The 141,679-nt window shown below is 38.1% G+C and overlaps 1 protein-coding gene and 1 pseudogene across 1 annotated transcript; one reads left to right on the top strand and one right to left on the bottom strand.

Moving 5' to 3' along the window:
* Nucleotides 1-35,359: 35,359 nt before the first annotated feature.
* On the bottom strand, nt 35,360-87,766 carry LOC129516095 (dipeptidyl peptidase 1-like; annotated as a pseudogene).
* Nucleotides 87,767-90,660: 2,894 nt separating this feature from the next.
* On the top strand, nt 90,661-94,969 carry LOC129516094 (WD repeat domain phosphoinositide-interacting protein 2-like). The gene is given in 4 exon segments (XM_055335446.1): nt 90,661-90,735; nt 93,335-93,739; nt 93,806-94,083; nt 94,085-94,969. Coding segments are annotated over 4 exon segments (1,407 nt in total). The 3' UTR covers nt 94,734-94,969.
* Nucleotides 94,970-141,679: the final 46,710 nt, after the last annotated feature.

Genomic DNA, 141,679 nt, shown 5'->3' with positions numbered 1-141,679 from the left:
TGTCAGCAAGCTTGGCTGCTTCTGTAGGCTTTGAGGAAGAGATTGTCCTTTGCCTCTTTCTTACATGGCATTCTCCTCATGTGTGTCTCTGTATCTTCACATTTTTTTCTTACATAAACACAGTCACAGCATTTAGGGTATCCCCACCCATCATGACCACATAGCAACTTGATTTTAACTGATTTTCAAAAAACATCATGTCCACAGCTTTGGAGGTTAAGACTGCCACCTATCTTTTCAGAGAGCACAATGCAATCCACAATAAATACTTTCATTAGTTTGAAAAAAAGAGAAACTGGCTAACTTTGCACGTGAATGAAATAATATTCCCTTTACTTTCCTGGACTCGGCCACATCCCACCCAGGTGACCTTGAGCAGCTACAGACATTTCCCACAGCATCGATCTATTATCTTTATCATTTGATTATATGTGGCCCTAGACAGACAATAATGCATCTTAAGTGTGAAGATATTTGTAAGAGCACAAATAAATCTAAACATTTGTGGATATTTTATGTATTAGCCAAAATATGACAAATAAATGACTTGCTGGATTGTAAAGGAAGCTCAGTTTACACGGCACTTAGGATCAAACACTCTCCATTATATCCTTCAGGTCCGCATGACCCAGCTCTGTCTCTCTGGGCCCCCTCTGTTCCACGTGGAGACGTGCCCTTTCTCACCCACGCCAAGTTCCCCTTTCAGCTTCTGTGCCTGGAAGCATCTTCTCTGGCTTTTGAATGCTGCCACTTTCTCAGCCTTTGAATTCCAAAGCCATCTCTCAGAAATTTCACCTGCCACCTCATCGAAAGCATCCCTCACCCTCAAAGCACCAGCACCTCCCCAGGTGCTTTGACTGTCAGATACCACAGCTAGAAAGTACCTTTGATTTTGTATAGTTTTTAATGTTCTAGGCTTTTCATCTACCCCACCCATTACCAAAAACCACCAGAGTGTAAGTTTTCAAACACTTCGGCTGATGGCACTCTCACAACCAAACAAATACCTAAGAGTTCAATTTACTGAGCAACCACATCCAAATAACAGTTTGTATGGGGTCTGACAGAGGTCACGGTGTTTCTCTCAAAAAGTTAAATTGTTTCGTGGGCTCCTGTGAATTTGTTTCCTTGTAGAGCCTGCCTTAGCCCTGGGGGAACACTTGTACTAGCAAATGCCTCCTGGGAAGACAGGACCTTTGTCTCTCTTGCTTGCTGCGGTGTCCTCAAACAAAACAGTATCTGGCATATAAAGGCTATTGTTATTTAAGAGCACAGACCTGGAGGACGGCCCACCTGTATTCTAATCTGTGTTCGGCCACAGGTGAGCCAGGTGACCTTGAGCAAACTGCTTAGGTTTATTCAGCCTCAATTTACTATTTGTAGACTATCTCATAGAATTCTTACAAGGATTATCTGTGAAAATATATACATTATTTTATGTTAAGTAAGTATAACAATGTATATCTTTTTTTTTTGGTGTATATCATTTTTTATGTATGGTAGGCATATAGTAACAGCAAGCACTTATAAGGACTTATCATCTGATCCAAAAGTAGTTTCATTTGTTTTAATGAACAAATCAACACACTAAAGATCTGAATGGGGACCACCTGGGTGGCTCAGTCAGTTAAGCATCTGCCTTCCCTCAGATCAGGTCATGACCTCAGTGTCCTGGGATAAGCCTGGAGTTCCACTCCTTGCTCAACAGGGAGCCTGCTTTTCCCTCTTCCCTCCCTGCTCATGCTCTCTCTAGTGTTCTCTCTCTCTCTCAAATAAATAAATACAATTAAAAAAAAAAAAAAGATTTGCATGATTTACTAATGGCCCAAGATCTAGGGGTAAAAAATCTGAAAGAAGCAGATTTCCTAAATCTGGAATCCTTGACACTATATGATTTTGTGCTTTCAGAGTTGTAAAAAAATACTTGATCTTTTCCTTTTAGTTCTAAATACTATAAATGTTAATGAATTTCAGTCAAGGGAATGACTTGCTTTGTGCCTCGGAGAGCAAGAAGCAAATAAATATTCTACGTGTCGCCTTATTTCAACCCTTAGTCCTCCATTCTGCTGTGTATATATAATATATATAATGTACATGTTTTTTATATATATAGTGTATATGCATGTACACATATATATTTTGTTTCTGTCTTTCCTTGAAACTTTATTCTCTTTTACTTACACCGTGGTATTCATATTTCTGAAGATTTTCTCCCAATATTAAATTTTCTTCAGCTATAAGGAAGCCTGGGGCTTTGAGGGAGGCAGCCAGAGTCAAAAATTTGACAGGGGTTCATTTAACCAGCACTCTATCACGTGGAAATTTTTTAAATTTGGTAACTACAAGTAGGTCATGCAAAACTCTGCCAGCTTTACTTATGCAACTAAGCCTACTAGCTTTGAATAAAATCACCTTAACTCCATTGGTGAAAATTAGAGTGTAAGTCAACCAGGCAACTCAGCCATCAGATGTAAACAAGCTATAGTGAGCCCTGACAGGCTCAACCTAGCTAGAATCAGTGCTGTCAGAAACAATACGATTTTCTGATATATTGTTAATATAAAATAAAGAGGAGACCATTTTGCTTTAAACTATGTTATTTGCCAATCGATTCAGCTTCTCTTATTTTAGTCTTTCATTACTTTTTAAGATTTTATTTATTTATTCATGAGAGACACACAGAGAGAGAGAGAGAGAGGCAGAGGGAGAAGCAGGCTCCACGCAGAGAGCTTGACATGGGACTCGATCCCGGGTCTCCAGGATCACGCCCTGGGCTGACAGTGGTGCTAAACCGCTGAGCCACCCGGGGATCCCCTCATTACTTGGTTTTATTCTGAACAATTGTATCTGTCTATCAGTTGATCCTGCCTAAATCAATTTCATTTATATAGTCTTTTTTGAATAAACATAATTTCCTGAAAAGAATTGCTTTATTTTTATTTTTATTTTTTTAAGAATTGCTTTATTATGTAGGTGTATTTCATGTGTTTTTAAATGTAATGGGAATTATTTATTCGAAAGGAATTAGAAGACTCATCACACATAATTCTGCTGTGTCATAAATTAAAAAATAAAATTAGAAATCATAGAGAACTTATTTTGAAAAAGTGATAAGCTTTGTTGTAGAATGCTATGACTCACCAACCTTTATTCAAAATCCTGTAGCTCAGCTCTAGAAACGTGATAATCAGTTTTTTCTGGGTAAACTTATAATCACTTTTATTTATTTATTTTATTAAAGATTTTGTTTGAGAGAGAAAGAGTAGAAGAAGGAGCAGAGGGAGGGGGAAAGGGACAAGAAGACTCCATGCTGAGCACAGAGCCTGATGCAAGCCTCCATCTCAGGACCTGAATCAAAATCAAGAGTCACTTGCTTAACCGATTAAGTCACCCCAGCACCCCTATAATCACTTTTATTTTTCATGTCAGTCACTTGTGGCACTTGAAATTTCTCCCCAAGTTCTCTAATTTTACCAAGAAGAGGTAACACTGAAAGAAATTCTCCTCCCACACAACACAGAATGAGCTTTCTCTGTCTTATTACAGGACTGCCCTCTCATTTTCTGTTGAATTATCCTAAAATATCACTTACTTAATATTATGGAAAAGTGGTAAACATTTCTGTAATGATAACACATTTTTCATATTGTTGTATAAAATGGAATAATCTGAAATAAAAGTATTAGTACCACCAACTATTCTTAAAGATCTATACATTAGTCTAGTTTTGTGGATAATTTAAAATATCCAAATAGATTAGCTGAATAAAACTTCCATTACACAAACATTCTCAAAATGTCAGGAGTATGATAACTAGTAGCTTCTCCTCTACTCATTTTCCTATGGTAATAAGAAAAGCAGTAACACTATGGAGAAATGACACAAGGCACATGAACGTTATGTTAGAGACTTTTTTTTTTATGTTAGAGACTTTGATGATCATGTCATTCGTGTGACTATCATTTCTATCTTCTTAAAAGCAAGAGGGTTTTGTGCTTCAAATGGTATGATTGATCATCATACAGGGGAAAGTAATTCTTTTTTTTGGGGGGGGGAAATAAAGTTTTATTGCAGCACAGCCATGCCCACGTGTTTACATAGGTGTCACCCCTGGCTGTTTTCACGCTACAGTTGCACACGTAGAACAGTCCCATTGGCCTACAAAGCTGAATATTTACTCTCCGGTCCTTTACAGGAAAAGTTTGTCCACCCCCGCTCTTGATGAGTCCTCCAGGACTTTGAGAACCATGTGTAACTTTGGCTTTCAGCTGGTTGACTATAGGGAAAAAACAACTGAACACACTGGGCTGAGCCGTGTGACCTGGGCAACCAGATGGTGACCAGACTTTTTTTTTTTTTTTTAACTCCACAGAGGATTTAATGTTTAGCCAAGGTTGAAAAAACCCTGCTCCTGGATAGAGAGATGTTTAGGGAAATAAACGAGCATTTGACCTTTTTTATAAATAAGTTCTTTCTTTCTTTCCCTGCCCCTCCCCGCCCCTCTTTGTGCCAGCACTCACGTCACACGTGAGTGTGAGACACTGTGGTGTGGATAATACATACTACGCTGTGTTGCTTTTATTCGGTCACTAATGAAAACCAAATTTCTGGCGAGAGGTCAGGTCTGCCGTAGCTTTAAGCATCCACTGGAGCAGAGAGGGCTATTCATTGGGTTTCTGAGGTGCCAGGGAGGAGGAACGAGGCCCTGCCTTGTAGCTTCATGATGCTGGGCCCCGGCCCCACCCTGGCAGGAGGTCCTCCAGCAGAGAAGCAGCAGTGCAGGAGGGTGCAGGTGTGTCTTGCTCCAGCGCTGCTCATCACCCCCCTCCTGCGGGAGCCATGCATATGTCAGGACATCCTGCTCCCTCCTGCAGGGTCTTAAGAGGCAAAGAATGAAACCATTTCCCAAAGCGGGGTGGGATGGGCAGCTCTTCCTTCTGTCTTCCATCTGTTTTCCAGGCAAGTCCCTCCTTTTCCTTCACTTGCTGCACCTCGAGCTGGGCCCTGCTTGTTTCAGAATTCAAGGGCATTTATTTATTCAACAAATCCTTATTCTGTGTTTAGGTCAAACACAAATTGCAAGCACTGTACAAATAGGAGATTATTCAAATCTTTGTATTTCATCACCCCACTGTACGGATGACAAAACTGAGGCTGTCAGCTGGCCCTTGAACCCGGGCCACTCTTACCATACGCAGTGCTGTCTCCTGCCTTCCCTGAGCAGCTGACTCTTGTCTCTGACCACTGGAGACCCTTGTCCTGGGAGAAGAGCACTGTCGCCCTGGAGGAGCCTCTGTGAGGCCTTGCATCCTCACGCACTTCAGTGTCCAAGGGCCCCCAGGGCTGTCTGCTGGCCCCCGGGGTGGGGGATGCTGGAGGCCTGGGGAGGGAGTGGCACAGCCTCCGAGAGGCTCATGCCCCTTAAGAACAAGACTTCAAGGCTCAGCTGGGCGCTGTTCCCACCTGCCCCAAGTAGGAGGACACCTGGCAGGGAGAGATGTCAGGGAAGGGTTTGGGGTGACTCTGGGGGACTGGCCCACATGGTTAAAGGACTGCGGTTTTTGTTAATCTTATTTCATTTTCTTATTTAAACTTAAAAAGTATATCAGACTTTGTCTATCAGGGTTTCATGGCAGGTAAGACATTTGTGCATTTAAATACATCATAAAAGCTAAAAAAAAAAAAAATTCCTTGAAATTCCTAAAAGTAAAAACAGCAGGATGGTCCTTAACCTCCATGTGTTTGATGTCCTTCCAAACTCCTTGTTGTGATTTAGTTCTAATTTCAAGGCATTATGGTCTGAGAATATGCAGGGGACCATCCCAATCTTTTGGTATCTGTTCAGACCCGATTTGTGACCCAGTTTGTGGCCTCTTCTGGAGAAAGCCCCATGTGCACTTGAGAAGAATGTGTATTCAGGTGAGTTTGGATGTAAAGTTCTGTAGATATCTGTGAAATCTATCTGGTCCAGTGTATCATTTAAAGCTCTCGTTTCTTTGGAGATGTTGTGCTTAGAAGACCTATCGAGGGTAGAAAGAGCTAGATTGAAGTCACCAAGTATAAGTGTATTATTATCTAAGTATTTCTTCACTTTGGTTAATAATTCGTTTAAGTATTTGGCAGCTCCCACATTCGGGGCATATATATTGAGGATTGTTAAGCCCTCTTGTCGGATAGATCCTTTAAGTATGATATAGTGTCCCTCTTCGTCTCTCACTACAGTCTTCGGGGTAAATTTTAGTTTATCTGATATAAGGATGGCTACCCCTGCTTTCTTTTGAGAACCATTTGAATGGTAAATGGTTCTCCAACCTTTTATTTTCAGGTTGTAGGTGTCCTTCTGTCTAAAATGAGTCTCTTGTAGACAGCAAATAGATGGGTCCTGCTTTTTTATCCAGTCTGAAACCCTGCGCCTTTTGATGGGGTCCTTAAGCCCATTCACGTTCAGAGTTACTATTGAAAGGTATGAGTTTAGTGTCATCATGATATCTATTCAGTCCTTGTTTTTGTGGATTGTTCCACTGAACTTCTTATTAAAGGGGAATTTTAAGAGTCCCCCTTAAAATTTCTTGCAGAGCTGGTTTGGAGGTCACATATTCTTTCAGTTCCTGCCTGTCTTGGAAGCTCTTTATCTCTTCTTCCATTTTGAATGAGAGCCTTGCTGGATAAAGTATTCTTGGTTGCATATTCTTCTCATTTAGGACCCTGAGTATATCCTGCCAGCCCTTTCTGGCCTGCCAGGTCTCTGTGGAGAGGTCTGCTCTTACCCTAATACTCCTCCCCGTAAAAGTCAGGGACTTCTTGTCTCTTGCTGCTTTAAGGATCTTCTCTTTATCGTTGGAATTTGCAAGCTTCACTATTAAATGTCGAGGTGTTGAACGGTTTTATTGATTTTAGGGGGGGATCTCTCTATTTCCTGGATCTGAATGCCTGTTTCCCTTCCTAGATTGGGAAAGTTTTCAGCTAGGATTTGTTCAAATACATATTCTGGCCCTCTGGCCCTTTTGGCGCCCTCGGGAACCCCAATTAAACATAGGCTTTTCTTCCTTAGGCTGTCATTTATTTCCCTTAATCTGTCTTCATGGTCTTTTAATTGTCTGTCTCTTTTTTCCTCAGTTTCCCTCTTTGCCATCAACTTGTCTTCTATGTCACTCACTCGTTCTTCCACCTCGTTAACCCTCGTCGTTAGGACTTCTAGTTTGGATTGCATCTCATTCAATTGATTTTTAATTTCTGCCTGATTGGATCTAAATTCTGCAGTCATGAAGTCTCGTGAGTCCTTAATGCTTTTTTCTAGAGCCACCAGTAGCTGTAGAATAGTGCTTCTGAATTGGCTTTCTGACATTGAAGTGTAATCCAGATTTTGTAACTCTGTGGGAGAGAGGGCTGTTTCTGATTCTTTCTTTTGAGGTGAGGTTTTCCTTCTAGTCATTTTGCTCAGTGCAGAGTGGCCAAAAACAAGTTGTATTGGAACACGGGGGAGTATCACTGGTCCCTCTAGCTGGTCTTCTGGGGGAGGGGCCTGCTGTGCTGATTCTCAGGTGTTAGCACTTGGGGGAGCTGCTCTGCCCCTGCCTGCTGCAGGGCTCAGCGGGGGTTGTTTACCCCGTGGGGCCCCAGGAGGAACAGTTGCAGTTGCTATGGCAACTCTGGAAGCCTGGAGTCAGCCCCCGCAGGAACTACGGGGCTCGGGGCTCTCGGTTCTCCGTCCGCAGGGCCTGGAGACTCCGGGGCGGGGCCGCTGATCTGCTCAGCTCGGGGCAGGAGCGTCCTCGCTGTCCTGGGCCCTCCCGGCCTCTGCCTGTCCCGGGGGAGGCCGGATCCTGGGCTGTGTCCCGGCGCCCTGTGCCCGGGGCCTGCGCTGTGGGATTCGCGCTCCCGCCCCGCAGCCCCCTCCACGGAGCCGCCGCCCGAGCCCCTACGAGCTGCTCCCGGCTGCGCAGCCCCCTCCGCACGGAGCCTCTTCCTCTGCCCGAGCCGCCGCCGCCGCCGAGCTGCTCCCGGAGCCACCGCCGGAGCCCCCGAGCTGCTCCGACCCCGCCGTGCGCGCTGCAGCCCTTAGGGAGCTCGGCGCACTCCCCCGGGGCGCAGGTGTCTGTTAGTGTCCCCGGGAGCCCGAGGGCATCCCCGCCCTCCTGGGTCCTGCTCCAACTCCCTGCGAGCCCCTTTCCGCCCGCCCGGGAAGGTTGGTGCAGCTCCTGCTCCTCCGGGACGGGGCCTTCCTGTCCTGGGGACACTCGCCCCGGCCTCAGCCCGGCTCCTCGCGGGGCCCCTCCCCCTCGGAGGCCTTTTGTTTCTTTATTTCTCTTTCCCCGTCTTCCTACCTTGATAGAAGCGCGGACTCTTCTCACTGTAGCATTCCAGCTGGTCTCTCTTTACATCTCAGGCCGAATTTGTAGATTTTCAGGATGGTTTGAAGGTTATCTAGGTAATTTGGTGGGGACAGGTGATTTGGGGACCCTGCTCTTCCGCCATCTTGCCCCTCCTCCAGGGGAAAGTAATTCATTTGTGGCTTACTACCTATTAAAACAAGGGGAGGAGGAAAAAAAGAGTAACTTTGTAGTAGAGAAACTTGGCAAACATTCTCTTCGCCAGCTGGTTTTGGTCAACATCAACAGTCCTGAGTCATGTTGACAGTAGGTCCCCTTGATGTGATATGATGAAAATGGCACCTTTGTGGTCTTCCAATAACCCAGAACTCCAGTTTTATCATGAGAAAGACAACAGATAAATTCTAATAATAGGCATCCTACAGAACTTCTGACCATTACTGCTCAAAATTGTCAAGTTCATCAAAAACAGGGAAAGTCTGAGAAATTGTCATGGCTAAGAGGAGCCTAAAGAGACACAACAACTAAATGTAATGTGGCATCTTGAGTGGGATCCTGGAACAGAAAAACTAAAGAAATCTGAGTAAACTATGAACATTATTTATAATAATGTACAAATATCAGTTCATTATTTGTAATATATATACCATACTATTGTAAATATGTTAATAATAGGAAAAATTGATTTAGAATATAAAAGAACACTCTCTATAAAGTTCTCAACTTTTCGGTAAATCCAAAACTGCCCTAAAATATGAAGATTATTGTAAAAATTCCCCAAATCCCTCAACTTGGAAAAAAAGCAAGTGCAGACATAAAATCCACCAACATATGCTCAATAAGACATTAGCTATGAATAAATGATTTTTTTCTTGCTCATTTGCAAAGAGAATATATTGATATTCTTTATCCATGCAGATTCTTTCTTCTTTATTCTAACAAACACTGAAAATGTGCAATTTATTCAGAAAAGACAATTTGTCTAGAATAAATGAAAAATCAGAAATTATCCAGGAAATCTAGGCGGATAGGATTGTACCATTATTCATCTAGATTAGTCATTTCCTGCAATTATCCTATTTCTAATCATAGATGGGCTCCTAAAAAATTAGTCCTGTTTCTATCCTTTATGCCATTTAAGTCTAACTTAACTTTCCTCTTAAGAGATTGTCAAAAAAGAAAGCAAGTCAATCATAGGTCACCTAAATTGGAATAGGCAGTGGGAGGGAGAGGGACAAGCAGACTTCCTGCTGAGCATGGAACCTCATCCCAGCACTCTGAGATCATGACCTGAGCTGAGATCAAGAGTTGGTTGCCCAACCAACTGAGCCATTCAGGTGCCCCTTTAATGTAAAATATTTTGTGGAAATATAACAAACAAATTAAAAAGCACAAATAGTAAAGCTCATCAAGCTGAACTTCTTTTTGTAAAATGATATTTGTAATGTGAATCCCTCCATGAAATAAGAACCTAGAAAGAGCATTTCCAGAACACCAAAGGTCCCAGCACCCCTTCCAGACAGAAGGCCCCAGTGGTAACCACTACCTCAAGTTCTAACAAAATCAGTTTGGGCTAGTTTTTGAATTATATATGAATAGAAACATTATATATATATATATATATATATATATATATATATATATATATATATATAATTATATAATTACTATATATAAAAATTATATAATTACTATATAATAAGATATGTAATATAAAAGGATATATATATTCTTCGGTTTATTTATTTATTTTTTTTAATTTTTATTTATTTATGATAGTCACAGAGAGAGAGAGAGAGAGGTGCAGAGACATAGGCAGAGGGAGAAGCAGGCTCCATGCACCGGGAGCCCGATGTGGGATTCGATCCTGGGTCTCCAGGATCGCGCCCTGGGCCAAAGGCAGGCGCCAAACCGCTGCGCCACCCAGGGATCCCTATTCTTCGGTTTATGAGTCCTTTTATCTAACATGTTTGTCAGCTTTGTCCATGTTATTGCATTTTTATTTATTTTTATGTTATGCCATTTTTAATATCATTGTTACACTACATCCCATTGTATGAATATGTAACAATTAATTTATTCATTCTATGGGACATGCTGACTGTTTTGTTTGGGACTGTTATAATTAGCCAGTTGGTCTATGGAGCCAGTTGGCTCCAGCCAGTTGGTCATTGCTATGAAGATGCTTATAAATGCCAACTACCCAGTTCTTGACTTTATTGTACCTTCATGGCCTAGCATCTCCCAAAAAGAAGCCAACTAAGTATTTCCTGAATTCAGAAAACTCATGTGTTTGTTTTAATCACTCTTAAGTTTCTGCAGAACTGCAATAATACCATTAAAAAAAAAAGGTAAGGCAATATTTTTCTTGGTCTATACAGTAAATGATGAAACTTTTCCTCTAAATGTAGACAAGCTGAGAAGGATGATGGTATGGAAAACAGTAATAGATTAGACTTTGGGCAGCAGGGAAGGCTAGTCATGCCAGTAGTTGCCAGAGAGCACTAATTAGTGCAACAAGTGAGTATTTAACATTAAAGTAACATCCAAGAAAACAAAAAGGTCTTGAGCAACAATAAATTTCTGTTATTTGAGATTTTACCAAGATACTGCCATAAAGTATCTTTAGATTAATAACCTGCTCTATTTCCCTGGTCACAAAGATAATTTTCAAGAGGAAAGGCAAGATTTCCACGCCATTGCAGGCACTAAGAACTGTAGGTCACAAGTGTGATGTGTATGTATGTATGTGCTTATTCAAATCCTCACAGATGAAGCAGAATCTTGTAGAAGACTACGTGATCCAATTGGTCCAAGGGCACAGAAAAATATCCTCTGAATCCCAAATTTGCCCAAGATCCAAAATTATCAGTGAATATCATTTGAAACCACATGTCAAGTTTGTTGACATGAAGAAATACTTCAATGTGTATACTCATTTATAGCATCTATTATTCATAACAGTTTTTCGATAGAATTTTAAGGGAGAGATGAATTAGAGATTTTTGAAATGGTTGCTGAATGACTTCAACTGCCAAAAAGATTCAGAAAGTTCCTAGAAAAGAAAAGGGAAAAGTCATTTTCAATAACTTTCTCTAGTGTTGACTAAAGGAAACGAGTAACCAAGGTCTCCGCTTCTGTTGTACTAAAACTGATTGCAAGGTCTTTTACCTCTGTGCACAGGGGTTAAAAATTGCTATGAGATCTCTTTTATTTTTTTAATATTCATTCATTCATTCATTCATTCATGAGAGACACAGAGAAAGGGGCAGAGACTTAGGCAGAGGGAGTAGTAGACTCCTTGTGGGAGCCCAATATGGCACTGGATCTCAGGACCCCGGGATCACAACCTGAGCCAAAAGCAGATGCTCAACCACTGAGCCACTGAGTAGCCCCTGAGATTTCTTTTATAATAACAGGAGTGTGAGGTAGGGGAGAGCCCTTTACTAGAAAGTAGAGAACTTAATTAATACATCCTGAGATTGCAAATTTTCTTGATCTCCATAGTAGGAACATCTCTGAGACACAGAAAACATTGGGCAAAATTTTAAATTCTCAAATCCTCAGCCTATAGATTATCTGCCTACTAGATACCGAAAAGTAAAGGCACACTTACCACTGCAAGAAGTCCAGATGAGATAGGCCAAGTTCCAGAGAGGATTGAATATTTCACCAAAAGGGAAAGTTACGAACTGGAAATTAGCACACAAAAAAATGTGAGTTATCATTTGTATTACTCCCTAGGCTCATTCCTGATCCTGACTCTGGAGCTCTTACTATTCTAATGGCAATATCAAACATACAAAGATAAACCCATAAATGTTTCTGACTTCAGTTCCTCAGTCTCACCTCTTCTGTGCCCTATAGTTGGCCATGTTTGACTTCTAGAATTGAAAGAGCCTTGCCCCAAAGGAGAGACAGCTCCAACCTCATTTTACCATATCAGGGGTGTACAGGTCTGAAAAAAAGAAGTAATTCAGGGGAAAGATGATGCAGAAGAGGAAAAAAAGATGGGGAACTAACATCAAAACACCTGGGTCCTGAGACCCAGGATCATGGTCTCAATATGTATTATGCATCATGACAAATATTTCTTACAGTGTGCAAGGGAGGGAAATCAGCAAGGGCAAGAGCAACAAATGATACTAAAATGAAGACAATTGGGATCTACAATCTCTTATAAAAACATAGTACTACAAGATGGGTATGCATGTGCTACTAACAAAATGCTTTCTGTATTTTGAGCATAAAAGTATATTTTTAGAATCCGCAAGGCATACCATTGTCCTTTTCCCAGTATCTCTATCCAGCCCAAATTTTCAGCTGAGAAGGGGGAATCCAGATATCAGTTAAACAAAGGGTTCACTCTGCATATCCCATTCCCCATCACTGCTGTGAATGTGGTCAAAAATCTCATATCTGGTTTTCTTCCAAAGACTTTTTGGTTCCACAAGTCTGATTCTTGGTGCTTTTAATATATTTTGACAGAAAGAATTCAGTAACTAAGCCCATAGAAAAGAGTCGAATTAACTCCAGGAAAAAAAACAAAAACAAAAAAACAATGGGCACAGTTAGTGTTGGATATAAACAACAAACAATATGTGAACATAAGCAAACCACTAGGGAAAATTTTTGTCTTCTGTGATCTTTTCATTTGGATAAAACGGGCACAGAAAACATATGCTGCAATATGCAGAAGGTAATCCATCAAATGAAAGAGTTTCATATATCACCCGATGCCACAAGCCTTTGGAGACGCATGAAACAAAAGCACAAGTCCCTGAAAAGTTTAAAAATAGGGGCATTCTGACTCTCTTCAAATCTTTGGGGAATTAAAAGTATCTAGAAAGGCAATGTATTACTTTTTACAGCTTACAATACTAAGGGATTTAGGAAACGTACATTTTATATGCTGCTTCTATAAGGTTGGTTGACATGGGAGGTCAGGGTATTTTCTTTACAGCATTTTGTTTTTGTGGAACTATTGAAATTGCACATAGTTGAATACCAAAGGAAGAATAGAAATTTCTACCTTGCATGTTTGATAACAAGCATTGCAGATAAAAGGTTAATGATCAATGTTCTGATGAATAGTCTACAACCCCAAGCTTTTATTTTTTAATTTATTTTTTTAAAGATTTTATTTATTTATTCATGAGAGACACAGAAAGAGAGACAGGCAGAGACATAGGCAGAGGGAGAAGCAGGCTCCATGCAGGAAGCCCAATGCAGGACTCAATCCTAGGACTCCAGGATCACGCCCTGGGCTGGAGGCAGGCGCTCAACTGCTGAGCCATTCAGGATTCCTACAACCCCAAGCTTTTAGAAACAATGTCTATGCCTTTCTTCTGCAAAATAATAATGTGGGAATAAGAAAGGAGGTCCCATTTGGGGAGTCTAGGGGCAGGCCAGATGAATCTGAGCACTACACTTAAAAATCAAACCCTGTGACAAAGAGCAATTCTTCTCAGAGATCTAGTGGCCTGATTTGTATCCTACCAGAGACTCCAGACAAGCAAAGCACTAAGCACTGTCTTAATATACATTATTTGTCCCTTGGAGTGTTGAGTTTGTACTAATAAACAATGAAATCTCATTCTTCAAAAAGTGAACCATCTAAGGAAATAAAACAAGCAATTCTTGGGTCCCCACCAAAAACAATAACAACAACAAAATAAAACTCAACAAAGAAAAAAGCTGTTATGTCAAAAATTCACATATCAGAAAAAAGTTATTCATACAAATAGTAAATCTAACCTAAATATATAAAAATTATAAAATGCTAAGGACCTCAAAAATATATTTTTTAAAGATTTTATTTATTTATGAGAGAGAGAGAGAGAGAGAGAGAGAGAGAGGCAGAGAGAGAAGCAGGCTCCATGCAGGAAGCCTGACGTGGGAATCGATCCCAGGTCTCCAGGATCACACCCTGGACTGAAGGTGGCACTAAACCGCTGAGCCACCCGGGCTGCCCGGACCTCAAAAATATTAACATGCAAGTATTAAAAATGGTAGCAAGGGTATTTCTAGGTTAGCTAAGACATTGCCACTGGGATCTAATTACTGTTTCCCTCAAATCCCTATTCAACTGATCAGAGAAAAATAAAATCAAGAAGAAATTGCAGCAACACTGAGCACAAAGGCAAGATGACATTCCCATGCCACAGTCTTTGAGAAAGTGTCACCTAAAGTCCAAAAGATCCAGTAAATTTTTTGAACACCTAGAATTTAGAGTATGAATGCTGGAAGCCTGGGATGAATATAGAACAGAGGAAACATTTCATAAACCTTTCTGACAGCTACTGTACTCAGAGGCACATACAGCCCCACAGAATCAAGAAAGGACCAATGGTGGGACATCTCTGTGACATGGGGCCAGTAGTACCAGGAATGAAGCATACATTATGCCAGCACCCAATGCACATATACCCAGGAAGAAGTCTGAGTAAAGAATTAGATGTAGAAAGCTGACCCCTCCCAAATAAGCATCACCAGAGACAGAGAACTCACTGCACTGAAATAAAGTCCATTTATTTAGAATGTCTTTATCCTAGCTACTGGATCACAGAGCTGATAATGTCACCTTTCATCAGTTCTTCTGCAAAACCCGCCAGAACAGAATTCTAATAACATCCTGTGGACAGTGACAGGATGCAAATGAACTGCATCTGACTGTTTGTGATAAATATCGGCATGGGTTGGCATATTAACAAAATCCTGGATATATTAACATGGGGCCTGGATATTTATTGTGCAAAGTTAAAGAAGGAACAGAATATAGCCTGTTAGTGATATTTACCAAGAAAACAGAAGTAAATGATGGCATTTTATGAAGTTCTCAATAAAATTTTATGAAACATAAAGTATTTAAAATAAGAGAAAAAAATCAGATGATAAATGGGTAAGTAAAATGGAGCTGAATAAAGCAGAGAAAAAAAGTAAAAAAATCACAAATGCCACAAATAAAAGCAGCAGAATAGACATAGAAATGCATCAGAAGATTTAACCCAAGATAAAAAGTTACTCAATTTCCCAGAACTATTTACTCAAAGATAACAAATTAATCAATTTACCAGAGCTATCAGAATCCACTGAAATATGTATATGATAGAAATCTAGGACAAAATGGTTATTTGACATCACAGAAGGAGAAATTATATAAAATATAATAGAAGCCATAATCAAATATATGATACATATATATGTCCCTGATTGAAGGCTACAATCTGCATATATAAAGAGACTCAAAATTTTCCAGAAAAAAAAATTAATGAACATAGATAAAAACCTAATGTATGCTTGTGAAAAAAAAAATTTTTGAGCATCAAATCTGAAAAAAGAATCATACAAGCATCAAGGTAAAAAAAAAAAAAGAAAGAAAGAAAAATATGTTAAACTAGCACCAGGCTGTTCTGCATTATTTGAAAAAAAAAAAAAACCACTATGAAACAAGTATGTAGATTTATGAGGGGTGAAAATGTTATAAGTTAGATATTCTATAACAAAACAAAAGTGAATGTTCACATATGAAGGCAATCAACAGAACATTCTCAAAAATTCTCATAAAGCAAGCCTATGTTTAAAAAAGAACTACTTACAGACATACTCTAAGTAACCATTAGAAAGACTAAAATAAGGAACACAGGAATAGAGAAACTGAGGTGGAAGGAAATATTTGCAGTGGGAAACATTTGCAGATTAACAAACCATTAACAAATCTTAACAATTTTTTTGTTAATCCCACTTACAAATGATTAAGTATAAACAGTCTACTTAAGATCAACAGGTACATGAAAGACGCTCACCATTACTAATCATCAGGAAAATGCAAATTAAAACCACAGTGAGGACCTCATATCTGTTGAATGGCTATTACGAAAATAACAAGAGATAGTATTAATGAGGATGTGGAGAAAAGGGAACGTGTATACTTGTGGTGGGAATGTAAATTGGTGCAGCCATGATGGAAAACAGTATGGGAATTCCTCAAAAACTTAAAAATAGAACTACCTTTATAACCCAGCAATCCACTTTTAGGTATATTATCAAAGGAAATAAAATCACTACTTCAAAGAGATATATGCACTTCCATGTTTGTAGCAGCATTATTCATATTAGCTAAGACATGGAAACCACCCAAGTGTCCATCAATGGATGAATAGATAAAGAAAATGTCATATCTATATACCTAATGGAATATTATTCAGTCATAAAAGGAAGGAAATCTTGCCATTTGTGACAACATGAATGAACTTTGAAGGCACTGTGCTAAGTGAAATAGGCCAGACAGAGAAAGACAAATGCTGGATGGTATCACTTATATGTGGAATCTTAAAAAAGCCTAACTCACAGAAACAGAGATTAGAATGGCAGTTGACCTGGGCTTAGGTTGAGGGTAACGGGGTTTGCAAAGAGTACAAACTTTCAATTATAAAATGAATAAGGTCTGGTGATGTAATAATGTTCAGCATCTATGTAATGGTGATTATAGTTAAAGTTATATACTTGAAAATTTTTAAGAGGATGGATCTTAACTATTCTTACCATGCACACACACAAAATAGTAATTATGTGAAGTGATGCAAAGTGCTAACTAACCTTATGGCAGTCATTTCACAATATATATGTGTATCTAATCATGTCATATACTATTGTATACCGTAAGCTGACACAATGTTATGTCTATTATGGGCAGTCTGGGTGGCTTGGTGGTTTAGTGCCACCTTGAGCCCTGGGCGTGATCCTGGAGACCCGGAATCAAATCCCACATCAGGCTCCCTGCATGGAGCCTGCTTCTCCCTTTGCCTGTGTCTCTGCCTCTCTCTCTCTCTCTCTCTCTCTCTCTCTCTCATAAATAAAATCTTTAAAAAATAATAAAAATTAAAAAAATAATATTATGTCTATTATATCTCAGTAATAAATACTGTAGTTAATAATGAAAGTAAATAAACAGGCAACTCTCCCTACCAAAAAGCCACATAACCATTTTTTGAGATTTCTAAAATTCTAATTTCAACATCTTAGCTTGTTGTATAGGAAAAGGAGAACCAACTACCCATTAGTATATCAGGAATTTTCAATAGAACAGAAAGAGAAATAACAGTCAAAATGATTACAGTTAGATTATATATTGAATATACTTAATTTAAAAATTCATAATGAATTATTATTGTGCACTTATCAGTAAGACTTGGCCAGAGAATATTTACTTAACAAAACAGTTGAACACAGTGGACCCTCCACTCCTCTACCTAGAAATTCTAGGGAAATGAACCAATGAGAAAACTCAAAGTCTACTGTAACACCTATGGCAGAGACAGACTAGTCAAAAAAGAATTAGCCTGTTCCGACAGGGGACAAGGTAAAGCCAACAACATGAGGAGGCTGGAGGTAGAGTGCTGGAGTATATAGCTTCACTCACTGCTGCTACAAGACCAACCTAATGATTTCCCCATAAATACTTGAAACCTGACCCCAGCTTAACGAGGGCCCAGAAGAGGTCATCAGGACAATATCCTCTGTTACTCACACTCAAGAAGTTTCAGACTGTGAACCATGGGGTCAGGGGTGGGAGAGTGGGGATAGGCTATCAGAGAAATATCGATTCACTTTTAGATTCTTTCTTATTTTCTCCAGTGATCACATGTGATGTTTCTATTCAGAGGAAAAAAAGGAAAGTGTTTTTAAAAATGGTGGTTATAGATAATAAATAACTTAGGCCATGTTCATACTATAAGTGCTAAGCAGGTTATAAAAATGAACAAGTTTACAGCTCTGAGGAACAAGTGAGTTTGCAAGGAAAAAAACACAAAAGGATATGGAGAATAAAGTTATAAATGATTGTTTATTTCCTCATGTCTAAATATTCCATAGTATGATTATACATTAAATCATTTAAAGATATTTTAGGGGGCACCTGGGTGGCTCAGTGGTTACACGTCTGCCTTTGGTCATGTCATGATCTCAGGATCCTGGGACTGAGCCCCAAATTGGGCTCCCTGCTCAGCAGAGGAGTCTGCTTCTTCCTCTCCCTCTGCCCCTCACCCCCACTTGTGCTCACACACACTCTCTCTCAAATAAATACATAAAATCTTTAAAAGAAAGGCATTTTAAACATAAGTTGTATCCAATCACTGTGCAATATAAACTAATGATATTTATGACTTACATATCATAGTATTCATAGCACTTTCAAGCCTCTAAACAGAGTTACAGGATGACCAATGAATCTTAATACATATTATAAGTGTTTTTAAAAATATAGTGCATTGGAAAATAATGAAATAAAATTGGAGACTTAAACTGGAGATAATTTCCAAATGACCATTTTTTTTCTGGACCAACCCTTTTTATTTTATTTTTTTATTTTTTTATTATTTTTTATTTTTTTGGACCAACCCTTTTTAGAGAGGGTAGTAGTAACCACTGATGGACTATTGGCATCATCAGAATTTTACATGTAATAAATATTAATTCAAATGAGGCACATTTCACAGCTAACGGTGAGTGACAGTCACCCAAAGACTGGGTGTACTGCAACCAAAGCAATCAAGCAAATACAAGTTCTGTTGAATCTGATAAAACTCACATAGAGACTTGTATGAAAATTTAGTGTTCCTTGCGAGGAGGAAAATCCACGAGGCCAGACAACCTTACCTCCTACAACTATTGTTCTTCAGAGCCTTTCAAGAGCCCGTTGTCGGAGAAATTGAACTTGATCCTGCTTTTGATTTAGAGTAAGTTCTTATCATAGAACTGTCACTTCCAGGCATTCCAACCTCAGACACATGATGAGCTGGGGCCTGACAGAAGCTGTAATCAGAGGTAAAGCAACCGGTGATAAAGTATGAGGTGCCATGAGTTTTTATATAAATCAACACAGAAATTCTATCTCTATCCAGTTAAATCATTTATAACTTTATTGTCTTAGAGGAAATACAACCTGTGTCAAAAGAAAGGCAGAGTCAGTATCTGCAGCTATAATTCTTATAATTTCTTTTTTTTTTTTTTTTAACGATGCTTCAGCAAACTCTTTTGGTCCTGATATTTGTAAAGACCGTGACTAATTCAAAGTACTTCATCTCAACCCTACCCTAAGCCCAAGGGTAGAATTGCGTTGCATTGGCAGTTAAAGGCCCACAGCTGCCACCTTCTCCAGAAATTGCCCTCAGCTGGCAGGGGCTACCTTGTCCTCCTCAACTACACCCCAACCACAGCCCCCAAACAATGACTGAATGAGTCTGGGGTTCAAAAGGTCAACCACCTTACCTTTTGGGAAGTTAATACTCCAGACCTCCACACTGCCCACGCCCCCATACATATATCCAGCCACCATGTGTCCGATCAAGGTCAGGCTTCATCTAACACCACATCCTTGCTGGGCTCTTTCTTCCTTTCTCATTCCTGCCTTTACTCTGTTTCATTTTCTTCCTTAAAGATTTTTCCCTCAGGAGTATTTCCTCAACAAATAACAGGTGCCCAAATTCCTGTTTCAGGCTCTGCTTGCCTTTAAGAGATAGCATCAGTTGAACAAGTGGATGTTGACTTCTCAGGCATATGTGACAATACTTGTCTATTGAGGCACATAACCTTAAGATTTGGGATACAGCAATGACAAGATTCAACTCATATACTTAGACCTCATTTTTATATCCAACAACTCTGAAAATAGTAGTGGAAAAAAAAAAGGAGATCCTCTCTGCCCTTCAAATAACTCTATCCTACATACAATAGAAATGCAGAATGCATTTCAATGCCCAAGTATTAGCTGTAGTACCTTGTCCTACCTCACCTTTCTGTGACTCCTAAATCATTTAACATATGTGGGAGAAGTTGTTTTGATTTGCTTTAATTCCTGCTAAAGAGAATTTTATTTTCCATTTCAATCACTGGGAAAAGAAATTTTCAGAGCACCTGCTCTGCACCAGGCCCGGGGGATAAAGCAATAAACACAACACACAAAATCTTTATTTTTATGATCCTTACATTCTAATTCTGGCACACCAAAAAATGAAGAAAAGGAAATAAATAAAAATTACACATTCTAGTAAAGGAGCAATTTCCAAAAATAACATATTCAACATTGCCTCTAAACTTTAAGATAGCATTTTAAACACACTGTCGTTCCCTTTCTCTATGTTGCATTTTAGGCCAGGGAACTGGGTAGTCATTGAAATATTTTAATAAAACAGAGATCAACCAAAATGTTGTAATTCCTAAGATGTAATTCCTCTGTAGTGGTAGGGTGAATGAACTGTTCTTTCAAAGGAGATGCTAGGTTTACCCAATCATTGCATTGGCCCAATCATCCGCATACTGATAGTGCTTTATATAAGTTGCAGCATCCAATACAATTGATTTTTTTTTCACAATGTATGATAATATCATGCCTCCACTTAGACCACCAGAGTAGTGGACGCACTCATAGGGGGATGATGGCCTAGTCAGAGCAAGGAGTCACAAACAGCTTTAGCTACAGAAGAGACTGTGAACACCAGCAGATGGTGAAATGCTCAAGGAAGGTATTCCCAGCATAGAAAATACTAAATAAATGCCTGTGGAATGAAAGAATAAATACATAGACCCATATAGTGAAAGCTAGCAATTTATGTTCCTTATTGCTCCCTATTGGCTCTGAGGATATACTTCATGTAATCTTAGACAATCATTTCTCCAGTGATAAAGAAAAGTACTTTAAACCAGAGGCATTTTAGAAATTACTTTGTGACTTTACCAAACACATTTATGATTATTGTGTGGTATTCCAGATTAATAGGCCATGTTCACTGTAGCTGTGCGAATATTAGCGTGTGAAGTAGCTAAGATCTAAAATGTAGCAGAAAGTGCCAAATATAAACATCTTCAGGGGACATTTTAATAACATTCTGTTCCTCACATCCTCACAACATAGACAAAAAGTATATTAGTCTATCCACTTTTCATTGCTGAACCCAAAATTGACTCTGAACAAGTGATCCTATTGATTCTCTGGCTAGCTTCCTTTCTTGACTACCTAAGGATCTCCTACAGTTTGTTTTTGAGCACTTCGCAAGAGATTGCTCAAATTCTCCTTCACTCTGACTTGTTTACTCCGACCTTTCACACTTTGGACATATTTTCAATTGCCTTTACATGAGCCAACAATTGGGTTTCAAAAGTGTCTTCTTTCTTGCAGTAGCTGTTGACTTTGCCCATTACCCATACTATGAAAATGAAGTGGAATACTTTACAGGTACATAGCACACTTCTACTTAACAATTAGCATAATTATTTTAACTATATTTAAAATGTAAAATTTATTCTCATCAAAAATGCAGATTTCATGGAGCTGAGAAGCAGTGTAATATAATGAAACTAAGATCAAATATCATTGTGTGAAGTTGGATATTGAACGCAAAAGATGAATTTAAAACCCTGTATTTATGTTCCAAAAAGTAATTGCCTAAGTACAGAAGGGAAAGATGTGAAACAGAGCCAAAATTTACTTGAAAAAATAAATAAATAGGGGATTTAACTACCAACTCAGAGGGATCCATATCTAGATGGGGCAGCTTAAAAACTAAACCAGTCTTGGTTGTGCTGAGAAGTCATGTGAAACTACAGTTCTATTGTAATCTGGTGTTTCTCAATGTCTATTCAGGAATATTTCTCCTCTAAATACTACTTTTTTTTTAATCACCCACAATGTTTTACAGTCTTAATGCTTGATCAGCTTGATTCACTGAACTACATACTGAAACAATTGGAACTACTTAAGAGTGAGATGAAGTGCTCCCCCGAGGAACTCCAGGGAGAATAAGGAGAAAATGTGAACTCAATAAGGTGAAAAGGAACACCTTAAAGAAAGGTAATAAAATGTTGTTCAGTCAAATACTGATGAAGTGTTCTCCATTATCCAGGGGTACATCATATGGCAACAGCTGAATGACTATCAAGTCAATAAACTAATGTGCATATCCATAATTCACAAATAATTAAATAGATACTTGCATTTATCCTCTTACTGCCCGGATTAGATTTATCACGGCAAGTACAATCAACCCTTGAATAATGCAGGGGTTGGGGTGCCGGCCCCCTGCGCACTTGAAAAATCTACCTATCACTTTGACTCCCCCAAAACTTAATAGCCTACTGTTGATTAGAAACCTTCCTGATAACAATCAATTCACACACATTTTATATGTCACAGGATATATATATATACTAGATTCTTTCAGTAAAGTAAGTTATGGAAAAGAAAAATGTTAAGAAAATATAGGAAAGAAAAAACACATTTACAGTGCTGTACTATTTTTTTTTAATTTTCTTATTTAATTTATGATAGTCACAGAGAGAGAGAGAGAGAGGCAGAGACACAGGCAGAGGGAGAAGCAGGCTCCATGCAGGGAGCCCGACGTGGGATTCGATCCCGGGTCTCCAGGATCACGCCCTGGGCCAAAGGCAGGCACCAAACCGCTGCGCCACCCAGGGATCCCCTGTGCTGTACTATTTTATCAAAAAAAAATCTGCATGTAAAGGGATCCACGAAGTTCAAACCCATGTTATTCAAGGATCAACTGTAACAAGTCATTACTGTTTGCATAGCTGCCCTGATACATAAAACATAGCAGCGTACAAGTAGATCCTAATGGAATATTTCTACATTATGTTATGTTAGTAAAATAATATCTAATTCATTATTTCTTTTCAGAAAGTTTGACTTTTATTATGTGCATCAGTGAATGTGCTATTTTATGGACATCTTTTAAATTCTATATAATGCTTTCTCCATTTCAAGAGCCATGTGCTACTTCCCCCAAAAAATGGTTCTGCTGGCCTCTGAAGAATATATCAGGTATATTCAGTATTTGGTGTGTATTTGAGAGATAAGGGACAAAACACACTGTTTCTATATTTTAGCTCCTTGTGTACTGATTTGAAATACTATTATTACTCAAATGTGTATTTGCAATAATTATATGACTACACTAAGAACTACCCAACAAGTAAAAAAATTAATCCTTAGTTTCCTGTGATCACCTATTCAGCATTTTATGTTTTCTCTAAATGCAATAAGCCACACAAGATGGAAATAATTAAATATAATGCCCTTCCTTATATTCCTGCCATTCCTCCAAGTCATCTCTGCTCAAGCCCCTCTCTAATTAAGATATGATTAAAAAAAAAGATATGATTAAAAAATAGGCATTTTGGCAAGCTGCTTTCTAGCAATAACATTGTCTGCCTTTAAAAAGCAAGCTACAGGGCAGCCCGGTGGCTCAGCGGTTTAGCGCCGCCTTCAACCCCCCTGGGGTTAACCCCTCCAGGGGTTAATCCCTGGAGACCAGGGATCAAGTCCCAAGTCAGGCTTTCTGCATGGAGCCTGCTTCTCCCTCTGCCTGCGTTTCTGCCTTTCTCTCTGTGTCTCTCATGAATAAATAAATAAAATATTTTAAAAAACAAAAAAGCAAGCTACAGAAATTCCTTCCCAGGTTCCTACCGTCTCTACTCTAGTAGCAGAACTGGTTAAGACTGGTACAAAATCAAATTTGAATGCATTAATATTAAAATAGTGAGACTCACTTTTAAAACACCACTGAACATTAGAACATAATTTAATGGCTGAGTGGCTAGAAGAATTTAATCTCCTTCCTTCAAAGTGGCACCATAATTGCTGCACCTCTCTGTGTAAAGGTCCAGTCCTGACGGTGGGAAAATCTAGCCTGAAGAGTATAAAAGGTGTCATCAAATCTGGAAGGAAGCATGTGACTTAAATGTATTACCTGTACATGAAACTTCCATTTTCCTTCCAGGAATGCCTTGTCTTAACATTGCCATCTTTCCTTTTTCCCCCAAAGGAAATATAAACAAAAGTCCAAAGAGCTGTCTTTATTAAACATTCACATCACCCCCATTATGATAAACACACAGCTAGACATACACAATTTTTACACACACACATATAAATTGAATCAAAAGGGAATAGACGAGAGAGGAAAACTGTAATTTAGACATTTAATGTGCTGTTTGGCTCAATCCAGACAATAATAAAACTGATTTGGTTCCTCACAGAATGATTTCAAGAAATTTCTGTATGATATAATTGATCTCAAAAGAACAGGAATAATGAGAAGAAGCAATGAATATGATATGCTGAATATCATAAGGGTGTTATTGATTTCACCATCCATGAAGACATACAGGACCCTTTATGAGTACCCATGAGAAAAATTTCCCTATGAATTCAGTACCAGAACTAATTATTTTTATTTTACAGATATAATCATTCTTTTAACTGCTTATGTTTCTCCGTTTGTTTTAGCTGCTGGAAGGTCCAAGCTAAAGTTTTGATTCCCTCTTACAAATGAAAGTGAGTCTTATACTTTTGTCCCCTTGCCATTCATTTGACCTCACATTGACATCCTACTGCTTCTTCCCTCCTACCTCATGTATATTGAAAGTCAACTCAAATCTTCTCCTTTTAAAAAAATTTCTGGAACAAAGTATATAAATAAATATATAATATAAAGGGAGTCTTGTCATTTTTTTCAAAGGGAAGCATATTAATCTCTCAAAAGAAACAAGTTTTCCTCTGGTCCTACTCTCAATGGAATGTCTTGTGGTTTTATATACAAAGTTCACTAAGCAATACAAACAACAATATCTACCAAGACAATTTTATAGACAGTGGTGAGCTGGTTCAAAATAACAAGTTCTTGTTTCAATCTCTGATGAACCATTGACTGCATTCTTGTCTTCAGGATACCATGCTTGCTTGAATTCCCTTCTGCCATGCTAATTATGCGTGTCTGGTGTTCTTATTCCAGAGTACATAATTTTGGAGTGCTCAGCTTTTGGTCTCTTCTCTTCTCTTCTCCTAAAGATTTTATTTATTCATTTGAGATAAAGATACAGAGATAGTGAGAGAGAGTATGAGTGGGGAGGAGGAGAAGGAGGCTCCCCACTGAGCTGGGAGCTCCAACACATGGCTAACTCCCAGGACCCAGGGACTGTGACCTTAGCTGAAGGGACACACTTAACTGACTGAGCCACCCAGGTGCCCCATGGTCTCTTCTCTTCTGTGTCTATACTTACTTCCTTAGACTTCCATACAGTCTTATTGCACTAATTACCATCATTATGTTGGCAGATTCCAAATCTGTATTTTCAGCCTAGACTACTATTCTAAACTCAAGACTCATATATCCAACTATCTGCACTTGAATATCTGTTAGGCATTGCAAACTTGTATTTCTAAAACCAAACTCATGATCGTCTTCCTTCAGCATGCCTCACCTGTAGTCTGAACTAGCTCAGTTGTTGGTAACTTAATTGTTCCAGTTGTTCAAGTCACAGCTATGACATATTCTTTCATTCCTCTCTTTCCCACTCTGTATCTAATCCAACCAGATACTTTACTGGTTCTACCCTTAAAATAATTCCAAAATCCAATCAAGTCTTTACCACTTTTCATTGCTAGTCAATCCACCAGCCTCTCTCACCAAGGTTTACTGCACCATCTCCCTATAGTCTATTCTTTACACGGAAGCCAGAAGGATGAACCTTTTAAAACATAAGTTAAATCATGTCACTTCCCAACTTCAAACCAAATAGATTCTCTGCTTCACTTAAAATAGATCTAAAGTTCTTTCAATGCCCCACAAGACTCTACAAGTTCTAGCTCCTCCATTACTTCTCTGACTTCAATTCTACATCCCTCTCCCTAATGTGGCTCAATCAGACTGGTTTCCTTACTGTGGGAACATACCAGTAACCCTCCTTGCTCTGGGGCCTGTGTCCTAAGCTCTTCTTTCTGCCTGGAAAGCTTCTTCTCTAAATATTCCTTGGCAACCTCTTCACCCTCTTCAAGTCTTGTCATGAATTTTACCTGCTCAAAAACAATCAATACTTTTGATACCTCCAATCTTCTCCTCCACACCTTCCAGCTCTCTTAATTTCCATTGTTCTGCCCTCATTTGTTTTTTCATAGCACTTTTCGCATTCTAGCCTACAATATTATCCACTCACTTATTATGTTCATTATTTTTCTCTCTCTCCCCTTAATAGGATCAAATACCCAGAAGGACAAAGATCTGTTTTGGGCTCTGATGTCCTCCTAACATCTAGAACAGAACTGAGAACATAGTAGGTGCTCAATATTTCTTGAATGAATGAACGATGACACACACTGAGATTAAGAGAATATAATCCTATGGGAATTTAACAAAAACATACTTGTAATAATGGAAAATTCTGCTTCTTGTTTATCAAGTTTGTTACCTTTATATCACTAACAAAAATAAGAAACCTTAGTTCTATAGAACTTGTTTAATGACAATACATTAAGCAAAAGTTTTCTGAATTTTCTTCTAAGCCTCTGAGGCCACACAATTCAAAATAGAAACACTGGCTGTTTTTCAATGATCTACCTGACATTTAAGTATAATTCCCAATTTATTCTATTATCTTCTAATGTTTTGATACATACCTCCCTTGTTAGGGTGATTAATGGCGCAGTTCTGACCAGAATAACCTAATTGCTGTTAATGACTACCTTTTAAAACTGGCAAAAACTACAGGATGAATTCAACATCGTAACATGTCTCTCTCTTTGCCTGTCAACATAACTCTACAGCTTAGTAGTAAAAGTCTTGCTCACACTATATTCTCTCCCGGTAAGTTCTGAGTCTTTATATCTGAATATAGGTAATGTGCACTATAAAAATAGCAAAAGTGATGTTCAAAATTACATTACTGATGGCCAAGAATGATAGGAAAGTTATAAGTTAAACAAAGTACCTTCTATTGCCAGAAATGTTCTGTAGGAGTCCATAATGAACCAGATTTTACCTAGATTGGATCTGTTACTGAATTCCAAGACGATCAAAAGAGAACATCAAGCAGTTTAAACAGAATTATTCTTATTTCAGTTGTTTCAATCTGCATTATTTTCTATTCAAGGACTAATAAAAGGAATCCATTTTTTGCTCCATGAAAGTCAAGTAAATGTTACACAAGAGGCTAGTAAATATCAAAAGTGAGTTTTTTCTTACTGCACAAGGGCAGTAAAATGTATTTAAACTGGGAGCATAGCTGGTGAGAACATGAGATAGCTATGCTAAAATGGATAGTAGACATTTAAAAAACCATGAATACATCAGAAGCTTAACACTAAAATAATTTTGAAGAAATCTGTCAACTGAGAAATAACCACAGATTGGTTCTAAAAAGAGAGTAGGAATCCTTAAGTTTCTGACTGGTAATGTCCTTTGCCTTCTTCAGTTTTTTTTTTTTTTTTTTTAAATGATAGTCACACGGCGGGGGGGGGGGGGGTAGAGAACCAGGCTCCATGCACCGGGGGCCGGATGTGGGACTCAATCCCGAGTCTCCAGGATCTCGCCCCGGGCCAAAGGCAGGCACCAAACTGCTGCGCTACCCAGGGATCCCTGCCTTTTTCAGTTTAAAGTGATTGAAATCACTAGGCCCCAGAGATGGAGAGCATCCAGATGAGAGTCTGGTTACTAGGGAATATTCTGCTGAGAGCCCTGAGCAAGGTTCCGAGGGAGAAAAACAGCCTCAGCGAAAGAAAGCAGAGAAAGTGTTTCTTGCCCCAAGACTTTTTGCTTCTAGAAAATAGATGCTTCAGAGCAGTATTTTTTAAATGTTTAAAGTTTAAGGAAGAGGTGAACTTTGTTATTGAACAAATAGTAACACAAAGGTTTACATAAAAATAAGCATACTCAAGCCTGCTATGAAAAGACCGAAATCAGTACAAAGCAAATTTAAAAACAAAGCACACTCTATGCACTCAAGCTTTGCTTTTTGGTATATTTTGTCTATTTCTGTGTATTTGGGAGAGAAGAGCAGAGGCCAAGACTGGGGGAGGGGAGAGAAAGTTCAGGAAAGCAGACTCTTCACACAAAATACTGTCACTTTTGGTCTCCTGTTTTCCTTGATTTACCCTTTCCTCAGTCTCCATTCCTACTTTTACCCCATCCCTACAGGCAACCATTTTCAAATTTTTTAATTTTTTGTCATTGTGCTCTTGTAAAATGCTTATTGTTGGTTGGTTTACATGTTTCGTTTTTCATAAACAGTGTTGTGTGACATACTTCAAGCTGATTCTTTTTTCACTTAGCATTTCAACTTCATATATGCACCCGTATTTCCACATGTGTAGCTAGTCCACTCCTGCTTGCTAACTGCTGCATAATATTCCAAGCAGGGCACACATCTTCTTATCCATTCTTCGCACAATGGACATCCAGTGTGCCTCCAACACTCTGTAGCCAAACAACAGGGCCATGAAAATTCTTACAGTCTTCTTCTTGTGGAGTTATGTGAGCATTTCTTGGGTGTATATATCTGGTTTAAAATTATTTATTATTTACAAGTTGGATTTATCTGCTTTGACTTTTTTGTTATGATTATTTTCCTTTCCTTGATAGGAATAAAAATGTTACAGCATTTCCCTGAGGATTCTCACTATGTACTTTTAAGACACAAGTTTTTAGCATTATAACTTATCACAGCATACTGGCTTAACCATCTACATCATTTCACTGTGGACGGCAGCAAAGACAGGTGATCTAACCTCAAATGGACTTTATTTGATGCCTTAGGCCAAACTGCAATCCACAACATTGAGGAGAATTTTGTGGCCATCCAAATCCAAGCAAATTTCCTTCTACTTTATTTTTTTTCCAACTTACTCCTCCAAGGAACAAGAACAAAATCACGTTGGTCAGTTTACAGGAATTGAGTGTGATTATGTATACTAGAGTGTGATTATGTATAATGAAAGGAAAAAAACACAGAAATATATGCTCAGTTCCCAAAATCAGAGGGGGGACAATGTCTTATGTTCTTAACTGAATCCACAGGTAGTTCACTTTCTGCATGAACTAAAAGCCATAATTTTATTTTTGAGTTGCTACCTGTTCTAAACCCATGAATAAATATGATTAAAGGAGTCAGACATCCCTAGATTGAAATATGAAGCATGGACCCAAATGAAGAGCCTTTCATATTCTGTGTTAATCAAGGGGAACAGTAGCATGTAAAACAGTGAATAATACATGCACATAAATCCATTCAGATGCATACAGATCAGTATTAACACATTCTTTTCAGTATCTCTCACATCTATTGCTTCCATTCTATTTTACTGCCACTCCTTCCTGCCATTCAGGTTCCCATCACTTTAGTTCAGTTTTGCTACAAAGCCTTTTTTCTCTCCTTGCAGACTTCAGGGATTCCTCCCCTTTCATTCACTTTTCAGACCATCTCCTTGAGCATCATTTTTACCTATAAACACTGTGATTAACGTCCTCCTGACTTTCCAAGGCCTCTAGGATCTGGCCCCAGCACACGTATTCAGACTTCCCATTAGCCCATCAGCATCAACCTAATTCAATTTCATTACAGTTCAGCTTCAATAATTACAGTTCCTTTAATAACGAAGTCCATGTCGATAACCACAAGGATAGTGACAAGTTCCATAGGGTCCCTTGGCTAGAGTCCCCTACCTCCCATGCAATGTCCTCCTCACCCTACCCCCACTGCATCCCCTTATTTAAATCTGACCCTTGAGACCAACTCATCTCCATGGAAAACTCACCCTCCAAAATGTAGTCCTTTACCCAGTCCCACTGGCCTACTAGTGGGTTTCAGTTATATTTCCTTTAGTTTTATTTAGTTTATGATAATTTTGTTTATTTTTGCTATAAGACACATAGCCCTGAAATACAAACCCTACCATCTTTGATCCTTAAAACTTTGGCTATTATAGTAACGTGTTAATGGACAGTTAGTGAAAGTCTTGGGGTATGTATTGTAAACTTTTAAAAGTTCCTCATTTCCTGTTGCCTCAGCATCCCCACAAACAGGTTGTGAGCACCCTGCCCAGGCAGTAGGGATCCTAGTATGATAAGAGTGGCTCCTGTCACAAGTCACACTCCTTCCTTCCTCTAGTGACTAGTGACATTCAAACATACCAATAACATTCTACCCCTACCCCAGTAAAGGCATCTTCTCACAGGTTCTCACTCTGCCTTCACCTCCCCACCTGCTTGGTTGAGCCCACTATCACGGAGCTCCTCGCCTTTTGTGTGGTGCACATGCCTCCCTCTTCTAGGACTTGAGAGTTAAATAAATCTCTTTCTCTTTCATACACCTGTCAATCTCTCCATGGTTATTCCATGTCCATACTTAACTAATCATTGAAACACTACATTTTTAAGTGACATAATTACTCCTCACAACACAGGGTGTAGTATAATATACATTTCATTTATCTACACATGTTGATGTTGACAGTGGACCTGCCAAGTTAGACTTCTACATCCACATTACATAATATTATCCTCCATCATCAACATCATTGAATGGTATATAATGTGTTATATGCTTGACCATTTAGAAGTTATTGTTATTCTCAATAAACTTATATCTAGAAAAAATAATATAAACTCAGTAAAATTTTATTGAATATGTGTAAGTGAAAAAATGTTACATGCCACAGGAATGCTATGTTTAGAAAATTAAATTTTTCTAAATTATTTTTTTCTGGGATCCCTGGGTGGCACAGCGGTTTGGCGCCTGCCTTTGGCCCAGGGCGTGATCCTGGAGACCCGGGATCGAATCCCACGTCGGGCTTCCGGTGCATGGAGCCTGCTTCTCCCTCTGCCTGTGTCTCTGCCTCTCTCTCTCTCTGTGACTATCATAACTAAATAAAAAAATTAATAAAAAAAATAAATAAATAATTTTTTTCTAATGTATTTTTTAGAGAGAGAGAGTGTAGGAGTGGGGTAGAGGGAGAGGAGAGAGAGAGAATCTTAAGCAGGCTCCATGGCTGGTGTGGAGCCCGAAGTGGGGTTTGATCTCCTGATCCTGATTATGACCCAAAATCCAACTGAGCCACTTCTAATATTTCTATTAAAGAAAGCATGAGCCTATAATGTAAGGTATATCTGTACTTTTTAAACTCTTAAATGTTGTGTACTGTGTACCAGATGCTATTTGAAGAACACCAAAATAATAACTTAATCCTCATAATAACCCTGAGGTAGGTAGTGTCCTCATCTTATGGATAAGAAAGCTGAGGTACGATCTCCTGAGAATCTTGTGAATTAGAATTCAAAGCCAAATGTTTTAGCTTCAAAGCCTGTGCCCTTGGTGACTAAATGATATTGCCACTCTGTATGAGAATTTAATTTTAAAATAAAATATGCCACATCACCCAACGTTTAATACAGCCCCTTCAAAAAAATGTAAGAAACGCATGTTTCTGACTAGTCATGCCATGGGTTTTTAAGTTTTAGGACTCAGAAAATTGTACTGGGTTTTCTGCAAATGAAAAGTATTTTGAGGGCTTATTTGGCAGTGTGGCCCTTCTTAAAGAGTTGAAGAATTCTCTTAATTTCCCTCAACATGGGCTAATTAATGCATCAAAGATAAACCAAACTCAGTCTGCATAATTAAGCAAACTCTACCAAAAATTTCTGAACCTTGTTTGCATTCATACCACACCACTGGTATATTTACTGAACATCAGCAACATAATTTTACCTGAGAAGACGGATTTTACCTGATGATACCAAGTAGATATGTCCTAAGAGAAGTTAGCACTAAAACCAGGGAAAGCTCAATACTTTTATTACAAATATAGCAGAAAATAATTATTTAAAGCCACTTCCATCCAACTGAAATACACAATGTTAACTAAACAGGTCTTTGGATTTGAACAGAATATGTAAAATAGCCAGAGATGGCCATTTGCTGTTTCTCTCCAGCTCTTGATTGGCTTATGCAGCGAACACTATTTGCTGTCCCCAGCAGCCGGCTCGAACCCATCCCAATCTTCCCCATTAATAGAACTCTAGTTCTGTTGAGGTGACATCAGGCTCAGGGAACAGGCACAGCTCCAGGGAATTAGTCAGTCATGATGGGTCCCTGCTTATCACAGAGTTCTTTCTACCTCTTCCCGGATCACTGTCAGAGAATGGATTGGCTGTACCCAGTTTTCAGCAGTGAGGTCTAAAGGGAAGTGTGCCATCTGGGGCAGAATTTCTTCCCTGGGAAAAAAGGAATGTGCAGAGCCCCGATACCACTGAGCATTAAACCAACCTCGGAACTGCTTCTGAACTTCTTTTCATGTGAAATTAAAGTCTCTTATCACCAACATTGCATTTAGTATGAGATGTTATCACTCCCATCCAAAAGTACCCTAATTTGTATACCTTACTTCACTTGCCTCCAATTCTCAAAGCCATTATCATAAGTATATGCATGTTACAGTATCCTAACATTTACATTAGCACAATTTCTCCTGATAGGTACCTGATTCTTTTTTCTTTTATATGTAAATCACATTGATTTAAATGAAAATATAATAGTTATGATATAAAAATATGTCAGAAAATTTTTGATGTCTAAATTGTAATGATAACCACATTACTAATTAGGATTGGATTACATTGTCCCCAGTAGCAAGAAATCTAGCAAATGTCCTGAATATGCACATTCAGGTTGCACTAGTATTCAGAAATGAGGTTATATTTTTTGTCAAGCACTTCCACAAATCCCTGTGAGCACATTGTTTTCCTTCTTTGAATTCTGAAGCATACTTACCACCTGCAGATACTGAGGAAACTGACAAATAGCTTCTGACAAATAGGCAACTATTCTATAGCAACATGACACTGGGAAACATATACTGTGCCAAATGGCATTTTATATGGAAGAAAATATACTAAATTTTCACGTTGCAGGTCAAGTTTATATACTTCATGATATCACATTTGAGGAAAAGCTTTCCTCTTCCTTTTTCTTTTATAATACCCTTGTAACAACTTCAATCACAAATCCAAGGGGAAACTAAATGATATGCAGTGACAGTCTTAAATTAGAAAATTGTTCCCTGGCTGGACCTCTTACTGAGTTTGCTAGGACTGTGTACCTCAATTTGAAGAGACACCAATGATCAGAGAAGACATGCAGGATATTGTAATGGGTCCATGTTTCAGCAACAAAACATCAGGAAGGAGAAGCAAGGTCATTCAAACATGAAAGAATATTGTTAGGGGCACCTGGGTGGCTCAGTGGTTGAGCGTCTGCCTTTGGCTCAGGTCATGATCCCAGGGTCCTACGATCAAGCCCCGCATCAGGCTTGCCACAGGGGAGCCTTCTTCTCCCTCTGCCTATGTCTCTGCCTCTCTCTCTCTGTGTTTCTCATGAATAAATAAATAAAATCTTTTTTTAAAAAAAGAATATTGTTAGAATATATAACAGCAAAAACAAAAAATCCCTACTGTATATTAGACTAGTAAGATCTAAACAGAGTTTAGATTCCAAGCAGATTAAAGTGCTTCCTAAAATCCATAAAGTGTAAAGAAAGATTGGTTCTTGAAGGAGAAAACCGCTTTGGAATGAATAGACTCATTCTATTGGAAGGTAGTGACCAGGCAGGAATGAACAGAGATTCTAAACAGAACTTGACTGGAGAAAACATTTTCCTGCATTAAATCTACCCTATATCACTTCAGTATACAACTTCACAGATTCAGAATACAATTCTCCAACAGAGACTTAATAGGAGCTGAAACACTAAGATTAAGCCCTTAGGCTTACACATTTATGCTACTGTCACGATAAGCCCCTCACATAGATACAATAACATTAAACATTCATTAAAATCTTTCTATCAACTGCCCACTTCTTCAAAAGGGATTTCATTTTTATCTTGAACAGATGGCAAGCCTATCACAGAGTGTTCTTTATGACTGGAGCATAAACACTGATTAAATCATTCTGAAACCAATTAAAAACTCAACATTTACTCTGGTAAAACATATCTGCAATAAGAGTGAACATGAGCAAACATAGTCAATGGATTGCCTCTAGCCCCATCTCCTGAGAAAAATTTGACCGAAGACAATGGGTTAGAGAAGAAATAATCTACCTCAGGTTAGCTGTTCCATTTCTACCCAGGCTCTCAATTAAAAGGCACTTGGAGGTGGCTGGGTGGTTCAGTGGGTTAAGCCTCCAACTCTCATTTCAGCTCAGGTCGTGGTCTCATCGGTCCTGGGATTGAGCCCCAGATCAGGCACTGTGCTCAGAAGGGGAGTCTACTTGAGATTTTCTCCCTGTGCCCCTCCCTGTACTCCCTCTCTAATAAATAAATCTTTAAAAGAAACAAAAAAAAGGGCATTTGGCCAGAGATATTAGAATTCCTTTATCAAATATATTTTGTAGTCCCCCAATGATGTAGCCATCAAATACACACACAGACACACAACAAAAATTAATTCTAAAATCTTGATTCCCATTACAGAAATAATAAAATAAATAGAGCAGATTTTGCTGAAGCACAAATTTGGGCTCAACTTACTTGCAGCTACTTACAGCCAAAATACTGAAAACTTCCAAGTCTCAGACACTATCGTACAGGACTACCATACATTATTTCATTCAGTCTTTATAACAAACTAAAAAGTACTAATTACCTTCTTGCAAAATACTTATTAAAAATTTAACAATCATTGCCATATGTTCTTAGGATTTTTACAATTTAAGAATAAGTCTGTGTTGGGGCACCTGGGTGGTATATTTGGTTAAGGGTCCAGCTCTTGGTTTTAGCTCAGGAAGTAATCTCAGGGCGCTAAGAACGGGCCTCACATCAGGCTCCAAACTCAGTGCAGAATCTGCTTGAGATTATCTCTCCCTTTCCTCTGCCCCTTCCACTCATGCTCTCTCTCTCTCTAAAATAAATAAAATTTAAAAAATATATATAAACCTGTGTTACACAGACTTAAAAATAATGCATGTTCGAATTATAAAAGACTGACAAAATCCCACGTATTGTTATTGCATCAGCTGCAAAGTAGGCCAGTGGTCATTGGGAAGGTATATTCAAATCAAGGGCAGTTTTAACTTTAAAGGCAAAAATCTTCATAAGAATCTATGTGTAATATTCTGAATTGCTACTATAAAAGTCCCCAGTCTGAATAAATCAATCCCCTTTCATGACTGATAGTGGTAGGTATGAAGTGCTAGGACATATACCCTACAATTGAGGAATTAGCCACCATTGCTATGTTTTCAATTGTACCTTCATTGGTTCCTCTGCAGATCCAGAAGAAAGCATCTTCACCCCAGCTAATGCCCCAGCCATTTTTAACAATCCATTAATCCATCCCAGAGGCTGTGTCAGTGCCAGAGCCTACCAGCTAAACAGCATGATTAGTCAGTTCAAAGAGGTTGAAAGGGCCTCTCAAACCAGTGTGGTAGTAGATCCCCTTGTGGCAGTGGAGGAAGTCTTCATAGACTTCAAAAGCAATTGCCATGGGCCCGTGACGAGCTCAAGCTTCCTCAGGGCTTCACTGCATCCCCCCTAGCAGCCTCCCACATAGTAGTATCTAGAGGTGTAGTGACAAAAGCAGTCCTCCTTTGATTGGCATGGTGAGTCATGCCTATGTAGGGAGAGCGTACCTCTTCCACTGGCCCAAAATCTTGAGCATATTTTTCTGCAGTGAGGTAAAAGAAGTCACCTTCACAGCTTTGAAGATGCTGGCTGTAAAAGACAACCTCCTGAAGACTCAAGATTGGGGTCTGAGTATTGTTGGTTAGGATACGGACTCTTGTTTCCAGCATGTCCTTCAGAAGCAAATGCCTGGTTTCAAACAGAAGTAACAAAATTGGTACCACAAATATCTCTCCAATCCCTAGATGCTGGCAAATGTAAAATTTTTTCATGTATGTCTGCAGTCAGTGGTGCAGCTTTGGGCATTAGGATTCTCTGGCTGTGGCTACCACCTCTCCTAATCATTTCTGTCAGGGTAAGAGTCTCATATTCCATGTATGTGGTTGCAGTCCAAGACTTCTGAATGCCATTGATCGCTTCCACAAAGTCATGGTTATATTTGTAGAGCCCATTAGGATAATTTTCCTGGAGATTCTCAAGGTATGCAGTGTTTGTTCACATTCTCAGAGGTAGATCCCACCTTAGTTCCAGTGAACAAAGCTTCATTCCCACCCAGCACATCATGTATTGATCCAGCCATGGTCATGAGACCATGCCACAAGGCAGTAACTGGTTACCTTGCTGCCCTCTTCTTTACACTTAAAAAAGGCAAACCATGTGTAGTCATTCATCACAATCCCAAAGCCTTGACTGTAAATGATGATGAAATGTTCATTATTGGCAAAATTATCACATGCTGCATCTGATACTACATTTTTTTTGATGGTCCCATAACTGAGCAGTTGACGTCATTCTGGGAACCAAGGGGGCCCACTGGGAAAACCCAGATACCCAGCAGCTCAGGGTGGGTGCATTTGGCATGTGTGGCAGTGTGTGGTGCCAACAAAAGAGAGGAGCAGCAGGAGGGCAGTGGGCAGCCAGCAGGGCCAAGGACCCTTGCTGGTGCAGCCCCAGAGGGGGGAGGAGGAGGAGAGAGGAGTCACCAAGGAGTAGTGGGGAGAGAGTCTAATTGGTAATAATTATCATACCATGCCAAGATCAAAAAACTACGTTTTCCTGAGCTTAAGCAACTTGCCAAGATCGGGTAGTTAGTATGTGGAAGAGCCAGTCTTTGTACTCCCAAGTTTTGATTTCAGAAGACATACTTGAAAGTACTGCCCTCTATTTCCTCTCTAAGAGAGTATAAGTTTTTCTAAGCCCTTTTAGAGAAAGAAAATTAAAACAGGAAGCTCTCCCAATCTAAGTATTGCTAAAACAAATTATTTTCATGCAATGCATACAAACAACTGAAATGCTAGTCACAAATCATTCTCATTTCTTCATTAAAGCATAATGAGAAAGTCTTTCTAGTTCAAATTGCTATATACACTTAAAAGAAATAAAATGACTTTATAAATATTCTATAATTCAAATTAGTTAAAAAGGATGGATTTTAAATATTTATATTTTAGGTTTTTTGTACATACTACAAAATATAAATTTGAAATAGTACAAATGTTATATTAAAATGTAAATGAGAATCTAATATATCTGAAATTCATCACTAGAAGATAGTGTATTACTGATACATGACTTAACCTAACTATACATAATTCTTGGTGCCTGACAAAAGCATTTATAGGCATGGCACCTACTGGGATACAGGGCTTTCAATGACTGGAACACCCAGGCAGACTGGGATAAGCTTGTCCCCCTAATTCTGGAGAGGTCCCCTTCTCAGAGGTCCTACCTCTGAAGCAAGGAAAGCCACGGTCCACGAAAGACACAAACGTCTGGAGAAACATCTTTATGATGTGATATAATGTGGGAAAAATGCATGTCAGAATGTATGCTTTCTTGTGAAGTTAGGCAATTATATTTTTTTTTCTGCTTAATCAGGTCCCAAATTTTTCCTAGAGATGGAGAATAACTAAAAAAACATCCATCTGGTTCAGGATCTTTCACATGGAGTGATATTAAAAAAAATGTTTAAACAAAAAAAATGTTTAAATAGTCAAATATGACAAAATTCCTATACTTAGCTTTGCTTGATCTGAGAGATTAAGCATCACCCAGAGTTATCATCTTTATATGCATCTGTAACTGGCACATCCAATATTTACTACTTTAGCACATTTTTAATGAATATTCTGATTAGGTGGTTGATAACTACAAATTCATGAAATTTATCATATTTTACTGAAATTGTCTCACTATGGTGCATCTGAGAAAATGTCCTACCATGCATAGCCAAAAAAGCTATATTCATATTTTATAACTGATATTTACTGGATGGTAGCAAAGACATTTTAATTAAGTTAGGATTAAATTTAACAGATTTAACTAATTCACAGCTATGACAAGTGAAACTCAGTTTAGACCCAGGTTTCTCATGAATTCATCCCAGTGACAACTAGGCAAATTAATTAATTAATTAATTAATTAGAATACCATTGGGTCATTATTAAGTTCATTATGACTAAAATAAAAATAATTAAAAATCCAAAAGGAAGTTGCATTTTAAATTATGGCAAGGATCTTAGCAAAATAATACTAAATGAGTGACAGCAGTCCCCAAATAATACATACAGTTCTATAACTTTATAGAAAGTTAAAAACAGCTAAAAAAAATATGCTTTTTAAGAGATACATATAAGTGCAATAAAATCATATAAAAAGGAAATCAAGAAATGTTTCCTACAGAAATCAATTGGGAAGAAGTCGGAGTACCAGGTGGTTGGGGAGAACCATCTGTTTAGTTTGTATTTGCTGTTCATAGTGCTTATTTCATTATTTTACTAAAAATAAATAAATATGTGAATGAATGAAAGCCAGCCAAACTTCAAAAACAAAGAGTGCGTTTCATATTGAGGATTACAATTTTCCCAATCCTGACCACGTAAAGTTTCTTAATATATAATCTTACCGTCCTATTTAAATCCTCACTGTTGGAGTCAGGGAGACCAAGTAGAAAATCCAGATTAATTTCCCTGTCTCCAGTGTTTCCCTCTCCATTTTGGTCTACATGTCCCTGCTACCTTCTCTCAGAACTTCAAAAGCTTCACGAAGACCAAGTCAAGGGCCCGTGTGATGCAGGTAGGATCTGCCCCCTTTCTCCTCTCATTGCTTCCTTCACTCAACACTGTGTCCCTTCACCCTAGTCCTCCCTCTTCTGTTTTCCTGTCATTCAGCAACTTCCCTTCCCTAACCAGGTCGTACTTCCTGAAAGGGCCTAGGGCCTATCTCAAGGCCACCATGTCGACCAATTACTTGATCTGAGCTCTGTTTCCACTCTGTGCCCCAGAGCACAGCATATGTATCTGTATAATTGAATTTATCTAGAGCATTTAATTTTGCATTGATAATTTAGCAAGCTTTTAGTGGCGATTTACTTCTATCCATGAGGCAATAAACACATTTAGAAGAAAAACTTTGACCAAACCATATGCAATGCCCTCAAAGAGTTTTTAGTCTGGAATTATTTACATTCTTATTTTACTTGTTCTACTTGATAATTTTTTTTAAAAAGGCAGTATCAATAGATTTCACCTTTGTATATATCTTAGTACTTACCACTCTACAGGTAATTTACTGATATTACTTTCAAATCTACCCATGGATTTTTTTTTTTCACTTCAGAGACCACAAATCTAACCAACGATTGCCATGCCATTCTTCATTTTGTGTCTTTTTCTATGATCATATCTGAATAAATACTGAAATTCCTAAGTCAGTTCTATCTTACTAAAACATCGGTGAAGAAAAAACTCACACCAACCAAAAGCTAACATCCTACTTGCAAGATCTGGAAGTGATTTCTCCTAGTAATAAGACTTAAAATGCTGCAATAAGAATCACCATCCTAGGCTGAAACTAATAAAAAAAATTTTTAAGGTAATTTGGAAATAAAAGATAATTTAAAAAATCACCATCCTAGGCAATGCCCTCTGCTTTAGAGAAGATGTTCTAAGATTACTTGTCTTCACTGGGACCTGTTTTCTCATGTGGCAAGAGAGAGCCATGCATGTACCAGTCATTCAAAACAGCAAAGACCTTTGCACCTGTGAATGTTGGTCTTTATCCCTTGTTTAAAAATATGATGGTTTGCACCAGGTAAAATACTTCTTTCCTCCAACTCCATTGCAACTGTTGGTGACCATGTGACACAGTGACACAGTTCTAAGCAATGAAACAGAAACAGGAATGTCCTAAGTGGAACTTTCATAAGTAAAACATTTTCCAAGTTAAAAAGACACAGTTCTAAGCAATGAAACAGAAACAGGAATGTCCTAAGTGGAACTTTCATAAATAAAACATTTTCCAAGTTAAACACCCACCTTTCCTCTTTGTCCTTTTCCTCTTAAAGATACTCAATATAAATACACATGTATGTGTGTGTATGTATATATACTCATTAAATATAATATGTATCCAAAAAAATATATAAAATGTATCCATTACATATTTTAAAATATTTATATATTTAATATATAAAATATATAATGGATATATGTGTATATATACATATACATGGGTAAGTATGGTATACCATATATATAATCTTCATATACATATATCTAATTGTGCCTAGATTTGGTTCAGCCATTTCTCAATCATAACAATAAGCCACATGGGTAGGATGCCTGAGAGGCTCAGCAGTTGAGCATCTGCCTTTGCCTCAGGATATATCCTGGTCCCAGGATTGAGTCCCACATTGGGCTCCTTGCCAGGTGCCTGCTTCTCCCTTTGCCTGTGTCTCTGCCTCTCTCATGAATAAATAAAATCTTTAAAAAATAAATAAAAAGAATAAGTCACATTGGTTTGGAGGTTCAGCAGCTAGAGAAGCCTTGGTTCTCAGCTACTTCCTTGACCCCCTGTGTCCGCTCTGGACTTCCTAGCTCTAGACTTCTGGTCATGTGAGAACAAGACTCCATCAGTTAAACCACTGTGGTTCTTTTCCTTACTTTCAGACTAAAGCAATTCTAACTGACATAACATCCCTGCTTACTAGCCACAATGAGGCTGGATTCACTTCCTGTCCACAGAATGAATTAAAAATGCCAAGAAAGGGAGGAGGGGCAAGACTGCGGAAGAGCAGGGTCCCCACATCACCTGTCCCCACCAAATTACCTAGATTACCTTCAAATCACCCTGAAAATCTACGAATTCGGCCTGAGATGTAAAGAGAGACCAGCTGGAATGCTACAGTGAGAAGAGTTCGCGCTTCTATCAAGGTAGGAAGACGGGGAAAGAGAAATAAAGAAACAAAAGGCCTCCGAGGGGGAGGGGCCCCGCGAGGAGCCGGGCTGAGGCCGGGGCGAGTGTCCCCAGGACAGGAGAGCCCCGTCCCGGAGGAGCAGGAGCTGCACCAACCTTCCCGGGCGGGCGGAAAGGGGCTCGCAGGGAGTTGGAGCAGGACCCAGGAGGGCGGGGATGCCCTCGGGCTCCCGGGGACACTAACAGACACCTGCGCCCCGGGAGAGTGCGCCGAGCTCCCTAAGGGCTGCAGCGCGCACGGCGGGACCTGGAGCAGCTCGGAGGGGCTCGGGCGGCGGCTCCAGGGAGGGAGCTGCAGGGCGGGAGCGCGAATCCAACAGCGCAGGCCCTGGAGCACAGGGCCCGGGACACAGCCCAGGATTCGGCCTCCCCCGGGACAGGCAGAGGCCGGGAGGGCCCAGGACAGCAAGGATGCTCCTGCCCCGAGCTGAGCAGATCAGCGGCCCCGCCCCGGAGCCTCCAGGCCCTGCAGACGGAGAGCCCCGTAGTTCCTGCGGGGGCTGACTCCAGGCTTCCAGAGCTGCCATAGCAACTGCGGCTCATCCTCCTGGGGCCTCACGGGGTAAACAACCCCCGCTGAGCCCTGCAGCAGGCAGGGGCAGAGCAGCTCCCCCAAGTGCTAACACCTGAAAATCAGCACAACAGGCCCCTCCCCCAGAAGACCAGCTGGACGGACCAGTTCCAGGGGAAGTCAAGGGACTTAAAGTCTACAGATTCAGAAGATACTCCGCCATGGTTTTTTTTTTTTCTCTTTTTTTTTCTTTTTGATTTCTGATTGCTTCCACCCCCCTTTTTTTTCACCTTTCTTTCTTTTTCTTTCTCTTTTTCTTCTTTTTTTCCTTTTTTTTTCTTCTTTTTTTTTCTTTTTCTCTTTTCTTTCCTTCTCTCTCTCTCTTTTTCTCCTTTTCCCAATACAACTTGTTTTTGGCCACTCTGCTCTGAGCAAAATGACTAGAAGGAAAACCTCACCTCAAAAGAAAGAATCAGAAACAGCCCTCTCTCCCACAGAGTTACAAAATCTGGATTACAATTCAATGTCAGAAAGCCAATTCAGAAGCACTATTATACAGCTACTGGTGGCTCTAGAAAAAAGCATTAAGGACTCATGAGACTATATGACTGCAGAATTTAGATCCAATCAGGCAGAAATTAAAAATCAATTGAATGAGATGCAATCCAAACTAGAAGTCCTAACCACGAGGGTTAACGAGGTGGAAGAACGAGTGAGTGACATAGAAGACAAGTTGATGGCAAAGAGGGAAACTGAGGAAAAAAGAGACAGACAATTAAAAGACCATGAAGACAGATTAAGGGAAATAAATGACAGCCTAAGGAAGAAAAGCCTATGTTTAATTGGGGTTCCCGAGGGCGCCGAAAGGGCCAGAGGGCCAGAATATGTATTTGAACAAATCCTAGCTGAAAACTTTCCCAATCTAGGAAGGGAAACAGGCATTCAGATCCAGGAAATAGAGAGATCCCCCCCTAAAATCAATAAAACCGTTCAACACCTCGACATTTAATAGTGAAGCTTGCAAATTCCAACGATAAAGAGAAGATCCTTAAAGCAGCAAGAGACAAGAAGTCCCTGACTTTTACGGGGAGGAGTATTAGGGTAAGAGCAGACCTCTCCACAGAGACCTGGCAGGCCAGAAAGGGCCGGCAGGATATACTCAGGCTCCTAAATGAGAAGAATATGCAACCAAGAATACTTTATCCAGCAAGGCTCTCATTCAAAATGGAAGGAGAGATAAAGAGCTTCCAAGACAGGCAGGAACTGAAAGAATATGTGACCTCCAAACCAGCTCTGCAAGAAATTTTAAGGGGGACTCTTAAAATTCCCCTTTAATAAGAAGTTCAGTGGAACAATCCACAAAAACAAGGACTGAATAGATATCATGATGACACTAAACTCATACCTTTCAATAGTAACTCTGAACGTGAATGGGCTTAATGACCCCATCAAAAGGCGCAGGGTTTCAGACTGGATAAAAAAGCAGGACCCATCTATTTGCTGTCTACAAGACTCATTTTAGACAGAAGGACACCTACAACCTGAAAATAAAAGGTTGGAGAACCATTTATCATTCAAATGCTCCTCAAAAGAAAGCAGGGGTAGCCATCCTTATATCAGATAAACTAAAATTTACCCCGAAGACTGTAGTGAGAGACGAAGAGGGACACTATATCATACTTAAAGGATCTATCCGACAAGAGGGCTTAACAATCCTCAATATATATGCCCCGAATGTGGGAGCTGCCAAATACTTAATACCAATTATTAACCAAAGTGAAGAAATACTTAGATAATAATACACTTATACTTGGTGACTTCAATCTAGCTCTTTCTACCCTCGATAGGTCTTCTAAGCACAACATCTCCAAAGAAACGAGAGCTTTAAATGATACACTGGACCAGATAGATTTCACAGATATCTACAGAACTTTACATCCAAACTCACCTGAATACACATTCTTCTCAAGTGCACATGGGGCTTTCTCCAGAAGAGGCCACAAACTGGGTCACAAATCGGGTCTGAACAGATACCAAAAGATTGGGATGGTCCCCTGCATATTCTCAGACCATAACGCCTTGAAATTAGAACTAAATCACAACAAGGAGTTTGGAAGGACATCAAACACGTGGAGGTTAAGGATCATCCTGCTAAAAGATGAAAGGGTCAACCAGGAAATTAAGGAAGAATTAAAAAGATTCATAGAAACTAATGAGAATGAAGATACAACCGTTCAAAATATTTGGGATGCAGCAAAAGCAGTCCTGAGGGGGAAATACATCGCAATACAAGCATCCATCCAAAAACTGGAAAGAACTCAAATACAAAAGCTAACCTTACACATAAAGGAGCTAGAGAAAAAGCAGCAAATAGATCCTACACCCAGCAGAAGAAGAGAGTTAATAAAAATTCGAGCAGAACTCAACGAAATTGAGACCAGAAGAACTGTGGAACAGATCAACAGAACCAGGAGTTGGTTCTTTGAAAGAATTAATAAGATAGATAAACCATTAGCCAGCCTTATTAAAAAGAAGAGAGAGAAGACTCAGACTAATAAAATCATGAATGAGAAAGGAGAGATCACTACCAACACCAAGGAAATACAAACGATTTTAAAAACATATTATGAACAGCTCTACGCCAATAAATTAGGCAATCTAGAAGAAACGGACGCATTTCTGGAAAGCCACAAACTACCAAAACTGGAACAGGAAGAAATAGACAACCTGAACAGGCCAATAACCAGGGAGGAAATTGAAGCAGTCATCAAAAACCTCCAAAGACACAAGAATCCAGGGCCAGATGGCTTCCCAGGGAAATTCTATCAAATGTTTAAAGAAGAAACCATACCTATTCTACTAAAGCTGTTTGGAAAGATAGAAAGAGATGGAATACTTCCAAATTCGTTCTATGAGGCCAGCATCACCTTAATTCCAAAACCAAAGACCCCACCAAAAAGGAGAATTACAGGCCAATATCCCTGATGAACATGGATGCAAAAATTCTCAACAAGATACTAGCCAATAGGATCCAACAACACATTAAGAAAATTATTCACCACGACCAAGTGGGATTTATCCCCGGGACACAAGGCTGGTTCAACACTCGTAAAACAATCAATGTGATTCATCATATCAGCAAGAGAAAAACCAAGAACCACATGATCCTCTCATTAGATGCAGAGAAAGCATTTGACAAAATACAGCATCCATTCCTGATCAAAACTCTTCAGAGTGTAGGGATAGAGGGAACTTTCCTCGACATCTTAAAAGCCATCTACGAAAAGCCCACAGCAAATATCATTCTCAATGGGGAAGCACTGGGGGCCTTTCCCCTAAGGTCAGGAACAAGACAGGGATGTCCACTCTCACCACTGCTATTCAACATAGTATTGGAAGTCCTAGCCTCAGCAATCAGACAACAAAAAGACATTAAAGGCATTCAAATTGGCAAAGAAGAAGTCAAACTCTCCCTCTTCGCCGATGACATGATACTGTACATAGAAAACCCGAAAGACTCCACCCCAAGATTGCTAGAACTCATACAGCAATTGGTAGCATGGCAGGATACAAAATCAATGCCCAGAAATCAGTGGCATTCCTATACACTAACAATGAGACTGAAGAAAGAGAAATTAAGGAGTCAATCCCATTTACAATAGCACCCAAAAGCATAAGATACCTAGGAATAAACCTAACCAAAGAGGTAAAGGATCTATACCCTAAAAACTATAGAACACTTCTGAAAGAAATCGAGGAAGACACAAAGAGATGGAAAAATATTCCATGCTCATGGATTGGCAGAATTAATATTGTGAAAAATGTCAATGTTACCCAGGGCAATTTACACGTTTAATGCAATCCCTATCAAAATACCATGGACTTTCTTCAGAGAGTTAGAACAAATTATTTTAACATTTGTGTGGAAACAGAAAAGACCTCGAATAGCCAGGGGAATTTTAAAAAAGAAAACCATGTCTGGGGGCATCACAATGCCAGATTTCAGGTTGTACTACAAAGCTGTGGTCATCAAGACAGTGTGGTACTGGCTCAAAAACAGACACATAGATCAATGGAACAGAATAGAGAACCCAGAAGTAGACCCTGAACTTTATGGTCAACTAATATTCGATAAAGGAGGAAAGACGATCCACTGGAAGAAAGACAGTCTCTTCAATAAATGGTGCTGGGAAAATTGTCATCCACATGCAGAAGAATGAAACTAGACCACTCTCTTGCACCATACCCAAGGATAAACTCAAAATGGATGAAAGATCTAAATGTGAGACAAAATTCCATCAAAATCCTAGAGGAGAACACAGGCAACACCCTTTTTGAACTCGGCCACAGTAACTTCTTGCAAGATACATCCACGAAGGCAAAAGAAACAAAAGCAAAAATGAACTATTGGGACTTCATCAAGATAAGAAGCTTTTGCACAGCAAAGGATACAGTCAACAAAACTAAAAGACAACCTACAGAATGGGAGGAGATATTTGCAAATGACATATCAGATAAAGGGCCAGTTTCCAAGATCTATAAAGAACTTATTAAACTCAACACCAAAAAAACAAATAATCCAATCATGAAATGGGCAAAAGACATGAAGAGAAATCTCACAGAGGAAGACATAGACATGGCCAACATGCACATGAGAAAATGCTCTGCATCACTTGCCATCAGGGAAATACAAATCAAAACCACAATGAGATACCACCTCACACCAGTTAGAATGGGGAAAATTAACAAGGCAGGAAACCACAAATGTTGGAGAGGATGCGGAGAAAAGGGAACCCTCTTACACTGTTGGTGGGAATGTGAACTGGTGCAGCCACTCTGGAAAACTGTGTGGAGGTTCCTCAAGAGTTAAAAATAGACCTGCCCTACGACCCAGCAATTGCACTGTTAGGGATTTACCCCAAAGATTCAGATGCAATGAAACGCCGGGACACCTGCACCCCGATGTTTCTAGCAGCCATGTCCACAATAGCCAAACTGTGGAAGGATCCTCGGTGCCCATCGAAAGATGAATGGATAAAGAAGATGTGGTTTATGTATACAATGGAATATTCCTCAGCCATTAGAAACGACAAATACCCACCATTTGCTTCAACGTGGATGGAACTGGAGGGTATTATGCTGAGTGAAGTAAGTCAATCGGAGAAGGACAAACAGTGTATGTTCTCATTCATTTGGGGAATATAAATAATAGTGAAAGGGAATATAAGGGAAGGGAGAGGAAATGTGTGGGAAATATCAGAAAGGGAGACAGAACATAAAGACTCCTAACTCTGGGAAACGAACTAGGGGTGGTGGAAGGGGAGGAGGGCGGGGGGGGGGGGTGAGTGGGTGACGGGCACTGAGGGGGATACTTGACGGGATGAGCACTGGGTTTTATTCTGTATGTTGGTAAATTGAACACCAATAAAAAATTAATTTATAAAAAAATGCCAAGAAAGTATGGAGATTAGAAAATTTTTCTTTACCACAAGAGAACATAGCTTCATGAACAGATTCCTTTAAAGGATACTACAGGAAATAAAATTCTAGAAACACTGTCATCTCTTCGCAATGAAATTCAAAGGATAACCCTTTGAAATAAGAGCACAGATGAGAGGATAAGACAGCATACTGGCGTGAAAAGGAATTTGGCTAGAACGTAAGTCAAAATGAAAGGAAATAAATTAAAAGCAAGATAGCAAAATTAATATCTTCATGAAATTAGAATCACTCAATATTAGATTCACTAAAGAACAAAGCCAACACTGCTGAAAATTGAATAGTAATGTGTAGAACAAATTTGAACAGCTGCCTCCAAGATATGAGAAATGAACAGAGATTAAAATCATGAGAGAAGAAAAAGTAGATGCAAGTTGATGGAAAAATGATATGCAACATAATTTGTGTTTCTGAAAAAGGAACCATCTTAACTAAAACAATAAATTTTAGTTATGATAGGATGATGTATTCCTAAACAAAAGAAAGCTTTGAGTCTACAGATGAAAAAGTCTCCGAGAATAACAGACAACATTAATAAGGGCAAAAACTGAAGTGATTCTGTTGAAATTCATAATTTCAAGGGTGATGAAAATAACATAAGTGTAGTTCTTGACTAGACAGAAAGTTTGCCTCCAAAGGGGAAAATAATCAGACTAAACTCAGACTTCTCCATATCAAATATCAGGAAGAAGTAGGCCAACATTGATAGAGTTTTAGATGGTAAAACTTAAAACCAGTATATCAGCACATCAAATATTTTTTATATGAAGAACAAACAAACATTATCAGATATGCAAGAATTGAAATGTCAATTTTACTCTTAAATGTGAAAAAGTTAAACATCAAATTCTCAAAGTATTAATCAAAAAATTAAATAATTAATCAAAAGTTAAATGAATTATATAGTACCAGAAATGATAGACTAAGATATAGGTTTTTTAAGTCATACATTAGAAAAACAGTGAAAAATGTAGGAAATCATTGCCATGTATTATAAATGAAATAAGAATTATAAAATGGATGTGCTGATTGATTTTATTTTAATAATGTGTGTAAGTGGATAGAAAAATACTGAACAAAATACAACAAAATACTTACTCTGATTTAAGGTATGTAATTTTTCTGTTCCTCAAAATTTTTCATATTTTTCTCTAATAAATGTATAATGAATAGTATTTTTAATCACATCTCCACTTTCCTCCTTTTGGGGGAATTTCTAGTGTGTCAGCTCTAGTGTCTTCCTGGTGGTTTTGAAAGCTTCCTTTCTGTATCTTTTGGTAACATTTGGAGTTGTGATAAGAATTTATAACATTGTATCACTTATTAGGTAAAACGACTATGTTCTGATCTGCTTTATTGCAAGTGACAATCTTCATAAATCAAATTTGCTATTTTGCATCTGTCAAGAAAATACCCAGCAATTTGTGTTTTAATAACTTTCCTTCAAAGCTGTGAATCTCCAGAAGCTGAGTTTTCAATATGTAGACCTATTCAATCATGATTTTTGTTTTCAGTATAAAGCCATAAATATTTTGGAACTGTAAATTCACCTCTAGTCTCTCCTCTTATACCACTTTCCCTTTTCAGTTTTGCAGAATTACACTCATATATCTAATATACCTCTTGTATATAATACCTCCTATGTAATAATACCTCTTATATATCTAATGCAGTTTAGTTTTATAAGAATATACAGAATCATAGACTTTTTTTCAGTTAGCATTGCACTTTTCTATAGTAAACAGAGTTACAGGGTTAACTGAAAAAAAAAATGCCTTTTTATTTTCGTAGCTGTTTTCTAGAATGATGAAGATTTTCATGGTAAAGCTCAGCAGCATAGTACTGGCCCTTGGCATTAAACTAGGGAGTTGAGGCTGCCAGCTCAAAGAAATATATGAACTTGAAAAAAATAGATTGTTTGTGTTATTATCTGAAGGTTATTTTATGGGCTCTTAGGTTCTTAACTCCCCTCAAAACACACCAAAATTCACAGTGAGAGCCGTAAGCAGACCCAGGTAGCACGGATTCTCAACTTCCTCAATTGCCACAGGGTCTGCACAGTAGCTGGTGAGAATCCCTCTACTAAACCCAAGATGAAGCATCCAGAGTTTGACAATCTAATTCCCACTCTGCCCCTGGCTTGCCAGCCATCTCTGATAAGGCACTTATCTGGTCTGTGCCCATAGCAACCTACAAAGGGAGAATAATATTTAGATCCCAGCTCTCTAGGATGCTGTGATTGTTAACTCATAATTTATGTTGAAGCTAAGAGGAGCACAGATATGCTTGGAGTTATCAGCATATTCAAATAAACTGAATATCTGAATAGGTATCTGAATTTTCTCATCCCTGACTAACTACTTTACAGACAAGGAAATGATTTGAAGAGGAAGAGGGTTTTCAATAAGGAAAACCATGTGATAAATATCCTGGATCAACACACTTCTACTGGAACTTCACATTAAAAAATTTATTTCATCTCATGCGTGACTAAGCTCTCTTTCATTCTTTGATCAGATGTAATAACAATTATTTTATTTTTATAAAATTGATCACACTGACATTTGGATTATTTTGTGATTTTTCTGGGATCAATTTTTTTGTTCTAGTTACTTGAACCTGAATGAAGCAACCAATCGATTTCAGGTATCTCTAGAACCAGAGTAGAGCCCCTCAACACTGGTTACATTGGTGCAGTTTTTCAATGACTGTCCTTATAAAGAGGTCATATACTATTGAGAATATATTTTCTCCCACATATTTCCTTTACTTTCTTATAAAAATATAGTCTGATATATATTACATTATCCAAATAAGATAGCAAATGCTAGACACTGAAAAAAAGTAAATTATATAAGCATAAAATCTTATGTGTGCTACCAAAGCGAACACAGGCATAAAATCAAAATGTTATTTTTATTGACAGGTCACATAACACTGGAGGGGGTTGTTCCTCTGAAATTGGGGTAATAAGGATACTTAGCTTGAAGATAAAAACATCTTTCCTTCAAAATTATTACAGCACTTCTGGTGCATAATAAGTGATCTATAAGTGTTATCAATATTAAATAATCAATGTGTTACTAATATTTAATAATATTCTATGACAAGAATATATTTCATCCTAATCATACTAAAGTTCTGAATATCTAATAAGTAAAATCCAATGTTGCATGTATTTTCAAGCACTTTAGAGAGCTAATGATATAATAATTCTAAACTTCTTAAGTTAGAGATTAGAAATCTGAAGTTATCTAAAAATTCAAGCAAAAATCTGATTATTTTGTTCAGTGTTCTTTTGATGTAGACACCATGATATAATGGGGCTACATCATTCTTATCTACTGGGATTTTATAGTTGGGTTTGCCTGCCATTGTGCCTGGTGTAAAATGAATACTCAATACATGAGACCTATTATTATTCATATCACCCCTATTACTTAAACAGATTATATCATAAACTGCCTTGTACTGTCAGCTAAGTGCTCCTACATATTATAGATAAGTGAGTGAGATGAATCATAGATAGTTAATCAAAGAGTTAAATTAATAAGTGGGAAGGATTCTATGCATTGTTGTGGGCTACATTACACTATGTTGTATCCTACAGTGTATATGTGTGTTTATGTATATAGATACATATATATATATGCATCAGACATACACACCATAGTGAAATAATCTGTATAATTAACTCAAGATCTGCTCCCACCCTTACATATTTTTAAAACTAAAAATATAAAAAAATAAATAAAATAAAAATAAAAATAAAAATATACACATAAAAACTTAAGACATAATAACACACTTAGATGCTCAGCAGAGAGAAATAAAAACACACTCATAATAACACACTCAGATGCTCAGCAGAGAGAAATAAAAAAAAACAATGAGATAACAAATTGATCTTTTAGGAGTCTCACTGGAGAAGAAAGACAAAAATGTAGGGTACAGCAAAATGCCAACAAGGAGAAGACAACTAAACAGGCAATAGAACCTAGCTACTTTCTACCACTCACCGTGTCTCTTGTCTTGGTCTTCTATGCTTTAGGAAATGGAAAGAGCTATTCAAAAATGCTGAAAGATCACTTCCAAACCCAAACCTTCATTTCTGCCACCCCTGAAAACCAGTGCCTTAAACCCTGAACTTGTCTTGTTCTGCCTCAATACTGTTCAAGTGAACAATTCTATTCCAGACACTACCTGATACAGCTTGCACCATCCCTACCATGATATTTAGCTGGATAATATTTTTGAACCTTACTATTTAAAAAGTTTTGAGGAAGCACATAAATAAGAGAGCCATAAATGTGGTTTTAAGAAAAAATCCATGGAAAATACATTGTTTCAGGGTAAGTAGGTTAAGGTCTTTGACGGCAGCAAAACACAGACCAAGAGGAACTATAGACCTTTAATATGGTACTCATGTATTTTTTTTTAAAGGAAGGGAATGAGTTCCAAAGAAATATATAAAATAGCTTTCACCCTCAACCACCTTTGTATTGAGGAGAAAAAATATTCACAATTTAATAGATCATATAACAAGATAGATGTTGAGTGTTAGCATTCTTGAATTTCTAGAAGGCATTGGCAGTTCTGTTCAGCTCTGGATCCCCATATCATAGCAGTACGCAAAGCTTGAAACACAGGGGTTCTTCCATAAATGTTGGCTGAATAAAAAAACAAGTATAGTTAGTAGAAGTAAGAGCAATGTATGTCCCTGTTCAGCTAATCATTTTGTCAAGCCTTTCTTGAATCCCTATGATTAAAGCTTGGAGGAAGATCCTTTGGGAATGCAGAGATGGATTAAAAAAATGAATACTACCTTCAGAAATTAATATTTGGTGATCATAATCTCTAAATGAAGTGAAAACTTGCAGGATCAAAGTATATTTATATTAAATATACAGAATACAGAATATATTCTGTATATTTATTTTATACAGAAAGGAGAACAAAAAGCAAGTACATCCTTCAAGAGTGACATTGACATGTCTCAGGTAAGATGGTAAAAGTGAAAAGTGTTTAAAAGAATTGAAAAATATTACATGAAAGATCTACAAAGTACTGCCCACGATAAATGCCAATACAATTAAATAAAATGGGATGAAAACTATGCAAAAATACTACAAAAATAAAGATAAATAAATATTTAGAAATATTTAGAAAGAGGAAGAATCAACTGTCAAGGACAAACATTTTTGTCTGCATAAAAATTACAGTTTTCCATTTCCTTTTTTTAAAAAATATTTTATTTATTTATTCTTGAGAGAGAGAGGGAGAGAGTCAGAGACACAAGCAGAGGGAGAAGCAGGCTCCATGCCAGGAGCCCGATGTAGGACTCGATCCCGGGACCCCAGGATCACACCCCGGGCCAAAGGCAGGCGCCAAACCGCTGAGCCACCCAGGGATCCACAGTTTTCCATTTCAAGATGACCAACTGCATACTAGTGTTTCTCTTTCCCTTTTGAGATCTTGAATATAATAATAAGAGCCTCACAAAGATATAATACATCAACAGTAAGAGAAAAGGTGTAAGCCTGTCGTTAAGGAGATGATTCTAAAATGTTCTACAAGTGTGAGAGAAAAAGAAGCAAAGGGTCCTAAAGCAGTGAAGAGCATCAGCCTGCTCATCAGGAATCTCGGAATGATCTAGATATCTGTATGGTCTGACAGCATAACAGTAAGAAACTGAGCACAAGAAAATGGGTTAAAAGTCTCTACATAGGATTTTTTTTAAAAAAGATTTTATTGATTTATTTGAGAGCAAGAGGGAGAACACTAGAGAGGGGAGGGGCAGGGGGAGAAGGAGACGCAGACTCCCCACAGAGCAGGAAGCCCTGCTGAGCGCTCCTTCTCAGACCCCAGGATCATGACCTGAGCCAAAGGCAGATGCTTAACCCACTGAGCCACCCAGGTGCTCCATTATATGGGATTTTTAGCCTATATTGACTTAGATCTGTTGCACACAGAGTGGTAAAACCAAACATAGACTCTAGGGAAAAATAAAAGCTCATTGCTAGTAATAATACAATAGTAGAATGAATTACCTGCAGAGAACTAGGGCAGCTAATGTAAGGGCTGATACCCAAGAGTAAGTTCCTCAGTATTCATGCTTTTGTGCTTCAAAATTAAAACCAGCTCCCATTCTGCTGACTTTAGAAAAAAGCCTTATATCCCACTAGCCCCTCTTCACATACCCAGAACCCTCTTCTCAAGTTTTCTATTAAGTTATCCTTTGATGTGGACAAAATTAATTCCATTATTTCAGGTACCCCTGATATGCTGGTATCTCTCAAATCTATACCACAATATCAGTTTTTTACTATTTTTAAATCTCAAAAAGCAAAGAACTCTTAATCTACCATCTCTCAAGTTTCTTTGCTGTTCTATTCTTATCTTGGTAACTGGCACACCCAGCCCCTAAATTGCTCAAGCCCAAACCTATGAGTCATTGTTGATGCTTCTTTTTCCCCTCAACCCATAGCAAGTTCTGACAAGTTTGACTCTAAAAGCTACCCCAAACTAGTCCACTTTTCCTTAGGCTCTTAATTATCCTCTTAACTATCTTAACTACCTCTTAACTACCCTACCTTCACCTCTGCTCTGGATTTCCTACAAAACATTCAGAATTATTCTGATTCCCTACAATGCATTCTCCATTGAGAAGCCAGAATGATCTTCTTAGAATGTCAATCAAAAGTTATATCCCTCCTAGGGATGCCTGGGTGGCTCAGTGGTTGAGTGTCTGTCTTCAGCTCAGGGTGTGATCCCAGAGTCCCAGGATTGAGTCCCAAATCAGGCTTCCTACATAAAGCCTGCTTCTCCCTCTGCCTGTGTCTCTGCCTCTCTCTCCTCTTTCTGTGTCTCTCATGAATAAATAAATATAATCTTAAAAAAAAAAGTTATATCCCTCCATTTTTTTTTTAAATTTATTTATGATAGTCACACACACAGAGAGAGAGAGGCAGAGACATAGGCAGAGGGAGAAGCAGGCTCCATGCACCGGGAGCCCGACGTGGGATTCGATCCCGGGTCTCCAGGATCGCGCCCTGGGCCAAAGGCAGGTGCCAAACCGCTGCGCCACCCAGGGATCCCTATATCCCTCCTAAAATCCACCCTGAGGACTCCCTTCTCACTCACAATGAGAAGTGAGACCCTTTACCAAGGCGAGAGGGCCTCGAGTGACATTGCCCTGCTAGTTTTCCTTACTTCATCTCATGTATACCTCTTCTTTTCTCTGCTGTAAACACTCCGGTCTGGGGCTCTTTAGAGATTTCTGAAGACTGTCTCAACCTCAGCACATTTATAATTGCTTTCCTGCTGCCTGAAATCCTCTTCCCCAGATCTTCACATGGATAGCCACCATTTTTTTTTTTCTTTAAAGTCTCAGGTTCTTTAGACAGGTTTTCCCTCACCACCTAGTCACTCTCTATCATATGAATAAGTTTCCAAATTTTTCTTCATGGTACTTGTACCATGAACAAGTATTTATATTTATTTTTTTGTCTACTTATATATATTTTTTGCACTCCAGGATGAAAGCTGCATGGGGCATAGTTGTCAGTTTTGTTTCTGACAGTATCCACAGTGCCTAGAACAGTGCCTGGGGCACAATTAGTGTTCAAAAGTCTTTGCTGAATAATTGTTCAAAAATGCCCAAAACTGAAAAAAATTTTAAAAAGCCCAATATCAACCAAAATAAAATCAACCTCAGGAGACAAAAACAAAAAGAAAACAAAACAAAAACAAAACTTACGTGATAGCAAAATAGTAACTTTTAAAGTGGTTTAATTATTAACTCAGGTTAATTTGAGCATAAAATGTAAGAATTTGAAAATCAGAGTTCATGGACACCAGAAAGATTATTTTTAGAATATCTAAAATAGCCACTCACATGCAATGCTAAAGCAAGTATGAACTTTTAGAAGCATTCTGGGAAGCAATTCAATAGTGTCTGTCAATAACTAAATGCACATACCCTCCACCCCAGGAATTCTCCTTTTGGAATCAATTCAACAGGTACAAAAGCATTAGCATACACGAATGTAGCACCTTAGTATATACTGGAGTATTGTTTACAATTACAAAAAGAAAATGTCCCTGATAGTGGTATAATTGAATAAATTTAGCACATCCATAAAATAGAGTATCTGGCAGCTATGTTTAAAAATGAGTTAGGGGCCCTGCAGTCCATTAAGCATTTGACTCTTTTTTTTCTTTTTAAAGATTTTATTTATTTATTTGTGACAAAGAGTGAGAGAGACCAAGCATGAGTTGTGGGGGGAGGGGGGGAGTGGAGGTGGGCAGAGAGAGAGGAAGAAGCAGTTTCCCTTCCGAGCTGGGATGGGATGTTGGGGCTCCATCCCAGGATCCTGAGATCATGTCCTGAGGCTAAGGCAGATGCTTAACCAATTGAGCCACTCAGTTGCCTAAAGAGTATGACTTTTGATTTCAGCTCAGGGTCTGAATCTCAGGGTCATGAGTTCAAGCCCTGTGTTGGGCTCCATCCTGGGTATGGAGCCCACTTTAGAAAATAAATAAAAATGAGTTAGATCAGTGTTGTAGAAAGAGATTTACTATAAACTATTAAGTTTTTTTTTTAAAGCAAATTTGGGGGGTACCTGGCTGCCTTACTGGAGCATGTGACTCTTGACCTCTAGATTGTGAGTCTGAGCCCCACATTGGGTATAGAGATTATTTAAAAATAAAATTTAAAAAAGCAAATTTTTTAGAAAGCAAATTTCAAAGAATTATATGGAGTAGAATGTTATTTTTGAAACAAATAAAAAAGCTTATTCATACATGTATATGTGGATGTACATATACAGTAGCAGCAGAAAGAAAAATATGAACATATACATATAACTTGGCAATAGAAACCTCAGGGGATGGGGCTTGAGGCATCGCAAAGAAAAAATTCTTTATACATCTCCAGAGCGTTTTCTAATTACAAGAAACATGTAATTCTTGCTTTAAATATGGAAAAAAAGTTCAGTGAAATGGAAAGAGAAGAGACAGAGACAGAAATGGAACAATGAAAACAAGTAATTACCGAATTAAACCCTACCCAAAGGACGAGGAAAAAAATCTCCACGATGAGTCATTTGTACTTTAGAAGAACTCACAAACAACACGAAATCAATAAAATGAGACACCCAAGATGAGAGGATAAGACAACAGAATAAAGTGAAAAACGAGATTGCAAAGCTCAAAAGACAAACTGGGGATCAAAGCAACACTATTAAAGAAAAAAATAAATACATTTGAAATAGCGCAAAACAATATATGGGGCCAAATACTGAATTAGAGGCCAAACAAACGCAGAGAATAAAAAACAGAGATCGTGAATCTCTGAGGAGAGAGTTAATAGATACTTCAGACAGATAATGATGATCCAGCAAAAGAAAATCAATTGTTTTTCATTCTGGGGAAATCTTGTATTCTGTCCTATAAATGGAAGAGGGGAAAACAGTATATTTATATATATTTTTAAGATTTTGTTTATTTATTTGAGGGAGAAAGAGCAAGCAGGGCAGGGGTAGGAGAGGGAGAAAGAGACTCCCACTGAGTGGGGAGCCCAATGCAGGGCTCCATCCCAGGACCCTGAGATCATGACCTCAGCTAACCATAGTACATTTATATATTAAAGACTATTTTTCACAAGATGCAAGGGGGAAAAAAGTGGATCTGCTAATTAAAGGAGCTTACCATGTTTAAAAATAAATATGAAATGGCATCATCAAAACTAAGATATATACTGGAAAATTTTCTGAAATTTATAAATGAAAAAAAAAAAAAGCAACAGGAAAAGAGCCCAAGAAAGCAAAAGTAATGACGGAAGAAGAGAGGAAAGACAGGAGGAAACAAGGAAGAAAGGAGAAAAAAACGAGGCAGGGAGAAAACCAGGCTTGAATACACCAATAAGTTGAGGAGAGTTTGATTAGAAGAACATGAGACCCAGTGGTTTCCACCTTTTCCATTAACTCTCCTTCAAAACCTGCACAGAGGGCAGCAAGCTGCAAAGCATGCCATACTTGCTCAAAATGATTACTTAGATGAAATATAGGCATTTGTATTTTAACTATGAAAAAGCCTTAAATCAGTGAAGAAGAAAGTTAATGGGAAAATAGCAGATGACAAGGAGTTAGTGGAGAAAGTACTTCAGAGATCTGAGAATTCTGAAATCATACCAAGTAGATAGTGGACACTCACTCTTCTCAAAAGAAAAAAAAATGTAATTTTTTTGAAGAAATATAAATTCTGCCCTTTCCTATCCATCTACTTTTTGAGACTAGAACCAGAAATTTGGTCAAAATTTGCAAAGGCATTAAAACCATGCTCGGGATCCCTGGGTGGCGCAGAGGTTTGGCGCCTGCCTTTGGCCCAGGGCGCGATCCTGGAGACCCGGGATCGAATCCCACGTCGGGCTCCCGGTGCATGGAGCCTGCTTCTCCCTCTGCCTATGTCTCTGCCTCTCTCTGTGTGTGTGTGACTATCATAAATAAGTAAAAATTAAAAAAAAAAAAACCATGCTCAAGGAAAAGCATTCAAAGTTTCCAAATATAACAGAAGACTTTCTATCCTCTGATTCTTAGGGTTGGAGAAGACTGAAAATTAAATTCCTTCTCAAAATCAATAAAAACAAAGAAACACCTCAGCCAGATTTTAATTTTCTACCAAGTTCCTGCATCACTTGACTTACCTGGATTTCTCATTCCAGTACATATTCATATTCAGCTTCACAGATCATAGGATGGCATAAATGAATATAAATGCCACACCACTGTTACCTGAGGAGCATTGTTGCCAAGCTTAACCTGGCTGGTCCTGAATCTGGGGACCAGAAAGAGACCAAAAGTCATGGACCCAGAACTTCTCATGAAAGCCTCAGAAAGCAAGGTGTTATATCTGGAAGCACAATTACCGTACTGGAGGAGACTGACTGAACCTAATTGGAAAATAAGCGCAGTTAGAGGATTATGTGTTTAAAAAAAAAGGCAAATATGTTTGTATGTTTGTATAACAATTACAGACTGCCATAGACTGCCTTAATTCTTTTCTTTAAAATGGTTAGTTGAGATAAGAGAATTTTCAAAGTTCTACATTGTGATAGATTCAGAGAAATCAAGATAAATAGATAGATAGGTAGGTAAGTAATCCTTTTAAAAAAATGAAATGCCAAGAACCAGAAATAGGAAGTAGTTCAATTAAATTTTATCTTTGACTTAGTCCTCTGGTCTGAATGTTACTAAAAACATATTTCAGTGATAGCAAAAGATCTTTGGAATATACATTAAAAATCAACATCTTTCTAATGAATGAGATATAGTTAAAGTTGAACTTAAATCAGTTAAATCAAGGAAGAAATAATGGACCCCATTGATCTGAACAAACCATGATTTTCTAGATCAGAGTGCAACTACTTAAGTGCAATGAAAATAATTCCAGGTCATGTCTTGATCCTATAAAAATCTGTCGTCTGTGATATTGGATTTTGCATTGGATTCTCAAAGGTCAGAAAAATAGCAGGAAAGCTATGGTTACAGTTTATCCATAAATCATTTTGTATTCATGGAGGAACTGCTTCATTGCTAAGAGAACTGTCTAGAAACCAGATTGAAAGTGTCTATGAATGAGTAGGTTCCAGATGGTCAGTGATCTGCATAATGACCACACATTTCAGAACTTACAAAAAAGTGTGTGTGTGTGTGTATGTGTGTGTCAAAGTTTGCTGAGATTAAGACACTTTTCAAATCTTTACCTTTTTATAGATTCAGAACTGCTATCATCAGTCATGGATCTATTTATGACATTAAACTCTTGAAAAGTCATTATTATTCATCAAAACCATTCTTTAATAGAGATGGGATAAAATCATGTACTATCAGGTACTTGTTTTTTTTTTTTGCTACTCACTTTTCTAAAAATTCTAGAAGTTCTATATAGTTCAAATACTCCCTGATATCGTGATACCATACTATTCTTTCTTTACATAGAGTATATATTAACAAACACACACAGAACTTATGAATTTGCAATCATTCCTACAGCCATAGCTAGACTTTGTCACTAGCGATAACAACACTTTCTTTATAGTCTCAATTTCAAGATTCCCATTCTTTGACTACCACTTTTTAATTTTTTCACTCAATTCCTGTAGGACCCCATTTCAAACAATCTTTAGTCCTCACAGAACTGCCAATCCATCATCACCTCTACCTTTTACTTTTGAACCCCTGGATCCTACTTCTCTCTTTACCCCATTGAGATGCCATGATTGATTATTATAATCACATTGCTGTTTACAACTCCAATGAGCTCTTCCTCCTTGTCTTTCTCTGACAAAACTAAATATGGGTTAAATCCAACTCTCTGCCTACTCTCTCACCTGAACTTGGGTGAGTGAATTTAGACAAAGAAAAACCCACAATCGGGTTGGCTGGTCTTTTTTGGTTTATATTCATGAGCATGAATGAACTCTCTAATGCTTTCTGAAGTCATATTACACTTTCTCCAGTCCATTTATACTCCACTTACTTAGATGACTATTTCCCATCTTCTCCTTCCATCCCCAAACTTCCAATCCTTCCTCCCCTTCTTAATCCTCAGAAAATGATCTGGCTTCCTACTTTATTCAAACAATCTGAAAAGAAACCTCACAGACTCCCACAATCATATTGATCCTTTAACTAGCATCTTCACTTACTCATCTGTCCTAACTTTCCCCTGAAATAAATTATTCCTTCCTTTATTTGACTTGTAGACTATAACCCTTTCCCTTTAATCTATCCAAGGATATCATTCAGATGATTCTTTCCTCTCTTTGCTATATTATCAATTTCCTCTTACTACTGGATTATTTCTATCACTTTATATTCTATTGACGTTCCACCTGTAAAATAAAAAATGCCATTCTTTCTTCTAGATAGCACTACATTTGTTTTCCTTCATACCAAAGTTCTTCAAAAGACATGCCTTTTTACTTGGTCTCCAGTTTCTCTCTTAAACTCACCTAAGAACTCAAGACTCCGTCTTTGGTCTCTTGTCTTCTCAATCTGCATTCCCTGTCCTGATGATCCCATCAGTCTCAGAGTTACAAATCTCATCAACATGCACATAACTCCCAGATGTATCACTTATATCTCCAGTTCAAGCATCTCTCTCAAACACAGGACTGTTTTCCCACTGCCTACAAAAAAAACCCTGTAATGGACTAAATGTGTGCTCCCTGCCCCCGTTCCCCCCCGCCCCCCGTGCCGAATCAATACCTTAAAGCCCTGACCTCCAGCTTGGCTGTATTTGGAGATGAGGCCTCTAAGGAGGTAATTAAGGTTAGATAAAGTCACAAGGGTAGGATCTTGATCTAATAAGATTAGTGCCCTTATAAGAAGACGTACAAAAGAGCTTGCTCTCTCTCTCTAAAAGCATGCAAAGAAAGGCCAATTAGATGTAGCTAGAGGACAGCATCTGCAGGTCATTTTCCTTACCAGAAGCATTTGCCAGCATCCTGATTGTGGACTTTTAGTCTCTAGAACTATGAGAAATAAATTTCTATTGTTTAAGCCAGCCAGTCTGTGGTACTTTGTTATAGCAGCCTAAACAGACTAATAAAATCCCCATTTGGATGGTTAAAGAACATCTCAAGCTCAGCATACTCAAAACTAAACTCCTAACCTTTTCCCCAAAACCAGCTCTACCACCTTTATTTTTTTTTATTGGTGTTCAATTTACCAACATACAGTATAACACCCAGTGCTCATCCTGTCAAGTGCCCCCCTCCAGTGCACATCACCCATTCACCCCCACCCCCGCCCTCCTCCCCTTCCACCACCCCTAGTTCGTTTCCCAGAGTTAAGTCTTTATGTTCTGTCTCCCTTTCTGATATTCCCACACAATTCTTCTCCCTTCCCTTCTATTCCCTTTCACTATTATTTATATTCCCCAAATGAATGAGAACATATAATGTTTGTCCTCCTCCGATTGACTTACTTCACTCAGCATAATACCCTCCAGTTCCATCCACGTCGAAGCAAATGGTGGGTATTTGTCATTTCTAATGGCTGAGGAATATTCCATTGTACACATAAACCACACCTTTTTTATCCATTCATCTTTCGATGGACACCGAGGCTCCTTCCACAGTTTGGCTATTGTGGACATTGCTGCTAGAAACATCGGGTGCAGGTGTCCCGGCGTTTCATTGCATCTGAATCTTGGGGTAAATCCCCAACAGTGCAATTGCTGGGTGGTAGGGCAGGTCTATTTTTAACTCTTTGAGGAACGTCCACACAGTTTTCCAGAGTGGCTGCACCAGTTCACATTCCCACCAACAGTGTAAGAGGGTTTCCTTTTCTCCGCATCCTCTCCAACATTTGTGGTTTCCTGCCTTGTTAATTTTCCCCATTCTCACTGGTGTGAGGTGGTATCTCATTGTGGTTTTGATTTGTATTTCCCTGATGGCAAGTGATGCAGAGCATTTTCTCATGTGCATGTTGGCCATGTCTATGTCTTCCTCTGTGAGATTTCTCTTCATGTCTTTTGCCCATTTCATGATTGGATTGTTTGTTTCTTTGGTGTTGAGTTTAATAAGTTCTTTATAGATCTTGGAAACTGGCCCTTTATCTGATATGTCATTTGCAAATATCTCCTCCCATTCTGTAGGTTGTCTTTTAGTTTTGTTGACTGTATCCTTTGCTGTGCAAAAGCTTCTTATCTTGATGAAGTCCCAATAGTTCATTTTTGCTTTTGTTTCTTTTGCCTTCGTGGATGTATCTTGCAAGAAGTTACTGTGGCCGAGTTCAAAAAGGGTGTTGCCTGTGTTCTCCTCTAGGATTTTGATGGAATTTTGTCTCACATTTAGATCTTTCATCCATTTTGAGTTTATCCTTGGGTATGGTGCAAGAGAGTGGTCTAGTTTCATTCTTCTGCATGTGGATGACAATTTTCCCAGCACCATTTATTGAAGAGACTGTCTTTCTTCCAGTGGATCGTCTTTCCTCCTTTATCGAATATTAGTTGACCATAAAGTTCAGGGTCTACTTCTGGGTTCTCTATTCTGTTCCATTGATCTATGTGTCTGTTTTTGAGCCAGTACCACACTGTCTTGATGACCACAGCTTTGTAGTACAACCTGAAATCTGGCATTGTGATGCCCCCAGACATGGTTTTCTTTTTTAAAATTCCCCTGGCTATTCGAGGTCTTTTCTGTTTCCACACAAATGTTAAAATAATTTGTTCTAACTCTCTGAAGAAAGTCCATGGTATTTTGATAGGGATTGCATTAAACGTGTAAATTGCCCTGGGTAACATTGACATTTTTCACAATATTAATTCTGCCAATCCATGAGCATGGAATATTTTTCCATCTCTTTGTGTCTTCCTCGATTTCTTTCAGAAGTGTTCTATAGTTTTTAGGGTATAGATCCTTTACCTCTTTGGTTAGGTTTATTCCTAGGTATCTTATGCTTTTGGGTGCTATTGTAAATGGGATTGACTCCTTAATTTCTCTTTCTTCAGTCTCATTGTTAGTGTATAGGAATGCCACTGATTTCTGGGCATTGATTTTGTATCCTGCCATGCTACCAATTGCTGTATGAGTTCTAGCAATCTTGGGGTGGAGTCTTTCGGGTTTTCTATGTACAGTATCATGTCATCGGCGAAGAGGGAGAGTTTGACTTCTTCTTTGCCAATTTGAATGCCTTTAATGTCTTTTTGTTGTCTGATTGCTGAGGCTAGGACTTCCAATACTATGTTGAATAGCAGTGGTGAGAGTGGACATCCCTGTCTTGTTCCTGACCTTAGGGGAAAGGCCCCAGTGCTTCCCCATTGAGAATGATATTTGCTGTGGGCTTTTCGTAGATGGCTTTTAAGATGTCGAGGAAAGTTCCCTCTATCCCTACACTCTGAAGAGTTTTGATCAGGAATGGATGCTGTATTTTGTCAAATGCTTTCTCTGCATCTAATGAGAGGATCATGTGGTTCTTGGTTTTTCTCTTGCTGATATGATGAATCACATTGATTGTTTTACGAGTGTTGAACCAGCCTTGTGTCCCGGGGATAAATCCCACTTGGTCGTGGTGAATAATTTTCTTAATGTGTTGTTGGATCCTATTGGCTAGTATCTTGTTGAGAATTTTTGCATCCATGTTCATCAGGGATATTGGCCTGTAATTCTCCTTTTTGGTGGGGTCTTTGGTTTTGGAATTAAGGTGATGCTGGCCTCATAGAACGAATTTGGAAGTATTCCATCTCTTTCTATCTTTCCAAACAGCTTTAGTAGAATAGGTATGGTTTCTTCTTTAAACATTTGATAGAATTTCCCTGGGAAGCCATCTGGCCCTGGATTCTTGTGTCTTTGGAGGTTTTTGATGACTGCTTCAATTTCCTCCCTGGTTATTGGCCTGTTCAGGTTGTCTATTTCTTCCTGTTCCAGTTTTGGTAGTTTGTGGCTTTCCAGAAATGCGTCCGTTTCTTCTAGATTGCCTAATTTATTGGCGTAGAGCTGTTCATAATATGTTTTTAAAATCGTTTGTATTTCCTTGGTGTTGGTAGTGATCTCTCCTTTCTCATTCATGATTTTATTAGTCTGAGTCTTCTCTCTCTTCTTTTTAATAAGGCTGGCTAATGGTTTATCTATCTTATTAATTCTTTCAAAGAACCAACTCCTGGTTCTATTGATCTGTTCCACAGTTCTTCTGGTCTCAATTTCGTTGAGTTCTGCTCGAATTTTTATTAACTCTCTTCTTCTGCTGGGTGTAGGATCTATTTGCTGCTTTTTCTCTAGCTCCTTTATGTGTAAGGTTAGCTTTTGTATTTGAGTTCTTTCCAGTTTTTGGATGGATGCTTGTATTGCGATGTATTTCCCCCTCAGGACTGCTTTTGCTGCATCCCAAATATTTTGAACGGTTGTATCTTCATTCTCATTAGTTTCTATGAATCTTTTTAATTCTTCCTTAATTTCCTGGTTGACCCTTTCATCTTTTAGCAGGATGATCCTTAACCTCCACGTGTTTGATGTCCTTCCAAACTCCTTGTTGTGATTTAGTTCTAATTTCAAGGCGTTATGGTCTGAGAATATGCAGGGGACCATCCCAATCTTTTGGTATCTGTTCAGACCCGATTTGTGACCCAGTTTGTGGCCTCTTCTGGAGAAAGCCCCATGTGCACTTGAGAAGAATGTGTATTCAGGTGAGTTTGGATGTAAAGTTCTGTAGATATCTGTGAAATCTATCTGGTCCAGTGTATCATTTAAAGCTCTCGTTTCTTTGGAGATGTTGTGCTTAGAAGACCTATCGAGGGTAGAAAGAGCTAGATTGAAGTCACCAAGTATAAGTGTATTATTATCTAAGTATTTCTTCACTTTGGTTAATAATTGGTATTAAGTATTTGGCAGCTCCCACATTCGGGGCATATATATTGAGGATTGTTAAGCCCTCTTGTCGGATAGATCCTTTAAGTATGATATAGTGTCCCTCTTCGTCTCTCACTACAGTCTTCGGGGTAAATTTTAGTTTATCTGATATAAGGATGGCTACCCCTGCTTTCTTTTGAGGAGCATTTGAATGGTAAATGGTTCTCCAACCTTTTATTTTCAGGTTGTAGGTGTCCTTCTGTCTAAAATGAGTCTCTGTAGACAGCAAATAGATGGGTCCTGCTTTTTTATCCAGTCTGAAACCCTGCGCCTTTTGATGGGGTCATTAAGCCCGTTCACGTTCAGAGTTACTATTGAAAGATATGAGTTTAGTGTCATCATGATATCTATTCAGTCCTTGTTTTTGTGGATTGTTCCACTGAACTTCTTATTAAAGGGGAATTTTAAGAGTCCCCCTTAAAATTTCTTGCAGAGCTGGTTTGGAGGTCACATATTCTTTCAGTTCCTGCCTGTCTTGGAAGCTCTTTATCTCTCCTTCCATTTTGAATGAGAGCCTTGCTGGATAAAGTATTCTTGGTTGCATGTTCTTCTCATTTAGGACCCTGAGTATATCCTGCCAGCCCTTTCTGGCCTGCCAGGTCTCTGTGGAGAGGTCTGCTGTTACCCTAATACTCCTCCCCATAAAAGTCAGGGACTTCTTGTCTCTTGCTGCTTAAGGATCTTCTCTTTATCTTTGGAATTTGCAAGCTTCACTATTAAAAGTCGAGGTGTTGAACTGTTTTTATTGATTTTAGGAGGGGGATCTCCCTATTTCCTGGTTCTGAATGCCTGTTTCCCTTCCTAGATTGGGAAAGTTTTCAGCTAGGATTTGTTCAAATACATATTCTGGCCCTCTGTCCCTTTCAGTGCCCTCGGGAACCCCAATTAAACGTAGGTTTTTCTACCTCAGGCTGTCGTTTATTTCCCTTAATCTGTCTTCATGGTCTTTTAATTGTCTGTCTCTTTTTTCCTCAGTTTCCCTCCTCGCCATTAACTTGTCTTCTATGTCACTCACTCGTTCTTCCACCTCGTTAACCCTCGTCGTTAGGACTTCTAGTTTGGATTGCATCTCATTCAGTTGATTTTTAATTTCTGCCTGATTGGATCTAAATTCTGCAATCATGAAGTCTCGTGAGTCCTTAATGCTTTTTTCTAGAGCCACCAGTAGCTGTATAATAGTGCTTCTGAATTGGCTTTCTGACACTGAATTGTAATCCAGATTTTGTAACTCTGTGGGAGAGAGGACTGTGTCTGATTCTTTCTTTTGAGGTGAAGTTTTCCTTCTAGTCATTTTGCTCAGTGCAGAGTGGCCAAAAACAAGTTGTATTGGGAAAAGGAGAAAAAGAGAGGAGAGAAAGAAGGAAAGAAAAGAGGAAAAAAAGAAAAAAGAAAAAAAGAAGAAAAAGAGAAAGAAAAAGAAAAAGAAAGGAAAAAAAGGGGGTGGGGGAAGCTAACAAATCAAAAGCAACAACAACAACAACAAAAAAAAAACCACGGGGGAGTATCTTCTGATTCTGTATACTCTGAGTCCCTTGACTTCCCCTGGAACTGGTCCGTCCAGCTGGTCTTCTGGGGGAGAGGCCTGTTGTGCTGATTGAATAAGACTGAAGGAAGCTGGGTAAAGAATATACAGGAACTATTTGTACTATTTTTTATAACTTTTCTAAGATTGACATTCATTCAAAATAAAACATTAAACAAAAAAGAAAATCACAGCATGCTGTTTCTCTGCCCCAAATCCTGCAGTTTCCAGATTTCCTCAGACATATAACTAGCTGAGCTCATCACTCATTATTCTCTCTCTGTTCCAGCCACACTATCCTCTTTGCTGTTCCTTAAATAAGCCAGGCATGCTCTCACATTAGAGGCTTTCACTGGTGTTTCCTCTACCTGGAATGTGTTTCCCCAAGATACCCACATGGGTAATTCCTTCACCTCTTTCAAGTCTTGTTTCTGATCTCACCTTCAAAATGATACCTGACAATGCTATTGGGGTACTGCAAACTGAAACCCCCTTTCTGCCCCCAGAATTTCTGATTGCCTGTCTTTATTTTGTCTTATTTTTCCATAGTACTTTTCACCTTTTGCCATGACATTTAATTTACTTAGTATTTTTATTATTATGTCCCCATTCACTAGTATGTAAGCTCCAAAAAGACAGAAAACATTCCCTAGTATGTTCACTATTATATCCAAAGTGCCTAGAATAGTGCCAGGGACAGGAAAAGCACTCTGTAATTATTACCTGCCAAATGAATGAATTCTCAATACTTTAATGGACTTTAACTTAGAATTTGTTTTCTTTTTATCCCACATTGTTGCTTACATTCTCTTATTTTGGTATCTTCCTTCAGAATAACTTTATAGGTTGGATCTTAATTTTGTGCTGATAGATTGGTCTTCATAGTACATTAATAATACCAAAAAATCTGGAATAAGTATACACAGCATATATTACAGAATAAGTTAATATATTAAATCTAAAAACTATGAAACTAATAAGCAAAAAACAATCACTGGAACAGAAAAATGTGCAAAAGATATGAATAGGTAATGCATGAAAGAACTATGATTGTCTTGAAAAAATACTAATCAAGTTATTAACAAAGAAATCCAAAATAAAAAATAATGTGTAGTTCTTGTCTATCAAATTAGCAAGGAAGAAGTTAGTAGCTTAATAGAAAGTAATTGTCTTCCTCCTGTGGGGTCCCACAAGAAGAAAAATTTATTTTGATCAGATCTTGTACACATGCCAATGGAATTTTACGGACATGAAGAAAAACGGGGAGCTCTTATTAAAACAAAGACAAAAATCCTCTTTTTAGTCAAGTGTATCTATCTGGTCAGTCTAGATGAGCAGTTCCCAATGAGGAGTGATTTTGTCTGGACATGGACTTTTGACAGTATTTGGAGCTTTTTTGTTTTTTGTTTGTCACACTGAAAGAAGAACTACTGACACCTAGTGGTAAAAGCCAAGAATGCTGTTCAACACCGTCCACACAGGTCAGAGCTACGTAAGAAAGACCATCTAGTCCAATACATCATTGATACCGAGGTTCAGAAGCCCTGGTTTAGATAGATTACTGTAAATGAAACTGGAATCTTAGAATTTGTGCATTGTAGATGAGTATAAAATGGAAGTGAGCCCTGTTCTCTTTAATCCCACATGACTAACCAAGTGTGAAAAGAAAGCTCTGTAGTAGGCAGAATGATTTCCCCAAATCACCACATGAATAGTGATTACATCCTAATCATAAGAACCTGTATATATGTTACTTTACATGACAGAAAGGACTTTGCATATGTGATTAAGGTGCAATAAGGAGATTAGCCTGGATTATCCAGAGGAACTCAATCTAATCACATGGACTCTGAAAAGATGAGGACCTTAGCTGTCTGCAGAGAGAAAGAATACAAAAGGGAAGACAGGAATAGTGAGGCATGAAAAGGATACAACACACTGTTGCTGGCTTTGAAGACAAAGGGACCCATAAACCAAGGAATGTACCTCTAGAATCTGCAAAAAACCCTTGGAACCAAATTCCATGTCTATAATACATTAACTATAGTCAGCATGCTGTACATTATTAGGTCTTCAGAATTTATTTATCCTTGCTTTGATGTTTCCTGCAGATCGACCCAGTCTAAACTCTTTAATGGATTCACTCTTCAGAAACCAATTCCAGGACTTTGTTTTTTTTTACCTGGTTTTCTTCCCTACTGCATCTCTACTGTAAGTAAATGAATAATGAATAGACTACTTCAATTGAAGGGGATGGGGGGCGGGAGATAAAGAAGTTTAAAAAATATCTCCCCTTGGGAATTCTGAACTTCTCACTATTTACTGCCAGTGCCAATATTATATTTAATATTCTTTTTTATAGATTTAATATTCTTAAGAAGGAAATGTACTAAATGTACTAAATGTACTAAAAAAAGCAAGGTATAAGCTCCAAGAAAAGAGATGAAAGCTTCATCTCAACAAAAGACGCTCCTCTATCTTGTCATTTCTGTAACATGTAAAACAAAGCAAAAAAGCACATTTGCAGGTATCAAGTTAGCCAGACATCACTGACAGATTAAAAACTAAGAATTAGAAGAATTGTGTTCAATAATAAAGGACCTAATATAGTAAAAATTTCTTTGGAGAAGTTCTTTGGTCAAGGCCAGACTACATGGTAACAAAAGAGAATCCAGACCACTCTCTGTTTTGTTTTCTTTTTAGGCTGTTACCTTATCCACAGAGGTTGGGATATTGCCAGTTCCTCAGAGATTTGTAACAAGAAAATAATGCCTTCTCTCTACCCATAGCCTCACATATTGCTGTAGACACACACAAATTCAGTAATTTGTATATTGTTCCCTTTTTAAAAAAGAGGTTCAGTCATCCTCAACACATCCCTTTATGTATCTAGAAGTCTCTAATAAGGGAAAAAAAAGGTCTCAAAATATTTTTATATTAATAGTTGGACTAGGAAAAATACTGTGTGGCCCTGCACAAGTGTTGCATATGTATCATGATTCTCAAATCTGCAAAATCTGTAAGATCATGAAAACCCCCTATCTAACCATTGGAGTTAAGGTGGAGAACCCACTACTCTGTGAACAAGTGTATCCGACACACTTTATATTTCCTGGCATATCACCTAATCTTTTTGGATGTGTTGTTAACTCTAAATCAGTACAACAATTTTAGATTTAAATGGATATTCACCTCCTTTTATTACCATAAATCTTTTATTAAAGGTCAATTTGATTAAAATGAGGAAAGACCAGCAGAAAATGGTGGTAAGGATCAGATGAAGATTCAGCCCTGAAGTTTCTCCTCTGTTGCTCAGCCACTGCACTTATTCTGCTTCCAATTTAAAAGTAGTAAATCTCTAGATAATCTTTTGAATGGCTTCTAGTCACTGAAATATATTTTATAGCTTCCATAGAAGTGTAACATTGATTGTAAGTAAGATTTGTGAAACATCAAGTAGCATTAGATCCTCAAATTTAAAATGAAGATTCGTATTCTACAAGGCTGTTTGAGATAGCCTTAAGCCAAATCAGCTGATTTGACTCAAGGCATGTCTGCCACAGAATTATTATAGACAGTTAATTCCAGAGAACTTTCACAGACTAGTCAACCACCCCATTCAACTTCCTAACAGCTTTATCTCAGACTCTGGCCACTATAACTCCAAGGAAACAAGCCAATAGTAGAATAAAATTGTTTCAATATAAATAATATCAGTATTAATTACAGCTTTCTTTTTTAGCACTTGTTAGCTTCTAGGCACATGCTATGCACTAAACATTCAACAAATATTAATTGGAATATGAAAAATGATTACAGAGTTATTAAACTCTGCAGCTAGTCTCCCTTGGTTGTGGTCTCAGATCTACCACTTTTAACTAAATAATCTTGGCCATAATATTTATGTTCTCATGTGTAAAATGGGATGAAAAATAATTCCTACTTCACAAACTGTGAGAAATACAAGAGCATGTGCAAGAGGAAGTTCCCAGGTGTCAAGGTTCAGGAAGACCCTGAACCCATCTCTACACACACACACACACACACACACACACACACACACACTGTATCTATACCTACGAATAGAGCAATTCCTCCTGAGGAAGAATTGAGGGCTGACAGAGCAACTTATACACAACAAATATAGAGGGGTCACACAGTGATGGTACAAGAGATAGAGACAAGTAATGATGGGAACCCCATGCCCAATATGGGGGAATGCAATAGAGAGGAATATCACTGAAGGGCCGATGGGCAGACTCATTCATACTGGGCACAGTGAGGGGGGAAAACCCAAAAAACTAGCTGTTTAAAGAGAAACTAGACTTTTAAGTAGATCCATTTACTAACCCCAGGGCATCCACCAAACTGAGAGAAAATTGCTGGAACTCTTTCCAGAGTCCAAGACACTGGTGAGTGCTATTTTTTTAACATCCCCCTCCACCTTGATAGTACAGGTGGGAGCACGGTCCTGGTGCCTTGTCCAGCCTGTTAGGTTTGCCCTAGTTCACCCCAGGCCTGGCCTACCCAAGCCCCCACCATCCCCACAAGGTGGCTCTGGTATGATGTACCCTAGGTCTCCCTACCCATGACCACTCCAACTCTAGCTATCCACCAGGGCAACCCTGGTACTGCACACCCCAGGACAGCTCCAGCACACATAGTCTTAGCCATCCTACCAAGGCAGCCACAGTGACCATGCCCAAGATCCCCAACACACACCTCCTCCAGCCCTAGCCATCCATCCAAGGTGCCATAGTTGGGCACACTCTGGGATCCCTGCTCCATTCCACCAAACTGCCAGGCACATGCGATATACTCAGGGAATGTTCCTACACAAAACCTATCCTTCCACACCAGGAGAAGTAGCTGTTCCTTCTGATTCATAGGAAGAAACACAGAATGTCAAACAAAATGAGGAGACAAAAGATTTTTTAAACAAAAGAACAAAACTCCAGAAAAAAAACTAATAAAACAAATAGTAAGTAATTTACCTCATAAAGATTTCAACGTAATGGTCATAAAGATGCTCACCAAACTCAGAAGAAGAATGAAAGACCATAATGAAAACTTCAGGAAAAGGTTATAAAATATAAGAACAAATCAAAGCTAAATAATACGATAACAGAAATGAAAAATACACTAGAAGGAATCAGCAGCAGATTACATAATACAGAAGAAGGATCAGCAATCTGGAAAGCAGATTAGTGGAAATCACCCAAGAAGAACAGTAAAAAGGAAAAAAGAATTTTTAAAAATGAAGATAGTTGACATGCCTGGTTGGCTTAGTTGATAGAACATGCCACTCTTGTTCTCAAGGTCGTGAGTTTGAGCCCCATTTTGACTGTAGAGATAACTTAAGAAAAATTAAAATTAAATATAATAATAAAATTAAAAATTAAAATGAGCATAGCTTAAGGGACCCCCGGGGCATCAAAGGCACTAACATTAACATTATACGAGTCCGAGAAGGAGAAGAAAGAGAAAAAGGCAGAAAACGAATTTAAAGAAATAATGACTAAAAATTTCCCTGACCTGGGGAAAGATATCCAGGTCCAGGATATACAGAGAGTTCCAACAAAGATGAACCCAAAGAGATCCACACCAAGACACATTATAGTTAAAATGGCAAAAGTTAAAGACAAAAAAAGGAATCTTATAAGCAGCAAGAAAAGAAAAAAAAAAAAACAAATAGTCACATTCAAGGGGAATCATATAAGACTGATGTTTCAGCAGAAATTTTTCAGGCCAGAAGGGAGTGGAATGATATACTTCAAGCCTTGAAAGGGAAAAACTTACAACCAAGAATTTTCTACGGAGCAAGATTACCATTCAGGATTGAAGGAGAAATAGAGTTTCGCAGACAAGCAAAAAGAGTTCATCGTCATTAAATTGGCCTTACAAGAAAAGTTAAAAGGTCTGCTTTAAGTGGAAAAGAAAATGCCACAAGGAGAAATTTAAAAATATATGAAAGAAAAAAAAATCACACTGTTAAAGGCAAATATATAGCAAAGGCAGTGGATCAGCCACTTAATAAGCTAGCATGAAGGTTCAAAGACAGAAGTAGCAAAAACAACTATAATTTCAATAAACAAAATGGCTAAATCTGTAGCATGATTTATCAAGAAGAAGTGAGTGAGGAACCAAGTAAATAACATTAGAAATAAAAGAGTAGAAGTTACAGATGATACCACAGAAATACAAAGGCTCATAAGAGACTACTACAAACTACATGCAACAAATTGGAGACTGGAAGAAATGGATAAATTTCTAGAAAGACACAGTCTTTCAAGACAGAAGCACAATCTTCCAAGACTGAATCATAAAGAAATAGAAAATCAAATAAATTGATTATAAATGATGAAATGGAATTTGTAATTTTAAAATTCCCAGAAACCAAGGTCTAGGACAAGACGGCTTCATAAGTGAATTCTACCAAACATTTAAAAAGTGATAGTATCTATCTTTCTCAAATTATGTTAAGAAATTGAAGAGGAAGAAATGCTTCCAAACTCATTTTACAAAGCCTCACACAAAACAACAAAAGGTACCACAAAAAAAAGAGAACTACAGGCCAGCATCCCTAATGAACATAAACACAAAAATTCTCAAAACATATTACCAGGGGATCCCTGGGTGGCTCAGTGGTTTAGCGCCTGCCTTCGGTCCAGGGCATGATCCTGGAGATCCGGGATCGAGTCCCACATCGGGCTCCCTGCATGGAGCCTGCTTCTCCCTCTGCCTGTGTCTCTGCCTCTTTCTCTATATCTGTGTCTCTCATGAATAAATAAATAAAATAAAATAAATAAAAAGAATGAAGTACCTAGGAATAAATTTTACCAAGGAAGTAAAAGATTTGTACTCTGAAAATTATAATACATTGATGAAAGAAATTAAAGATGAAATAAATAAATAAATATGCACATGGATTAGAAGAATTAATATTGTTAAAATGTTCATAATACCCAAAGCAATCTACAGATTCAATCCAATAACTCATCAAAATATCCCTAGCAGTTTTCACAGAAGTAGAGCAAATATTTCTAAAGTTTAGGGATCCCTGGGTGACGCAGCGGTTTAGTGCCTGCCTTTGGCCCAGGGCGCGATCCTGGAGACCCGGGATCGAATCCCACGTCGGGCTCCCAGTGCATGGAGCCTGCTTCTCCCTCTGCCTATGTCTCTGCCTCTCTCTCTCTCTCTCTCTCTCTCTCTCTCTCTCTGTGACTATCATAAATAAATTTAAAAAAATAAAAAAATAAAATTTATATGGACCACAAATGACCCCAAACAGCCAAAGCAATCTTAAGAAAGAAGAATAAATCTAGAGGTATCATATTTCCTGATTCCAAACCATATTACAAAACTACAGTAATCAAAAACATAGTATTAGCATAAAAATAGACACATTGATCAATGGAAAAGGAGATTCCAGAAATAAGCCCACACACATATGATCAATTAGTCTATGACAAAGGAAGCAAGAGTATACAATGGGGAAAAACAGTCTATTCAATGGATAATGTTGGGAAAACTGGACGGATAATGTTGGGAAAACTGGACCACTTACTTATATCATATACAAAAATACATTCAAAATGATTAAAGACTTGAGGGTAAGACCTGAAAGCATAAAACTTATAGAATAACATATAAGCAGTTAGTTCTTTGGTTTTTTGTTTTGTTTTGTTTTTAAAGATTTATTTATTTATTTATTCATGAGAGATGCAGAGAGAGGCAGAGACACAGGCAGAGGGAGAAGCAGGCTACTTGTGGGGAGCCCCAGGAGGGACTTGATCCCAGGACCCTGGGATCTGACCTGAGCCAAAGGCAGATGCTCAACCACTGAGCCACCCAGGTGCCCCTGCAGTTAGCTCTTTGACATCGATCATTCTGTAAAATATTTTTTGGACCAATTCTCTTCATGTACAAGGACAACAAATGTTAAAATAAACAAATGTGATTATATGAAACTAAAAGCATTTCTACAGTGAAGTAATCCACCAGCCAAATGAAAATGCAACCCCCTGGATGGCAAAAGATAACTACAAATCATATCATGATTTTGGCTAATGGCCAAAATATAAAAGGAACTTACACAATATAAATTTTAAAAAACCTGATTTTAAAATGGGCAAAAGACTTATAGACATTTTTCCAAAAAAGACATACAAATGGCCAACAGGAAAATGAAAATATATTAAACATTACTAATCGGGGAAATGTCAATCGAAACTGCAATGGAATATCACCTCACACCTGCTAGACTGGCCAGTATCAAAAAGACAAAAATAATAAGTCTTGACAAGGACGTGGAGAAAAGGAAACCTTCATACTGTTGATGGGAGGATATATTGGCACAGCCACTGTGGAAAGCAGTATGGAGGTTCCTCAAAAAAATTAAAAATAGAACTACCATATAATCCAGCAATTCTACTTGTGAGTATTTATCTGAAAAAAAAAAGAAAACATCAATTTGAAGAAATGTATGTAGCATTATTTGTGGGTTTTTTTTTTTAAGATTTTATTTATTCATAGAGACAGAGAGAGAGAGGCAGAGACACAGGCAGAGGAGAAGCAGGCTCCACACAGGAAGTCTGACGTGGGACTCAATCCAGGGTCTCCAGGATCACACCCCAGGCTTCAGGCGGCGCTAAACCGCTGCGCCACTGGGGCTGCCCTGTAGCATTATTTGTAATAGCATTATTCACTGCAGGATTATTTGTAATAGCTATGGAAGCAACCTATATATCGATTGATAGATGAATGGAAAAGGAAGATGTGAGATATATACATATGGATCTATCTATCTATCTATCTATCTATCCCACATCTTCTATATATATAATAGAATATTACTCAGCCATAAAAAAATGAAATCTTGCCATTTGTGAGGACATGGATACAGAGTATTATGTTAAGTGAAATAAGACAAAAAAGACAAATACTATATGGTTTCACTTATATGTGGAATCTAAAATATAAAACAAAAAAGAAACAGACTCCTAGATACAGAGAGCAAACTGTAGGTTACAGAGCAGGAGGAAAGGATTGGAGGGATGGGTGAAATGGTGAAGGGAATAAGAGGTACAAACTACCAGTTATAAAATAACTAAATCATGGCAATGTAATATACAGCACAGGGAATATAGCAAATAACATCGTAATAATTTTATGTTGATAGATGGTAACTTAGACTTATTGTGCAGATCATTTCATCATGTATACGAATATCAAACCAGTATTATGTACTCCTAAAATAAGATATTGTATGTCAATTATATTTCGATTTGAAAAAAACACATACACACACAAAGAGCAAGTGCATGTAAAGCACTTGACAGGTTGCCTACCACAACTCTCAATAAATGTAACTGATAAAGATAAATAAGCATGGTAATTAGATGGACAATAGCTAGGAGAGGACAACCAAGATGAAGAGCAGTGAGCAAGGACTATAGGTAGAAGGATAATTTAGGATGGACCTAAGGAATAACGGTGAGCCTCCTGTACTCAAAGCCAGGGGGGGAAAGAACATTCTAGGCCGAAGAGACAATGAGTACAACATTCCAAAGGAGATGGAAGTAGAGGAGGAGCCAGATCTCTGAAGTCCTTGTTGGTCCTAGAAAGGAGTTTAGGGGCAGCCTGGGTGGCTCAGCGGTTTGGTGCTGCCTTCAGCCCAGGTCATGATCCTGGGGACCCGGGATTGAATCCCACATCGGGCTCCTTGCATGGAGCCTGCTTCTCCCTCTGCCTGTGTCTCTGCCTCTCTGTCTCTCATGAATAGTTAAAAAATCTTTGAAAAAAAATAAATAAAAGTGAAATCTTTAAAAAACAAAAGGAGTTTAGGTTTTATTCTAAGAGCAAAATGAAAATGTTGAATAATTTTAGATGAGAAAGTAACATAATCTGATTCAGTTGTTTTTATGGGTATTTATTTTTATTTATTTTTTTTATCACTTTGCTGTGTGACAGGATGAGAAATAGAGAAAAGACAGGAAAGAGGAAGACCAATAGGGAATTAAAGCAGGGTCCAAGCAAGAGAGAGGACAAGCAATTAGGGTAGGATGATGCCAATAGATGTGCAGATAAGCATGTCAAATCACAATATGACTGGAGATAAAAATAAATAGAAGTAATAAACCTGTGAAATAGGTATGATAGTTATCCTAATTTTGTAGCTAAAGAAACTAAGGCTTGGTGGAATTTCAAACTTAGTCAAAGAGAAACTGGGGTTCAAGTATAGGATTTCTGACTCTGCCCATTTAGAGATTAGATTAAGATGTGTGGTTTGTGGGGGGAAATAGCATTCACTTTAATGCTTCATAAGCCTGCCTGTTTAGAATCAAACAGAACACTATGGAACATTATGTAAGAATGCATCTGTTGTGTATCTGTTACATGAAGCAGCTCCAGTTTTGTTTTATTTAAGTCTTGTAGGTTGTCAGAGTCGGGGGGGGGGGTTTTATGAGAGTTTTTTCTTTCTTTCTTTCTGCTTGTCCTTTAGTCTCTTAAAATGTGCTCTGAAACAAAGCACTGTAGGATAACTCGTTACCGTTTGGATTTTACTTGAAGTAAGACTGTTTGTTTTTGTTGCTATGTTCTCCAAAAGGTAGATTGCTTTCTGAAATGTGTGAACTTCCACTGGAGAGAGGGAAGTTGAAATGTTATTTATCTCTAACCCTACTTACCCACATTAGAGAACCAGAATTACAGGATTATTATTTTGCCATATGCTGATTTTTACCTACAGGAGAATTTTGGTTGCAAAGAAAAAACTTTCCAAAGAGATTTTATTTCAGTGCTGCCTGCTTTCCTAGTCTATCCACATAATCAGCTTCCAGAATTTGGCACTGCACCTTCCTGAACACACACTCACCCCAAAGATCTTTTGACTTAATGTGATTGTCCACTGTTGCATATGTTCATATTGGCAATACTAACGTACATTAGGGAGATTTTCTATGGACAGGACCCGGAGAAAGATGTTTCTGAATATATATTCAGGTAAGGTAGGTAACTTCGCCTGATACTTTCTCTCCAAATATTCTGGAAAACATGAGTTTTAAGATGTTTTTAAATTAAAAAAGGAGAACTATGGTACAACAAAATGGGAGGGGTTACTGAAGTGTGTAAAGTTCAAAATGAAGAAAGGAGAGGGGGGAAATGAGCGAGTTCTCTCCAGTAAAAAGTGTTGCAACAAGTATCTGGCCTGCAATTTCACCTCCTTTTTATAAAAACATCTCCAGAGTAATGTTGTTGTTTTTCTCAAAATATAGTTGACACACAATGTTACATTAGATATAGGTACAGAGCAGAGTGATTCAATATTTCTATATGCTCACTACAAGCGTAGTTGCCATCTTTCCAGAAAGTAATGGTATTAGAGGGTAAGTTTTAAGGCTCACAATATTTTACACATTTTGTGTATCTAAACTGACTGGCCTTTCTATCTTGGTAAAAGATTTGTAGGAGGAAGGTGACAAGAAGGACATGGAGCAGAATACTTTATAAACCTTCATAACCTATGAATCCTTCCCAGTTTCATCTTCTCTTTATTTCAGGAGTCAAGAGGAGATTGTAGTCTGTGTGAATGGTGAAAAGTACAAGTGTAGAAGGACATGCAACTAGAGTGGAGGCTGAAATTATAGGCAGTAGTCAGCCATACCTAATAGTCAGGAAGGAGCACTCAGCCCTGCATAGGATTTAATGAACCTCACCTAATTTTATTACAGGAAAGGGGTCATATTTGCTTCTAGGTATTGTTGAATTCCATTATAAACTCCTAAAGGGCTTAATTTGGATGGCTCTAGTACAAAGCCATTTTTAAGTTATTCATTTCAATGTTCTGCATGAATGTGGTAGGATTTGGCAACTATTACAATGATTGGAGGATCCCAAATGAGATGGGTCAGTGACAAAGTTTATCTGCAGCTTTGCAATGTTTTCATTTCAGTTATGAATTTCTTTTAACTCCCCACACTGCAGGCTCTACTTATATAAGAGCCTTTTAAATATTATCCAAAGCTTACCACAAAGGCTATACAGAGTGTTGCACATTTTGACATACATATTATTTCCTTCTTGTTGGCATGTAGAAAATTGTCATTCGAAATGAGAAGACAGGATTAGAGAGAGGACAAAGTTCTTGGATCTCCTGTCTTCAATACTCCTCTTCTCACCATTATAATTAGCATCAAGCTGGTCACCTCCATGTCTAGTGATATGCTGGTAAATGTTTAACAACCTGCTCTCTCAAAATAAAACAACCTTGAATTGTAGGGCTTGACAATTATTTGGTATAAATACCCCCTCATGTGGCCAATTTCAAGCTCCCAACATAATGGTACTGAACACAGAGTTGGGAAATGATGTATAATCAGCTCTGGTTAACTATTGCCAGCACTCAAACACATTACCAACAGAATCTTCTCTGCACAGCAACAGGGAGAATGAAGATGACAGGACAATGATGGCCATGTTGTTGGCAACCGTGATGCTTACTATTCTTAAATGCCATAATTCTTTTATAAAAGCCACATTTATGTCTTATGGAATGCATGCTTCAGCCACTGGATAATGCCAGAATGCTGAGAATAGTTACAAGGGTGCATAACTAAAAATGTTCATAGGAATAGAAACTCATTTCAATAGCTCATATTTATATTTGCATGTTTTTTCATTTTTTCTTGCCATTGCATAAATGATCTGCTTTGAAAAAAAATGTTGGTATCTTTATGAGATTAAGAGAGGCTAAGTTCTCCCTTTCACCCTGAAAGAGTGACATTTCTGGTTCTTGGTCTGAAGTGTCACTTTGGTTTGCCATGATATAGTTAAAACATGAACACAAAAAAAATCATGTAACAAAACCCACTGCAATAATAAACCATCAGGGGAAAAATATTAAAAATCTGTTATTTGAGGGGATCCCTGGGTGGCGCAGCGGTTTGGCGCCTGCCTTTGGCCCAGGGCGCGATCCTGGAGACCCGGGATCGAATCCCACGTCAGGCTCCCGGTGCATGGAGCCTGCTTCTCCCTCTGCCTATGTCTCTGCCTCTCTCTCTCTCCCTGTGTGACTATCATAAAATAAAAAAATTAAAATTAAAAAAAATCTGTTATTTGATGCTTAATTACAAATACAAATGTAATGCAAAAGAACTAACTAACCAAACTTGAAAACTGCACCTAGTACTTCTCATCTAATAACTTGACAGTTCTCCTGGCCTATTGAAGAATGCAAGTTGAATCCTGAAGAAAGCTGAGATATTGCAACTTTCAGACAATTCGTGTACAATTACTACTGAGTATCATGATATGTCTTCCACAGGAGCAGATACTTCTCTTCACATGATTCAGAGATCGATTGACTACACAGAATAGGGAGAAGCTAAAGTATTCATGAAGGCATATTCACTGAATTGCTCACCCTATCTGAAAATGTACATTCCTCCCTTGGTTTAAAAAGTAAAAGGCAAAAAAAAAAAAAAGTAAAAGGCAAAGTAAATTCATTTTTGTGGAGTGGCGACACCATGTGACATTGCAATTGTAATGCTAGCTTCTGAGAAGTCTAGTCAACAAAGATAAATGCAACACCTATGGCTTTATTCTATCTCTCTAATCTCCTGGTCAATGTGGTAGTCTTTAGCTACATGTAGCTATTTAAATTTAAATTAGCTAAAATTAAATAAAATTTAAAATTGATTTCCCAGTCATATTAGCCACATTTCAAGTGCTTGAAATTAACCATTTCAACCTATGGTTGGTGGCTACTGTGCAGTGCAGATATAGAACATTTCCATGACCACAGAAAGTTCTACTGGATAGCATTGACTAAGATACACTAGCCTCATTATGCTGCCACACCAGAAAATGAAAGGAAGAGAGCAAAAAATGGAACTGGCCCTTTGCTTTACTACATTCTCATAGAAATTATTTTGGCCTAGAAGCATCTTTTGAATAGTCAGATGTTAGGAGTATCTTAATCTGGAACCCGATATCCTTGAGCAAATACGCAACTCCTTCTTTCATATTTAATTGTAATGGGAAGAAATGGAGAAAACATTTAGCAAGCCATGCTTAACAGTAATTCCCAAGCACTGCATTTATCAGCAGAAGAAATGAGATTCTGGCTGCACAGAATTGATTCCTTACCCTTGTTTTGCTTTCCCCTTGACCCTGGTATCATAGAAATCTTTACAACAAGCAGTATTTTAGTCCTTAGGAGGAAACCTCCCATGTGCTCCCCAGTCCCTTAGCAGCCCAGATGCTGCTCTACTGAATCCTGACTCCCTCCAGCTGGATGCTGAAGTAAGTTCAGGGAGCCCTTCTCCTGGGCCTACTAAATGAAGCAGAATTTTCTGTCTCTGACAGGCAAGGGCTAATTAGTGTCTTTGAATATGAAAAGTTTGCTCAGAGCCTCTTGAAATGGAAAAAAAAAATCAAGATTCTAACTTTAATCCAGCAGTTTCTGAATTAAGTTTTGCAGAACCTCAGATTGATTGATTTCTAACCCATTCAGCCACAACTCTGTCCTTGGGCATAATCTGGATCTTTTCAATACAGTGGTTATCACAGCGGTAGAAAGAGCAGCAAAACCAATGCTATGATAGCTAAAATATAATGTTTTGTCATCATGCATCTCCCTATCATAGGTTCATTGTCTAGTCAATCTTTGGATAGAAAATAGATTCAAGGGACCCCTAGGTGGCTCAGTGGTTGAGCATCTGCCTTTGGCTCAGGGCGTGAACCTGGGGTCCTGGGATCGAGTCCTGCATCGGGCTCCCTGCAGGGAGTCTGTTCCTCCCTCTGCCTGTGTCTCTGCCTCTCCTTGTGTCTCTCATGAATAAATAAATAAAATCTTAAAAAAAAAACAACAAAACAAAACAAAGAAAATAGATTCAATGGCAAAAAAAAAAAAAAAAGGAAAATTATTGCATGCACCTGCCTGATTGCTCTAGCTTGCCACATACAATTAGAAAGTGACATTTTGGAAAAACAAATACACTACAAAACAGCACCATTGTCTGAAATAAAAGATTCCCATCTGAATTATTTTTTCACTTCATCACTTCCCTCTGTCTCTACCATCCCAGTGCTGACCCACTGATTCTATCAGGCATCCATTTGTCCCTCCCTAGAAGCTCTGCAGCCTCACAGCCAGTATCTGTAAGTGCCTGCTCACACTATAATCTCCAAAAGGGATCTTCTTACCCTTTGTAAATTACCACAGAGGTATAGCCCACTAAAAAAAAAAAAGTATGAATTAGGATGAATTTCACTGAATTTCATAGCTTACTTAGTTTTAATTAGGGGGAAAATAGGAGATTTGCATCAATGCAAGATAAATTTATTGTCTTCTCAATAAGAACATTTGTTTGACCACTGTACCTGACATTTTATAGTTCTTATCTGTGTCCCTTTTCTAATTGGAAACTGTGTGTTCTTTTATGATTAAGCGAGCAAAGCACTTTTCAAGGGAATCTTTAAGTGCTGTGTTAATTTTATATCCCTTAAGTCATTTCCACTGCAGAAAATCATGAGCCCAGATCATGGAGTCAGTGTTTGAAAAAAAGGTGGGGGGTTTCCATTTCCTCCCTGCAGATCACTTACCTAGGAAAACTTGAGTGCTATTCATTTGCCTATGGGCAATTTCCAAGTTGATAGTGGTATGAAGTTTTTTCACCAACTGGAAAGAGGGAATTCTACGACCCACCCATTTCTAGTTATTCTAACCTTGACCGGGTCATGAAAAAACCATGAACAACTTTTATTTCTTCTCTCTTATTTGCTCTGTCATCTGTAGAATTTAGCTGAGGTAAAGAGGTGCTTTTTTCTCATTAATCATTGTAAGCTAAGGAATAATTTTATTGCTGTGAATGTTTTGGGCAGAATGCCCATCTTAAAGTGGAAGATGTTAAGCCGAACCATTTTCTCATAAGATGTATGTTTCTGCATCTTCAACCAATATTCTTTAGTCTGCTGAAATGCATTAAAAAGTAGGAAAGATAAATAGACCCACCTAACTGTTTTGAGGTAGAGGATTGAACTATAAGGCATGTGGAAGAGATAGCTTCATGCTCGCTTATGGTCTAATAACTGCAAAAATGGACAGATTCTTAGTAAATAAAATCTTGAAGTAAACCAAAAGGCAAAGAATATGAAACACTAACCGATCGAGTTGAAATAGAGATACCTCACTTTGCTTAGTGACCAAGCCCGATTAAGAGTAAAGCAAATATGAAAAGTGTCAGAATGGTGGGTAGAAATGCCTATGAATAAACACAATGCAGTATTTGCTTCACAAATTTTTGAAATCTCGAATTAACAGAGCACCACAAAAAAAATGGTTTCATTACAGAAATTCTGGCCTAGGGGATCCCTGGGTGGCGCAGCGGTTTAGAGCCTGCCTTTGGCCCAGGGCATGATCCTGGAGGCCCGGGATCGAGTCCCACGTCGGGCTTCCTGCATGGAGCCTGCTTCTCCCTCTGCCTGTGTCTCTGCCTCTCTCTCTGTATGTCTATCATGAATAAATAAATCTTAAAAAAAAAAAAAAGAAATTCTGGCCTATTTAAAAAAAAAAGAAAAAGAATCATAATATATCTTTATGAGAATGTAAATTCCATAAGGGCTGTGTATGTGTGTGTGTGTGTGTGTGAGAGAGAGAGAGAGAGAGAGAGAGAGATTCACTGATGCATGGCTGACATAGAAAAGATACATAGTGAATATTCGCTGAATAGTTTACAAAACAATTTCCTGTATATGATCTCAAGTGATATCACTGACCCAGCTATCTTGAGGAGCACATACCAGTCACCTGCGTTAGCCTCTAGGTGGAAGGACAGCACCTCAGGTGGCATCACAGAAATGGAAATCAGCCAGGAAACCAAGGGAAGAACTTTTGGTAAAAGATGCAGTGATCAGTGGGTGTCAATTCCAGTACCTCACAGATATCAAATCAATATTCATTGAATGGTGAAGCTTTCCCTAAAGATGCAGGCTTGCTTAAATTAGCCCCCCTCCCTTTACTGTCACAGTGCCATATTTCACTTCCTTCATAATTATTAGGATAATAAAAAATTAGATTATTTAGCTATGCATTTACTTGTTTATTGGTCCTCTCACCCCTCTAAAATGTAAGCTCCATGAATGAAGAGTCCTTGTTTGTCTTAGTCCCTAAAGAAGTGTCTGATCCACAATAGATACTCCATAAGATTGGGATGAATAAATGAATCAACTAATCAACCAGCTATCTGAAATGACTGCCTGGATTATCTTTTTTTTTTTTTTTTTTCAATTATTCTCTCTCTTTGGCATACATACTTGGGTAGTGTGATTGTTTATCTGTTTTAGTTTGTATGTGCTATATGTGTGCTGCTTGCCTTTCTCCTCTTTCTTCCACTGTAACCTGAACAACCTCTTTCATGAGAAGGTGGGATGCCCTTAGGTGACCTACCAAGACTACGGTCAATCCAAGGAAGAGAATCAGTATTCGGATGGCTTGAGTCAGCTCTTCTCTAATAGCCTGAAATGCTAAGGATGAGATACTGAGGCCCAGAGTGGTGGTGAGACAGGACTTCAAACTGGTCCCTCGACTAGAAGGCATGGTCTTCCCTCCTAAGCCATGCATTAATCATTTCATCTTACTGATAACATGAAAATAAAAATAAAAATTTTAGGGAAGGATACTATGAAAATACACAGTTCTTATGATCATTTCTTCTTTAGTTGAGAGGTAAATTAAATGATCCGTTCCTAAAACAACCAGGCAATACAAAAGATGTAAAATCAACCTCAGCTTTAAAACAATGGGAAAATTCTATTATCACCTTGTGATTTTCTTGTCATCATCACTTAGAGCTTCCCTTTCTCCTTCCAGGCAATTTTCTGGGAATACTGAAAAGTTTTTGTTCTCATTTTTTTTTTTTCAGTATGGCAGTAGTCCTAAATCTTGAAGCAATAAAAATAGTCATTATAAATTCAAGGAAAGACTTGGAATATTTTTAATAAAAATCTGGCTATGTCTTCTCATTCATGTCACTTAGAGTTATAAGATCAGTTCCTGCTGCTTTTTTAAATGGTTAGATCTCTCTCTAATGCAAGTAATATCTTTCCTTTTTCAATTCCACATGCTCTCTCCCCATCCCAGGGAATCAGCACTGTGGTCAATACTCATCATGGGGTTTACTGGTTTCCCCTCAACGATGACTATTTTTCTTCCATCTCCGTGTTTCTTCTCTTCTCACATTGTGAAACACATGCTTTTGTACTGACTTTTTGTCCCTTTCAGAGCCTTAGTTCTTTAAAAGCAAGAACACTATATTACATATCTTGATCTCCAACAGGGCACTGACTATATAAACGAAAGCAAGGGTTAATATGCTACGATTATACCTCCTGTTTGTTCTATTCACCCCAATAGTTTAATATGTTTGTGATAACGTGATAATTAGATTTGCATTGAAAATGGAAATTAAGAAAAAGCTTTAGACTAATAATGGACATTGTCCCATTATTGGACATTAGCTGTAACAAGTCTAGACCAGATCCTAAGTAAATAACCAAAGAGCCTCAGCACTTTCATCTTCTATCCCATTACATTTAAATGGCTATCTGTGTTCTTTGAAATTTTAATCACCTAGAAAGCTGCTGCTAGGATCCTAGAGCCTGCTGGGTGAAATCATTATCCCACAGTTTTTATTCTCCAAGTACTCAATGCTCTTGGAGCCATAGATCCACATAACTTTCTCTTCACCTTGTAGTCAAAAGTGGTAAAATCTCCAACGGATGACTCAAAGATTGGTCATAAAACTATGTCAGTAAATACAGTAATCTCCTGAGTTTGTCAAGGTGAAAAATTAGCGCTTTACACGAGACCTAACAGCTTTTTCTTCAATCCCACCATTCCACGAGAAAGAGAGAATGATAGCTTTATACAAGGTGGGTAGACAGTGCCTGGTTCAGGGTTCTGATATATAAGCTTAAAATGTAAGGGGAGGAATTTAGTTTGGGCAGGAAAAAGTTCTCCACCGTAGAAGTTATTTGACACTGGCATATAATCTAAAGGAAAATGACAATGTTGCATCCACAGGATTTTAGGTTTTTAAATGTTGAAATGTGCTCTCTGGGGGTGACCTGGACACAAAGAAATAATCTCTTAAAGAGTTCTGTGATTCTCTGATCATACTTAAATATAATAGTTTCCTAGCACTGGGGATTTTCAGAGGGTGGCACCAGTCATTAGAAAAGTGAAGAATAACCTTTTGGAGGTTTAAATTTTTTTTTTTTATTTATTTATGATAGTCACACAGAGAGAGAGAGAGAGGCAGAGACACAGGCAGAGGGAGAAGCAGGCTCCATGCACCGGGAGCCCGACGTGGGATTCGATCCCGGGTCTCCAGGATCGCGCCCTGGGCCAAAGGCAGGCGCCAAACCGCTGCGCCACCCAGGGATCCCTCTTTTGGAGGTTTAAACCCAAAAAGCTATATGCTTCCATCCAAAATGGTTTTTCAAACAAACTCAGTGTTCAAAATTACAATCCTGCACAAGTCCCTCTTGAGTCAACACCAGCAATTAACACTTGGTACTCCCATATACCTGACACTAAGCAAACGGTCCCAAATTAAAGTGCTTGCCCTGAGTTCATGTTGGGTACAGAACAGTACGGTACTAATATTTCAAAAACTTGATCCACATCCGTTTTGAAGTTTAAGTCAGAAATCACTTTTATTTTTATTTGTATTTATTTATTTATTTTTTAATAAATTAATTTTTATTGGTGTTCGATTTACCAACATACAGAATAACACCCAGTGCTCATCCCGTCAAGTGTCCCCCGCAGTGCCCGTCACCCATTCACCCCCACCCCCCGCCCTCCTCCCCCTCCACCACCCCTAGTTCGTTTCCCAGAGTTAGGAGTCTTTATGTTCTGTGTCCCTTTCTGATATTGCCCACACATTTCTTCTCCCTTCCCTTATATTCCCTTTCACTAAAGTTGGAATTGAGGAAGGGGGAAAAAAAGAGAGGGAAGCAAACCATAAGACACTCTTCACAATAGAGAACAAACTGAGGGTTGCTGGAGGGGAGATGGGTAGGAAAATGGGCTAGATGGGGGATGGTCATTAAGGAGGACACTTGTGACAAGCACTGGGTGTTGTACGGAAGTGATTCATCACTTCCACTTCTGAAACTAATATTACCGTATATGCTAAATAACTAGAATTTAAATTAAAACTTGAAAACAATAAATAAATACATAAGTAAATGGAATTTTCAACTTGTAGGGGAACGCTAGTCACAGTTTTGTAAGACTAATAGTATTTTTCTGTTTTGTTTTGTTCTGTTTTTTGTTTTTTAATTGTTTTTCTCTTTTGTAAGTACAATACATATAATAACCTTCTCAAAGCCTGTCATGGTCACATTTGAAGTGAAGGAGCAAAACAATCCAAATCACCTGGTGGACCACAAGTGAATTAATTCAGCTTTCCCAGAGACAGGCAGTATATTCATATCCCATTGTTACTCATTGATTACAAAGACCCAACCCTGCAGAGGAAGGACTCTAATTTAAATGCGAACAGCATGTGAAGTTTTTTTTTTTTCTTATTTCAAGTAAATTGTTTCATTACGACCCTCACGAAGGAGATGGCTTCCCGTGTTTGTACAGACAAAAGTGCCAGCAACAGATAGATAAGCCAGTGGAGCCCAAATTAACTTACTTCATTATCTCATCCACTCACCTACCTAGAAGAGTCCACCTTCTCCAGTCTCTCCCTCCTGTCACCACTGCCTGCCACCAGGGAGAGAAAGAAGGAACAAGTTTCCAGTTCACGCTCTCACTATTATGCACTTCGCCTGCTATTCAGCACCAGCTGCTGGGCATCCTGTTGGGGCAATATTTAAATATTAGGCCTACCAGCTGTGTTTGTTGTTGTTGTTGTTGTCTTAATAGTATCTTAAAAAGTCAGTGACTGTGTTTGTGGCAGACTCTACAAGGCAAGGACCATGCACTAAAAATCATTTTCTCCTCTAGAGGTTTAATAGCTCTAAAAATGACTTTACATCAGTAAGAAAAGTTTGCCTTTCTTTGGCGCTTCCACACACACACACACACACACACACACACACACCCTCCCATATAACTGAGTTAATGAGTGTTCCTTGCTTGCAGCTATCTTTCCAAAGGCAGACACCAAATAGGGAAAAACATTCATCAGTGAAACTTTAAGTAAGAGAATAAGCCAATCCTTTGAAATTTCGGTGACCGGTTCAGGGTGACTTGAGTTGAACATGAGAAGCCATCGGGGCTTGGGGGCCATTTAGATGACTATTAATAGAAGTAACGTCAGCTCTAATAGGTCTTGGATCATATTTCAGTCTGTAGCTCACAAACTCCTGCCATTAAAAATTCTAAGAATTACTATGCAATTGAGTGTGCAATGAATTTTTTTAATACACGGTTTTGTAGAACACAGTCTGGAGCCACTCTTAAGGTAATTCTGGAAACGACATTTTAAAAAAGTAAAAAAAAAAATCTAAGTGAGGAAATATTATCACAAAATACTGACTCATGTACAGTATTCTCAGAATCCAAATGATCCCAAAGCACATCATAAAACAGTTAAATGAGTGTGAAAATTTATGTAGGAAGACAGATCGGTATCTCCTCACCATAAAAGGGAAAATGACTCATTCCCCCAAGGGTAAGCTAGCATCCTGCCACATTTTTCAAATGCTATAAAGTTAACTTACTTCCAGTCCCGTCTCCAGAAGCTGTCGTCATGTAGCGGTAGTGCAGATGAGCAAGAACCCGACACTTGGACCAGAGGAGGGGCTCCTATCTTGGTCAGGCATTATCTAGAACTGGTCTGACTTTGATGCATTAAATTCCCACTCTTACATTTTTTACTTCTGTCCTCTCTCCTTTCTCGGAACCTTTTCAAACTCATTCTGCCTTCATTTTCTATACTAATTATCTAAATTCTGTCATCTGTCACTTTTTTCACACTTTGTCAATAGCCCTAAATCCCTTGTGTCATTGTTCTCCCTTACCCAAGGTATAGTCATTAATAAATTAGTGAGATGCTAAAATCAGGCTGGTAGGGGTGCCTGGGTGGCTCAGTGGTTAAGCATCCACTCTTGATTTTGGCTCAGGTCATGATCTCAGGGTATGAGATGGAGCCCCGAGTTGGGCTCCCTGCTCAGCGAGTTTCAGTCAGCTTGAGTTTCAGTCTCTCCCTGTCTCCCTCTATCCCTCTGCCCTGTGCACATGCTCTTTCTCTCAATAAATAAATAAGAGCTATAATATAATCATCATCATCATCATTATCATTTAAAAAAATAAGATCAAGTTAGTAGCTGCTTAACACATGAAAGCTTCATTTTTGTCAAATGTTTCCATAGTCCTCGTGTGGAATAATTTTAGCCAAACCAGGAATTTGTAATTTTTCTGCACAGTGAAAATATACTATATGCATTTTTACCTTTTTTAAAAAAAATATTTTTATTTAATTGAGAGAGAGAGAGAGAGACAGAGATAGCAACAGAGAGCATGAGTGAGGAGTTGAGGGAGAAGCAGGCTCCCACTGAGCAGGAACCTGATGTGGGGCTCCATCCCAGGGTCCTGGGATTTTGACCTGAGCTGAAGGTAGATGCTTAACTGACTGAGCCACTCAGGTGCCCCACATGTTTACCTTTTATCACTGTCATCTTTGGTTGGCTGCTGAGAAAAGTATATGCCCTTCTCTTTCTGACCCTGATGACCTTAATCATTTGCTATTGGTGCCTAATAAATTCATAGTGCTAATAACCCTAAACCAAATCCATCTAACACTCCCCAAAACATCGTGAGCTGAAGGTCCAACATGGTTAAGCATAGGGGATACACCCCCAGCCTCTGACAGCTTTGGCTAAATGTGCTGCGATCATCATCACACAATTAAGAAATCCTGTGCCTAGTGACTTGGAATTTTTTTTTTTTTTTCAGATTCAGCTAAACCTTGTCACATTTAAATGATACCCAAAAAGGCCAACATTCCTCTGCAGGAAATGGTGATGCCAACAATCATCAATTAACAACATAAAGCAGGAAAGGACTGTTGAGCTTTTGCTAATGCAGTGGCAGAAGAGGAAGCAGGTTGATTGACAATAAGAAGATTATACCTGGTTTTTCAATACAGCAGGCAAATGAATATTGCTGATAAACGCACTATCAGCCTTATTCTTACAGCCTTGATAACGACTTTAATCTTGACCTTGAAATGGCTTCTCCTACACACAAAGCCTTTTTAAAATGACATTCCATCAAAATAAATAAATAAATAATGAAAGAGAAAGAAAAAGAAAGAAAGAAAGAAAGAAAGAAAGAAAGAAAGAAAGAAAGAAAGAAAGAAAGAAAGAAAGAAAGAAGAGGGAAGGAAGGAAGGAAGGAAGGAAGGAAGGAAGGAAGGAAGGAAGGAAGGAAGGAAAAAGAAAACTTTATATGAGTGTTTACTGTGGACCAGTCAACTAAGTGCTTTATCTACCTCTTGTGTCACCTAAGCCTTAGAACAACTTGATAAGAATAACAATTAGCATCCACATCTTACAGATGGGGAAACTGAGGTTTGGTGCAGAACAGGTTCTATCTAAGATCAGGGTCCGAACTCCTATGCTGCCTGTCTGAGGTCACAGCCCTCATAGTTTGTGTTTCTGCCATCTGGCTTCCCACCAGCTAACAGGGCATTTGACTGATAATTATAAAAAGCAGGTACTAAAAATAGTGTAGGGCAAATGACAGCAGGTAATTGATTGCATTTAGGCTATTAGAGCAAGGAAAGGGAAAGTTACAGCAAGTTCCTGCCTTCTCTGTAGGAAAAGCAGGCCATTGACTATGTAATGACATTTAAGGAGACCTTAAAACCTCCTCCGCACAGGTAATAAAGATCTTTCTCACTAGTCTTCTTTAGAGCAGACATTCTTACTCTTAACCTCCTTGTAGGCTTTTTTTTTTTTTTTTTAGGACACACGTATCTTTACTGGATTGATTGTTCTGTTTTCTAGGAAATGGAACACATTAGCTCATAAAATGAAGGATTTAATTCATCCACTAATATCTCTTTTCAATTAACAGAGACACGCATTGAAGTGTTAAGATTATTGGAAAGCGATGTTTTCCCACTCGACTTTGTCAGGTGCTACACGTGCCTGTTTTTTTTTTTTGTTTTGTTTTGTTTTTTAACTAAAACTCTCTTGCAAGGTCACCTTATTGTCAGACCTGTTGGTTATTTTCATTACTCAGTCTGTACAGCCTTCAACACTGTTGACATCTTCCTTCATTTGAAATGCCCCCTTTCTTTGGTACCAGGACACCACATCTCCTTATTTCCTATTTCTGTGCCTCTTCTGCACCATTTCTCCTGTGAGCTACTCTTTCATACATGCATCGAGTGTTGGAGTTCCTCAGGACTTTACCCCACATCTCTCCTCTTCTCTCTGTCTTCACTCTGGGCCATCTCGTCCACTCATGTTGTTTCAGTTGCCATATGTATAGACAACCCTGAAATCTCTATCAGAAGCTCAGAGTTCTATTCAGAAGTTCAGGTCCATACAGCAAAATGTCTATCGGACCTCTCAGACATCCATCAGACATCTTGTTCCACAGTCCCCGAAATTCAGTTATTATTCTCCATCTCCCACATGTATCCATCCTCTGGTATTCTGTATCTCAGTAAACAGTCTGCTGGCTACCCAGCTGCCACAGGAGAAACCTGGGTATCATACATAGCCTTTGTTGTTCTTTCTCATTCTTCATATCAGATCAACCATCACCTGCTCCGTATGTACCTGTTACATATCACTACTACTAATACCTAAATTCTACTCTGTCCATCCTATCACTCACTTAATGCAGATGTCACCTCTCTTCCAGAAGACTGTGGCCAAGTGCAGCCAAGATCCTTATGCTACTTTGTCTCCTTCAGTCCACACTTTGGAAAACCACATATCATCAAAATAAAATTTTATTATTAAGACAAACTGTAATGAATTGGCTATTTTAACACCAAACCTAAACCTAGTATAGGGCCTGACACATAGTAAGCACTCAGTTACTGAGTGAAAGACAGAAAGTTTGGACCAGGGAATGGAATTTATAGGGTGGGGTCTAATCCCCAATAGGATTCTTTGGTATTCCATAGACAACAAATGGGTGAGAAGAAGGAAGGTTTAGTTGGGAAAATGTTAGGGAGAATATAACCAAATGGAAAGGTGAAAGGTGCTTGAAGAGAAAGATAATCTGCTACCTAGCTTCATATAATATATAATTACCAATTATACCGACAAAAATAACATATTGGTTCTTCCATTTGAAACCAAAAGCATTGTGAAGCCAGGATGCAAAAACAAAAATAAAAACAAAAAAACACAGAATCCCTAGTAGCTCTATGGCATTTGCCATCACTATGTCTCTGGTTAAAACTAAATCCGGCCGCTTTAAGTTGAGAAAACAGAAAGAAGAAGGACACATCTTTTCTGACTTCTCCGTGTCAATCACTCTTCTGGAGGGTTCACGGGCTTTGTATCACCGAGAACGTCTAACGTGCAAAAAACAGTGAAAGTTACAAATTTGGTTGAGCGTTGTTTTCTGCCCTCAGAGACTTCACTGCCCAGCTCCAGAGAGGAGGTAAGGATAAGTATGTAAATAAATACAAGCCAAATAGAATAAAATACCTTCTATTACTATAGTACATATAAATTTTGGATTTTTCACAATAGTTCAGATGTTATATGATTTATAATTTTCTTATTTTCAATGACAATGCACATAACATACATCTAAAAGCTGTTTCATTAAAAAATCTTTGTAAGGGGCACCTAGGTGACTCAGTCAGTTAAGCAATGGACTCTTGATTTTGGCTCAGGTCATGATCTCAGGGTCCCAGGATCAAGCCCTGTGTTGGGCTCCAAACTCAGCAGGGAGTCTGTTTCAGGATTCTCTTTCCCCTCTGCCCTTCTCCCTGCTCATTCATTCTCTCTTTCTCTAAAATAAATAAATGAATCTTTTTTTTTAAAAAAAGAAGAAATATATTTGATCTTCAAAAAAATAAAAAATATTTGTAAGAATTTTCTTCTCAGAGTAATGGTTCAGAAAAAATAATTGTCCCTTAATATAACCATGTTACCAAATTTTGGTTGTTTAAAAAAAGATTGATTATTGGAGAGTAATAAAATACCGGAGGGGTCTGCAGAAGAGAGGGAGTCTTTCACCAAGCTTGTGAAGAAACTGTTCAGCTAAACCAAAAAAAAAAAAAGGTGGAAAGGAGTTTTTCATCAAGCAACACTGAGAAACTGCATTGAAAGTAGAGAGACTAGACAAGCAAAATTTATTTAGCCTCTACAGTTAGTTGCAACCATCATAGTAACTACTGTCGCCATGGAAGAGAATGGCCACAATCATGGCAGCTTAAAAAATATGATAGTTGGGCACCTGGGTGGCTTAGTCAGTTATGCATCTTCCTTCAGCTCAGGTCATGATCCCAGGGTGCTGGGATTGAGTCCCATACTGGGCTCCCGGCCCAGTGGGGAGTCTGCTCCTCCCTCTCCCTCTACCCTTCTCTGCCTCTTGTGCTCTCTCTCGATCATGCTCTGTCTCTCTCTCAAATCAATAAATAAAATCTTTAAAAATATATATGATTGTTAGAAGCCCACTGACAAAAAGTTGAGATGTTTGACCCAACCATGAAAATAATCTGCAGAACCTAGGAAATAATAGTTTTCTTAAAACTCACCCATAATCCTCGTCCAGAAGCTTCTTGTATGGAACAAATGAAAAATCTCTTCCAGTGAAGCTGGTGTATGTTCATGATACGGAAGACAACTTCTCTGCTCTAAATTGATCGAAATGGTGACTTTGGTCCTCCTTTCACGGTAAAGGGAATAACCAAGCTTGATACCATCATTGAAAAGCTAGCTGTTGGGGATCCCTGGGTGGAGCAGCGGTTGGCGCCTGCCTTTGGCCCAGGGCGCGATCCTGGAGACCCGGGATCGAATCCCACGTCGGGCTCCCGGTGCATGGAGCCTGCTTCTCTCTCTGCCTCTCTCTCTTTCTCTCTCTGTGACTATCGAAAGAAAGAAAGAAAGAAAGAAAGAAAGAAAGAAAGAAAGAAAGAAAGAAAGAAAGAAAGAAAGAAAGAAAGAAAGAAAGAAAGAAAGAAAGAAAAGCTAGCTGTTGGCCCCGGCTCCGGAGCATAGACAAGAGCCGGCACCGGAGGAGGCGGTGGTTGATCCCCCAGCAGCCAGCTGCGGCCCGCGCGGCGGCGAGCTGGGCCCGGCCCCACCCTGAGCTCACCCGACTCCCCCTCCCGCGCGCGAGCCCCTGGCCGGGCCCGCCCGCCCCGCCCGCCCCGCCCGCCCCGCGCCCACCGTGAACCTGCAGCTGCTCTTCGCCGACTTCAACCAGGACAACACGTCCCTAGCTGTTGGTAGTAAGTCCGGTTATAAATTTTTCTCCCTTTCTTCTGTGGATAAGCTGGAACAGATCTATGAATGCACTGATAGGGAAGATGTGTGCATTGTAGAGAGATTGTTTTCAAGCAGCTTAGTGGCCGTCGTCAGCCTCAAAGCTCCTAGAAAGCTAAAAGTTTGCCATTTTAAGAAAGGAACTGAGATCTGCAACTACAGCTACTCAAATACCATACTGGCCGTGAAGCTGAACCGACAGAGGCTAATAGTTTGCCTGGAGGAGTCTCTCTATATACACAACATTCGGGACATGAAAGTACTGCACACACACACACACACACACACACACACACACACACACACAAAAGAAAAAAAAAGAAAGAAAGTACTGCACACGATCAGGGAAACCCCTCCAAACCCTGCAGGCTTGTGTGCGCTGTCGATACACAACGACAATGGTTACTTGGCATACCCAGGCAGTGCCACTATTGGAGAGGTGCAGGTCTTCGACACCATGAATTTGAGAGCTGCAAACATGATCCCAGCTCACGACAGTCCTTTGGCAGCATTGGCGTTTGATGCCAGTGGAACCAAGCTTGCCACTGCCTCCGAGAAGGGGACCGTGATTAGAGTATTCTCCATTCCAGAGGGACAAAAACTCTGAGTTCCGGAGAGGAGTTAAGAGGTGTGTGAGCATCTGCTCCTTGGCCTTCAGCATGGACAGCATGTTCCTCTCTGCATCCAGCAACACTGAGACTGTGCACATCTTCAAACTTGAGACTGTGAAAGAAAAACCTCAGGAGGAGCCCACCACCTGGACTGGGTACTTCGGGAAGGTACTCATGGCTTCCACCAGCTACTTGCCCTCCCAAGTAACAGAAATGTTCAACCAGGGCAGAGCTTTTGCCACAGTGCGCCCGCCTTTCTGTGGCCACAAGAACATCTGCTCACTGGCCACAATTCAGAAGATTCCCTGACTACTGGTGGGAGCTTCTGACGGGTACTTGTACGTGTATAACCTGGACCCCCAGGAAGGAGGCGAGTGTACCCTGATGAAAGAGCACAAGTTGGATGGAAGCATGGAGACAACCAATGAAATCTTAGACTCAGCCTCTCACGACTGCCCCTTAGTGACTCAGACCTACAACACAACTGTTGCCACAGGTACTCATGTGCCTTCATCTCCAACCAGACTTGCCTACGGAGACGAGCTGGGGGCCGTGGGCAGCGCATGTCTGGAAGAGGAGGCCAGCGCTCTGCGGCTGGAGGAGGACAGCGAGCATCCTCCTATGATTCTTCGGAGGGACTGAACTTGACCTGTGAACTCTGACCCCCGGAGCAGAGAACACTGGCTTGATGGAGGACTTTGTGTTATGCTGCTATGAACTTTGACCTGAGTTGGGGAGAGGATGGCAGAGACTTAAAAAGAAAAAAAAAAAAAAAGATCGTAGCTGTAGTCTCATTCCATACTGTTGAGAAATACATCGTTTTCACTTCAGTGGCTTTTAATCCTGCTTAGGAATCTTAGCTTTTTGTTTGTTTTCTGTTTTTGCCAAAATTAACTGTTTGGTGAAGCCCTTGAAACCTTGCTTTGCATGCGTTAATGTGCCAAGCCAGCATAGGAGAGCTAGAAGCCACTTTATAACAGCTGCAGTTGTTTGGTTTTTAAAATCTGTATATAAGGAGGAGCGTACACAAGGAGAAGGTGGCATCGTGCAGAGCGGTTCTGGGTGTTAAGGCGGGTTCTACTCAGGCGGGTCCAAGAGCCCTCTCTGGGTTTGCCAGGCTCAGGGGGCAACAGCCGTGGGGAGGGGTCCTCTCTCTCCAGAGCCCCTCCTGGGCCCTTCCCCCCATTTTATTTTGTTAATTGAATTCTTTCCAAATTGGATTATTCTGGGGAAAAAAAAAAAAGAAAAGCTAGCTGTTGATCATACCTCACATTCAAAAATAGGTGAGAAACAGAAGCAGAGTTCATCTTCTAGTCAACACTGTAAGCATCAACTTTTTCTCTTCCTGAAGCCACTGAAAGCCTGGCCCAGGCAAGGAAGGAAAAGAGGTGAGTCCAAGAACACCCACAATGTAATATCAATGAGGAAAATTTCCCAAAGGCATAAAGGAAGGGGTATTTGCCCTTCAAAATGGAAAATGCAGATGCATTATGTAGGCAAACGTATCACCATTTCTCTTTATAACTAAGCATGTTTGAGGGGCACCTGGGTGGCTCAGTGGTTGTGTCTGCCTTTGGCTCAGGTAGTGATTCCAGAGTCCCGGGATCGAGTCCCACATTAGGCTCCCCATAGAGAGCCTGTTTCTCCTTCTGCCTATGTCTCTGCCTCTCTTGCTCTCTCTTTGTCTCTCATGAATAAATAAATAAAGTCTTTAAAAAAAAAAACAGGTTTGGGATGGGTTTTGTAAAACAAACTAGGCATTTTCAATGGCTCAAAATAGTAACAATTATTAATAGTATTTGGAGAGGAGATAAGAAGAAATTCATTTCTATAAGTGAAATTAATCAATATATTTGTGAAGATTCTTCCAAATACGTCTTAAGTGAGTCAGTTTTTAGACCTAGTCATACCATAAATTCACCATCACTGATGTCAGAAAAAACAACCCATTGTTCTGGTCAGACAATGGCAAAAGAACATCTCAAAGGCATTCTGAGAAGGTGGACAAAGTTTATGGTCCATCAAAAGTCACCCAGGAAAAAAAAATTTTTCTGGATCTATCTCATTTCCCAATAATATTAAATTGCAAAAGATATACAAACAACAGAGTGCCCAGGCTCCTTGAGAGAAAAGGATCAGACTTAATGGAGTCTGGTTGCATTTGATGTGTGGTAGATCATGTGAACTAGGGAAAAGTTTTGTAACTCACTGGCAAACAAAAGCCCCATAGCTTGAATTCTGATCCTTTGACTCAGGAGCATTTGGCTATTTTTTTCAGGGTACTGGAAATGAAAGACATGTATTCTTATTCTTTTCTGAAACTTTAAGACAAGCTGGCATGACCTGGAAGTTGGATTATCTAATGAGTTTGAGTTTCTGTCTCTGGATTTTATAAGAATCTTTCACTTTCAGATTTATTCTATTAATGTTTTTAAAATTTTTATTTATTTATTCATGAGACAGAGAGAGAGAGAGAGAGAGGCAGAGACATAGGCAGAGGGAGAAGCAGGCTCCAGGATCATGCCCTGGGCTGAAGGTGGCACTAAACCACTGAGCCACCTGGGCTGCTCTATTCTATCAATTTTTAACAGATTTTCACATACAATAAAATTTAAGTGTATAAATTCTGTAATTTCTAATACATGTACAGAGTTGTGCAACCATCGCCACAACTCAATTGTAAAATACTTCCATCACCACAAAAAGGAAACTTCATGCCTGTTTGCAGGTATTCCTTATTCCCACTCCAACTCTCAGGCATTAATTTACCTTCTGTCATAAATTTACCTTTTCTGTACATGATTTCTGAAATGAAATTATACAATATGTAATCTTCTACATCTGGGTTCTTCCACCTAACATGTTGTTGAAATTCATCCATACTCTAGTACACATCACTACTTCTTGCCTTTTGATTGTTCAGCAGTACACCCCGGCATGGATATACCATTTTTGTTTGTCTATACACTAGTTGATGGACGTTTGGATCATTTTCCTTTCCTGGTTAATATAAATAATGCTGCTAATAAACATTCATGTGTAAGTCTTTGTGTGGACATATAATTTCATTTGTCTTGGCTAGATAATGATGAGGGAAGTTGCTGGGTCGATGATACGTTTATGTTTAATGTTTTAAGAAACTCAAACTGTTTTACAAAGTGGCTGTATCATCATTCTACCTAATTTGAAATTTCCTGACTACTAGATAAATATCTCAGTGCTTTGAACAAGCCGAGATTTCCCAACTCTAAACTTCTACCAGCGCTTGTCATTTAATGCATTCCCATCATTCCATAATTTTCATCATCCTTATACACTGCTAAAATGGTATATATGATCAAATTAAATCCTGGTTACTTGGAACCATTAGAAAAGTCAAACACAAATGAACCATTGAAAGTTATCCTTCTTTTTGTAGATCTGCTTTAAAAATGTCAGAAACATAAGTATCACTGTTAACATTTGCTGTGAAAAGTTCCATCAAAATGGTGGAACGATGAAGACTGATAGGAAATACAGTACTATAATTTGGGAAGATCCTCCCGTAAATCACCTATGTAAAGAGATAAAAGGGAATCTTCAGATTTAGTCCTTAGAGGAACATGACATCTCTGTGGAGAACAATGTTTCATGTGAGATTGTTTATTTGAGTAGTCCATGAAGGATAAAGAGAAAATAGGAAACTAAACACTGTTCACAGATCCACACACTTCTCCTCCTTAAATGAATCCTCCATTGTCAACCTCAAGAGCCGAGATACAACCATTACTTCTTTGCAGAGTTCTTAATACCAGGACAGATGCATTCAACTTTTCATAAGTGGGAAAATATATAAATTTCACTGAAAAAAAAGAAAGAAAGAAAGAAAGAAAGAAAGAAAGAAAGAAAGAAAGAAAGAAAGAAAGAAAGAAAAAGAAAGAAAGAAAAAGAAATCTATGTTTTAAAGAAGAACAAGGCTTCCACCTAGTGGATAATTCAAGAATTTGTTTTTTGCAGTTTAAATTGGGGTTTACACAGTAAAGGATCACAATAGATCTATTAAAAGAGAGACAAAATAGAAATGTCAGCAATTCATTCTTTTTTATGCTTCAAGCCTAGCAAAACTTGAAAAGAATCCCTCAATCTTTCAGGGAGACAGGGAGAGGGCAGTCACCAATAATATTTTTAAAAGTAAATCTAGATAATGGAAGATAGTGAAAGAAAGCAAAGTTTTAGTTATATGGAGATCATTTAGCTAGATGTTTAAAAATGTGCATGATTCAAAGCAGCAGTGACTCTGGATCATAAATCCTCAACACTACATGCATTGCCATGCAAGATAAGCCATCAGTATCTAGGGCATTCTCCTCATCAGACCTGTGGATAAGCCAAGTTTTTGTAGGGTCAGGAGACAAAAAGTGATTGTATCTCTAAATTATGTCATTTCAAAGGCAGTTGTAGGATTCTTATAACCATATATAATAGTTTCCAAATTGTATGGCTTATTATGAGTGTACTAAATTCTAGAGAAGAACAGATTTTAGGTTTATAACTCTGCTGTATAATGTATTTATTAGAATCTCAGCACCTGTGTAGAGATTAAACAAAAATTATGCTAGTTTTTGGGGATTTGACATGTTCCAGTTACTGGCAAAAACTTGATATAAATTATTATATAATCCCCAAAACAATCCTAAATTCCCCTTCACACAGATGAAGAAACGGGGCCATCAGAATAAACAGCATCAAGTAGCAGAACTGCAATGTGAACTAGCTGGTCAAACTCCAGGGGCCGCATTCTCAATCTCTGAATTAAAATAGCAATCAACTGAGTAAAATATAAAGCAAATGCACTTTTCTCAATGTTTTCAAGGATAAGTTGCATCCTTTTCTAATTTATATTATTTATTTGAGAATTTTTAAGAAGTTACTAACATCTTAATTCACTGTTCCCACAAGCACTAAAGTAACAATAAGAAGTCCTGGGCTCTCACTTTGTCTTTGACTTCTCTTCCCTTTTAACCGTTGACCATTTCTTGAAGCTTTGTAATGACATGACTTGCTTCTTTTTCTAGTGTTCCTAGAGTAGAAGCCATTTGGTGTTGTACTGAAGTCGATGGTATATAGCAGGGTCATCTCTAATATGGATAAATATGTTCCCAATTCCCACTGCAAGACAATCATAACAGACTATAAACAACGAGCCCAAACTTCCAATTATAAGGAAAACACACTTGAGAGAGCATGAAGATCATTTGCTGCAGCATCCTCGGACTCCCATTTTCTTTGCTATGTAACAGAGACTAGAACTCAGTATTTCCCCTACAGTAGTGCCTTCAATGAGACAATTCATGGTTTTGACAAGAGAATGAACAGCTTTGGCTCCTACCTTTAAAATGTCAGCAGAACTCTGCACATTCCCAATACCTACATTACCATAATAGCTAAAATTTGTTGAGCACTCATGGTATAATTGATCTCTGCACCTTTCCTGTCTTCCCATCCCCAGGCAACTGAACTGTTTTCTATCATGATAGATTGTCTACATTTTTTATAATTTTATATAAATGGAACTTTACAGCATATTCCCTTTTGGCTTAGCTTCATTCACTTAATATAATCATTTTGAGATTCATTCATAATGTTGCATGTGTCAATGATTCTTTCCTTCTCATCGTATGGATATTCTGTTTTCTATCCATTCAACATTTAATAGAAATTTTGGCCATTTCCTGTTTTAAGCTATCACAAATAGAACCTCTATGAATATTCACGTGGAAGCCTTTTTTGTGAACATGTACGTCCACTTCTCCTAGGTAAATGCCTAGGAATGGGATTGTAGGATCACATGGTAGGTGTATGTACACCTTTTAAGAAAATGCTAACCTTTTTTCCAAAGTGGCTTTATCATTCCCACCAGTAGCAAATCACAGCTCACATCTTTGCCAACATTTGATGTGGTCAAACTTTTTACATTTTAGTCATTCAAGTTGGCGAGTAGTGACATCTCATTGTGGTTTAAATTTATATTTCCATAATGGCTAATGATCTTGAGCATCTTTTTATGTGTTTATTTGCCATCCATATAATTTCTTTGAAAAAATATCTGCTCAGGACACCTGGGTGGTTCAGCAGTTGAGTGTCTGTCTTTGGCTCAGGTCATGATCCCTGGGTTCTGGGATCAAGTCCTGCATCGGGCTCCCTGTGAGAAGCCTGCTTCTCCCTCTGCCTATGTATCTGCCTCTTTGTATATCTATCTTTCATGAATAAATAAATAAAATCTTTAAAAAAAGAAAAAATATCTGCTCAAATGTCTAGCATATTTTCTATTATACTGTTTTCTTCTTAAGTTGTAAGACTTTTTTTTATGTTCTAAGTACAGGTCCTTTTTCACATGAATGTTTGCAATATTTTCTCCTAGTTTTATTTGCTTAACAGAGTACAAGGTTTTAGTTTTGATAACCATCGACTATATTGATTATTTTTCTCTCATGAACTGTGTTTTTGATGCTGTTGAGGAGTCTTTTCCAAGGCCAACATCACTTAACCTCTCTCCTGTGTGATCCTCTAGAAGTTCTGGGGTGTAAGCCCCTATATTTAAATTTTTGAACAATTTCAAGGGAAATTTTGCTTATGTTATAAGGTAAGCTTAACCTTCAGTTTCTTGCATGTGACTGTACAATTGTTCTGCACCATTTCTGGAAAGGCTTGTCCTGTTTCCCCATTGAATTTATATCCTCACCGAATTCCATTTACCCATTTGTCTATCTTTACACCAATATCACACTTTTTTTCCAGCCTCACTGAGATATAATTGGTGTATAATATTATGTAAGCCTAAGGTGTACAATGTGATGATTTGATACATGTATATATTGTGAAATGTATACCACAGTAAGGTTAGTCCACACATCCTTTCACCTCATATAATTATCATTTTGTTGTTACTGTCATTATATTAGATAATTAAAGTTTTCCTCTCATAGCAACTTTCAAGTATGCAATACAACATTGGTTACTACAGTCACCGTGCTGTATTTTAGATCCTCGGAACTTACTCCTCTAAGAACTAAAAGTTTATATCTTTTAACCAGTATGTCTCCATATCCCCAACCCCTCAGCCCATAGTAACCACCATTTTACTCTGTTTCCATGAATTCAATGTCTTTAGATCCCACATATAAGTGAGATCATAGAGTAATTTGTCTGTTTGACTTATTTCATCTAATAATCCCTCCAAGTACCATCTGTGTTGTCACAAACATCAGGATTCCTTTCTAAGGCTGAGTAATAATCCATTGGATATATATACCACTTTTCCTTTATTTATTCATCTGGCACGAACACCTAGGTTGGTTGTTTCCACATCTTGTCTATTGTGAAAAATGCTGCAGTGAACATGAGGTACCTCTTTGAGAGAGTGCTTATGATTTTGATTTGTATGTCCCTGATGATGAGTAATGCTAAGTTCCTTTTCATGTACTTGTTGGCCATTTCTATGTCTTCTTTGGAAAAATATTCAAGACCTCTGCCCATTTTTAATAGGATTATTTACTGTTTTTTGTTCTTGTTTGCTATTGGTCTTTTCAGATTTTGTACTTCTTTATGATTCAAAAGAAAGATTTTATATTTCTAGGAACCTATCCAATTATTCTAGGTTGTCCAATTGGTTGACATATAATTGCTCATAATAGTCTCTAATGATTCTTTGTATTTCTGTGGTATTAGTTGTAATATCTCCTCTTCCATTTATAACTTTATTATTGAATATTCTTTTTTCTTGGTAAGTCTAGCTAAAGGTTTGTCAATTTTGTTTATCTTTTCAAAAATCAGCTTAGTTTCTTTGACCTTTTCTACCGTCATTTATTTCTACCCTGATCTCATTATCTCCTTTCTTCTCCTAACTTTGGGCTTAGTTTGTTCCTATTTTTCTCGTCCCTTCAGCTGTATAGTTAACTTGTTTATTTGAGGATTTTTTTTTTTTACCAAAGATAGGCATTTATCACTATAAAATTCCCTCTTAGTACCGCCTTTGCTGCAGCCAGTAAGTTTTGCTGTGTTGTGTTTCCATTTCTATTTGTTTCAAGATACACTTTTATTTCCCGTTTGATTTCATCTTTGAGCCACTGGCATTCAGGAGGTGTTAATTTTCACATATTTATGAATTTTCTAGTTTTCCTTCTGCTACTGATTTCTAGTTTCATTCTACTATAGTCAAGAAAAGATACTTGGTGTGCTTACAATCTTTTTAAATTTGATACTTGTTTTATGATATCACATATAATCTATCCTGCAGAATGTTCTATGTGCCTGAGAGGACTGTGTATTTTCCTGCTATTGTGTGGAATGTTCTGTGTATGTCTTCAGGTCATTTTGGTCTAAAGTATAGTCCAAATCCAATGTTTTCTTTATGATTTCTGGTTAGATAACCTACCCATTGTTGAAAGTGTGGTACTAAAATCCACTACTATTATTGTATTGTCTATTAATTTCAGATCTGTTACAATATCACACTCTCTTGACTACAGCAGGTTTATAGTAAGTCTTGAAAGCAGATAGAGAAGACCTCCAAATTTCTTCTTCTTTTTCAGTTTTTTAATAATATCTAGATCCTCTGCATCTCTACATAAATTGAAATTTCTAGAAAAAGAATTTCTGTGATTTTGATTATGATTGTGTTGAATATATGAAGCAATTTAGAAAGAATTGATGATGACAATATTGTCATCTAAATCTAAACACAATATATTTCTCCAATTATTTGAGTCTTCTTTAAATTATCTTAGCACTCAATAGTGTTCCAGGTATCAGTCTTACACATCTTTTGTTAAATGCATTCTGAATTATTTCAACGCTATTTTAATGTACTTTCTAAAATTTTATTTCTGATTGCTCATTGCCCACATGTAGAAATACAACTGAGGGGTAGCCTGGGTGGCTCAGCGGTTTAGCACTTGCCTTCAGCGCAGGGCATGATTCTGAAGACCTGGGATTGAGTACCACATCAGGCTCCCTGTATGGAGCCTGCTTCTCCCTCTGCCTATGTCTCTGCCTCTCTCTGTGTCTCTCATTAATAAATAAATAAAAATCTTTAAAAAAAGAAATACAATTGAATTCAGTTTCATGTAATCTGTAAATAAAATTAGTTTTACCACTTCCTTTCTTATTTATATACCATTTATTTGTTATTCTTTCCAATTGCACTGGCAAGTACTTCTAGTACAAGATTGAATAGAAATAGTGAAAGCAGATATCTTTGATTTGTTTCTATTTTTGAGAGAAAGCATTTAGTCTTTCATCCTCAAGTTTTGTGTTAACAACAGGATTTTCAAAGATGCCCTTATCAGGTTAAGGAAACTTGTTTCTCTGCTGAGAACTTTTATTGGACATGGATGTTGGATTTTGTCAAAGCTTTTTTTGCATTAGACATTCGTATTGTTTTTCTTTTGTAATCTGTTAATGTGGCGGGTTATGTAGATTAAATTGCAAATATTAAACAAAGCTGCACTCTTGCATAAACCCCACTTAATCATGATATATTATCTTTTATAAATATTTTTGGATTTGACTTACTAAAGTTTTTATGAATTTTTTTTGCATTCATGTTCATGAGAGTCATTGGTCTATAGTTTTCTTGTAATTTTTTGTTTGGTTTCAGCATCAGCATAGTATTTAAATATATTGTTAAGAATTTTCTGGAAGAGATTTATAAAATTCATATTATTTCTTTAATATTAATAACATATTAACATTTTACATCTTAATCTTTATGAAAACAATATGAGGTAGGCCATTATTATCACCATTTTATAAAAGAGTTAGTCAATTTGCTCAAGGGTCATGGTCTATAGGGTCACAGTCATGGAGCCAGAATTAGAACCTTGGCTGTCTGATACCAAAGGCCAATTAATTATACTGATTTCTGTTATAGTCAAATAAAATGAAATAAATTCTTTTCACATATAAATAGCACATATATTTTAATCCCATTTAAGTTCCATAACTTAAGACTGAGAATGTCATAAAGAGAATGGAAGTCTTTTCCTAAGGACTATCTAGTCTTTGGAGAAATAATTGTATAATGGCATGTTAAAATGGACATCTTTTTTTGCCCCAAATTTTGCTGAGTTTACAAATGGCTTAGAAACAAAATAAAAGGTACAAAGTTTGCAGAAGAGATGGTCATAAACTTTTTTAGATTTTTTAGCTTACAATCACCCAAGGATAAGAAACAGTTTGCAACTTAAGAGGCTGAAATAATGAAAACTGGAGGACTGTGTTATTCTTCTCACCCATCAACCCTTATAGTAAGTCTAGAAGGAGATTAAGAAGACCATTGGTAGAGCTAGAAGCTTACTCCACATCATATAAAAGGCAAAAGGCTGGCATTTTACCTTAGCCTGAAGAATAAATGCAAAACATCTGTGCCATGAGCTGTCTGCAATGTTAAGACAAAGAGAAAAGCTAAGGAATCGATTTCTTTTTCTTTGATGCATGGGATTTTAAGCAGGCTGAGTCCTCTTAAAAGATCAATTCCAAAAAGAAGAGTCAGCCAAGGTAACCAGACCCCACCAAGAAAAGGCTCTGAGGATGAGTTACATAAGGTTAGCTGGAGAGTGCATCACCCATGTCAGAAAACTGCAAAGTGGGGCATCCAAAAACCCACAAATATACACTAAAAAATGAATCAGACTTGAGCATTCATCAAAAATATCAATGATAGGGTGCCTGGGTGGCTCAGTCAGTTAAGCATTTGCCTTGGGCTCAGGTCATGATCCCGGGGTCCTGGGATTAAGTCCCCACATTGGGCTCAAATCTGCTTCTCCCCCTGCTCATGCTTGCACTTGCTCACTCTCTCCCTCTGAAATAAATAAAATCATATATATATATATATATATATATATATATATATATACACTCTTTTATATATATACTCTTTTATATTTTATATATATAATATATATATCAATATACAGTGTCTAGCATATATCAATGCTAGTGTCTGCTTTAAGACCTGAATTACTATCCACAAATATGATTGGTTTTAATGTAGGCATGTGTGTGTGTGTACATGTTAATACAGATGTGCTCACATATTTGTGTAAGCCTTGTTAGGGTTTTGATAATGGTGTTACACTGGCTTTGCACAAAAAATTTTCCTTCATCACCCAAGTACAACTGTGCTTCTTCTGGTCTTGTTACCCAAGATAAAACTTAAATGAGGACCAGAGAAAAACCTGTGTTCTAGTAAAACCTCCTTTCCTATCCAATCGTACCTACAACCCTTGTGATAATAAAGTAACTAGCAGGTCAGTGCCAAGAAGGAGTCTTATTAGAACATGTTATCCACCGCCCTCTTCTTGCCCTGAGAGATCAATATTATACCCTCATTCCTTTTCACTATAAGAAGTTGAATCCTAGGGCACTTGGGTGGCTCAGTGGTTGAGCATCTGCCTTTGGCTCAGGGTGTGATCTTGGGGTCCCCAGATCGAGTCCTGTGTCAGGATCCTCACAGAGAGCCTGCTTCTCCCTCTGCCTGTGTTTCTGCGTCTCTCTGTGTATCTTTCATGAATACATAAATAAATAAAATCTTAAAAAAAAATGTCCCATCCTATAAGGCATCCCTCCCTACTCAGACTTTTAAGCTCATATGGCTTTGTATATCTACATGTGAACTCAATAATTCACTTCTCAACCTTTTATATTCCTCCTCTAAAAATAATGTTTATTCATCATCATAATCTCTTATATCTTCAGTCTCTTTTTTAAACATGTATTTCTCCTTTTTGCTCATGAATATAGGCTGTCTCCTGAGGATACCGATTTTCTGCAGCTCTCAGATTTTTGTCCCACTTCCACACATACTACCAAACCCAGAGGTCAGTTAGGTGTAAGATTTGCTCCTCCTTGCTGCATCTAGACAATTTATCTTCACCTCCTAAAACTTGAAAATTCCGAACACATGCCATCCGAACTTGATATCCTTCATTCACTGAGAATATTATCACCTACCTAGTGTTTTTCTTTCAACCACTAGCCCTATCATCAATTTGACAGACTCACTATGCCTATAGATTCAACATTTTGACTACTCCCTTTCTTGACCTTTTAGCTTCCAAACATTTGTACTTCATCCTACCTCTTCCACTAATAACTATATCATCTCCAGAATCTTTTTCAATCAACACATTCTGTGATCATTATTTCCTGTTTTTAGAGCTCACACTCTAGAACTGTCACTCCAATAATCCTCATTCCAAAAATTTACTACAACTTCCAATCCACAGACCTGACCACTCTTTTATGCTGTTATCACATATTTCAAGTCCTCACTTCCTTCCTTACTTGCCCAGCTTAGGTTCTATGGCCTATTATTATAATCACTAACTCCTATATCGTCGATTCCTTGAACTTCTTTCTCTCCACTATACTCAGCTAACAAAACAACAGCCCTGGTTAAATTCAGTTACAAATCCAACCTTGAATTCTGTATGTCGATTAATCTCTTGGTGGATTGGATTTATTTATTATATAATTTATCCAAGAAGAATTCATAGATGCTGTATTGCCTGGGCCCTTGTATCTTTGAAACCATTCATCTGTAACATTTACACCTCAACTGAAAAGTCTCAGGTATAAATATTTTTCTTCAAAAACCTGCCCCCCACCTCCTACACAACACTTCAGATATTCTTCTACTGTCTTCTGGCTATTGTGAAAACAGTGTCCTGATCTTTAGGTGAAATTGGTGGTGTTTATTTTTTTTTATTTTATTGGTGTTCAATTTACCAACATACAGAATAACACCCAGTGCTCATCCCGACAAGTGTCCCCCTCAGTGCCCGTCACCCATTCACCCCCACCTCCTGCCCTCCTCCCCCTCCACCACCCCTAGTTCATTTCCCAGAGTTAGTAGTCTTTATGTTCTGTCTCCCTTTCTGATATTTCCCACACATTTCCTCTCCCTTCCCTTATATTCCCTTTCACTATTATTCATATTCCCCAAATGAATGAGAACATACACTGTTTGTCCTTCTCGAATTGACTTACTTCACTCAGCATAATACCCTCCAGTTCCATCCACGTTGAAGCAAATGGTGGGTATTTGTCATTTCTAATGGCTGAGTAATATTCCATTGTATACATAAACCACATCTTCTTTATCCATTCATCTTTCGATGGGCACCGAGGCTCCTTCCATAGTTTGGCTATTGTGGACATGGCTGCTAGAAACATCGGGGTGCAGGTGTCCCGGCGTTTCATTGCATCTGTATCTTTGGGGTAAATCCCTAACAGTGCAATTGCTGGGTCGTAGGGCAGGTCTATTGTTAATTCTTTGAGGAACCTCCACACAGTTTTCCAGAGTGGCTGCACCAGTTCACATTCCCACCAACAGTGTAAGAGGGTTCCCTTTTCTCCGCATCCTCTCCAACATTTGTTGTTTCCTGCCTTGTTAATTTTCCCCATTCTCACTGGTGTGAGGTGGTATCTCATTGTGGTTTTGATTTGTATTTCCCTGATGGCAAGTGATGCGGAGCATTTTCTCATGTGCGTGTTGGCCATGTCTATGTCTTCCTCTGTGAGATTTCTCTTCATGTCTTTTGCCCATTTCATGATTGGATTGTTTGTTTCTTTGCTGTTGAGTTTAATAAGTTCTTTATAGATTTTGGAAACTAGCCCTTTATCTGATATGTTATTTGCAAATATCTTCTCCCATTCTGTAGGTTGTCTTTGAGTTTTGTTGACTGTATCCTTTGCTGTGCAAAAGCTTCTTATCTTGATGAAGTCCCAATAGTTCATTTTTGCTTTTGTTTCTTTTGCTTTCGTGGATGTATCTTGCAAGAAGTTACTGTGGCCGAGTTCAAAAAGGGTGTTGCCTGAGTTCTCCTCTACGATTTTGATGGAATCTTGTCTCACATTTAGATCTTTCATCCATTTTGAGTTTATCTTTGTGTATGGTGCAAGAGAGTGGTCTAGTTTCATTCTTCTGCATGTGGATGTCCAATTTTCCCAGCACCATTTATTGAAGAGACTGTCTTTCTTCCAGTGGATCGTCTTTCCTCCTTTGTCGAATATTAGTTGACCATAAAGTTCAGGGTCCACTTCTGGATTCTCTATTCTGTTCCATTGATCTATGTGTCTGTTTTTGTGCCAGTACCACACTGTCCTGATGACCACAGCTTTGTAGTACAACCTGAAATCTGGCATTGTGATGCCCCCAGACATGGTTTTCTTTTTTAAAATTCCCCTGGCTATTCGGGGTCTTTTCTGATTCCACACAAATCTTAAAATAATTTGTTCTAAGTCTCTGAAGAAAGTCCATGGTATTTTGATAGGGATTGCATTGAACGTGTAAATTGCCCTGGGTAACATTGACATTTTCACAATATTAATTCTGCCAATCCATGAGCATGGAATATTTTTCCATCTCTTTGTATCTTCCTCGATTTCTTTCAGAAGTGTTCTATAGTTTTTAGGGTATAGATCCTTTACCTCTTTGGTTAGGTTGATTCCTAGGTATCTTATGCTTTTGGGTGCAATTGTAAATGGGATTGACTCCTTAATTTCTCTTTCTTCAGTCTCATTGTTAGTGTATAGAAATGCCATTGATTTCTGGGCATTGATTTTGTATCCTGCCACGCTACCAAATTGCTGTATGAGTTCTAGCAATCTTGGGGTGGAGGCTTTTGGGTTTTCTATGTAGAGTATCATGTCATCGGCGAAGAGGGAGAGTTTGACTTCTTCTTTGCCAATTTGAATGCCTTTAATGTCTTTTTGTTGTCTGATTCCTGAGGCTAGGACTTCCAATACTATGTTGAATAGCAGTGGTGAGAGTGGACATCCCTGTCTGGTTCCTGATCTTAGGGGAAAGGCTCCCAGTGCTTCCCCATTGAGAATGATATTTGCTGTGGGCTTTTCGTAGATGGCTTTTAAGATATCGAGGAAAGTTCCCTCTATCCCTACACTCTGAAGAGTTTTGATCAGGAATGGATGCTGTATTTTGTCAAATGCTTTCTCTGCATCTAATGAGAGGATCATGTGGTTCTTGGTTTTTCTCTTGCTGATATGATGAATCACATTGATTGTTTTACGAGTGTTGAACCAGCCTTGTGTCCCGGGGATAAATCCTACTTGGTCGTGGTGAATAATTTTCTTAATGTGTTGTTGGATCCTATTGGCTAGTATCTTGTTGAGAATTTTTGCATCCATGTTCATCAGGGATATTGGTCTGTAATTCTCCTTTTTGGTGGGGTCTTTGTCTGGTTTTGGAATTAAGGTGATGCTGGCCTCATTGAATGAATTTGGAAGTATTCCATCTCTTTCTATCTTTCCAAACAGCTTTAGTAGAATAGGTATGATTTCTTCTTTAAACGTTTGATAGAATTCCCCTGGGAAGCCATCTGGCCCTGGACTCTTGTGTCTTGGGAGGTTTTTGATGACTTCTTCAATTTCCTCCCTGGTTATTGGCCTGTTCAGGTTTTCTATTTCTTCCTGCTCCAGTTTTGGTAGTTTGTGGCTTTCCAGGAATGTGTCCATTTCTTCTAGATTGCCTAATTTATTGGCGTAGAGCTGTTCATAATATGTTTTTAAAATCGTTTGTATTTCCTTGGTGTTGGTAGTGATCTCTCCTTTCTCATTCATGATTTTATTAATTTGAGTCTTCTCTCTCTTCTTTTTAATAAGGTTGGCTAATGGTTTATCTATCTTATTAATTCTTTCAAAGAACCAACTCCTGGTTCTATTGATTTGTTCCACAGTTCTTCTGGTCTCAATTTCGTTGAGTTCTGCTCGAATTTTAATTAACTCTCTTCTTCTGCTGGGCATCGGGTCGATTTGCTGCTTCCTCTCTAGCTCCTTTATGTGTAAGGTTAGCTTTTGTATTTGAGTTCTTTCCAGTTTTTGAATGGATGCTTGTATTGCGATGTATTTCCCCCTCAGGACTGCTTTTGCTGCATCCCAAAGATTTTGAACGGTTGTATCTTCATTCTCATTAGTTTCCATGAATCTTTTTAATTCTTCCTTAATTTCCTGGTTGACCCTTTTATCTTTTAGCAGGATGGTCCTTAACCTCCACGTGTTTGATGTCCTTCCAAACTTCTTCTTGTGATTGAGTTCTAATTTCAAAGCGTTATGGTCTGAGAATATGCAGGGGACCACCCCAATCTTTTGGTATTGGTTCAGACCCGATTTGTGACCCAGTTTGTGGTCTCTTCTGGAGAAAGTTCCATGTGCACTTGAGAAGAATGTGTATTCAGTTGAGTTTGGATGTAAAGTTCTGTAGATATCTGTGAAATCTATCTGGTCCAGTGTATCATTTAAAGCTCTCGTTTCTTTGGAGATGTTGTGCTTAGAAGACCTATCGAGGGTAGAAAGAGCTAGATTGAAGTCACCAAGTATAAGTGTATTATTATCTAAGTATTTCTTCACTTTGGTTAATAATTCATTTAAGTATTTGGCAGCTCCCACATTTGGGGCATATATATTGAGGATTGTTAAGTCCTATTGCTGGATAGATCCTTTAAGTATGATATAGTGTCCTCTTCGTCTCTCACTACTGTCTTCGGGGTAAATTTTAGTTTATCTGATATAAGGATGGCTACCCCTGCTTTCCTTTGAGAACCATTTGAATGGTAAATGGTTCTCCAACCTTTTATTTTCAGGTTGTAGGTGTCCTTCTGTCTAAAATGAGTCTCTTGTAGACAGCAAATAGATGGGTCCTGCTTTTTTATCCAGTCTGAAACCCTGCGCCTTTTGATGGGGTCATTAAGCCCGTTCACGTTCAGAGTTACTATTGACAGATATGAGTTTAGTGTCATCGTGATATCTATTTAGTCCTTGTTTTTGTGGATTGTTCCACTGAACTTCTTCTTAAAGGGGAATTTTAAGAGTCCCCCTTAAATTTCTTGCAGAGCTGGTTTGGAGGTCACATATTCTTTCAGTTCCTGCCTGTCTTGGAAGCTCTTTATCTCTCCTTCCATTTTGAATGAGAGCCTTGCTGGATAAAGTATTCTTGGTTGCATGTTCTTCTCATTTAGGACCCTGAATATATCCTACCAGCCCTTTCTGGCCTGCCACGTCTCTGTGGAGAGGTCTGCTGTTATCCTAATATTCCTCCCCATGAAAGTCAGGGACTTCTTGTCTCTTGCTGCTTTAAGGATCTTCTCTTTATCTTTGGAATTTGCAAGCTTCACTATTAGATGTCGAGGTGTTGAACGGTTTTTATTGATGTTAGGGTGGGATCTCTCTATTTCCTGGATCTGAATGCCTGTTTCCCTTCCCAGATTGGGAAAGTTTTCAGCTAGGATTTGTTCAAATACATATTCTGGCCCTCTGGCCCTTTCGGCACCCTCGGAACCCCAATTAAATGTAGGTTTTTCTTCCTTAGGCTGTCATTTATTTCCCTTAATCTGTCTTCATGGTCTTTTAATTGTCTGTCTCTTTTTTCCTCAGTTTCCCTCTTTGCCATTAACTTGTCTTCTATGTCACTCGCTCGTTCTTCCACCTCGTTAACCCTCGTCGTTAGGACTTCTAGTTTGGATTGCATCTCATTCAATTGATTTTTAATTTCTGCCTGATTGGATCTAAATTCTGCAGTCATGAAGTCTCGTGAGTCCTTAATGCTTTTTTCTAGAGCCACCAGTAGCTGTAGAATAGTGCTTCTGAATTGGCTTTCTGACATTGAATTGTAATCCAGATTTTGTACCTCTGTGGGAGAGAGGGCTGTTTCTGATTCTTTCTTTTGAGGTGAGGTTTTCCTTCTAGTCATTTTGCTCAGTGCAGAGTGGCCAAAAACAAGTTGTATTGGGAAAAGGAGAGATAGAGAAGAAAAGGAAAGAGAAAGAGAAAAAAGAAAAAGAAGAAAAAAAAGGAAAAAAGAGAAGAAAAAGAGAAAGAAAAAGAAAGAAAGAAAGGTGAAAAAAAGGGAGGGTGGGGGAAGCAATCAGAAATCAAAAAGGAAAAAAAAAGAGAAAACAAAAACCACGGCGGAGTATCTTCTGAATCTGTAGACTTTAAGTCCCTTGACTTCCCCTGGAACTGGTCCGTCCAGCTGGTCTTCTGGGGGAGGGGCCTGCTGTGCTGATTCTCAGGTGTTAGCACTTGGGGGAGCTGCTCTGCCCCTGCCTGCTGCAGGGCTCAGCGGGGGTTGTTTACCCCGTGAGGCCCCAGGAGGAACAGTCGCAGTTGCTATGGCAGCTCTGGAAGCCTGGATTCAGCCCCCGCAGGAACTACGGGGCTCGGGGCTCTCGGTTCTCCGTCTGCAGGGCCTGGAGGCTCCGGGGCGGGGCCGCTGATCTGCTCAGCTCGGGGCAGGAGCGTCCTCGCTGTCCTGGGCCCTCCCGGCCTCTGCCTGTCCCAGGGGGAGGCCGGATCCTGGGCTGTGTCCCGGCGCCCTGTGCTCTGGGGCCTGCGCTGTGGGATTCGCGCTCCCGCCCCGCAGCCCCCTCCGCGGAGCCGCCGCCCGAGCCCCTCCGAGCTGCTCCGGGTCCCGCCGTGCGCGCTGCAGCCCTTAGGGAGCTCGGCGCACTCCCCCGGGGCGCAGGTGTCTGTTAGTGTCCCCGGGAGCCCGAGGGCATCCCCGCCCTCCTGGGTCCTGCTCCAACTCCCTGCGAGCCCCTTTCCGCCCGCCCGGGAAGGTTGGTGCAGCTCCTGCTCCTCCGGGACGGGGCTCTCCTGTCCTGGGGACACTCGCCCCGGCCTCAGCCCGGCTCCTCGCGGGCCCCCCCCCCTCGGAGGCCTTTTGCTCCTTTATTTCTCTTTCCCCGTCTTCCTACCTCGATAGAAGCGCGGACTCTTCTCACTGTAGCATTCCGGCTGGTCTCTCTTTAAACCTCAGGCCGAATTCGTAGATTTTCAGGATGATTTGAAGGTTATCTAGGTAATTTGGTGGGGACAGGTGATGTGGGGACCCTGCTCTTCCGCCATCTTGCCCCTCCTCTTTAGGTGAATTTTTTTCCCCTTGAATCCTAAATAATCATTTAGTCTTCCTTGAGGATCAGTAACTTCACCTTGATATAGATTAGTGTTGAGTGTTCTGGATGGCGTACATTTCAATTTTCAGATATTATAACATCAATGTCATTTTAAGAACTTTTTAAAATTGTATTTTGGAATACTTTGTTTTTTTTTTTTTTTTACTTCAGGATGAGGTTCATTATCTTTCATATGTATTATATTTCTCTAATTTCTTTCAGTCTTGTTTTTCTTCTTTATATAATCTGAATTATCTTCCGAGACTCTTTACCATTGGCTCAATTTTCAACACTATTTAACACCATCTTGCTGTTTTCAATTCATTCCAAAATTATGTCTTTTTATATTCAATTTATTTCTCTAGCTATCTCAAATTATCCTCTAGAATATTCTCTTCATCTCTGTTTTATGGTTTCATATATTCTACATTCTCTTTAATTTCTTTGAAAATACAAAGCATTAGTTGTGAATATTTTTCCTTTTTTCCCAGGGTATGCAATCATACACAGACTGCTCTGCATGGGAAGTTTAATTATCTTATTTTTAAAAGAAAATAATTTCTCATAGTTGTTATCCTATCTTTTCTCATTCCAATCATTAGACATAGGTAGCTCTTCTTTTTTCCCATGTGTGATCTTTCCTTGAACCCTTCCTATCTTACCTGAGACCTTCTGAGCACCTGTGTAAAGATTGGGCTGGATTCCCCTGCTTTTCATTCACCTGGAAACAGGAAGTGACAAGAGGGAGGAAATGCAGCTGTGGGCATTATGGACGGATGATGTTGGTCCCTTCTCCATTTTCTTTTCCATTTCATAAAATCCTGGACTGCGTTTTATTTTGTTCACTAATATGTTGACTTGTTCCCTTCATTTGGAGTGAGCTGCTGGGCCTTCACTCCATAAAACATTACCCATTCTGGTTAAGCTTTGTTCTTCCTTTTTAGCTGAATATTAAGTGCTTATGATTAAATGAGAGGCTTTCATCCTAGTCATTAATCTTTTCCTGCTCTGTAAATGCTTTAATAAAACATTATGAGGGATTAAATTAGTAAATCTGGTTAGAAATTATCTTGGAATGAAAATACAAGCTGGAAAACCAGAGATGATGTACATCTCTTCTAAACTCTACACGCTCATTAAACTCAACTTCCTGAAAATGATTTTAATGCTGTCGTTCCTTAGTAATAATGGCTGCAGAGAACCTTTAAGAGACTTTCATTTCTTTCTTTCCTTTGATTCCATCCTATTGACAAGTAGGTAACATGTCCAATATATCAAAGTCTTAAGCATTCCTTCCAAACTAATAGCTGATTTTTCTTCCTTCCTACCCATTTAAAAAAAAGAAAAAACTTGCTGAGTCCAACATGCTATCATTCTAAAGGAATTTCTTCCAATTTAAGCACCAAAGAGATTCTTATCAAATATGCAGTGCATATAAATTTATATCTTAGGTTTCCAAAGATTTCATAGCTACAGTTTGACTAAAATGAAAAGTTTTGTCCTATTAAAATTAAAACTTTTTAAAGCCATAAGGGAAAAACATCACTTTCCACTGCTTCAATTACCACTGTGTACAGACGACTTCTAAATTTAAATCTCTTTTAAGAATCAGAAACTTTGGCAAATTCCTACAATTTATGTAGATAGTCTATTCTTACTTCAAACTGTATAAGCCAAAAGAAAACTTTGTGTTCTCCCCATCAAATAGATATGTTTTCCTGTTTCCTCATCTATTAATGCCATTACCAACCAATTAGGCATGTGTGTGACCAATCCTAAAAGCCACTTTCATTTCTCCTTCATCAACCAGTTCCTTAGTTAATTACTCATCCGGCTTTGAAAACGTCTCCCCACCATTGGAATCAGATTGAATTTCTGTGTATTCACACACACCACCAGGAAGTTCAGGCTTTTGTTACTTTTCTCCCATTGTTTACAATAGCCAGTCTTAGGATTATAAGTGAAATTTCCTTGAACTTGATCCATTTAAGTTTACTGTCCAAAAACACAGTTTTGAGCATTCAATGGCTCTCCACTACCTATTCAACACCTTTTCGTTATCTTTAATATTCCCCATGGTCTAGGTCAAAACAACCTCTTGTCATAACCCTCCCCTCACAAAAGCATAATGCTCAAATCCCAATTATTTATTCATTATACCCCCAATACACCCATTTTAGATCTTTAATGATGTTCCTTCTGCTGTTAGGAAAGTCTATTCCTTCTTTCCTCTCTTGCATCATCTATATTTGTTCAATCCTATTCAGGTTTCAAGGCCTGGATCAAATAGTCACTCTACTACAAAGTTGTCTCATAAAGAGATATTCTCTCTGTATGATGCTCTAGTGCCAGCTAATTATTATTTTCATTTCATAATTGTTCTATTTTTGCCCTCACCTCATTATTTCTCACTTATTCTCTATCCCTATGTACAATCCTTGAGCACAAACTTGGTGACATGATTATTTTTGTGTTTCCAAAGTCAGAGCTCAAGGCCCTGTCAGTGATAATTCCTCTCTAGTCTGAAAGCTCACTGAGAGCAATGACCAGGTAGGTTTTTTTTTTTTTAATCAGAAATGTATCATTACCATTTGACATAGAGCCTGTCACTACTGTGAATGAATGTTGAATAAATGAATAATTGGTGAATTGATTTTTTTCAAGTCTTCATTGTTAACTTTAATTTGAGAGACATTTAAAATTCACTATTTGGTCAGACTAGGCAGCAATGAATCAAGTTCAGGGAAATTTTAGTTTTACGGATTGTCACAAAAATTCTCTCTTCATATAATGACATTCATAGCTAAAAATATTTCAGTAGTAAAAACATAACTATCTTTGGTTATCATGCATCAACATTTGTAAGTCACAATTTTGCTCATATACACCAAGGTGAATTACAGTCACCTTGACACTCAATTGCCAATAAAAATTCTAAAATCTATGAAATTGTGATATTTATATGAAACACTTATTTGAGTTTATACTAAAAAAATCTTGGGGTGGTTCCAATCAAGGAAGACATCACTAACTTGTGGTTTTATCATTTATGTAGATTTGGTCTTCAAAGGGAGAGAAAATGAAAATGTCCTTTATTTTCTTTTCCTAACATGTAAATATATATCTATATTTCATTTCATTATATATATATATTTTTTTTGAGAGAGAGAGAGAGAGAAAGAATGCTGAGCAGGCTACACACCCAAGTGCAGAGCCTGGTATGAGACTAGGTCTCATGACCCTGAGATCATGACCAAATTGAGAGGGTAGGATGCTTAACTGGACTGAGCCACCCAGGTGCACTCTTTTCCTAACATATTAATAACAATATTTGTTTAATTCTTTCTAGTTTCAAAGAATATTTCACACATTATCTTATAAAAATGGCCAAAAATCATCTAAAGCTGATTCAGTCAACAATACATATGGTTATGGGATCCCTGGGTGACTCAGTGGTTTAGCACCTGCTTTCGGCCCAGGGCGTGATCCTGGAGTCCCAGGATTGAGTCCTGCATTGGGCTCCCTGCATGGAGCCTGCTTCTCCCTCTGCCTATGTCTCTGCCTCTCTCTCTCTATGTATCTCTCATGAATTAATAAATAAAATCTTTTTAAAAAAATACAGGTGATTAGAGTAGCATTCAGGAATTTCTCTGGGCTTTAGCTTCCTCCTCTGTAAATTAAATAAATTTATATTTAATTTGTATTAAATAACCTCTGAAGATCCTGCCACTTCTAATTTTTCATTATTTTTAGTGAATAATTTTTTCATTATGTTTTTTTGTCAGTTCTGTCTGGAAACTAATCAAAAAGAAAAGCTCCTAAATGTTTCAAAGTGATAGCAATGTTCAAGCAAAAATCACAGCCACTGCCCCACGGTAATTTCTTTTAAATAATGCAACATTTTGGAGGTGTTTGCATTAACTTTTACCTGAAGTATTACTGCTTTATAGGTCAAATCTGGCCTAAAGTTTGTTTTTGTAAACAGAGTTTTATGTAACACATGATTCCTATTCATTCACTATTGACTGGGTACCTGTGCATGGCAGAGATGAGTAGTTGAAAAAGAGACACGATGCCCAGCAAAACTGAAAATATTTACCACCTGTATCATTCCAAAAAAAGCTTGCCAATCTCTGCTTTATAATAACAACTTATTACCATGTATTATTAAAATGTTAGTGTTTATCACAAAAATCTTGGGAGCAGAGTTAAAAAAAGCTATTTTAATTTTTCCAAAAACTTCCTGCCAATTTGTAAATTATTTATACCCGTTAAATCATAAAAACCGACTTATACTTAATTATGTTTCTATCAATTCTGATACAATTTTTAAAATAATTTTCTTACAACATGATATTTCAGAAAACATACATACAAATAAAACTGCCCCAACATCTTTCCTTTCTGGTTTCAGCAATGTGGTGAATCCAGGATCAATTTGGTAATATTTCAATTGATCAGTAGAGGGCGCGCTTGATTCAACATAATTGCACGCAATGGCCTCGTTGAAAAGGTCTAGCCCTGCGTGGAGGAAATTTCACAGATTTAGTGAGTTGGATGTCTATTGTTGCGTTGGAAGTGAAAGGGAATAGAAAAGCACTAACAGAATCCGTATTACACTTAACTGATGGTAATGTTTTTTCCTGAGAAGAAAATTGTTCAACTACTCTTATCTTTTTTCATCTCAGCGTTGGTTTGCAGGGACCTTGAATATTTTCAAGAAGAGATAGCAACAATTTGGCTACAGAAAACAGGATTTTTTTTTTTATACCACCAAGATGATACGACACATCTTGTGACCGTGGCTACTCTTTCTCCAGCCTGCATCCCTTTGCATTCTTGCCTCTTTGTGTACTGATGCCATTAGTATTGAGAGAGCCATTGTCCATTGTAAGAAAATATAAAAGAAGATCATTAGAAGTTCAGATTTCTGTAGTGCTCTCTGGGTTTTTTGATCAACACAGAGGCTGTCTGAAAAGTGAAACATTTCCAAGGAGAATGTGCTTCGGGACGAAAGAATGCTAGGACCCTAAAAAGAGTCTGAAAAAAACCCACCTACCAGCAGGCTAGACAAAGGGTACAGGTTGGGGCCTCTTCTTTGAAAGACCTGATTAATGTGAGGTCTTGTTACCTGCTTTATCACTGTTTTGTTATGAGTGAAAGGTTTCAGCATTCTTAATTTGTCTTGGGGATGGGAAGAAGGAAGGCAAACTTGCCTGATGGGGGTCTAAGGGTGAAGTAGATCCATTTGCTCTCAGTGAAAAATAGCAGACACGAAAGACGCAGATTGTTCTACAAATTCATACTGAGGGTTTTTTTTTTTTTCTAAAACTGCAGCCTGAAGGCACTCAATGCTTATCCACTTATCTTGAAGAATAAGGTGTAGGCTCTGCTGGTTTCTAAAACTAAAAGTTATCCATTATACAAAAGCAAAAATAGATTCAGAGAACTGAACAGGGGGTAAAAATCTGTTTTAGAAAAAAGTAGGGAAAGTAAAGAACACTCATGGAAAGATAAAAATGAGGGAATTGTGAACCCCATTACTGGAATTTTGTGATTTACTAGGTCATTCTTTTTATTTATTTATTTATTTTATTTATTTTTATTTTTTTATTTTTTACTAGGTTATTCTAAATCACACTTAGGTTTAAGTTCTCTAGGAATACTCTTCTCATGTGCAATTTAAAATTAATTCCATGACACTTCCTCATATCAACTATGAAATTGGAATGTATATACCACGCTCTGCAAATTTGGTGTTTTTTGGACAGGAAGCAGGTTGTGGGCCTTTGACAATGTTTTATTTCTGGCTCCCTGATAGTTAGGTCTTATGAAAAGGTTAGGAGACACATGCCATAGTTAATGGTAAATGTCCTATATGTATTGTCAAGGGATGGAGAGAAAGAATAAGTAAGATGCTTCTGTGGGCTGAGTTTTTCATGAATATTGTTTAGTGAAGACTAATATTAAATGGAACCTGGTACCTATATTATTGTATTAGCTAGTCATAATTATTAAGTGAAAGATACAACTCTGTCATTACTGAAGTGGAAAACATACAATAAGTAAGCAAATGACATTGTATGAAAACACATGGTAACTGACCCAGATAGTGACCACACATATGGTCATTAGTTATCATGATCATAGTAGAAGTATAATTTGATTTGATTGGCTTTATTTTGTCTGCTTTTTATTAGCTTTATTATTTCATTTCTTATATAAATTGTCCTAGTCTTTTCTTCCTCCTCATGGCCAGACTTTGACATAATGTAAGTGAAAATACGGATATATATAACACATGCATTTATATCTATTTATATACATACATATAACTTTTGAATGTAGAAGATTAACTGTTGATTGAACACATTAGCTTAGTGGTTGAATAATAAATAGTTTTTGCTTTCTTTCACAATATCTAGTGCCTTTGAGAGCTACAAGTTGCTCGATTAGATTGTGTGTACATTAGGTTGTAAACTCATTACAAAATACATGTCTTCCTGAATTTCCTGAATACAAGACACATGTATTCCCCAAGCCCGGTACAGCTACTGGTATAAAAGTCGGCTTTCAAAAAATTACTTGCTAAGTGAGTGAATCCAGATCCCATACAGCCAAAGCTTTAAATTATTTCCCTGTTCCCATCAGTTATTTTTTAAAAAGAAGATATAAATTCCCATCCTCCCAAAGCACATAACTTCCCCTAGTTCTCACACGGGCTAATAAGCATTTTGTCACCTCTCTGAGTCTATCATGGAAAACATTAGTTTGAGCAACGGAAAACTGTCAATTTAAATTTTGCAACAAGAATTACTGTCTTGTGAGGAACTGAATTTGTTAAGATCAAAAAAGTAAAGTAAAATATTTGCTCTAGTGAGAATATTTGTTGAGCATGCCTATTTGCCTTGAGTAGCACAGTGGAAGCATCTTGAGATGGAACTGTTAACATGGGACCTAGAGGGATGATTTTGCCTCCACACTCCACCTGATCTAGGGCAAGAAACTTCATCTCTTTGAGGCTCAATCTCCTTGTCTGAAAAACAATGATAATAATATCTCTCTATATCTCCTGAGGCTCCTTAGAGCCCTTCTTCCATCTAAATAGAAGCCAGCCATCATTCAGGAACATCCGTCACTGTGCCAAATTTCCAAGGCTTAAAAAAGTCAGAAATCATCACATATTACACTTTGAGCTCAGCTCACCTACAAACATGTATTCTTACTGTACTAGCTGACCCCTTTCATATTTTCTCACATGCCACCAGGACTAGTTCTGGAGAAGACAAACTCTCCTGAGTGGTATTTTTATTTTGTTAGCCGACAAGCACTTGTATATGGTAAAGCACTTACAAACAATAACTGATTTAATTCTATGAGCTTGATGGCATCCCTTGGAATATGGCCTGTAGTCTTATTCTACCTAAAAACCTCTTCTTCGTTGCAAAATATTTCAGCTTTCGCTCCCAAACTAAATGGTGAGCAAGGCAGTAGTTGTTAACTATGGGGAAAAACTTTAAATGCTCCATAGAAAATTTGCTGGAGGATATTTATAAAAAAAATTGGAATTTTATTTAGAAGAAAAGAAAATAAATACCTTCCACCTCAGCAGAGCCATGTGATCATCAAAGGACATTTCCTGTCAGCAAGGCCAGATCCAGGAGAAGAATCCAGATGTCTCTCTGCAAGACCAAATACCGTTTTGCATCCCTTTCATTTCTACTGAAGCTTTGAAGTAAATAGGAATAGAACCAGCCCAAATGAATTACCTGAGGACTGAGGCATTTTTGACATAAGTCTTGAGAACAGGGCAACATATTTCTTTTCCTTCTTCAGAACATGAGCTTCGTTTCATGTCAGAGCCGTGAATGACAGAAACGATGATGGACTGATTGAAAGCAAGCCTCGCTCCCCTGATGCCAGATACAGACCAAAGTAACCCAGGCTGCTGCTTTCCAGAGTCTTGAGACCTGATTTGCATATATATTTAATTACCCGAGTGCACTGGAACTGCTCTGTTAGAACATTTTAATATTAGAATGACATGGGGATGAGTACAACAGGCTTGATGGGGTAGACTGCCTCCGTTAGATGCCAAAACTGTGTAAACCTGAACAAACCTCTGCCTCAGTATCCTCAGCTGGGAAGTAATAATATAAATTTCATATACTATATGTATTATATAAATATAACAAAGTAATAGAACCTTTCTCACAGATGTGTTAGATCAAATGAGTTAATTCATCTAAAGCACTGAACACACTACTTAACTCACAGCGAATTCTCAACAAATACTAGCTATTCATACTACATTTCTCTCAGGTTATTTATAGAAATTGAGCTACATTTCTCTTTGTTGAGCAGCAGATGCACTGTTTCCCATACTGTGTTCGGAAGCCCTCTATTCCCTGAAGTTCAGAAAAAAAGAATTGTCTTCTTCCCACCATCTTGGAAAACACTGCATTTTCCTTGAGAATTCAAAATGCACTGATACTAAAATACTAAAAACTTTTTAAAGATCAACAATTGGAAAGTTTTGGTTTAAGCTCATGAATCTCACATCCTTAAGACTACTTGACTTCTGAGTTTCACATTCTCTTCTTCATCTTTGTTGGTTCGTCTTTGTACTCTCTATTCCAAGGTCTTAATTTTCTAAAATGACATCATTTCATTTCTCTTTAACATACATGGAAACCAAACAATTTTGTGAGTGTACTTTGTACACGGGTATGGTAGGTCTTTGCAAATAAAATTTTGTAAAGAACCTTGAGATAAAGAGATCATCCTGAATTATTTGAGTGGGCCATGAATCCATACTTGTAAGAGTAAAATAGAGGGAGGTTTGAGATATAGAACAGAAGAGAGGGAGGCAATGTGGCCACAGAGGCAGAGACGGGATGGAGGTGGCCACAAGCCAATGAATGCTGACAGCCAACAGAAGTTGGAAGAGACAAAAAAGTGGATTCTCCCCCTAGAGTCCCCAGAAAGAGTGCAGACCTGCTGACAACATGAGTTTGGACTTGAAGCTTCCAGAAGGGCAAGAAAATACATTTCTGTCATTTTAAGCCACTGAGTTTATGGCCATCTGTTATGGAAGCCTTAGGCAACACACAGCTTCACCACTTACAAAATGGGGTTCATATAAACCTTCTTGACCTGCCTATGTCACAATAGTGCTGCAAGAATCAAATTTAATAGTATGTGTGAAAATAAACAATGTAAAGTACTTTTGCACATATAACATTATTTTTATCGTTATGTTGAATCCACAAACTCTCTTTCCTCCAGTTAAAACAGTGATTCAAACTTTCATTTGCTTTACAACTTTTCTGCTTTCTCTTACTCCTTTGGCTTTTTGTTTTGTTCTATGATTAACTACTAGATCTAGGATCCTCATCTCTTCTCACTCAGTATCCAATATGGCAAATAGTAAGCTTCTCAGGAATATTTCACCCCTATTTTCATTAACTTGCTGCCTGCAGAGGACAGGGTCACAGAACTGATCTGAAAAAAGAATAATCCTTCCAAAAAAAAGCTTAAATTGATATACACATATTTAAACTGAAACAAGCCCATTAAGATAATGGGGAAAAGATGATGATAAATTAATATTCACCTAGATTGCAATGAAACATCTTAAATCATTAAATGACTCACTCCTGAGATAGTTAGCATTAAATTTTAGTTTTCATAAAGGATACCCTGGATGTATTTTGATGATATCTGTCTCTCCAGGTTCTGGAAATAAATATATTAGATTTCCTCAAACTTTTTCCTGAAAACCACAAAAGCTCAAACCACAAGAACTACAGCTTTTCAAAGTAACCAAATGCAACCTTCCACATTGGGAGGCACATGAGAGCCCTTCTTTGTCAGAGACTCACTTCGTAACTACCTCAAGAAAAGCAGCTCAGAGATGGCACATCTGTCAAGAAGCATATTGAAAGAACCAACTTTGATACTCTCACTTTCTTCTTGAAACTGTGTCCTTTTCCTATTCATTTCAGCAATTGACTTTGCCTACTCCCAGAAGTGATCAAATTTCTTTTTCCTTTTAAAGTAAGAATCTTCCTTTGATAGAATCTAGACTTGACTGGATCTTTAGCTCAGAGTGGTGAGCAATGAGAGTTTCCAAGGCGTCTTTTACAGTGGTATTCACATTTAAATTTGTTTCTAGAAACTGACTCTTCTCTCAAACCATCCTAAATGTTATTGGAGACTCAATAATTTTAGAGGAAGCTTTGTGGAAACCAAGGAGACTTCCCATTCTGACTCTTCTTTTGTCTCTTAAACTCTTTTCACAACATCAACTACCACCTGAAAGTGATGACAAGATTTTCCCCTAAAATCTTTGAAATCCTTTAAACAGGTATTCTGGGAGAGTGGGGTTTTTTCTGTTTTTTGTTTTGTTTTGCCCCAAATCCATTTGTGTCTTTCTCTACACTTACCTCAATTTAGTCCATGTGTCTGTATAAAACTTCCACAATGTAACATTGCTTCAAATCTATGACTTACAAAGGTAATTCTATGACTGTGCATCCTGTTGACATGTCATACACTTTGGAAATTATAACAGGTGAAGGACATGGGAAAGACTTTCAGTGGCATAAGCCATTAGTCTAACAAATTCCTACAATTTGCCCTAATGAAAACTAGCATTCAATATCTTCTACTACCCATTCAATGAATAGTTACACCCTAAATTTGTGTCAGATGTGTTTCTAGGAAATTAGACTATATCAATGAATTAAAGTAACAAAAATCTTTGCTCTCAAAAAGCTTACATTTAAGTGAGCAATAACAGTTCACTCTTATTGTGAGTGAAGTGTCATTTTTAGTATGTTATATATATTAACTCACTTAATCTTTACAACAACCTGGTGAGATCAATATAATTAGTACCCCCACTCAAGAGAAAAAGAAAACTGGGGTAAAAAGAGTTAAGTGACTTGCCCAGAGTCATACGAATAAAGTCTTGGCTTTAACCTTCAAAAGACAATTACAATGCAAACATTTATAAAAGAATATCATAAATCCTCAGTGCTTAGCTCAGTGCTCAATAAATTCATCTTCACTGAACTGTTAGAGGATGCCTTAGTCCACATGGGCTTCTGTAACAAAATATCACAGACTAGGTAGCTAATAAAAAATAGAAATATATTTCTTACAATATTGAAGGTTGGAAATCTGACATTGGGGTGTCAGCACAGAGGGCCTCTTCGAAGTTGCAGACTTATTGTGTCTTCACATGGCAGAAGGGGATGAGGAAGCTATCTCAGGTCTCTTTTATAAGGGCACTAATCCCATGTAGAAGTGCATCATCCTCATGACCTAATCACCATCCATAAGACCCATCCCCTAAAACCACCTTAAGGCTTACGTTTCAACATAAGAATTTTAGAAAGCCAGAAATATTCAGACCATAGCAAATGACTTTTGTTATGTAGTTTCTTTTTATAACCCACATAGCCAGTTGTTAATATGATCATAATATTTTCTAGCTTTAAAATTTATAAAATCAGTACAAAAATTAATATTTCAGTACTATAAGAAAAGTGCAATTGATGGTAGTTTTACTATTGAACTACTGTTTTGATAATAAAAATCATTTTAGTACTTATCATAGTTCATAACCATATATACATTATATTATTAAGTGATTAATATCTTTCTTGCATTTGTTATGGCCTCTATAATAGCAAACACTTAATACAATTGCACAATGTCTTGAATATTATTAAATTTATAGATTTAACATTTACCTCTAGGTTGTTTTGTGAACATGATGAGGGTATTGACTGCAGTATACAGTAACCAAATATATGCACATTAATTTTCAATGAGAATTGTGCCCAACAAGTAATTATTACTGAGCAAAGGTACTAAGACAATTTAATGGAGGAAGGAAGTCTTTGCAACAAATGGTGCTAAGACAATTAAACATCGTCATGCAGAAGGATGAATCTGAACCCTTACCTCACTCCATGAAAGGTAACTTGAAATGTATCATAAATATAAATATAAGAACTAAAACTTTAAACTTTTAGAAGACAATGTAAAAGTAAATTTTGGTCATTTCAAATTATGTAATGATTTTTTGAATTCATCAAATACACGAGGAAAAGAAACAATAATTTGGACTTCATCAAAATTCAAAACTTTTGTACGTCAAACTACATCATCAAGAAAGTAGCGGTGGGCAGCCCAGGTGGCTCAGTGGTTTGGCACCGCCTTCAGTCCAGGGTGTGGTCCTGGAGTCCTGGAATCGAGTCCCACATCGGGCTCCCTGCATGGAGCCTGCTTCTCCCTCTGCCTGTGTCTCTGCCTCTCTCTCTCTCTCTCTCTCTCTCTCTGTTTCTCATGAATGAATAAATGAAATAAAAAAAAGAAGAAAGAAAGAAAGAAAGAAAGAAAGTAAGTAGGGGCACCTGGGTGGCTCAGTCAGTTAAGTGTCTGCCTTTGGCTCAGGTCATGGTCTCAGAGTCCTGGGATGAAGGCTTGCATCGGGCTCCCTGCTCAGGAGGGAGTCTGCTTTTCCCTCTGCCCCTCCCCCTGCTTGTGCGGTTGAGGGCCCTCTCCCTTTCTCTCTCTCTCTCTCTTGCTCGCTTGCTATCTCCCTCTCTCTTTCTATTTCTCAAATAAATAAAATCTTTTTAAAAAAGTAATTAAAAAGACAAGCCACACACTAAAAAAACATGTTGAGTATCACATATCCAATAAAGAACTTCTATCCAAAATATATAAAGAACCCTTACAGCTCAATAATTAAGAAGATAAACAACCCAATGAAAAGTGGTCAAAATATTTGAATAGTTATTTCACCAAAAAAGATATAGGAATGGCCAATACACACATGAAGATATTCAACACCAGACAGTTGTCAAGTATTGGCAAGCACTCGGGGAAACCAAAAAGAACCCTATTTCAATGGGAACATAAAACAGTGCAGCCACTTGTAGAATATTTACCTTATGTCAGCATGAACTGCATTTTCTGATTTAGATTAAAATAAAGACACCATTTCACTTACAACTTCAGCAAATAAAAGACAAATATTCCACCTTCCCTTATTCCGTGGTGCATGAAAGACAGAAATAACCAGTCTCTGAACTCTTCTCCCACCAAACCTACAAACAATTTTCTCAACAGAGAGTATGTACAAACATTTCTATTTGTCATATCTTATTTTCTTTAAAGATTTTTTAAAGATTTGTCTTGAGAGACATACAGAGAGAAAGGCAGAGACACAGGCAGAGGGAGAAGCAGGCTCCATGCAGGGAGCCTGACATGGGGCTCAATCCTGGGTCTCCAGGATCACGCCCTGGGCTGAAGGCAGCGCTAACCCGCTGAGCCACCCCGGCTGCCCTGCCATGTCTTATTATTGCTACTCCTTTTAGGCTTCCTATCAACAGCTCCCTTCTTTTATAATATTACATAGCCTATATATATAGGTTATATATTAGTCTTGTCTATGAGCTTTAAAAGATGTTTTGAGAGAAAGGGAGATTTCTTGCCTACATCTTGAAATTGGACTAAAGAAGCCATCATATGTGGGATGTGGCCATAAATCTTGTCTTATATAAAAATCACATACTACCTTCTTGGTTTAGTTTATTTTTAGTCAAATTTTAGTTTATTTATTAGTCAAGCATAATGTTAGAAACATAAGAAAAGTTTGTTGCTTTAAAATATATAAGACGCAGTGCTCGAGGCAGTACCAGTTAGAACAGAGCTTTGCAGTCATTGGGCTGTGGGGAGGTGTGGCCGCTGCTAACCCCAGTGGTTATTTCTGAGTCTATGACACATGATTGGCTGATCTCACTTCAGAACTTGCTGTGACAGACAGAGTAAATAAATGTGAAAAACCAATAAGCTGGTGGCTCACGAACGCACATGAGGAAAAGCAAAGGTTTATTTTATCTGCCTTCTCAACATTTCTTTCCCTCTGTAAAATGTTTGGTGGGATGTTCTTGGGAGGCGTTATCCTGATTCACATGGTAGTATAGGGCCAACATACAAGCTACCAGTCCGATGTGTATAGTAGACTTTGGGGAAAATCAATTTTTTTCATGTATTCATTCTGAATAGTTGAAATGTATATTTGTACAGTCTTTTAGACCTATTCAAGTGATGCCCATGATATTGTTATTGTGTACCCATCCTAGATTTGTTTCTTTTTTTAGTGTTGCCCTTGCTGTGTAATAAACGCTATATCTAGTTTACCTAGCAAAAGCTTGAAACTGCGCTAGTATGGACTTTTGGACAGACTTAGTTTTTGCACATAACCTTGTACAATCTTGCAACAGAGGCCAGCCACATAAGATATATATCTGGACTCTCTTGTATCATAGAATTTTTCTTGTTCTGAATATCCTTGACATTACAGCTGACAGAAACAAAAACTGGTATTTCAGATCTGTTTTCTGAAATCTTTTAAGCTAAAAATCACATGCAAGAATTGACTTTGCAGCTACTAATTTTGACACCTTTTAGACCTGTATGAGAGTGTGTTGTGTTGAAGCAGCAAACCAATGAGTGCTGCATTTTGGATATTTAGTTTTATCTTTAGTTAAACACCACCCGGTGTATTCATTTATACCATCTAATATATGACACACTGTTGTAGTATGTATAATTTTGTGATCTTTATTTCCCTTTGTATTCATTTTAAGCATCTAAATAAATTGCTGTATTGTGCTTAATGTAAAAAAAATATATATATATATATATGAAAGTCAATTATAACATCCATATGTTAACTCCCTGCAATAATTCTTTGGGGGAATTATTATTACTATATTATACATGTACATAGACATGTACAGTGCATACGATGATTTCATTTTTAAGATTACCCAAGAAAAGAATATATAGACCCCTAAAATCCTGATGTGAAATCTCATTGCTTTCAACAGCTTTATATGATAAAGTTTTTATACAGCAAATAATACTCTTCTGTTTTTGTTGTTAAGTTGGCTCAGCCACATCAACCTTTTTAGCATCCCTACTTTGGCAAGCCATCCCTATTACCTATCCCTCTGCTATCAGTTGCAAAGGAAGACTCAGAGCTGCAGCATTAACCCTCCCCTCTCCTTAATTCTAATTAGTTCCTCACCTTTTGTGTTGAGATTATACTTATCACTGAATCTCATACAGATATCTCACAGGAACATATTTCTTTCATTTCATCCTCAAACGAAATAGAACCCATAGCCTTGAAATCGCCTGCTGGGTACTTTGTTTTCAACTGCCTTAAATCTTATACTATATCCTCCACAGCTAAGTACAAAATCGTGTAAGGCAGACCAGATTTCCTGGAATGATTTTAAATGCTGTTGTATTCCACAATATTGTAAGTCAAATTGGCCTAATGCAATATAATACACTGTCAGAGTAATAGAAAATGAGATAAAAGTCTTCATTAAGGATCAAATAACTATTATCTTACTTACTTGGTGTGTTCTTTTAAGATGCACTTAATACGCTTGTATCTGTTGATAACGGTAACCCTGGATTATCAAAAAAATAGCGGTCTGTCCCCATTCAAATGATACCTCAGGCACCTGTTGCCCACAGACAGCATAAACACGTGGTAACAAATACATCTGAGACCTGGCTGGTTGTGCCCAAATCACATCTTTCCAGAGCACTCCGCGCCATGGGTTGCCACCTTTGTAAAATATTCTCTCTACTCAATTTGTTTTGGTTCTCTGCCTCCCTCTGGGTCGTTAATATCAGCATGACAAAATACGCAATTAGGCTCCTCTATCTTAGCGTAGTTCTTGTGACAAGAAACAACACTGTGAACCTCCGTGTTAACATGAACAGGTGATAAAGGGGGTCAAATACCTAATCACAGCTGCCAATATCAGAGAGTTACTTGAAACACAGAAATCTAAAAGCCAGCTATTTAGTAGAGGCTCCAGGGAGAGGAGTTTGCTTTTCTGGCTCTTCTTTCTGGTCATGCCACCAGCACTTTCTCTGTATATAGCTTGGCAGCCCATGAAAGCGAAAAATTCTTTAGTCAGTGAGGCAATAAAGTTGAATAATTACTGCGTTGAGTCTCTCTCAAAGTCATTTGAAAGATGACCATTGTAAGATAGGTTTACTTCTGGTAAATGATCTATATTAAAGAGCAAGCTACAGAATAGCCAGGCCAAGCTAGGTAAAGTAACTGCCGGTGGCGGGGAAGTGGCAAGTAATTGGATGAAAGAACAGTCACTGCCTCAGTGACCAGGGCTCTGCTGGACCTTGATAAGCAGTATGGTTTGGCTTGCACTGCTGCTAGCATTAGCTAGCAAATGTCAGATCAGCTATTGCTTTACATCAAGTCATGAAACAATTGCTATTCTAGGAAAAGATAATCATCTGGTCACTCAAAACTAAGTATGAATAACACTGGGAACATAGGAATAAACCCTGGGAGATTGCAAAGTGAAAAAAGATAGAGCTCTACCACTAAAGTCATTTCATATCTAACAGAGGAGATGGAAGTATAAATGATTCTTACCATAACTACATACATGGAGGTGTACAGCTTGCAGAGAGAACTCTATGTGCATTTTCTTCTTTGATGAATACAAATGCTGCCTTTTGTTAATTGTGTGATCAGTGTTCAGGTACCTAATCTCTTCCTGTCTCTATGTTCAATTGGAGAAGTAGAATACTGCCCTCTAATGCCATTGTGAGGATTAAGTGAGAGACTTAGCCAAAAAAAAAAAAGTGGAAAGCCTTGTACATGGTACTTGATAAATGTTACCTTTTAAAAAATCTAATAAAGCATAAATAGCAGAAGTACAAAAGCATACAGAGGCAATTACATAGCTCTCTGGAATCAGAAATTCATACAATGGAAAGGATGGACTTTTAGAATGAGTAGAGCATGTGCAGTTGTCTGAGAAGCCTTTGAGAAATAGATATGGTTTGATGGAGAAAAAGGAACAGGATTTCTAAGGAGAGCAGAGAAAGGAAAATCATTTTAATGAAGAAGGGGAAGATGTTAATTTGTCGTATAGAATGAAACCATAAGGAGACATTCAATCTGATTAAATGAAAATTACAGCATAACATGATCAATCCTAGATTCAGAAGAGCTTATTCTGATATTAACTACTTTACTAATGCAATACAGAAATTGAACTAGAAATGATCCAAAGCCCCTTCCAGACCTTTCTTATGATTCTAAGATATTCTTAACATGAAATTCTTATCATAGTACTCCTTTGATCAAGAATTTAGAAAGGCTCATTAAATAGGTTAAAAGTGCATTATTTTAAAAGCCTGCTTCAATTTGCTCTTCTGTAACAGCTCATTTAATTCCATGACTTTCATATCATTGCTAAAGTCAAGGAGTTCAGAATTATACTTCAATTCTCTGCCTTTACTTATCTCTCATATTTCATCAGTCAAGTCCTATTGACTATATGTACGTAAAATTCTAATACAAAACTTTGCTTCTTCCTATACAAAGTCCTTCTTTAACTTCTTCAAATTCAATTCAGATTTTATTTATCAGTGCTGATAGAAGACTTCAACTTCTAAGTGTGAGAGACCATGACACTACTCAAGATGAGGAATAGAATGAAAAAATTTCAAAAAAGAGAGAACATACACCCCAGGAACCTGATAGAGACTATCAAACAGTCCAACACAACACAAAAGCCCTGAATGCCATGTATTGGGGTTTTTTTTTTACATGAAATTCTGCAAAAGGCAAAATTGCTTTTTTTTTTTAGAACAGATGAGTAGTTACGTTAGCCAGGGTTCAGGGGTGGGCAACAACAGCAAAGGGCCATAAGGACATATTTTATGGAGAGAGATCTGGGTTATATCTAGGTGGTGGGCTGGTTACATGACTATATATAATTAGTAAGATTTATTAAACTGTACGCCTAAAATGGGTGAATGTTACTTTAAGTAATGAATATCTTAATTAAAAAATATTTTTTAAAGATTTCATTTATTTATTCATTAGACAGAGAAAGAGAGAGAGAGAGAGAGAGGCAGAGACACAGGCAGAGGGAGAAGCAGGCTCCATGCCGGGAGCCTGATGCAGGACTCGATCCCAGGTCTCCAGGATCACGCCCTGGGTCAAAGGCAGGTGCTGAACTGCTGAGCCACCCAGGGATCCCCTAAAAATATTTTTAAGGATATTTATTGAGGGATTTAACCCTAGACTTGGGATTTAGCATCAGAGATACAAAAGTGAATAAAATACATAGCCACATTACCCCTTCAAGGAGATCACAATGTAGTCAAGGACATCATCATGTAAACATCACAATTACAGTACCAGGCAGAGGAAAGAGTCACTGGTGATAAAGAACAAGAGAGCCACAAGTTAATCTTACAACCTTTCACCAAATGAGAACCCAAACTAAGGGTTTAGAGTAGATTCTGGTAAATGAAACAAATACCCATGACAATTGACTATATTCTCAAATTTATTAATGGAGAAGAGTAGAATGACACAGACTTCCTGGGTGATCCAGTACTATGGTAGCAGATGGGGAGTCTGCTTCTCCTTCTTCCTCTGCCCTTCCCCCTGCTCATTTTTTTTCCTCTCTCTCTCTCTAATAAATAAATAAAATCTTTAAAAATAATTAAAGTAAGTAGTATCTTTAATACACCAGACTGAAATTTCCATGAAGCTCTACAATCTCTATTTGAGAATCTTGGTGAGCTATTAAATGTTGGGAGATGATTCTCTGAAAGTATTTTTACATTTTGGGCAATATGAGCTTTCTGAGCAAAGGGTATTGGTTAAAGGGTGATGGAGAACAAATATGCTAGAAGCTAGAGATGGTGTATTGCTCCAGAGAGATTTAGAGATATCTCCCCTGGAGCCATTTGCTTATATAGCAGGGAGTCTGGAGATCTTTTCCTCTACCTCCCTGGAGAAGAATTGTATACTCTGCAGTATAAAGGTTTCCTTCTCCCTCCCTGCACAGGCCAGATGGGTTGGGAGGCCAGCCTCCCTGTGTGAGATTGGAGTCTCATAATTTCAAAGTTCATCTCCTGAGATGTAATCCCACTATATGTACATCAGGCTTTTACCGTATTGCCTCATGGAAATGGGAGCTCTGGACCAGCACTAAGATAATAAATAAATTAATAAGTGATCTGTTTTCTCATCCAGAGACTTCATATTTCCCATCAGAATATGAATATGTAAGTTCTCATGTATAATGCATGTTTATATATTATAAAAATATATTAAATATGTATATGATAAATATACACATATTTAATACTAAAAAAACGTTAAAGACGTTGTGTTCGCCATTGTAATTCACTCTTTCTAAATATCCCTTATACCTTTTCCCCACCACATTTTACATATCAACATTACAGTTTCGGAACAAGCCTTGTGTTCATCTAAAACAATCATTGGCTTCATTTGTCTTGGTTGTGATTTTAAGTCATCATCATTGGAATCTCTCTGGAAACAGAAACAGGTTCAGGAATAAGTAAATGACCCACATAAGACTAATGATGCAAAGATAATTTTGCTGGGGAATTACAAAAAACCTCCTTCCTTTTAAGAAAGCCACAAAAATGGAAGCCTGGGTAGCTCAGTTGGTTCAGCATCCAACTCTTGGTTTTGATTCAGGTCATGATCTTAGGTGTCATGAAATGGAGCCCAGCCTTGGGCACCGTACTTGGCAAGGAGTCTGCTTAAGAGTTCTCTCCTTCTGCCCCTCCTCTTACTCACTAGCGCTCTTGCTTCATCTCTCTCTCTCTCTCAAATAAATAAATAAGTCTTTTATTTTTTTTTAAAGGCTACAGAAAGATACATATTTCTACTTGGCTACTTATGGTAATCCTACAATTTAAAGGGGAAATAGCTGTCAAAAAGAAAGTTGTCTTTTCCTCCTTAAGAGAGAAAGAAAATTTATATACATATATAACTTATATACATGGATACATTTATATATAGGAAAGATTTCAAAGTTTTTTATGAAAAGAGAAATAAGTAAGAGAGTTAATCAAAGTGAAAGCATTGTCACTAAAACAATAAAATCAAAAGAATCAAAGTAATGGAAGAACATTATGGCCTAATAGACAAACCTAGTATATATGATAATTAATATGAGCTAAAAAGACAAAATGTACAAATGATGGATAGAATCTTCACTCATTCCGTCAATAATTATGTACCAATAATGTTCTAAGAGCTGGTGATAACTGATGAACGAATATACAATGGTCCCTTCTTTTATTGAACTTCATATACCATTTATTACTTGAGGAGACTGCAGGTTATTTGAAAAAACACTTAATTTGGAAAATCACCTTACAGATATTGCCAAAATAATATATAGAATAAGAGGATGAATGTTAGCTTTAAGTGGAGGTACTCAATCATATTTGAATAAATAATGCTTATTAGAATACTGACAAAACTGGATATTTACTGATATTAAGAAATTATTCACATTGTGATTTTTAAAAGCATATTTATCTTTAATAAATATGCTGGATATTGATAGACAAAATATATAATGTATAGAATATAACTCAGAATTACCCAGTTGAGGAGAGAAAAAGGAATGGATGAATACATGAAATAAGGTTAGTCAAGAGTTCATAATTATTGAAGCCAAATTGCGAGTGTATGGCATTCATTGTACTATTTCTTCCAGTTCTATAATAAAAAAGCGTTTAAAGGTAAATTATAGAATATTAATTAACCAAGTTTCATAGTTTGAACTATAACTATAAGGGCAAAATAAAAACCAAACAATCAATCAATATAGAAATCAATATAGAAAAAAAGTTGATAAGGTGATCCCCAAAATGACATCACCTATCAGAAAATAGAATGTGTATTTATGTACCACAATTCTCATTTCTACACCAAACACAGTATTTTCTTATCCAAAAGGATTCTCACCTCCTTTTCCTCAAGTATTTTGAAGTATATCTTAAATCAACAGAGTATTTCAATCATTAATTCTGATACAATGTTAGGAAAGTTGTCTAGACTGAACAGAGAGGTTCTTGTATCTCACTAATAACTAACTTCTAAGCAAAGAAAGGACTTTGTCCCATTGACTAAACTTGTTTCCTTGATCCTCTTGAAAGTGAATACTTTTTTGGTAGCTCCATTGTCTAATTATTCAGGCTCAAAGTTTTAGTCATCTTTGAATTCTCTTTATTTCTAGCCACTCAAGCCCAGTTTCAAAGTCCTGTAGACTCTACACTAAAAAGACTCACACAATGTTTCTTAGTTCAAGCCTCCTTGACATTTGTAAAGCCTCTTTTCCCCCCAGTATCATTACATAATTTCCCTATGTGATCTTTCCTAAAGCACAGATTAAATCATATTACTCTTTGATCTAAATTCAGATATGCTTTCCCATTGCCTTTCCTAGGGAAGTGCAGTACTGGAGGAAGAAAAATAGGAAGAGCATGAGAACATGAATTTGAATCCAGATTACATAATTTATTCAGTGTACTTTTGGAGAAGACAAGTTATAATTCAAAGAAAATAATATAAACGAAAGTGTTCTGTGTATCTTTAAATTGATGGTGAACCAACATGATATTGATTATTTATAAGATAATGTATCAGCTTACCATGTATAGACACTGTGCTAGGTATTGGGTATATGTGTCCATGAAAAAGATAAATACCTTACTATTGGGTGCTTTATACTTTAGCATATAGAGAGAGACAGTAAATGTGATAAAATAAATAACAAACATGGTAAATAATACATTATCAGATGTGTTAGAAGGTGGTAAATAATATGGAGAAGTATAGCAAAGTCACAGGAATTCAAAGTACCGTGGTCAAGACAGGCCTTCCTGAGAAGGTGATTTGTGAGCACTGGGTCTTTTTCTCTTAGGGCTTAAGGGAGTGAGCCTGCAAGAGAGAGAGAGAGAGAGAGAGAGAGAGAGAGAGAGAGAGAGAGAGAGGAGGGATGCCTGGGTGTTTCAGTCAGTTAAGCATCTGACTCTTGGTTTTGGCTCAAGTTATGATCTCAGGGTCATGAGATAAAGCCCCACGTCAGCCTCAGCAACCCTCCTCCACCCCCCCTCGCTCTCTTTCTCTCTCTCTCTAAAAAAAAAAAAAGTGTTAGGAGAGAAGAGTAGATATAAGATCACAGAGTGCTGATGCAGTAGATACAGTTTGGGACAAAGCAGAAGGAGCCATGTGAACCATTTGGAGCCTTGGGCATTTACTCTGAGGAAAATACAGAACCACTGGCGGTTCATGAGTAGGTGTGACATGATCTGTCATACATTTTGAAAGAGCACTATGGTGGCTCTATTGAAAAGTAACTCTAGTGGTTGAAGAGTGAATGCACAGAGAAGACTCAGGAGCTATTGCAGTCAGCTAGCAGAATGGTGATAGCTTGCAACAAAGTGGCTGCAAGTGGGGAACGAAATCTAAAAGCTTTCTCAAACATTTCTGTGGGGAATGAAAATAGTGAGGCTGAGCAATTGTAGGATGGAGTTAAGATCAACTGAGGTAAAACATTGCAGGGGCTGGAGATCAGGAGTCTAGTATTGGGGTGTAAAACTGGGGATGTCTAGGAGACATTGAAGTGGAAATGCATGACTCTCCTAAGTGATAGAACAATGACCAGTAGTGAACTAGGCCTCTTATATGCATAATACTATTTGAGAGGTTCTCACAACTTTATTCATAATTTGTACTCAGATGCTAATTAACTTGCCCTAGGTCACTGAAAGAAAATCTGGAATTTGGACCATTCTTCTGTCTACTCAAAATCTGCACCCTACCCTCTAGTCTACACAGCCTCATTATTAATAAATGGGAAAACGATACCAGAGTGTCATGGTTCTTAGAATACATTATCTGGCCAAAAATTTGCCACATATTAAATATGACAGTAGCTAAATTGGGGTGAGTTGCAAAAAAGGAGACCAATTTTCCAAAATTTGCCACACTATGCCCCAAAAGTCGATCAGGAAATCAAAATTTGGCATCAGGCCAGCCTTAGGGCTTTCATCATTTTAATCTCCAGAGATCATTATTCCAACTTTAAGTAGCTTATGTGATTTACGTTCATAGGTCAGACCAAAAAGTCAGCAGTGATTTGGAGAAAGACCCTGCCATTGTGTTCAGTGACATTTTATATTGGCAGGAAGTAAGCATTTATGCAATTATTTTGTGTAATCCTTACATTCCTATTGATATAAGCTGGAGAAAAGAAAAATGTATATATAATGGTCATGTTCCTTAGTGTGAAATTGGACAAAATGCTTGCCGATGCTTTGTTTCTGCTAAAATGTAATTAAGCCACTGAAGTGCCTACAACTAAGAGAAAATGAGAAAATAATTTTCTTACAATGAACCTAGAAGCTTGAGATAGGGGCATTTTGTCATTATTTTGCCATTTTGTTTCTCCAGCACTTAATTTCTACTTGAAATCAGTATATTTATAAAAGCAAAAAAGACACAACTCCACTTCCTTGAAGAATTAGAAACTAGAGTCATAACTCCAAATTCAGAATTGTTGTCCCTATTTTATTAATCATTGTAATGACCATTAATTTTGTCTCCCTTCCTAATTAACCTTGAACTACCAATTAAAAATGTTAGCTCTTAAATAGAAATTTTTTAAAAAGTGTACTGCTTCTTCTATATTCTGTTTATTAGCTTAGTATTCTGATTAACAGATGTCATTTAAAAAAACAGTAGGATTTGTTAGTCTAAACAAAGATTAGAAATTTTAAGGCCCATATGTATAATTGACACTTGAATAGTACTTTTTTTTTAATCTTAGTCCTTATATCATATCTATCCAAAATACTAAAAAAAAAAAAAATAGTCTTTAAGGTATCAAGTCACTCTACAGAGGCCTGGCAAAAGACTAAGAGTAGCTACCAAGTGATTCCCAATGCTATGGCAGCCTATGGTGAACAAGGACATTGTGAGCATATTAGTTAGGGCTCTCCAGAGAAACAGAAACTTTAGGAAGTCTATATGGAGAAAGAAAAAGAAAGAGAGAGAGGGTGGGGGAGGGGGAGAGAAAGGGCTAGAGAAAGAGATTTACTTAAGAAATTGAGTCATTCGGGATCCTTGGGTGGCGCAGCGGTTTGGCGCCTGCCTTTGGCCCAGGGCGCGATCCTGGAGACCCGGGATCGAATCCCACGTCGGGCTCCCGGTGCATGGAGCCTGCTTCTCCCTCTGCCTGTGTCTCTGACTCTCTCTCTCTCTCTCTGTGACTATCATAAATAAATAAAAATTAAAAAAAAAAAGAAACTGAGTCATTTAATTATGGGGGCTAGCAAGTCTGAAATCTGCAGGGTAGGTTGTCAGGCTGGAGACTGTGGGAAGAGGTGATGTTGCATCTGGAGTCCCAAAGCCAACTGCTGGAAAAATTTCCTCTTCCTCAGGGGGCCTGGGTCTTTTTCTCTTAGGGCCTTCATCTCTTTGGATGAGGCTCACCCACATTAGGGAAGGTAATCCCGCTAAACTCAAAATTTATTGAGGTAAATGGTAACATCATCTTTTAAAAGAGCTTAACAGAGACATCCAGACTGGTGTTTGATCAAATATCTGGGTACCACTGCCTAGCTAAGTTGATATATAAAATTAACCATCACAGGAGGTTTGGAAGACTTCAAGATACAATAGAAATCATGTAGATGGTACACAAGTGCCATGAACAAGAGTAGGCCCTTTAATTAGATGGAGAACAACAACAACAATAACAGCAAAACTAATGACTTTCAGTTTAGTTGACAATTTAAATGGTATTAACTACACCAGCAGATCTTAAAGTGTGGCCCCTGGACCAGAGGCATCACCATCATGGGACCTTTTCTTGGACCCCATTCCAGATGTGCTGAATCAGACACTTGAGGTCCACCCCAGCGATTCAGGTTTTAACAAGCCCACTCTGTAATTCTGATGCTGGAGTCTATGAACCAATGAATTAGACCATTGCTTACATCACTACAGAATGCACACATTTCTATTTGTCTATTTTTAGTTTATTTTTAAATTGCTTTTGGTACCTAAACCGAGTCTTATTCATGAACAATCATTCATGGAGTGTCTACTATGTGCCAGGCTCCATGCATATTTTTTTTCTGGAGTAATAATGTGTGGCAAGCAGAGAAGGGAGTGTGTTGAGGTGCATGTGGGCCACTTTGTATCAGATTTTATGTGCCACGTTAAGGTTTGTTGGTTGGTTTGCTTAGATACTGACAACTTACCAACTTTTAAAGGCAGAAGTGTGATTGCCAAAAAATAGTTCTAATAGCAACATGAAGAAGTAAGGTAACTGGGAAGTGATAGAAATGCCCATCAGAATAGGAGGGGAGCAAATAGAACCATCCAGTCAAGAAAGAATAGATGAGAATCAAGGAGAGTACAGTTATGGTAGAAATACACTCCTCAATGCAAATGAGGCATGAAATGGGTAAGAGGCACGAAGAAGAGAATACAAGGGACACTAAGGTTCATCTCAGAAGCCTGGTGACATGAATGCACACATGCACCTTCACATACGATATAAATTGGAAATGGAAGATAAATATCTCAGTATAAGTAATAAATTGGGGTTCTTTGGTTTAGAGAGAGATAGCAGTTAAAGCCATGTGAGAACATGAAATTGCACAGAGTATGTAAACCATGATTTTTAACTATCTTGAGTAGTGGGGAGGGGGCAGAGGCTGTGATTTTCATCAGTAGTGTATTTGTTCAAGCACATACATACACCTAATGCACACTGAAACAGGAAAGTTTCCCAAGATCTCGGCTGAGGAGACATGCAGATACAGAGGATGGCTGCAGTGCTGATGCACGGGTTAAAGAAGATGAATACACTCCTGCAATAAAAGTAAAAAAAAAAAAACAAGGAATATAGAGGTAGAACTGTATAGAAGACCAACAGCCCCAGGAAAGGCAGGGAAGAGAAGACAATAAAGGAAGCTAATTTTCCAATAGCTTATTTTATTACTACACTAATATTACCATTTTTCCAACAGCTATGCAATTTACAAAAATTGTTTTCCCTGGAAGAATAATGAAAATAAATGAGCTTCCAGGAACTAAAAAAAAAAAAAAAAAAAAAGAATATTTTTTTTTTCTAATGATCAGGGATATCCTCTGAGTATTAATTCAGCAAGCATTTATTGGAACATACAGAATGATCAAACATATCAGGTACCAATACATAACCCTACCCTTATTTTTAAAAGATTTATTTATTTGAGAAGGAGAGAGAACAAGCACCGAGGGGGCAGAGGGACAGGGAGAGAGAGAATTGTCAAACAGATATCCTACTGACCCGGGAGCTGAGGTGGATCTCAATCCCACAACCCCGAGATCATGACCTGAACTAAAACCATGAGTTGGACCCTTGACCAACGGAGCCACCCAGGTGCCCCACATGCTCTAACTCTTAACAGGAGTCATTTATATATCACCATACAAAATGAACTACTTTACTAACAGCTACAGAAGTGGTAATGAGATGAAGAAAGATGTTTGTGAAGAGAATAAGAGGGCAGCCCGGGTGGCTCAGCAGTTTAGCGCTGCCTTCAGTCCAGGGCGTGATCCTGGAGACCTGGGATGGAGTCCCATGTCAGGCTCCCTGCAGGGAGCCTGTTTCTCCCTCTGCCTATGTCTCTGCCTCTCTCTCTCTCTCTCTCTGTCTCTGTCTCTTATGAATAAATAAATAAATAACTTTAAAAAAAAGAATAAGAAACACCAGTGAAGAAATTTGACTACAGAAATTTCTCAAATATTGGTCAATAAAATTTAAAAAGTTAACTGAAAAAAGACATATTGGTTCTAACTGTACCATGATCAGAGCACATGTGGTCGGAAATTCTGAGAATGGAGCAGAACAAGAAAATTTAGACCACTCCAAAAAATTATCCTGGTAGATTCTACAGTCAGCGGTGTATGTCAGGGAAAACAATAGTCTGGGAGACAGGTGAATTGGCTGATTTTAAAACAGAAGATGATGAAAGTAACAGCTGGGTATAACATGGAGAGAACATAACATAATAATGCTCAAATAACACTATCAAAAGTTCATCTCAAATTTTTTTTCAAAAAAATCTTCAGAATTCAAATTTCAGTTCAAACTCCTTTTTTGACTATTTCAACATTTTTACTTCAATGTGACAAGAATTTTATGAAAAGTAAAGAAAAAGAATTTTTAAAAGATTTTATTTATTTTTTTGAGAGAGAGAGAAAGAGAGAGAGAGCGTGGCAGGAAGCAGGAGGGGCATGGGCAGAGGGGGAAGCAGACTCCCCACTCAGCAGACAGCCCATATGGGGCTCCATCTCAGGACCCTGAGATCACGACCTGGGCCAAAGGCAGACACTTAATCAACTGAGCCACCCAGGTGCCCTGAAAAAAGGAATATTTTTAAAGAGAGAATTATATTGTTTTCTTGAAATTCTATAATTTTTATCAGGCCCATTGTATATGGACCAGGGTGTATCTATATATATCTCTATCTAAATACAGAAATATATACATTTTTATTTAGTATGTAGATGCATGTAATCTATATCTAGATTAATAGATTGGATAATAGATATAGATACAGATATAGATAAAGATATGGATATATAGATATGCATATATAATCTGGTGTCAAATTAGAACAAAAGCAACATACCAAATACAAATTTCAGATACTCTTTATTGAACGTTGGACCAATGTTCTGACCTGATGCAGAAAACACTAAATGGCAGGTTAGATCTGTACAAAGCATAAGTTTGTAATTATACTGTGATAAAATTAATTTTAATCACTCAGTTATTTAAGTGACTAATACAAATATTCTAGTGTTTATGAACAAACTACCTAAAATACATCATGTTGTTTTATTTATAGTTATTCTCAGTGTCATAAATATTATAGATGATCAAGAGATAATTCTTGGAAGGAAGAAAATTATATTCAAGCTTTATAGACTCAATTACTGGCAAAAACTGATAGAAGCAATTCTTAACTATTGAAACAAGAACCTCTATATGATATATCTTTACTACATCACTAAGAATCAGGCTATAAATTAGGTGTTTGGTAAAATGTTTTCATTCTATTAATTTTTTAATATAGACTTTCTTTCCTCCAGAGTTCTCAATAAGGTTCTACAATTAATCCTATTGCAAATATCTAACATTATTCTGTTTTTAGTCTTGACGTAGAGTATATGGTGGCATAAATATCATTATATCTATTCTAATTCATGATTACTCAAATATTTATGTCAGGGACACATAAAATGAAAGAAAACATGATCAGTGCTGACTTCTTATGCATGAAATATTCTGCATTAAATTATTCTCACATGGGGTGACCTACATAGAGGCTAAGAAATCTTTGAGCTTAAAGAAAGTTCTTTCTCTTATAATGGCTCAAGAGTTTAGGGTTCTATAGTATAGCAACCCTCCAAACAGAATTCTTGTTTGGTTTAGCAGGAATATGAGTATAATCTTAGAGAGCTACAAGAATAAATATATTTTCATAAAGATAAAGGAATATACTCAATAACAAGATCAATATTTAGAATTAAACTACAATGAAACAAAATGAAAAATTTTTAAATATTTACTTACACTATCAATAGCACAAAACCTTCCTGATTTTCTTTGGTCTTGCAGTCAGAAAAAAAAAACCTATTAT

Source organism: Nyctereutes procyonoides, unplaced genomic scaffold (assembly GCF_905146905.1).
Source record: "Nyctereutes procyonoides isolate TBG_1078 unplaced genomic scaffold, NYPRO_anot_genome, whole genome shotgun sequence".
NCBI classification, from domain to species: Eukaryota; Metazoa; Chordata; class Mammalia; order Carnivora; family Canidae; genus Nyctereutes; species Nyctereutes procyonoides.
This window is presented reverse-complemented; position numbering and strand designations above follow the sequence as displayed.